At 38.2% G+C, this 144179-nt stretch overlaps 1 protein-coding gene across 9 annotated transcripts; it reads right to left on the reverse strand.

Annotated features, from left to right (window-relative positions):
- Positions 1 to 15308: 15308 nt before the first annotated feature.
- On the reverse strand, positions 15309 to 90560 carry TLE1 (TLE family member 1, transcriptional corepressor). Of its 9 annotated transcripts, none has more exons than XM_035570295.1 (20): positions 90412 to 90560; positions 89889 to 89989; positions 88289 to 88352; positions 88152 to 88196; positions 69060 to 69122; positions 68053 to 68127; positions 49696 to 49900; positions 48929 to 48945; positions 40154 to 40270; positions 36986 to 37039; positions 35309 to 35461; positions 34345 to 34489; positions 33444 to 33634; positions 31953 to 32029; positions 20555 to 20804; positions 18699 to 18946; positions 16528 to 16675; positions 16004 to 16154; positions 15579 to 15655; positions 15309 to 15416 (listed from the first exon to the last, which is right to left on the reverse strand). In XM_035570295.1, exons 1-20 carry the CDS (start codon positions 90433 to 90435, stop codon positions 15309 to 15311), a joined length of 2313 nt encoding a protein of 770 aa, XP_035426188.1. In that variant the 5' UTR covers positions 90436 to 90560. The 9 variants fall into 9 exon arrangements, with proteins under 9 accessions (XP_035426188.1, XP_035426191.1, XP_035426193.1 ...); XM_035570298.1 differs by having other exon boundaries at positions 49696 to 49897; positions 90412 to 90549; XM_035570300.2 differs by having other exon boundaries at positions 34390 to 34489; positions 90412 to 90549.
- Positions 90561 to 144179: the final 53619 nt, after the last annotated feature.

The raw sequence follows: 144179 nt of genomic DNA on the forward strand, positions 1-144179 counted from the left end.
ATACAATAGTCCCATGATTGCTCGGGTTACACAAAGTGCATTTAGAACAACTCAGACACAATAAAAGCACATAAAAGGTATCTAGAACTTTTGCAGTTCAGCCAACAATAAGTCCTTCTCCGTAAAGTCCATCTGATGTGCAAGTGCTCTGCTTGTAGTTAGTGAGAAGGGACCTCAGCTGCTGCATCACAGAGAGTGATTTTCACAGCTTTAAGTTCTCAAGGATGGAAACAACAATGATATTTTTATGGTATGAATTCCTTCTTCATACAAAGTAAGGGGGGCAGGTGGGGGGGGAACATGACAGGAATTTGCAGCCCACTCAAGACTGAGTCATACCCATGGAGAAGTTAGAATTATTTCTTTTTTTTTTCTCCCTACATAATGTCTTTTCTAGCTCCTGTCATCCCAGCTGTTGTCACCTTCACTGCTTTTGCTCCTTTCCTGTCTAATCTCCTCTCTTTCTAATTTATCCCATTTGTCTACTACTACTCTTGATGGCACGTTATGCCTTGCTATCATTAGTTAATGCGGGTTACCATTTGTAGATGAGGAGTACCGAACAGAAACTGAACAAGGATTATGAGTGTAACAATGAAGGGAAGAGGAAGGCGGTCTATCTTCTCACAAAGGAGATAGTCCTCAGGAGAAAGAACCACCCACAAACCATTTTGTCCTGTCAAACTATTTTTGCCTGTCAGGACTGTGCACAGCTCTCTGGACTGTGCAGCCAAAGGAGAAGAGGCAACAGTTCTTATTCTGACCAGAGATGTGCTTAATTGTTCTCATTATATATGTGTGTGTGTATATATACATATATAATTATTATATATGTTCTCATTAAAATATATATATGTATGTGTGTGTATATATATATATATAAGACGACGAAGAAGAACTGTTAAGCACTGAAACATGCTGTCCAGAAAAGCAGTTGTATCTCCATTCTTGGAGTTACTCAAAACTAAACTGGACAGGTCCTAAGCAATCCACCTTATCTTTGAACTTGGCCTTATCCTTTTGATCTAAACTTTTTTCTATGGTCCTATGAAAGACAGATGAGGCCTCCCAAACTAAATCAGTAATTTTGGTAAGAAATAGTTTTGTGGGAAAGGAGCTAACAAGAGGCCAGAGGCCTTTATGGTAAGGTTTGACATAAGGATTATGTTTCTTCCTTAGTTTTACTGAAGTGGTCATCAAGAAAGTCTAGAAAATAAGAACAAGAGGACTTTACTAAATGAGTGGGGTAGTTTTATGGGACCGATACAAGAGAAGTGGCTGAAGCATACATAGGTGTTAGCAATGGCTAGCACGCATAACTGGGGACAAACAGATTTCCCACTGGATGCCTGAATGGGTAGTTATGACACAGCATCCATCCTTCTACCCAAAGCCGGAAACCAAACACGTATTGATTGCACATGATATTCATTGCAAAGCTAAAAGAAATTACAAAACAACAACTTCTTCCAGCACAAGATACCAAACACTGTAGCTTCCTAAGCTACAGTCAAAGCTCAGCAGATTGGGATTTCATACCATCTCTAGCTAGTTTTATCTAAAGAGGTCAGTCCTGACTTACTAATTCTTGCGGAATAGTCCAGCACCCCAACTCACTCATCACAGTGATTCCTTAGTACTGTATAAAAGAGGGGTGAATGTTATACTTGCGTGAAACCCTGTAACACACAAAAAACAAGGAAAAAAAATCCTTCACACCTCTGATCAGAGACATTCAAAAAGGAAACTCTTCTTTAAAAAGCTCAAAACTGCAACAGAAAATAAATCAGTGAAAGTAAGATCAAATTAAAGTTCCTTTTCTAGAAGGGGAAACTTGACTGCTCTGGGATACTCAGTCAATTGCTCAGAGCTGAAGCTGTTCTTATTGTTTAATTTCTGTTTTCTTTCATTTTGCTTTTGTAACATGAGTTTCTTCACACTGGTGTAGCGGCAAGCTGTACCTCCCAAGGAGCTGGAGAGAGAGTCAAATAACTGACAATGTTTTACTTTTGATTGAATGTCTTGCTTGAGGTATATTTTCAGGCTTTGGATGAAAGCATGGGAAATTGCCAATGATAAGCCTCAGACTTTAAAGTAGTAGTGTAGCGGGAAAGACACTTGCGATAGCACATATTGTGGTACATTTCAAAGGAACAGGGCAGAACACTATTCTGTTCCTGACAGAAGAAGATTCTGTCACCATATAAGACATTAACAGAACCTACACAATATGAAATTCACTTTTAAGGTTTTCTATAGCACCAACCCTAGAAAAGCAAAGCCTTGGAGTGATACCTGCAATTTTCTGTATTATTTGTCAGTTTGCAAAGAATGAGGAGCAAAGAATTTTCAGTAGGGCTACCAAAGGTTTTTTTTTTGAAGGTGAATGCCATACAGCATTCAGCAGTCTGTGACACCAGCCTGTGTTAGTTTCAAAACAGGAATTATTGAAGTCACAACCTGATATCCTTATTCAGCTCTGACCACAGCAACAACAGATCCAAAAGTTTACCCTGTTCTCTGCTTGGACAAAGCAGACCTGAAGATTCAGACCTTATAGTTTCCATGCTGCAAAAAACAGAGGCCTTACCTGCGCAAATACCTCATCTATTACCTACATCCAGGTTCCAAAGTCTCCAGCATGACTGATAAAGTGTTAATCATCAACACATTTGCACTTGTAATTTTCAGACTTTTCTAGATATTAGTTTCTTGCAGAGGAAGGCAAAATTCCTTACAAGTAAAGCTGTTTTTCTGGGACGAGGGAGTACTGTCATGGTATCTCCCTATAACCCATTTTCATTAGAATAATCCAAGCAAGCTGGCTCAGAACCAGAACATCTAGGTCTCTGCCAAAAACACATTATACTTTAGCCACAGTGGTTAGCCATCGCCTGGCTGGGTAAGACCATTTCTCAGGAACTTATCAAGCATGCAGATAAACATTTGCTTGGATATTTGCTCTTCCATTGCCTTCTTTCGTGAAGGTACTAAGAAAAAATGAGAACATCCAACAGAGCAGGCTGGTTTGATGTATTTAGTTGTATAACAAAAAAGTAATATTCCACCCTGTTCTCTTCAATTAAGTATAAAGTCTTGGCTTACCTTTCTGGTGTTACAACTTAATTGGAGCTTGCATCTGCCATTTCTAACGTATCTCCATTTCCTCTGCAAATGGAAAAGTCTTCCCTGATGGCAGAAGAAGAATGCTTCTTTCCAATCCAATCTACAGTCACCTTCCTCTTCAGCAAACAAGCCTCAGATAAAACAGTCCTTCACCCTGGCTGGAGAGAGGCAGCAGAACCAGGGTGCACCATTTTTTTCCCTCACGTCTTTCAGATCTGTTGCAGAGCAGCTTGTTGCAGGAAGGTGAGGGATATGACAAGTTCGTTAACTTAGCTGACACCTCATGAGTGGAAACAGCAACAATAAGCCAACGTCAGATGCCATTCTTCAAACTGCTCTCTTCCAGGCCTTTTTCTTCACTCACCTCTGGAACATCTTGCACAATCCCAGCCTCCAAACACTTAAAGATGGAGATGTAAATTATCCGTTCACATGCTCATTCTCACCCAAACGAGATTTATTTATCCTATACCTCTGACTTTGGTTTGTCACTGTCCACACTCTCCTTCCCTCAACTTCCCTTGGTGACCATTCTCCAAGCGGGACTCAAAGGCCAGCCCCTCCCTCAATTCCCCATCCAACAGCCTGGTCCCACAGCCATCTTCATGCCCCGGGGATGGCTGAGTGCAGGAGGCCATGCCCTACCCCACCATCTGCCGGGTACATCGTCACTGCCCACACCAACATCACCAGGGATCTGCCAAGCCATGGCACATGAGGCCCCTCCAAAGCCCTGCTCCCAGGGCCATGCACATCACTGGTCTCTCCTGCAGCCAAAGAGGTCCCAGCTGTCTCCCACCCACCTCGTGTCCAAATACTCATGAGAAAAACCTCTCCAAAATGGAGGCTTTGCTCTTCATCTTCCCCCTCCTATTTCAGTTTGCCCCCTTCCAACCTGTCCTGGCACTGAAAGCCTTAAGAAGGGCTGTGCTCTTACTATAGCCCTGCTTAGAGACTTTTTTTTTTTTTTAATAACCAAAATGATTTTTTTGTTAGTCTCAAGTGTAGCTTTGGGATATTGCATAGAAATATAAGCTTGTTAGCTAACTGGACCAAGCACTATTAGATTTTGCCTTATAGCAGATGGTTTTTAAGAGCAAACGGTGGGGACAAGGTTTGTTTGCTCTCAGCTGGGGTATCAGAAAGGTACACGCAAGAGAAATGATATTTTGGCAGAGCCCAGGAATGCTCAGATTAGCTGTCTCATGAAATTAAACATCCAGTGGAAACAATTAATGGAGAGTGTTGAAAAAAAATTGTAATCCTGAATTGTTTCAGTGAATGACAGTGAACATGACTCTGCGTACAATGAAGTACTACTCAGTTAATTTTTTTTCTGAGGCTAGAAAAAAATGACACCCATAAAGCATTGATATTCAACAGGATACTGCAGTAAATTAGAACCATTTTATGGCATTTGAAATATTGGAAATTTGAACAGACTGGTAAAAAAGCTGTATTTTTCTAGCATGGTGAGAAGTGTTGCTAAAGAAGACAACACTTAAAAAAAATAATAAAGAAATAAAGAAAGGAAAGAGCCAGGCTGATTAAAGAACTTGAATTTTGTTTTTCTGATTCTGTTATTGGCTGTATTTATGCAATACAAAAAACATGACCTGACTCAGACTGACCAGAGCTTAGATTTACAATGAACTCTTTGAACTAATTACAGAAAAAGAAAGCAAGCACAGCTGGGTGCCTTGTCTTCAGCTGGAGCTCAGAAGGATGAGCTTCACCCAGGATAAAGGGTGCTACTTATGGTCTGCACATCTTTTCCAGTCATGTAGTGCTGGCTGAGAACTGGTTTGTCTGAGTTGTTTTTTCCCCACCAACCCTCTCTTAAACCATCCAACCATCCAGAGCAACATTTGGTGCGCTCCAAATGCCTCACAGCCCAGTCTGTTTTTTTTAGTTCTTTCCATAACAAAACAAGAGCTTGCGACTCTGAATTTGTGACAAGAAGCTTCTGCTTTTCACACAAGAATGATTTCTATCCTCCTCATGCTGTGTATTATAATGGGTTTGGCCTCATTAAAGCTTGAGGAGGCATGCAGGTAAGAGCGTTCATAATCCCATCAGCCAGAAGTAATTATTTCAGGATACTATATCACCCAATCTTGTTTATTTGTAAGAAAGAAGGCAAATTCAGTGATCAGCCAGGGCACATTCTGTCTCTTCTAAATGTTCTTTGTTCATACTTTATAGGTATTGCACTGTACAAAAACCCCACATCTGTTCCTGAATGGCAAGGTTTATTTTGAGAATGCAATTAGTACGTAACATCTTGGAAGATGAACAACTATTGTAAATATAGGATAAAGTCTCAAGCATCACAGCTCTTCAGTTCCCGTGTTTGTGTTTTACAAGGAAAGACACACGATACTGAACTGTATAACTTCCATGAGAGGTGCTATGACTAATTTAGAAAGACAATGCCTCAACAGATTAGCATTTCAGATTGACATACATGTGCATGTATGACCATAAGCATTCAAAACAGAAGCCCAGTGAGCCCTGTAATATGAAGTGCTCTCGATCCCTTTCAAGTGTGCTTTAAATCACCAGCAGCACTCATTTTGTCATGCTGCCTTATGTTCAGCTCCTCTGCCCTGACTACATAAGGCAGGCCACTAATTTTCTCTAATCAGTCGTGCAAGCATTAGGAAGTCATGTCAGCTCATTTACATCAGCGGGTACTAATACAATAGGAAATGATCATATTGATTTCACTCAAATCCCCGGGCAGCCACCAGTTACCAACAGATCTCAGCTGAGTTTGAAAACAACAATGTTCTTGATTGCAAAATGACTTTTTCCCTGTTGATGTCCTCTCCACACACACTTCTCCTGATCAGTATATCATTCTGATTAACACACACGCCTTCCTCAGGAGGATTTGGACCCACTAAGTAAAATCACAAGCTCAAAGAAAATGTTGGCCTTTATTTATTATTATTATTTATGTTGCAAACTACTTCTACATATCCCCTCTCAGAAGAGAGATCTCTTTTATTGGAAGGCCCTATAAAACAGAGGCCAAGTACAAGATCAGAAGGTAGCTCTAGTAGAAATGACAGAGTATGAAACTCATTGCATATCACACCATAAAGAACATGTGAATTTGTTTAAACAAGACAAGAGTGAGTTTCCTAGCGGCAAGGAATTTCATGCAAAAATCCATCAGAATTAATGTGTGTCCCATGACTTTAGCACTCAGCAGTTACAGAACAAATCATCTCCGTTTCATTATAACTGCCCCCAAATAAAATGTCTGTTATGGATATACACACAGAATGTATACAGCCACAAAGTTGTTCCTTTTCTGACCAAGGCTGGGCCAAGCACAAGCAATTATACATTTATTTGAAATTAGCTTCTTAAGTCATCTTTTAGTTTTGTCACTAAACCTTCATACATCAAATATACTAGCATAATTTAAATACATGGTGGCTTTTGCCCATCTTACAACGAAATTTCAGGATGATCCTCTAACATCTCATCTCCCATCTTCCACGAGGAAAGAGTGGGGGGCAGCAAAACCTGTCACTAATACTTAAGCTTCCTGCAGCAGGCTGGCTACAGGCATAGCCAGGATAATAATTTGTACCCTCCTTCAACCACACATACAGTCTTTATTCAGCAAATAGCAAAGTCGTTTCACACCATGCCAAAGGTCAGCTTTTGCTGTATTAATAGCTGCTCTGGTAGGGTCAGTGTTGTGCTATCCTACATTTTTTCCAGGGCCTGGAGATGCAATTTCCTACAATCTGCAGGCAATTTCCCACCAATTTTCTTGGGGAGCTAATAGGCTGTGACAGGAGATGGAGCTAGCAAGCAGCAGGCGGCTTCAGAAAAGACAAATTGCATCTCTGCCACCTAACTGGGCAATCTAGAAAGACAGAGTTTATAGCTTTGTAGTGTTATTGGGCCCCATGCTAACAGCAAATCATTCAAGCTGCTATCTGAATTTCATATTCTTTTCCTTCTGAATTTGTTATCACCACATATCACTTTGCAGCCCTTTTTCTACAAACGACAGCTAAAAATGGATCATGTATGATTACTAGTTTAACTGCTTTTTAACTAGACAAGTCTTGCTAAATGCAATTCACATTCAGAAACAGAGAAATATACAGCCTCACTGTTAAGCACAGTGATATTTTTGATTATTTTCATACTTGTCAACGTACAAAGCAGATGGCTACAAAAAGGGATTGACTTGTAAGCTCAATTCAAATGAATCATACAGTGCAAACTATGGAAACATTTTTAAAAAGCCACTACAGTGAGCACACCTATTGTGGTAAAACAAAAAAAAAATTAAAAAATCCCCACTAATCACATACAGTACAAAATGAAAGCATAAAAAAGCCAAGTATCACTCATAAGTTCTATCTCTACTCTATCAGTGCTTGAAACCTAGAAAGTGAAATTGAACAGTCTACAACCAGTTCAAAACCATTCATACAATCAAATCATTTACCTTACTGATTTAAAATGATTTGGAGAGTTAGTAAAATTAGCAAAGCTTTAAGAACGTATTACCGTATCTACTGTAACATAAATTAAACTGATCCACGAAGTTATCCACCTCACTTAAAGGTACAAAAAATAATGAATTAAAGAAAATGATTCAAAGGCACATAACACTAGCAACTATTGCAAGTTATATCTGTCACTGCACTTCCCCCTTTCTATTACTGCAAACCCAGGGGATAAATACTGTAAACACATTTTATTACAGTACCCTGTATATCTGTATGTTTCACTTCAAAATATAGAAGAACAAGTTTTTGAAGGCATGGAGATTATTAAAAACTAACAACAATACTCATGATACTTAGCAAAATTTGCAAGGTTAATTTTTTCCCCCCTCTGTCAATAAGAATAAATTAGGTAGAATTAAAAAAAAATTCCATCTAAATTATTGCTGTCCACTGGGAGATAGAATTAGTTTGTGTAGTGTACTGACATGTATAGAAATTTACTATAATTCAACCCTAATGATTTTTTTAATTACTTAGGTAATGGAAAAAAAAGTAAAATTACAGTGAACAAAGCGTTGAAATATTCTAACATACATTTGAAAACTCTCAGATTTCAACCACTCACCATTAATATCCCCATTTCATTTTTTTCTTTTTTAATAAGTTACAGCTAGCTAAAAGTATTGCAGAACTAGGGAAAAATTATAAATAGAGTACCAGGTCAATAATTTGCACTCAACAAAGATGATCATCTACATAAACAAATTAAAAAAAAAAACAACTATCAAAACCATTCAAAAACCACAAATATTTTCTTTAAAGGATTCATTAATAAAACACAAAAGAATACCAGGACTTGAAAATCTTGAATTTAAACTAAAATTAATGATTTCTGTATACAAGTTTATAAACTTTTTGAAGTACACATTCTAAAACTCAGTCATATCCTAGATTAGTGAATAGTCACTGAACTGATGTTAGAAATTCACACCCTACATAGTTATCAATCAGAAAGACAGAGAAAGTTATTATTAATGTAAAAGACATGAAAAATCTGTAGAGGACTAATATGCATTCAAGAGGAGACACATGGGAGCACAGCAGTAAACTGGTGTCTGTAGAAAAAGCTTATTTCAGAAAGTAAATTTAATGTGGCCATGAAAGTCAGATTGCTGAACCCCAAAGTTTTGTGGCACACATGACATTCTAAGCAAATACCAAAGTGACATTAGGGTCATTTACATACCCAACAGCAGACTTTGGCTGATTCCCCAACCATAAAAATTACTTTAAATTTGTAAAGCCATCAGATTATATATTTACTTGAAACCTTATCAAGAAAATACTCAGGTCCAGCTGCAGAAAACCAACCAACCAACCAAACCTCTAAGCCAATAGCTGGATTATTTTTTAAGAATAAAGGAAAGCTTGGTTGTTCTCCAAAACATCTTGCTACAGCAAACCACAAAATAAGAGTTATTAGCTTATCATAATTGCAGCCAATTTTTAAAGTAATGGAGTAATCCACTGTGGATTGTTGTAAGGAAGTGGAATAAAGACTGTGAAATGAACAGATGGATTTTATTTTAAACAAATTAGGCTCACTACCTGGGAAGTAACAAGTGATTTTTAAGTTTCCCAACGCTATGGGTTAGCTTCCATTTATGATTCTTTCGTTCTGCTTGTTAACTTTTTAAAACTGCCATTAAAATCTGTTCTTGAAAGAAAACTGGCGTTTACTATTTTTCAGTTACAAGCCATCACCTCCACTTTTTATGCTAATGTCAGAGTATATAAAGGGGGTAAGGAAAATATAATAGTATGTTTGATTACTTAATCTCCAAACTATGTGTTATCTTTGCTTAACTCATCCTTGGCAAAAACAAAACAAAAAAAGACAGATAGAAATAAGGTTCAAGAGATACTGTACCTTTGTACTGTAAACATAATACAGACAGCCCTTGCCAAGCTGTGTGCAATAGCAACTGTCTAGTGCTCCTTGCAGTGTCTCTCTATGAATCAATATAATCTTACTGTGGGAAAAAGTGCATGTGAACTTTTAGGAGAGAAACAATCTCAAAATCAACTTTTTACCTCAGGAGCCACCACAGAATTTTTATACGGTGAGTCAACTACACTGACCAATAATTCTGCAAACAATAAAAGTATGAACAACGACACTATCTTATCCCTGGTTACTTGCTTTAGTAAAGGAAATGATTACAACATACATTGGCTGATACTATCTATGCAGCTATCCACTGAAAGATTCGTAGACCACAGATTCTCCTGTGGTCTACGCATCAGCAACAGACTTGTTAGACACAAAATTCTTACTGGAGCGTGAGCCAGAAAGGGCGCAGTTTGATGTTCAGCTTCTAGGAGCAAGCTGTGGAACGTGGCAATAAGGAATATGGAGAGAAAAAGAAAAAAAAACAACAAAACAACCTCCTCAGATTTGAAAGTATAAATGATGTGAGTCCCCCTGTCACCAACTTTGTTTTCTGAGAGAAGCACTTTAGTTCCAAAGAAACACAAATCGAGATTTCTCAAGAATTATTATATTGTAGAAGTGATAGATTCCTTTGTTTCGACGTACAGCTACTTTAAGAACATTCTGCCCACTGAAGATAAAGCACTCCTAACTCACTCTTATTTCTCTTTGTGTTTTCTTGTATTGAATTTATAGATTTTTTTTTTAAGTTACAAAGAAAAAAATAAACTCAAAAGCAAAAAATCCCCACACCCACGTGCTAAAATGTGTTCAAAACACTGTTTTGGTTCTTTTAGAGATATTTCTTTTTTAATGAGTGGATGAGGTCTCCTATATAGTTCAACAGAAATTGAGTAAACTCAGAAATGACAGTAAGCTAGAACCACAAGGCAGATTTTTAAAGCACTGTATGTCTAGTTTCCCTAGCAAAATTTACCATGCTGCACTAAGCACTTAAGCTGCAATGGGACATCTGGGAGCATGTTGCTGAAAATGGGATTATCAATTGCTGGAAAGCTGAGCTTTAGCTACAAAAATATTAGGTAATGGAAAATGTTGAGAACTGGTTGTGATTTAACTCCCTTTCCTCTCAGGATTATATGACTGCTTATGAATGTCAAAGAAACGTCCACTTCCAATTCCAGTTCAGGTGTCCTTGAATTACCAGGCAGAAAATTTATGGAGAAATAGTCTTCAGTGAAACTGCATACTGAAACTTTGTTCTAAGTAAATTTTGTGGATCACTTGTTAAACTACCACTAAAACAGGTTGGAGCAATAGGTGATCTCTTTCCTTATTTATTCTTTGCCCTCAACTCTTTCATTCTTTCTGGTGTTCACCAGGTACTACACTGAGTTGCTTCAGCTCTCCCATTCTGTTAAAAAAGGACTCAAAATGACATGATGATGAAACTGACTCAAGTCTTGCATACACCTACCATCTCACATTATTTCTATGCATTTCTGATGAAAAAAAAGAAGAGAGGACGAGGAGAGAGGACAAGGAGAGAGGAGAGAAAATCCTTTCAAGAGACCACACAGTTGAGGACAGTTCAGCTTCTCCAGCTAAGTGGCATAAGGTGTAGCACTGTCATGAGTCTGAAATGTGGATTCAGCACTCTTTCACTCTTCTTTAGCATGCAAATATTAAGATCCATTTTTGTTGTTGTTTTTTTTTTTAAAATCACTGGAATGGTGGAACTTCCCCCAACAACTCAAAATTGCATCAATACAACAGGAAGTATGAAGGACTGCAACTAGATAGCATGATCCCATAAGTTAACGTATGGGCAGTCATTTAGGGGAAAAACAAACAAACAAACAGCCAAACAAAAAAACATACCAAAGCATCAATTTGCCTGTCTGCATTTATGTCACTGTAGTAAATCAGATGCTTCTGGAAATTCTACCTGCACTACCAATGCAAAGATGAGACAAAAAGTGGTCAGTCATTTATACAGAAAAGTATTCATGTGATGAAATGACAGAGTGCATTTTGATGCTTATTAAAAAAATAAATGATATGAACTTCATATTCCTTTTGATGCTCCCTCTTCCTTTCGGAGTTCCCTCTTCCCTTTAAAAAATAAATGCTTTTGAAATGGTAAATGAATTTGAAAGAATTAATGTGGATGAAAATTATTTCTCAAGAACTAGAGAGTTGTGGGTTGATGTGGGGAAATATCTTTGTTTTGAATTATCATAAAAAAAGATGTACCCTGCCACACTGACAATGGTATTGCATGGAATATTGTCACGATGTTATGCACAACTGACTTATAACAGTTGATGCCTAGTACACGTACAAAATATAGTATTTAGAACTTGCAAAGAATTTAGTTCAGTTGAATTGATACTACCACAAATCTCCCGTTCACCAGTTATTGTTTGCACTGACATCCAGTATGTCATTTGTAAGGACTCCCTGCTTCTGTCTGGCGTTACTGTTTGCCAGAGTGGCATTCAGACATCTCTGAATACTGAGGGCCACCCAGCAAACAAAGAACGTCCCAGAAAGGGGCTAATCAAAGGAATCTTTTAAGATTGTAATTAAATTGACAGAAAATAATAATTACCTACCCCATAGTTACTGCTGCACCCTTTTTTCCATTTTCTTTCCCAGTGCCCTGCTACTGCTGGTCTGGTTTGGTCTGTTTCTTCATTCAAGATGCAGTTATCTCCAATCACTACTTCATACAGTGCTAAAGGAATTTACACAAGTTTCAAGCTCTACAAGTTTTAAATCTTGTAGGTAATAGTTAAGAGACATGCCAAGATTTCATCAAATCCATCGTTTCATTAAAAAATGTGTCTGTTGGTGGAATATATTTGACTGTGACAAATGAAAAAAACTTTTGTAAAATATAAGGAGAAACATGAAATGAGAAATTGAGAGGACTACTGTACATTGAGTCCTTGTGCTTTCAGATCCAAGGCTTACAAGTAGATCTGACTGGGAGAAAAAAAAATCATTACAATTGAAAAAACATCATGTATAAATATGATTAAATTAATGCACATGCATAAATAATATCCCGTTCCATAGCAGCTCTCACTATGACTGACAAAGACAAGATATGTCATGATTTTCCTGATGGTATCACTTTGAACCTCTAGATTGCCAACAATGTGGTCAGTCTTACTAACAAGTACTATGGTGCAACTTATAGCAGAACCATGACATACATATGTTTATTTTCAAAAGTTATGTAAATATTTGCATTGTTGGATTCTCCACTATCAGCTTTTAAGAAAAAGAATACTTGTGAATTAAAAGCCAAGGTGACTGTATATTTCCTTGGAAGAAATCCAAATGTTCCCAAGTGGAGCAAATTTTTGTCTTGGCCTTTGCCAGTGCTCCTACTAAGCAGACAGAGTCAGATGTCTGGAATAACTTCTATATGAAAGCAGGGTCAGCCTAAAAATTAAGTAACCTAGTACAAACTTTTTTAAAAAAACACTCATTTTAAAATGGCATAACACTTCACAGTATTTGAGTGTAGCAAATATAATTCTTTTTTTGAAAAGCCTGAAGATTCTGCTTTTGCATCACTATGTGTGAAAGGAACATGACCACCACCTAAAGCTGGTCTGTTATTTTCATACAGATATATATTCACAACACAGCTATAGACAAATATATAGATACATATGGATAGAACACTAATTTTAAACGTCTAGGAAACTACATTATCCTGAATGATTAACATTTCACATTCCAAACGCAAATTCTATGTTTTAATGCTACTACAATTCTAGATGCTATGAAACGGTTCAGTAGAATGGTCATGTAAATTCAAAAGAAAACTGTCTCTTCAGACTGGAAATCAAAGAGAAGGTTTGACCCCCAGATGGGAAATTCCATATCCAGTCAATGCCTCTGTCAGTCAAACTTCATTTTTCCTGGTTATGAGTCTTTGATAAAGCATGGATATAAGTTACTGTCAAATGACAGCGAAATGAAAAAGTAGCTTTTCAAAGATGAGTCTTAACTTCTGGGCCAGTTTGTGTAAACTGAATATTTTGTTCAAAGATATCCTTCTGTTCATCTGTGATCTCCCTTAGCAACACAAGTTCTAATAAAATTACAGAACATAGGAAATATATGGCCCTCACTGGCACAACAGCTAGGTTTGTCCAGCACACTGGCAGAACTCACTAATTTGAAAAAAACAAAAACAAAACAATCCCCATAGCTAGAATAAAATGTACACATTCTCTCCTCACCCATTTCTCTTGCGTACATCGAGAAAACTTGATTGGAAGATGTGTAAAACTTTGGTAACTGGCTGCTCAGCATAGCTCTTCAGAGATGTCACGCTGATGCAACAGTTGAGGGACTCAAAGACTGCTCAGTATGGATACATAGAACCTATAGGCCTGCCTAATATGAGACACTAGAAAATTAATTCTAATTAATTTATACAGTGTATTAGTTAATAAGCAAAAAAATTGCTTTATCAATACTCTCACAAGAAATTAAGAAGCAAGTTTAACTTAATTTAGGTTAATTCACTTCACTTGCAGTCCCTGCAAGTATTTAACATCATTTAAGTAAATCCCCTGTAAAACGCACACTTTGGTAATTTAATTAAATTTACCTGAGTATCTATGTATAGACAAGCCATTAAAAAGGAAATGGTTATTAGCTACCACTTTTCCTCTGTAAAATATGAAGGACACAACTCATCTAGCTTTGTTTAATCATAGACATCCTCAGTTAAAAGAATAAAGCCTCTGATGTACTTAGTTGAAACATAGTCCTTCATGAACTCTGTTCAGCTGTGGGAGAGACGAGAGGGACATCATCTCCTCTTCTAGAGAGACAACCAAAATAATTATGATCAGGCACATATTAATGTATCTGCCAAAGAACATATACATGGGACATCAAAATAAACTTAAAATAAACTGCACAACTTTATGAAATGTTCAATTTTTGTATTTACACTATAATTAGTACAAAATTGCCTTTTAGTTTTTCTGCAGCACAAGACAGTATCTACTGGATTGATATCCTAATATGTCAAACAATTACTTTGAAGTACGATAAAGAAATCTACGAAGAGTTATAAAGAATAAGACAGTTTTCAAACTATACATAGTGTTAGCTTTTGCTTCTAAAAAGGTACTTATATCCCCAAAAGATTTTTTAAATAAGCAGGGGGTGGAGGGAGGGGGGGAGAAGAGTGGTTGTTTGTACTAAAGCTTTTACTGTAATAAACTAAATATATTTACAATTTATACAAATGTTTGACCTTCAACAAAAATACAAAAACGTATCACAAGATGCAGAACCAGGAAACAAGTTCATCTGAGACACTGCTGCTCTACACAGGACAGAATGAAAGTTGAACTGCAAGGAACAGAAAAGGTTATCCCCATATTCAGGCAATGAGAACAATTTGCATGAGGTCAAAAAAAAAAGGCTTCAACATTCTTCAGCAGACTTGGCTTTAAACTACGTCAAAAAACTAGGCTACATCTGTCCATCTTGCCTCTGTGTTCTGTTTGGTCCACATAGCCAATATTTAGTTGCTGGATGTTGCCTTCTACTTTGAAAAATCGGAGTAGTTTCATGACAAGGTCTGGAACCTCAATACTCTCGTTCCTTTTTAAAAGGCAAAACCTTTCTACTTCTATAATTAAGAACAATTTTGGCCCAGTTCAACTTTTTTAGAAATTATATCCCCAGCACATTTTTCAGTAGATAACTTCATAGACTGTAGCTTTTTTGTCTCCAGAGCCAGTGACTATGTACTTATCATCCACAGAGATGTCACAGCTAAGCACTGATGAAGATTCTTTGGACTAGAAGAAAAATAGAAATATATTACTTCATTAAAAAAAAAAGTCTATTACCCTCATCTCAGCATCCCATTTTGGTTAGATCACATAGGTAAAGAGATATGAATCCACTCTTGGGACTTAGGATTTTCTACTTTTTTTCTTTAAAAACATCATCATGCTTACCTGGAAGATACTGGCTCCATATGGAGTTCTCCATGCATTAAGAAGGTTATCTTTCCCAGTACTCACAAACCATTTACCTAGAATATGAAACAGAAGAACTATGAAAACATATGAAACAGTCATCCGACAGATTTTGGGTCAAATTGAAATCCGTTGGCTAATTACCATTACACAAAGCCCACACTAAGTAGAAACAATGTTTTACAAACAACTCAACTCTTACACCATCCTTTAAATAAATAAATAAATAAATGGTTGTTCATAGCTGAATACGTTTGTATTCATAAAACAGAGATATTTACTCAAATTAAGAAACAGATATTACATAAATTTTGATTATCAAAAAAGTTATGATTGTGCAATAAAGTATGAAATAAGTGTGAAATGAAGTCCTGACCTCCAGTTCAATCTTCAGGGCAACTTACCACAGTAAGCAAATTTGAGTGACAATACACAACTTTCATGAAGGTGCAGTTGATATTTGTCTGGTTTATTTACATGTAGCACTTCCACATTGCTGCTCTCCATTCCCACGGCTAGCCATTCACCAGTAGGACAATAACCAAGGGAAAATATCTGAAAATTCAGCAACATTTACACTTTTTATTTTTTCATACAGTGATTAAATGAATTGAGAGAGCTAGAAAGACAAGGACCAAATAGAATTGACACAGTTCAATAGTGAAAAAGCTTGTCAAAATTCAAGTGACGAAATTACCCATTCTTACCTCTAAACTTAGAAAAAAAAATATGGAAAGAGAGTGGTGTTAGTCTATCACTTTGTTCCAGAGCAGCTTAACATATGAAAGCTCCAAAATATTGTGTTATGAACAGCCACAGCAAACAAAACAATCTGACTAAAATTTGCCAATTGCATTGGGTTCATTTCTCAGCTTTCACCCTAAACATTCCCCTGTTCCCCACCCAAGTTGTAGGAAAACCTAGTTACCTGTGATGTGAAGTCATGCTGTTGTAGCTGTCTCCCCTCTCTCAAGTCCCAGGATCTGACAGTGTTATCCAAACCCCCTGTCCAGAGCTTGGTACCATCATTAGAAATGTCAATACAGCTGGCTCCATCTGTGTGGCCCTGGAATTGCCTGATAAAACAAACCAGACTGAATAATGATTTCCTGCCAGAGCTCAAGGTAAACACTGTTGTGGTGTTAGTTTTGGACTCTGTATGTGTGTGTCATCTCTTCTGTGTCTGCTGATGGGCAAAAACCAGCCCCTCCCTCTGACTTGGCATGAAACACAATGGTATTACAAAAATATTTTCCAGGTGCTAGAGAAATAGATTGCATCATCAGCAGTTGAACAAACTCATTACTTTCTATCAGGTTTTGAAAAGTGTTTTTTTTTTTTGTATGTGTTGTTGTTTTTTTTTTTTTTTTTTTTAGTTATTTTAAAAGAAAAGCGTGTGAGTACATTAAAGCACAGTAACTACAGAACTACAGTTCGAAGTACTAAATGACAACTCAGATTAAAGCAAAACAAGTGCTGAGGGAACAAAATTCCAGTTTCAGAAATCAGCTACTGTATTTTTCTTTGGCTGTAAGTCAACATGATAAATAATGAGCAGAGATATTAATAGGAAATGATCCAGATAAAGATCCAGTAAGTAAAGCAAAAGCATCATCAAGTCAGCAAAGTTACATTCTCTGGCAAGAGATCAGGAGATCACAAAATAAGTAGACAGTGTATTTTGTTTTAAAATATTCTCATTAGGAATTCCCAGCCTTCAACAACCAAAAGGCCATATGAAGTTTTCCTTAATCCTTTGGCAGAAGCCTTTTGCATTTTTCATCAGCAATTAGCTTTAGGAAAGTCCTTTGCATCGAAGTCAAAGGTGGAAGGAGAAGGGAAGAAGACAACTAGCTTGGGAATGAAGGGTATGATTCACTAAGCACTACCACAGAAAGGTCACAAGGCACATTTTGTTTTGTAGATCTGGTCTGAAAATTCCACGTGTTATCAATTAGGAAGATCAGCAAGCAAGTAGTGGGAACACTTACACACAGCAAACACTCATAAGAATAAAAGTAACTTGTACCATTCATTCAAAACAGTCATAGATGGAGAAAGAGTTCACCCTTACAGAGACTAAGCATGCATAGGGCAAACTAAAGGCTTTATATAACTAAAGTATTTTCTGACCTAGAAATTTAACAGAAAGTCAGATTTGCACATACATTAATACAAATATCTGCACATAAATTTAAGTTAACTACTGAAATACAGAAAATCTAATTAAATCACAGAAAACAGCATCTTCTTCAGTGAATGTATTCAAATCCTCTAAGATATCATGGTCTTTCCCAATTTAGGCTCTTCATTCTTATAATACTGTAAACTGTCACAACTTTGGTAAGCCTAGACCAACCTTCTAGTAAAACCACACAACTTGTTACTAAGAGCCATTATACACACTGTCCTATCATTTTTTCTCTGCCATAGCACTCATGATGAATATTAACCTGCCAGACACTTCAACCTAAAGTTTAAAAAAATATATTTCAGAAGTAACTTTTATAGCAACACATTTATTGTGCTCTCTGCAAGTTTTAGAGATCAAATTCCTCCTCCACAAATCAAATATCTTTCTCTTATGAATGACCAAACATCAGTTCTCTACACTTTCATAAAGAACTGGGGTGATTTAGCTTTTCAACTACTTTTGAAAGGTTAATTTTATTACATTTCATCACCAAATATGAATTGAAAATTCATTTTATTACTTAGTAAATGCTCAGTACAATGGAAAAAACAAACCTCAAAGAGTTCACTATAAGGCAAGTTCAGTCCAAATCAAACACAAACTAGTAGAAATGCTGCTTGTAGAAACCTGAAGACAAATCTCAACTAAACAAAACCAACAAGAACTTTAATATCAACTTCAACAGATTATGTAACAGCCCTTTAGGTCCTCAAAAACCATCTTCCAGGACTAGGCTGAAGCTACCAGAACTAGTTTCTGTCCAATGTGAGCACAAACTTCATTCTTTACAAGAGAAATACTATCTGTTTTGCTGTCATGAACCATTATTCAGGGAGATAAATATTTATCTAGCTGTTCAAAGACTAACTTTAATAAAAGTTGTCTGTAAACAAGTAATGACTCACCTGACCAATGTCTGATTGTGCAGATCCCACACTGCAATGTTCCCATCACTGCAGCACGAAAAGCACACCTTGGAATCAGGGCTGATAGCCAGAGCATAGCAGGCAGGGGCTGAGGATGTCAGCTCTGCTTTTATACGAGGAGTTGGTGCCGCCAGGTCCCATATGGATAATGTGCTGGCTTCCCCGCCAACTATTAGGGTGCATCCATCAGGCAGCAATTTACAAGAGCGGATGTAGTTATCTCTGTTCTGTACAACACAAATCATCTTGGTTGTGTTAATACATGCATGCCAATAATGGCCACTAATATGATTCTGACTGCATCCAAGTTTTAAACAGTAGGCGATTTTTTTCAGTACCAAAGTACAAAAAAGGAACCAGCAGACCCTAAAAGGTCTCAAATGTCTACTTCTCATTACTAACCAGAGACTGCAGCTGCAGAAATTAAACTGCAGATTCCTATTGCTAGAGTCTAGTCTGTTTTGAACCTGATGAAGTCCTTCATCTTATTACAAAGAGACAAAGCCAAAGTAAGCTTGCATTTCAGAAAGTGCACTACATCAGTTAAGACTACCAGCACCACAGGAATATTTAGAAAAAATCAAATGACCTCTCATTTGTAACCACTTAGGAAAATACAGTTCGAGTCTCATGCCTTTCAGATTTTGGAGTTTTCTTTTAATCAATATTTTGCATTCACCATTTTAAAGTTAAGATGTTGAGTCAGAATATTCCCATTCTGGTCCTGAATTTATGCTGTTTCTCTGACTCCTTAAGCTTATTTGATGTCTTTTTTCGTGTAGCTGCTGTCCAACATGGTAACAGTTCTTTAGGAAATCAAGGGATAAGACCAGTAACTCAAAACAAATAAAAAGTAGTGCAGGTAGAAATCAAAGACATTTCTATAACTATGGGTTTGTTGCTGTTTTTGTTGTTTCTTTCAAGTCACAGAGAAGGAAAAATTAAGTAGTACAGTGGAAATGCTGGCTTAGCCAGCCATACAGTTCCATAACTAACATGAAGGCAGCTAAGACTGAGCAGAGACAAATCTGCCATGAAACAGAATGCATACACAACCATATGTATACCACTAGACAAATGACATGGGAGTAGAAGTAAATAAAAGGCAAGGACTTAACAAAAATAAAGCAAAACAAAACCAACATTTACTTGGATCAACACTTAAACTAGAATTGTTTTCATTTGGAATATATATTATTGTGCTTTATGACATTAAGTCTGCTTCTAGTTTATACACTGCTTCTAGTATAAGAAGCATCTTACTGAGCAATTAGGTTTTCGATTTAGCTTTTTGGCTATATTACCTTACTCAATCCATTTTGTATCTGGGAGATGTGAAAACAAACCAGAAGAATGTGTAAGGTGCTGAATACTAACAAAAGTGTAACAACACAAAGTGACCTTGGTACCTTGTCACATTATTTTATTATATGGTTGCTACCCTCTTACAAAAAAGGGGTCATGACTCCTGGCACAAGTAAAACACGCTACAGCCCTGTCTAAGCCAGGCTACCTTTGTTTTAAACCCATGCAGTGCAAAAATCACCAGCATGACTTGGGTGGGGGGAATAATCAGGTACACTCTCTACTTAGAAGTCTTATCTAAAATATTATTTGACCCTTAGTGATGATATTTATCCATAAACAAACCAGTCCTCTTCTCTGTAACACCACCTGTTCAGTGTTTAAAAAAAAGACAGCTAAATGTATAAAGCAGGAAACAGAACTGCCTGCTATTTCCTTGTAATATGAACAAAATCCAGACAAGGACAGCTATTGCCTTATTGAGTCTCCGAGGAGAAGTTACCCTTCTGCCTAAGTTCCTGTTCACTTACCAGGCAGTCCAGCTGAGAAACAGGGCTCTTGTTCCCAGGCTGGCTGATGTCCCAGACTTTAACGCAGCCCTTGCCACCCGTGTACACATGTCTTGTGGGGTTGCTGATGGTAACTGCACACACAACTTCCCCGTGATTCAGAGTGTTGATCTGGCGGGCATGGCGAGGGATTCCTGGACCAATGAGAGCGTCAGGAGGAAAAGGAACAGGCTGCATCTGACCATCTGCAGTAACGTGAAAGGAGTAGGCTCTTTTTTGGGGAAAGGAAAGAAAGGAGAAGAAAAAAATACATCAGCCATCTACAGCGCTGAAATGCAAGAAAAAGACAGTATTTTATGATTTATTTCTTTGTCAATTTTTACTCGTGAAAATCAAAGCTACAGTGACAAATAATACAAGGCACAAAAACCTCAGAGGGAGAAAAGGAGCCACAGCAGACATTTTCAGCTCATTTCACCTCAAGTATTTGGGAAGGGGGGAAGCACATTAAATCCTACTATTAACTCTACTGATCATGGCCATGGATATCACTCTGTCACCTAGACCATCAAAAGATCTTTCAAGCTGCTGGTTTCTAGCCAGTGGTTCTGAGCTGCAGCACCAGAAGTCCTGCAGCAGCAATCCCTGACCAGTCACTGCTCTTCCAGACATCTTCCACAAGAGGCTTCCACCTGTTGTCATGACATTGCATGAGCAAAATTTAAACTTGTCCTATGCCTGTTCCTGCACTTCATCTTCAATATCAGCACTAGCTGTGTGCATATGTCTCTCTTTCTAGCTGGGAACTAGTGTTTTAAATAGGAAATAGAAACTGCATGTACACAGCTTTCATCAGAAAGCTGATACCATTTCCTCATAATTATCATAGAATTGTTTGGGTTGGAAGGGACCTTAAAGATCAGCCAGTTCCAACCCCCTGCCATGGGCAGGGATGCCTCCCACCAGACCAGGTTGCTCAAAGCCCCATCCAACCTGGCCTGAAACACTTCCAGGGATGTGGCATCCACAGATTCTCTGGGCAACCTGTGCCAGTGCCTCACCAACCTTGTAGTAAAGAATTTCTTCCATATATCTAATTTAAATCTCCCCTCTTTTAGTTTAAATTTACATTTTCTTGAGTAAGTAATTTGGAAAAGCTGAAAGGCTCAGTTTCCCTGGTAGTTTTGGCACTTCTGTGATGTCTATTTCTGTTCAGTGCATGATTTCAAGTATATGAAAACTGAAGGTTGAGGTAGTGAATCCCAGCAATGGGACTACTCCTTGGGGAAAGTACACAAAATTATTTCTTTGTTTTCACCATGATGTTTAAAGTCGTCTCTACTCAAGGACCAGGGCATAAATAGCTGCTAACAAAGGCTTCAGGTTCAGGGTGGTATTTTTTATTTGTTTTTAAAAATAATGAAAATACTACTGCACTTTTTATTATACTGGCGAGCTCCTTTTTTTGCTCTTCTAAGTGCATCAATAACTCACATTTTAGATGCTGCTGTTAGATTCTCAGCATTCTTCAAGAGGCCAAAGTGGATAAAAATGGTGAGACAAGAGTATCCTTTCTAATAATAAGCTACCTCTTCCTCAATGATATCTTTATTTTTCCAATATATTGTTGTGTTCAGAACTGCTTTCTTTTCCAAATGTACCTTCTTCCCAGAAATCTTCAGTTACTGTAGTTCAAGTTAAAGCATTGCATCAATCTCCAGTGGAACCAACAGTAGGTAATTCAATTTAATTTTCTGTTCTGAGCTAGTACTTTTGAAAGTATTTTATTGTGTGTTTCCTAGTATTGCACAGTTTGAAAGAGGAACAAGTAAGATGCCTGGATCCATAATACACATCACAATATACGTGGGCTTGTTTCCTAAAGCAGCTGAATATGCCCAAGAGCTGAGAAGATATTTCTTTAAAAAGGAGCCAGAGGAAAACAAAAAGGTTTTACTCTTCTGTTGTTTCCTACAGAAGGTAACATTAGAAACCATCACACAATGCAATACCACAATCTTCAAAGAAGGGAAGGGTAAAAGGCAGTTGACTGCTATAAACCAAAGAAGTGAATAGTGTCTATGCATGCAATTCCTGTATCTCATTTATGTTTCATGGTTGGACAAGTGAATTGAAGACATGCTCAGAACACACCTACATGTATGAGCACGAAAGATGACAAAAGCAATAGGAAATGCAAGATAAGAAAGGAAGTGCAAAGGTCACTCCCTTATGAATATACAAGATGCAAAGTGTATCAGATACATCTCTTCCTATGGTATCTTTTTTTTTTTTTTTTTTTTTTTGCATAAGGAATTGCAGTAATGAAAAGGCTTAAGCAGAAATCCATATCATTTCTCAACTGCTGTCCCAAAGCAGTTATTCACCAAATAGATGAGACAAAGAATGGGAGAGAAAGAATTGTGGCAAGAGGACTGCTCAAGGCTGAATGACTGCTCAGATTCAGGTACAGAATCCAAATAGGAGTCATAGTACTTATGAGGCTAAAAGGTTGGACCTCATCCTGGGCTACAGATCGAAGTCAGTTGCAGAATATTTGTTAGCAAGAAGAGTACACAGAACTGCACAACTTTGAAGGGGCCTGCCCTTGTTTTTATCCTGGACAGAAGAAAAGCAATTAAGCAAGTGTTAAGCAATTTTTCCCATTACATTTAAGATGAATAATACACTTGCTTTTCCACCGTTACTGCATAAATATTCTATTCAATTCATAGTACTTAAATAACCAGTGTTTTCCAATGCTTCTGTGCATATACACAACTTTTGCAGTTCTTGCTGAGATGGGGTGGGAGGAAGACAATAGGAACATTTTTCAAGTGCTTCATGTACTATAACATTAAGATGATTCTTCTACTCTGAAATACCAGTGATTTATCCCAATGTATTTTTAATCAAGTATAATCTTACTAGCATGCCCACCTCTAAATTCTGGTTATATATCATATTAGTAGTTTAATTTTTATTATCATGATTGTGCTTTTGCTTACAAGACTGTTCAGCACTCAGGATGACTACATCTGAGAGCCTCTCAAACAGGCCAGTTATAGTTTCTCATAAGCCAAGGCAGCTTTTGCTACAGTGCAAGTTATCAGCAATCCACTGTATAAAGAAATGACTGCACATTGCCAAATACCTCTGCCCCTGCCAAGACAAGCATGCAAAAAAGTAAATGTTCCTGTCTGCTTGAAGGTATGTGGTATGTCAGGCTAACATCAACACTGTCAGCACATTTATGTAGTCTGGTAACCTCTATCTACTAGGTACTATGGTATAACTTTTAATTACACATACCTTCCCTCTTTTTTATTTTTCTTTTTTTCCAAACAAACCTCCAACATTTGCAAGATTGACACTCCCTAGGTGAAGAAAGCTTATTTCAGAAGAAAACAGTACCAGTGGTAGTAATGAAAATGACTACCTGCTGCTCAAGCACTGTTGTCCTAAGCTACCTTAACATTGGGTTACAGAAACATAGAACGGTTGAGGTTGGAAGGTGACCTCTGGAGGTCATCTGGTCCAACCATCCTCCTCAATCAGGGATACCTAGAGCTGGTTGCCCAGGAGCACGTCCAGATAGCTTCTGAAGATCTCCAAGGAGGGAGACTCCACGATCTCTCAAGGCATCCTGTACCAGTGTTCCATCACCCACACAAGAAGTGCTTCCTGACGTGCAGACACAACCTCTTGTGTTCCAGTTTGTGCCTATTGACCATTGTCCTGGCACTAGGCACAAATGAAAACAGCTTGGCTCCATCCTCTTTGCATTCTCCCTTCAGTTTTTTATATATATAAGACCTGCCCTGAGCCTCCTCTTCTCCAGGCTGAACAATCCCAACTCTCTCAGATTCTCCTCACAGGAGAGGTGCTCCAGACCACAGGATCATCTTGGTGGCCCTCTGTTGGATTCTTTCCAGTATGTCCAGGTCTTTCTTGTACTGAGGGCCCCAGAACTGTACACAGTACTCCAGGTGCAGCCTCACCAATGCTGAGCAGTGGGGAAGGATCACCTCTCTTGACATACTGGCAATACGTTGGCTAATGAAGCCAAGAACAGTGTCAGCACAAGGGCACATCGCTGGCTCATGTTCAGCTTGGTATCTCCCAGGACTCTCAGGTCCTCTTTTGCAAAGCTGCTTTCCAGATGGGTCCTGTATTTCCAGCATGTCACCATGTTGGAGTGCCTACCCCACTAATTCTGAGCAGGACTGTACTTCGAGTGCTATACCTATAACATAGCTGTAATTACATGTTTAAGAATTGACACAATTTTAATGCTCTAGATATATTCACAGGCCTGAATCCTTGAAAGTGAGGAGCATTTTGGTGCTCCAACCTTAAAAGACTCAATATGGTTTTGGCAGGGGAGCAAAGTCCCTTGCACTGTAAGCAAAGAGCACGTTCAAGACCATCTGATGAAAATGAACAGGTACAAGTCTGGGTGAAGAGGGCTTGATGACCCCCATCCCAGGGTTCTGAGAGAACTGGATGATGTAGTTGCCAAGTCTCTCTCCATCATATTTGAAAGGTCACGGCAGTCAGGTGAAGCCCCCAGTGACTGGAAAAAGGGAAACATCACTCCCACTTTTAAAAAGGGTAGAAAAAGAAGACCCAGGGAACTACAGAATGGCAAGCCTCACCTCTGTGCCTGGGAAATCATGGAACAGATTCTCCTGGAAGCACATGCAGGACAAGGAAGAGAACCGAGGCAGCCATCATGGCTTCAAAGGCAAATTGTGCCTGACCAAGCTAGTGGCCTTCTATGATGGAGTGACTCTATCAGCTGACACAGAAAAACTGACCGATGTCATTTATCTGGACTTCTGTAAGGCCTTTGACAAAATCCAGCATGACATCCTGACCTCTATTGGAGAGAGAGAGATTTGAAAGCTGCACTGTTTGGTGGATGAGGAATTGGCTGGAAGGCCACAGACAGAGTTGCTGTCAAAAGCTCTATGTCCACCTAGAGGCTGGTGATGAGTGGTGTCCCTCAGGGGTCCACCTTGGAACAAGTGCTGTTGAATGTATTTATCAATGATAAACTGAGTCCCTCCTCAGCATGCTCATAGACAACACCAAGCTGAGTGGTGCAGTCAATGCAACAGAAGGAAGGGACACCACTCAAAAGGACCTGGACAAGCTTGAGAAGTGGCCCCACGTGAACTTCACAAGTGTCAACAAGTCCAAGAGCAAGGTGATGCACCTGGGTTGGGGCAATCCCAGACATGAGTACAGAATGGGAGAGTAACTCATTGAGAGCAACCCTGCAGAAGACTGGGGGCTGTGGTAGATGAAAAGCTTGACATCAGCCAGCAGTGCGTGGTTGCAGCCCAGAAGACCAACTGCATCCTGGGCTGCATCAAGTGATTGTTCCCCCCTCTGCTCTGCCCTCATGAGGGCCCACTTGGAGGAATGCATCCAACTCTGGGGTCCCCAGCACAAGAAGGATGTGGGTCAGTTAAAACAGGTCCAAAGGAGAGACACAAAGTTCATCAGAGGACTGGAGCACCTCTCCTACGAAGAAAGGCCGACAGAGCTGGGAATGGTCACCCTGGAGAAGAGAAGGCACCAGGAGACCTCACTGCCACCTTTCAGTACATAAAAGGGGATTATAAAAAGATAGAGTGAATTTTCATATGGTCAGATAGTGATAGGATAAGGGGGAATGGTTTAAACTAAAAGAGGGCAGATTTAGATTAGATGTTAGGAAGAAATTCTTTACTTGGAGGGTGAAGCACTGCACCAGGTTGCCCAGAATAGTTGCAGATGCCCCATCCCTGAAGTCGCTCAAGGCCAGGCTGGATGGGGCCCTGGGATATCTCATCTTGTGGGTGGCTATGGCAGGGGAGTTGGAACTAGATGATCTTTAAGATCCCTACTGACCCAAGCCATTCTACGATTCATGACATTAAGTTCTTCAGTTCTTTAAAGCTCAACTTGAAGATATTTCTTGAAAGGCACCCTTTGCCCCTCAAGTGTTTCTCCTCACCAAATTGCTATTCACATCTGAACCCTTATGTTGGGCTAACAATCACAGAGAAAAAGGGAGAGTTCTTATTCAATGCAAATGCAATTAAACAGCAAGTCCTGGCCTGTATCAAAAGAAGTGTGGCCACAGGTCGAGTGAGGTGATTCTCTCCATCTAGTCCACTCTTGCAAGACCTCACCTGGTGTACTATGTTCAGCTCTGGGGCTCCCAGCATGAGAAAGACACAGACCTGTAAGAGCGGCTCCACAGGAAGGCCATGAAGATGACCAGAGGACTGGAGCACCCCTCCTATGAAGAAAGGCTTTATAGGAGAAAATTGGAGTTGTTCAGCCTGGAGAACAGACGTCTCTGGGGGAGACCTTATAGCAGCCTTCCAACATTTAAAGGGGGCCACTAGGGAAAAACAGGGAGGGCCTCTTTATCAGGGAGTGTAGTGACAGAACAAGGGATAACAAACTGAAAATGTGTTGGTTTAGATTAGGTATCTGGAAAAAATTCATTACTATGTGGGTGGTGAGGCACTGGAACAGGTTGCCCAGAGAAGCTGTGGATGCCCCATCCCTGGAAGTGTTTCAGGCCAGGTTGGATGGGGCTTTGAGCAACCTGGTCTAGTGTGAAGTGTCCCTGGCCCATGGAGGGAGGGTTGGAACTGAATGGTCCCTTCCAATCCAAATTATTCAACGATTATATGATTCTAAACTAAGAACATATCAATTGATATCTGTATTTACACTTATATTTTACTAAGTATTCTATTGAAATAGCACAGTAGAAGAACTGTACTGGTGTGAAGAACAAAAAGTAAAGTTTAGCACAGAAAATGACAGTTACAAGACTATCTTCTCACATGTTGATGGGAGTAAAGAAAAGGTTCTCTTCTTCAAGAAGAACAGGCTTCCACATTAATTCACTGCTCAAGAACATAGCAAATCAACCAAACTACCAACCTGCTAGCTACTCTAAGTATTCAGAGCGATATAATGAGTGCACTTCCTGCCTTAAAGTAACACGCTAAAAAAAGGAAAAAAACAGCTTCCACTTCATCCCTCCAATTCAAATGGAATTGCTTAGCTAGCACAGAAATACCTCAGTTGAAGAACATAAAAGCAGACTGTTTCTTCTGTTGATAAGTGCATTTCACTTTCAGCTCTACTTTGTGCTCCAGTTTTTTAGTTGTCATTATCACAAACAACATTGAATATCTATGTGTGGTGTTTCAATATATGGAGCAAAATGTCAAGAATTAGGAATAAAGATATTTTATAGAAATAACGAATCTTTTTAACTTCATACATGTTATCAAATTGTTCTATCCATAGATACAATTGGGAAAACAACAATCCATTATTCTGTAATACAGTAAAATTAGCATTCCTTTAAAATATTTCTCTTTGTACATTCACTGAACAAATATAAAGATTGTTTGAACAGAAAACTTTGGGTTTTTTTGAGCAGTTCCAGAACAGTATACTATTCCCCTCTGAAAACACAGAAAAGTCTGCTCATAACTAGAACTTGCAAGAGTTAAATATTTACCAAATGAAATTCCCCTGTCCTACTAAAAGAAAACATTTTCATCTCTTTCTGGTGTCTAACACCTCACAGTGCAAATGAAGCTACAAAAAAAAAATTGAGAAATACACTTGACCTCAGTACCACCGTTACTTAACAGTTTTAGACATCAGGTGAGCAATACTATGGACATATGTTTCATCGAAGAACTTGAAAATCTGTGTTCAGTATACCATTCAACTATTAGAAGGTGTGGTTCACATTATGGAGAAATCCACAAGAATGCTAAAAGCTAAATAACTACTTTGCTAGAAAGGCCATGTGAAACAGAAATGTTTACAACCACACACCAAGAACTTACAGCACAGGGCATAATTAAATGAATCAAAAAAAAAAAAGAATGTCCATGTCCAAAACAGGTTTGATATTCCCCATCACCACCCAAGACAATTACTGATTAGGTAATGGTTCAAGGCAACTTGGAAGGGGTGTTGGGACTAGGGGCAAGAGCAGCTGCTAAGAAAAGAATAATTTACCGGCAGGAAGCCACTTTGAAACCAAGGATATTAAACCACATTTTTTTTGCACATTTGCCTACACATATAGGCATCAAGTCTTTGTCCTTAAAATTAATTACTGAACGGCTGAAGAGAGAAAACAAGTAATGTGAGACCACATATATGTGCAGAGGAATATCATATTAATATGAAGAACCTGAAAAGCCTCAAAGGAAATGCTCAAAGAAAAATAATAATAAACAAAAAATAGTTTGCTATCAAATGCAAAGCCTAGCTCATTTATATAGGTAAGAAATTAGTGAAGACAATTCAGCTTTCTGGACTGCTACCTCCGTTGTCAAAATACATCTATAACCACTGATAACAGGGTTAAACTGTAGCGAGCAAAATTGTCGGATTCATATTCAGGAAGATACAAAGATGATAGTAAAGACTTACATTTAGTCCAGTTACAAAATAAGCAACAGACAAGCTTTCCAAACAGCATTCCCTTGACAAGAGTAAATAAATGAGTGCAAGTGGGTTCTTAGGAGGCTATTAATGTTTCTAATAGGCTAGACCATTAACAGATCTTGGAATACACAAGGGTTAAAGAAAATTGGGTGCTATCAGACATGTCATTCCTTTGGGAAGAAGGTGATGTTTCTCCTGGAAGCAGGGCGGGGTGAAAAAACAGTCCTGTTGATAAAAACCTGCAGCAGTGAACATACACATATAGCTGGAGATTCTATAGAGTTCAATCTGAAAGTGTTCTTTACCACTTACTAGAACTCCACACCTCATAAAACAATTTAAACGTGGTACCTTAGTTGGACTCTTGGATAAAGCAGATTTTGAAAATAAACCAAGAGTATTCCAGTAGTTTACATAAATATTTAACATGTACTCTGTATGGATAATATAGGAGACTTGACTAATGCAGACAAAAGCTACATAAAGATGCTGCACATAGTGCACTGCATCTAGGTATATGTAGCCAAATAAGACTAAGACGAGGTGATTCTAAAGTTATCAATGGAAAGATGACAGTTCAGTTTCTGGAATTTTAGGTTTGACACATATAATAAAAACAAGCAAAGAAGATCCTATAGTAGAAATCACTGATAGTCCAAATAATATGACCATGAAAAACAGTACAGAACACATCAAGTCAAGAGGAAATTAGGGGCTATGTATCAAAGTAGTGATCTATGAAGCAGTATGAATAAAGAGCTGAAAAGTCTAAATAAAATTTGAATTAAAAAAATTAAGAAACCCCATAATTTAGCTATGAAATACTATGATAGAAATTATAACATTATACAAGTACTGGTTTTGTGCCTTGAGCAATGCAACAGCTAGGATTCAGCCACAGACCAGTTCTGACTGAACAAAAATAGGTTGTCATCATGTATATTGCTAAACATTACTAATGGAATAAATCATCGAAAGCTTGTAAATACACTTGATTAAAAGTAAAAACTTACAATCACCACACTGTGTGATCTCCAAAAATATTTTATTTCAGGATACCAAATTCTAATGAAGTCAGCAAGAATGAGTTTGACCCCTAACAAGAGAATATTATAAGAACAAAGCACATTCTTTAACTGTGCTAAATTTAAATACACCACCATCTGATACATAACACCAACTCAGACTCCTCGCTTCAGTAGTCTTGTCAACATACCACCAACTTTTCTCCAAGTAAATCCAAAATTTAACAGGTTTCTCACACTGCCAACAAATAGGTCTGTTCTCAGAAACATGGTGGATAAGAAAGAAAACACATCGAGGATGGCTTTTATAATATAAGAAGCCTGTTGCTTTCCTTCTGCTACGGAAAAAGAGTAGAAAACTTTTTTCCCCCATAAATTGGTGAATGTTTTTAAGGATGATTGCATGACTGACATTACAACTTATCAATAGGTATTAATAGGAGTTCAAAACAAAGATAAACAGAAATACATCTGTGTATACAACTTTCAGCGCTGCATATTTTATAACTTAAGACAATAAGTAATAGTTTCTGATTTGTTCCTGAAATTGCAAAAAGGAAGAATTAAGTCGTGCAGTTCACAAAAGCCTTGTGATAGACTGGTACAGAAGACAGTACGTACCAGGTATGCCCAAGCATTGGCAGTGCAAACCGTTAGGCTGGTTTCAAAATGATGTACCTAGATAGACAGGAACTATACTAACTGCAACTTTCTGTTGAGAGAAGAGACAGGACTTAATGCCAAGAGTGAAGGGGGGCCAAAGACTACCTTTAACAGTGTCAAAAGAGTGTTTTAATTCCCTCTGCTCCATTCATGGGTTGTGAAGCACTGGAACAAGTGGTCTAGGGAAGTGGTAGAGTCATCATCCTTGGAGGTATTCAAAAGATGCATAGATGTGGTGCCTGGGGACGTGGTTTAGTGGTAGATTTGGCAGTGCTAAGTTAATGGTTGGACTTTGTGGTATCTATGATTCTCTCCAAGAAAACACATTAATCTAACTCGCAAACTATGCATGTTTGGATCTGTGTAGACTGCTTTTGCACAAATATTTATAAAATACACTTTTTTTTTTTTAAGGAAATCATACATGCTCATGACAACTGCACATGGTTAAGTTCAGTCTCAACATTTTACAAGAGCCAAATTACTGGGAAAAAATAAAAATAAAAAAGCATCAATATGATGTTTTGGTGAATTTATTCACCAGGGCACCACAGCAGCAGTATTTCATTTAAGAACACCTCTACCAATAATTAAAATTCTTCAACAGTAAGTTGTGAAAGTTATCCTACATCTGTACACCACCAGCTGTACAACTGGTTCCTCATTCATTTTCTCTTCAGCTGCATACTTACACAAAAGTTTTTTTGGTTTTTTAAACTCCAGTATACAAAGTATGTATCAGTTGCTAAAATAACTGCTTCAGATACCCACTGCAATCGAAGTTTCAGACTGTCATGCTTGTTAAAACAGGTGCTAGACAAGGACACTGAGTTTGCGCTACAGTTTTATGCTCAGTATAGTATGAAGTCGAGTATCAGTCTGTTCTTTTTGCACATTTTACGACTATCTACCAGTTTGTAGTTCCCTTAACTTCCCTTAGAAAAGAGGAAATAATAAAAAACAAACAACAACAAAACCAACAAAACAAACAAAACAAAAAAAACACAAGATGCACCTTCAACAGATTTTCCTTGGAAATAAGTATGTGCACATCTGTTTTGGGACATAACAACTACCATCTTAGAACTTTTATGTTGTACCTACTTGCCAGGAGAAGTTTGAAACAATCTCTTGGGAACAACCAGATACTACCCACTTTGGAATTCCTGTTCACAGACACAATATAGCTGTATTCTCTCTAGATGTTGCAGATGTTACCAAAGTGTTAAAAGGTTACTTACGGTTTTCCTCCAGGAATGCCTGCTAGATTTGGAGGGATTCCAGGTACTCTCATGTGAGGAGGAGGATCAAACCCAACCTGACAATGAAAAATGAATTAACCTCGCACTTGCAATTTCTCATGCAGCAAGCATTTCTTCCCTCCCTAGATATTATGCATTTAACCGAAGTACAGCTTTTACCCACAAAATTAGGTAAGTGGGAGGGATGGGCAAAACAAGTTTTCCCTCCAACATGCTTCTGCTAGAAGTACTCACATTCAAAGAGAAAACCCGTAATGTGTATCACGCATTCACAATACTGAGCATAACACACAGACCTGCATGCCAGTGTGGCACTCGCCCTGGAGCTGGGCTCGCCAGTGCTCTGGCACGTAGCCACACCAGTGCTCTGTATCTTGGCGGCAGTGAGTGCTGGCCCATGCAGGTGCAGTATGGTGTGCGCGGAAGCAGCTTCAGGCCCCCGCTACGATCTTGGCACAGCTCTGCGCTGTGCAGGCATGTCAGCTAGGAGATGTCTCGCAGAACTACACTGCAGGGTGTGCACAAATTTGTCTATGACTTAAATATACTACACAGGCTCTCTTTACGAAGTGCGAGTCCACTACACTTTTAAATCCAGAATAAACACGTACACCAAATAAATTGAACAGGAATTCTGGACCAAACACATTTTTCCTTCTGAACACTATACCTGAAATACAATTCTTATTGCTTCAAGGAGTACAAATGCTATTTAGGATTTCCACATTTATGAATAAACCCTGATTTTTCCAGTTCAAGAAAGTAGCCACATCTACAATAACAAGAAATGACAAGCTTAAGTACAATCTTGCAAACTCACAAGTAGGTAAGCCTGTGTATATATAGAATTACCATCAAGCTCATTTCTGCAGAATCAGGCTCCCAGGTTGATCAATAGCAGCAATGACTGCCATTCTCCATGTACTTAAGCAGGGTTAGGGTCCATTAGGGTTACGCCCGCAACAGCAACTACTCTTAACACACCTTATCACAGAGTTTTAAGACATGAACTGACCAAGTCCTCATACTTACTTACACAAAAAATAAAAGGACAGAAGTAGATAAACAACTTCTACATGCTTTGAAATTAATTTGGTGTGTCCTGTACAGACCACAAATCTTATTCAGCAAAAGAAAAGGAGATGCTCACAGGACCATTGAAATGATTTGTACCTACAAAAACTTTTTTTAAAAAAAAGAAAGTATAAACAATTTGGTGTTTATTAATCAACCAAAGCACTGACGAGGATGAAGAAAAAAGGTAACATACATCAATACACTGAGATTATTTGTTTTCAAGGTGCAAATTTGTTTCTCCAGCCATGCAGCAAAGCGAAACACACAGTGAAGCAGTCAAGCCTCTGGCACTGTTGTAACTTGAGAATTTGACAGAGCGCTAAATGAAGCATGCAGCTCTCCTCAGTGAACTGCAACTCATACGACTAAGATTGCATGCAACGTATGGCCTACCATAGGAGATCTTCCATAGGCAACCACAGCAGCTGCAGCAGCAGCAGCACTCATCTGGGGTGACATGTTGTGCAGACTGGCATAGGCTGCCCCTGGACTGGTTAGCTCTCCATTCATGCCAGCATGAGGCACCATTCCAAATGGAGCAGGGTATGGCCCTGGTACTGCCAAAGGTGTCCGCAAACCTGCGGCTACAGAATAATGAAAGCAAATAGTTTTATTTGTATTTCCTTACACTTAGGGAAGAAAACGACTTTTTTTTTTTTCCAGTTAAAACACTTAACCTTCCCCTCATACACACAGCCAAGAAACATTCCCATAATTTATCTACACTACTACCTCCTCTTTTCACTCAGTGTAAATAAGATCTACTGAGGTATGAACCTGCTGATTACTTCTAACAACCTCTTCCAGCATTGCCCATTTTCATTTCTGTAATATTTCCCTGTTTACATTAATCTCTTCTTTGCCAAATTAAGCACTAAAGCTGACAGACATGGTTTACACAGCTCATGTCCGAAGCAACTGTGCTGTACCAGCCCGAAAAGCAAAAGTAAACTTCCCCCTGCATTTGTCAAGATTTACACTGCAGCAAATATTAGTAGATTCAGACGAAGAGCTGGAGAAGAGACTGCATTCAGAGTTAAGTGCCAGAAACTTCTCAGAAGTCTTTCACTGCATACAGTCCCTGGATTATTTCCAAAAAGATAAAGAAAAAAAGTAAACAAAGAAGAATAAAAGATGGAAAGATATTCAAACTCTTGATAATCCAAACATCTGCATCTCATCAAGCCCTCTCTTAGTATCATGAAAAAAGAACTTGGTTAACATTCATCTGGAAATACATTTTTAAAAAAAGATTAATTTTGGAACCATAAAAACATGAGAAGTAATGCTTTACCAGCTTGGTTAACCAGAGGGTCCATTGTTGGAGGCTTGCCAAGGCCTGGACGAAGTCCTGGAGTTGCACTAGTGCCTGGGGTTGGCACGTCAGTTCGAGGAGTCGGTGTGCTGGATTTCAGAACAGGCGTGCTGGCTTTTTCATGCTGGTATCATTAAACAAATTAAATGAGTATTATTTTTAATCCAGGCCATATTACACAATTTATCACAACAGCAGCTGGGATGCTGGGCACCTACTACCTAGCCCCTCAGCCAATTTTCATAAATCCATGAAATGCTGACAACATTAACTTGTGAGAAAGAAGTGCTGACCTTTTTGATTACTGCCAAAATTAAAAAAGCAAAAGAAATGTTATTTTTCTTTCTTCAATTGGCATGACAAAAAATGCATGAGCTCATTTTTTTTTTCAGGACAATATAGTAAGCATAACCAAGTTGTTTTAGCGTGAAATAACTATTGTGCCTATTATTGGACACAGCAGATCTAAGTAAAAACAAAAGCACCACCACAGTTGATAACATCAAAGAAATTGTGACATAGAACCTGATCAAATGATTAATTATACTGCAGAAAGAAATTTCAAAGAGTGACAGTTCACTTAGAAGAATTAAAGAAAAGCCTGGAGAACTTCCTAGTGACCACATGCAGATCTATAGAAGAGTTAGAGCATAACCATGCTTTTTTCTTGAGCAATAGCTTAAGGGAATCTTGTGTTTTGTAATAAAGGTGCAACTCATTTGACAGAAATGCAGGATATACGGGAAATCAAAATGAAGGAGAAATTATTGCTGAGAAGAAAAGCTGATATGCTACAAATATCTGGAAGAACAGTAGTCTACTTCAGCTTCAAATTCTTAAAGCCATGTACTGTCTGCAAAAAAACAGTTGCAGAACAATGCAGACTTAGACCTCACAAGAAAATGAACGTTTCCCTGGACAACAGACTGCTTATAACACTCACCAAACTCATTTCTTTGGATTTGAGGGAAGTGGAACTTCCTGAAGAGGCTGTAGATGCTGGACTGCTAGAGGCATCTTTCTTCAGCAGGCGGCTTTTATCTATACCATTTTCACGTGGTGAATGAGTAGGACTTGCCCGTGGGGAGGAGGGATCCTGAAACAATGGGAAGGAAAAAGCAGCACGTAACTCTGTTAGGATCTGGTATACAAACACCACTAAAGAGTCCAGGGGTGTGGGGGGAAGAAGAATTCAAGCAGTAAGTTCAAATGAAACACCATTTTGCTCTCTATCTCTGTAGAAAAAAAAGCTTAAAACCCTTCATCACTTCTAGAAACATAAACAAGTCCATATAGTAAGAAATCCAGATTTATTTTACCTTACATTACCATAAACTGTTTTCAAGCACAGAGCTTGCAATCTACGTAAATCTAAGTACAAACTAAGGCAAGCACGCCTGACAAGTGATATAAGCAAGAAAGACCTACAGAAACTGCAATCAGCATACACTTCCATGTATGTTCTCCACATGCTGCTAGTCAAAACAATTGTTTCAATAACACTTTTTTTTTTTAAAGGGAAAACACACCTTGATCATGTCCGTCTTCAGAAAAGATAAAGAGATGCAGACTTTATATGTTACAATATGTTACTTCTTCCTAAATTCCATTATTTTGCTATTTAAATCTACAGAAAAACTGCAATAATCTCTCAAGTGATTACCTTTCTCTCTTCCAGAGGCACTGTTTGCACTTACTTTACCCCAAAGTAGGCTGCCCAACCAGCTACAACACTGTCAGCTCTGCAGGTTCTCCAAGCTCCTTTGGCACGAGAAAATCAGCAAGGAGGAAGCTGTCCTCACATGAACAGAGTTATTCTGTTGATGGATTATTGAACAACTAGGATTATTGACTATTGATTTACTAGGACTTCTGAAAGGATTACGAAAATCCCTAGCTAGATACACATTGTTCTTACTTGGCTGACATCATTTGGGCACTTGATGCTGCTGAAGGTACTTCTCTGTCAGCTTCTCCCCCTGTACTTTTCACAGAGCATAAGAATGTTTCTGCCATAGTCAGGCTACCTAAATCTTTTTGTAGTATGAAATGTAAGATGAAGAAAAGGGAAGACTAACCCCTTCATCATGATGTCACTGTCAAAAAAAAAAAAAAAAACTATTTTGGAGAAAAATAAAGTGGCTACAAAGTGGCTACCACCTCTGGAACATTTTCTGAACTGACTTCGTTCTGACTTTTGCAGACTTCATCCTAACAAGCATGTCTGGAAAATGCCATCTTTAATGTAGGAAGTTAAAATACTAGTAATTTTTAATCCACAAGAACTGTTTTAATAATACCCCTACAAGGTTCAGTACTGTTTTCCCTTTTCATTTGAAGGTAGTAGTTGGCAAACCTCAGACCTCCACCTGCAACTCACCACAGCTGTCTCCATTACAGAGTAGCTGTGAAATGTTAGAATATAACTGTGGAGAGACCAGACCCAGGCAAAGCAGCAGAAGGAAAAGAATCACAAAGCTAGGAGGAAGACATAACAGCAGGATTAATAAAAAGGTCAGGTGGTGAACATTTTTAATATATATACATATATTTTTAAATCTAAATGTACTTTTTCTTTAACATTTGGACAAATATTAAGACCACTTAAATGAAAAGTTACCTCATTGGATACATCTACAACCAAGTTATCATCACTCTTGTCCCCATCACTGTCCTATTAAAAATAAATAAATAGTTCAATTAGTACATTAAGAGCTGAGAGAAAGACTATATATCTACTCAGACATTTTTTGTTTTTCCTAGACAAAAAACAAACAGCTGTTCATTATTTATTAGCAATCAGGAAAACAATGAAAACAAGAATACAAGACCTTACTTCTGCTTCAATATTAAAACCCACGTAAGGTAGAACTATTTGAATGGTGGTGGCTTTACTAACATTGCAAGATGGTCCAATTCCTTTCCTTACTACCATCATAAACTGTGTTATCATTTTTACTATAAAAAGAAGCTTATACCATTCCTGTGTTAATCTCCTATGTGTTAATATTATTGCTTGTGGATAAGTTAAAAAAAAACACACTAACATCTTAAAACTCCATTATTTTGGCATTTGTTTCATTAATCAGCTTCTTCAAAGTGACAGCACAACATTTTCTCCATTTTCAGAAAGAAAAGTTTTGGAAATGGAAACTTATGTGGAAGAAAATGCTTCATAAATGCCAAGACATTTCAACATTTCAGCCTAATGAAACAAAATATTTTGACATTCTTAAACTGAAATGTTTTATTGTAGCTTGTCAGGATGCATTCTTACATAAATCTGTGTTCACCTGAGCTGCCCTAGTGCCCCATTGCAGCTATTATTCAAGTGTGCCTTGGTCCCTGTCTCCAAAACATACTGGGATCACCCAGCAGACACGTTCTATGATAGACAGTGATCCAGTGACTTCCACTTGGTGGTTCAACCTCAAGAGAGTCTGGATAGAAAATAAATCAAATGAATGGTGAGCACTAAATCTTTCTTGTGGCAAGTCTGACATTTCCAATAACTATACTTTTACTTTAAAAGTTTCTAGGCAAACAAATCAGATATACAAGACTGTTCAATGTGTCCCACATGTCCTGAATTAAACTGGCAGTGCTTTCAACTTGTTTGGGCTACCACACTTAACACTGGCAGATAAAGTACAAGACCATTTCCTTTCTTTAGCTCCAAAACAAAAAACCCGCCACTATCAACAACAACAACAAAAACAAAACAAAACAAAAACAGAACAAAATGCACAGACACACACACAAAATTCAAAACAAAAAAACACAAAAACTCTACAGGTGGTCTCAATCCTTCCTTTATGCTTTGGCTGCTTCAAGAAATACCATAAACATAGTAGGGGTGCAAGAGTGCCTCAAAAGAGAGAATAGTGTCTCTATTTGTCACTTCGGAAGCTGTCCAACCAGAGGGTGCAACAGGAGAAGAAACAGAAAAGCTCCAGACCTGGTTGTCCGCCACCATTTGAAAAGTACAAAGGATACAGCAAGCAAGAATAGATTACAACATGTGGGATCAAAATAGATAGGACACTCCTTCACCAGAAATACCACCTCAACCACAGGCAAAAGTAGTCACAAAGCTATGATTAAATATACTCTGCTGACCTGGTCATCTTGAGGCACAGAAATTTACTATGGCTATGACAAGCATTTCCTATAGGTACTGTTCATATCAGAAGATTCTCTTCTTTAACAAACCTACAAGTTGAAACTATCCAGATCCTAACTCGAAAACTAGTCACAAGTCAAAAAAAAGAAAAAAAGTGCTTTTATCATCTTATTTCCAAGGTGAAAATCCCTACAGATCATTTGTCTCCCTTCTGACAAATGCAGTGGTACCTCTTGACCCTCCAAGGACCTCTTCTAAAGTAAGCTTGAACTCAGCAATTCTGCGTGTGCTGAATTAAGAAACCTTTTTTTTTAAAAAAAATCTTTCACACCAGAATATTTTTTTTTCCTTAATTTTTATTTTCTTACTGTCTTTTCCTGCAAAATCCACCTCAAGAGAAAAGCAAAGAGATCTGCATATTTAAAAATGCAGATTAAAACAAACTCTACTTCTACAGTGCTATATACTTTTCATTTGTTTCTAACAGAACTCCAAGAAAAGCAAGGCAGTTTCTTTTTTGCTTACACTGTTTACAAATTGGAAAGGAAAAAGGCACCTAGAATATCAAACCTTCAAATCAAGGGAGTAAGTTTGAGGAAGTTTGCCAGAAGTTTTCTATAATCTATGTTATTAGAAAGTGGTGAGAAGATGACTTGCAAAATCTCAACAGTATGAGAACACCACGATAAGCAGGAAAGTGGAAGGTGAGCCCATGTACTATCAGTAGCTCCACTGCAAGATTCACTGAGAGCCAGCCTTCCTGCCCCAGAGCATTCCGGGTCCACGGGGAGAGAAATTATGCTGCAAAACACTGAGGAAATAAAGGGGAACTTGATTGTCTCTTGGATTTCAGCAGCTAGGAATTAGTTAGTGATTGAATTCATATAAACCAGATATTTTACCATACTACTGCTATGTCAAATAATATCTCCTGTTAGATTGATGTTCTGCTTTCCAGTACTCTGTCACACCAGCCCTATTCGCAGGCTGTTCAAGTATCATCCTGCGATCTGGCTGAGCATTTAGCCTTGAAATTGAAAGCACATGCAAACCTTTTGAGGTTTACATGGGCCACACTGTTCTACTGAAGTGCCTCTCTCAAACGGAGCAGTAAACAATGCCAGTCAAAAATGCAGAGCACAAACTGCGAGCTGTTTATATCAGTTTGTTTTCTGCTGAAACTGACATACCAACCAAACACAAACTTCAGGATTTTTAAATACGCTATTATATGTTACCTCATAACATACGCTATTTCCAATGGTAATTATTTTTCAACATGGTAATAGCTCGTATCAGAAAAATCTCCTAAAATCTTCCAAATCAACAAACCCTTCCACTTCAAATAAACTTGCGGTAGGGTAAGCTTTTGAGCCGTCCAGAAAGGATATCCTGTTGGAAGTCAAAGTAATGTCTTAGAGCACTTGTGAATCCCAAATGGCTACTCCTGGCTCCTTATCCCCTGTTGAGAAGTATTACTTGACAATAGCCCTAACTATTGAGTCACTACTATTTCCAAAGCAAGAATAATGGTCTCTCTGGCACATGCATTCCTGTACTAGCAGCCATAGAAAACACATTGCCTTGTTCTTCACAGCTCTTTTACTCCTCTTACAAACACATCTGCAAATAAATTAATCATTTCTTTAACACAGATTTGCTTACATAGTGGCTGGAATCCTTATCATCCACCTTTCTCTTTTTGATGTCATTGGTATATTCAGGGCCATTCCTGCGTTTATCTGTGCTTCGCAGACCGTCTGGGACCAACAGAGAATTACTCTGTAAAGAAAAAAAACAAGGCCAGTCAAAAATTCCTTTCAAGATTCCTTCATATATACCTTAAAATTCAAACTGCATGTTATAGATGCTTTAGAAATGCAATACCTATGTAATCTTTCATTCCATTTAATTCATCTCAAAGTCCTCCCTGCAAACATCTACAGCTTCATGCATTCTAAGAAGCTTGGTTTTTCGTTGCTCAACTTATAAAAAGTCTAATTCACTTGTCATTCACCACCTATTTAACTACTTAATTCAACCAAATTTATTGTTTAAGAAAATCAAGTTTGTTAATTCATCAGTAATGTGTGTTTTTTGTTATATACATATATATTTATATATTTATATATATATTTACAAATAAAAGACTCAAACATAACCTGACTGATCGCTCACCTCTAGGAAATCATACCCAGATGAGGCTTTGGTATGTTTACTCTTGCAAACATGGAGAGATATATGACAACTCACCTTTAACTTTTAGAGAATAACAAATAAGGTTATGCAGTGCTCATTTGTTAGCTTTGTCAAACTCCAATTGGATATCTTCAACAAATGTATGGAGATCAATTTATTTTTTTTCCTGACATAACTTTCACTCTTAGTGTGAAATTGTGGCTAAAATCCTATTTAATCAGACCTAGCGTGGAAAACTGACGCCAACACACACACACACACACACACACACACACACACACACGATGAAAAGAAAGACTAATCTTTTCCGCAAACTACACAGACTACTTTCATTCAGATACGGTACATACAAACTGTTGACACAAAGAGAAAGGCATTTCTGACATTTTTCAGTCACATGACAATTTGACATGTCTGTGATTCCCATCTCCATCTCTGTTCCAGCTAACGCATTAAAATGTGTTACAATGAGTTCTTTTAAGTGCAGGATTAGCATATGCAAGAGCGCAATTTGTTCAGTGATATGTTAACGCTGTGAACAATACTGAATGACTTGAGAAAAATAAATCTCCTTTCATGAAGGCCTGGTAAACCTAGTTCCTAAAAGCCAAGTACATGCTTACGTAAATAAATATATGCTCATATAAATATACAAATAAATATGTATTTACAAGTATGCATGTATATCTCACAAAAGAGAAGACTAATAGAAACATACACTATGATATAAACGCAAACCCTCAAATAAATACTTACATTTACCTAAGAGAGACAAAGATATTTATTCTTAATATATCATAAACATATACTAGTAGCCAGTGAACTGCACACTGAACGGCTTCCCCTTGAAAACCTGGAAACACCAGGGTAGTTTGCTCATGTATAAGTATTCAGTCCTAAGGAGAAGGAAAACAATACAGGGTACATAAGGCAATCCGAATCCTCTTTTTCCTACTTCAGACACTGTGCTTTAAAGCCAACTCTAAGCACTTTTATTCCTGACTATTCAAGCTAAACAAATGCGAAGGGGCTTACATAAAGCATATAGGAGGGTCTAATGAAATTCAGTATAAAGAAGCTCAAAATAATGTCTTTACCACAATGTTTTGCAGCTAAAAGGTGGGCTTGTTGGATCACTGAACTAATTGCTTTGACAAATACAGTCTGAATTTAACCCTTCATCTCCTTCCCAAATGCATACCAACTCAGGGATTTACTGGTTTGAAAACATTGAAATGCATCTTCAACATTTTAATACAGAATCCATCATGACTTTAGCAGTAGAAACATCTTAAGCAGTAAGCTTTAAATTCAAACTTTGTTTGAAAATTCAAACTTGATCACAGATTTAAGAAAAGGCAAATGCCTTTTCTTAAAAAGTTTTTTTTCTTGGAAAGATACTTCTCTTAACAAAAAAAAAAAACATAGAAAATCTGTTTTATTGATGAAAAGCTTACAACAGGACAGTAAGTTAGGTGTAGAAAGGTGAATACACTCAGTTTCTCATTTTAAATTGCCAAAATTAAGCATGACTAATAGAAAGGTGGCAAGGGGGCAGCAGCTGGGAAAAAAATTAGAAACCCTGCTAATTGAAATTACTATGCAGAACCGTAAGGAGGAGCTTGTAAATTTTGGCATAAAATGTGTGTAGTTACAAGAACTGTTTTTATTTATTTTTCTGGTTTAAAGTAAAGTCTACCTAGACAATGCTGACAATATTCTGTAGCTTGTCTTCTAGAATTTCAATACAGAGAAACTTAACAAGAAACTCAGAATTACATAAAATCTGAGTATGTGAGTGTATCACAGTTACTGTGATATTCACTTATTTATGACATGTGAAATCAATCACTGCACAAAAGCAAAAATATGAAACAGTTATTGGGATGAAACATCTCTATTCCAAGAATCAACTGACTGGCATCACCCAAGACTTGCAGCAACTGGAGCACTGTGGGAAATGCCTATGGCTCCCACTATCTCCCAAACGCTAGATGAAGATCATGGGATTTGTTTTTTTGTCAAAATACTGACTGCTTACTTATCATGTAAATGTATCATTATTATAATCATCTAGAGTTCTGGTAAGTCCATTGTGCAAAGTGTCCCCCCAACAGAGGTTTATGCTGTTTCTCCAGCTTATCACATTCATTTAAGGCACTCTTCTCCGGCATCAGAGAATCCATGCTAGGCACTGTTGTAGAACAGTTTACTGCACAACAGCTATACTATACATAGGAAATAAGACCACGCTGTATTCTGGCAAAATTTATCATTAAGCTCAACTAAAAAGTTACTGTTTTTTTTCCTTTAGGAGTACAAGGAACCGTTAACAACTGTGACCAAAATCAGGTAAAGTGTAACTTTAGATTAAAAACCAGCTTGCTACTGTAAACTACTACCATTATTAAAACTATTGGTTTTGTAAGATTTCGTTCAAAAATATGGAACCATGCATCTTTTAAAGCTGTGCTTATGATATTTATCTAGAACACTATGGAAAGAAATGAAAATACAAATACATGAAAATACAAATTTTTTCATAAAATGAAAATACAAATAAGCATTGGGAAACAGATGCTTTTATAAGCCCTGGGCTATTTAAACCTCTTATGGATAGATGTAACATTAAATGTCATGTTAACTTCAAGGAAATTATTCTGAAGACGGACCACACAACATACACAAAACCCAACAACAACAACAACCAAACACTCACCTTTCCACACCAGCTCTGGTATAGTTTATATTTGCCAATAGCAACAGCTTCACAAGTGATAAGAGTTCTGTTTATCTTTTCTTAAAATAAATAAATAACATAAAAGTCTATTTAGTTTTTCTATTAGGCCTACTGACATCTGACTTATCAGAAGTAGGATTGTAAGTTCCATTTTATCTGTAATATTTATTTAAATAATATTACAAAAACTTTCAGTTGGGATTACTCTTCAATGATGAAGAGAAGAAGTATGCATGTGTATACATACACACACACAGTTAGATTTCCTAAAGAGAAACTGCATGATAGTGGTTTTATGTTTTGTCTAAATTTCAATAGACTAGACACGTAATTGGGGATAAACCTTGTCCTCTTACTAGGAGTCCAATTTATTAGGATTAGCAAATACAATGTCTGTAGATCATGAATCTCATGAATCTCAGATCAGAACATCAGATCAGAACAAATGATAAAAATCAATTTAATACAAATATTATAGTTCTCCTGAACTAAATTCAAAGGTTATTCACATGGACCACAATCTTCAAGAAAGTTTCAAAAAAAGAAAAAAAAAACATGTATAGCTCATCCTCCTGTCAGTGCTACCAGGCTTCCTAAAGGCTTTAGAACAAGCTACTTGGTATCTCAAAGCAACTTTTCCACCAGCAATATTTAAAACACTGAAAGCATCAGAAGCAAATATGAAAGTAAAACATAGTCGTGATACACAATGAGAAGGTTGTTCCAGGTTCCTTAACACAAATATAATGCACATTATTTAAATGCATTCCTCTGGCTGCCATGCCATTTCATTGCCTGTATGAACTACTTCCAAATGTGCATGTGTGTCAGAAGTACAGGCTGAGAGCCCATAGTATCTCATTTTAGCATTTTGTTGTAATACAGCACAGACAACTCACTAGTCCATTCAGACCTAACTAACACTACACTGATCATTACAGCAGTTAAACAACAGCATGTCCATCACAGCTGTACTTGTGGTTCAACCACACCTGGTTCCAGTCAAGACCTTCTCTTGCAGTGGTCTCCTTACCCAACACACACACACCTGCTGTGCTTGGTCATTCACTAGCTTGCTGTACATCTGTGCACCCAGTTGCCAGTACAACCACCACTGGCTGCTCTGCTTATTTAACCATTAGACCAAACACAGCTGCTGTACAACGCGCAAGTGCTATCTGCTGATACCCACATGTATTCAGGAACAAACACAGTCCTCTGTTACAGCAGGCAAAACAGGACCAGGTCTAACATACACAGCCAGCTCACTGGTCACTCAGCAGTCCCACTGCTCCCTACCAAGACTCAGTGACAGGAATAAGTCTCAGGTTGGAGGGGGAGCTAACACTTAACCACCCCCAAAAATACAGAAAGATTGCACTTATTCTGTTCCAGAATTACTAAATCCTTTTGTTGAATATGCTTCTTGCAAACACAACACAAAACACAACAACACAAAAATTCATTTGTAAAGTGAGTGGGTTTTGGTTGATATTACTGGTGATGGAAAGCTACTGACTTCACACTCTTTTCTCCCACCATTTTAACTTAGACTATTATGTTTGTATTACAAACATGGGAAGCTAGAAGCCTTAATGGATTCGCATCACTCTCCACATTGATTCAGTAATAATGAGAGATTAAGAGAGAATAAAGGTTCTGTTGATTTTGCCATTTTCTACCAAATTCTACCAAATGTTTGTCAAAATGAAAGTATCCACAAGAGCTTACACCAGAACACTCTAATCCTATTGCCCTGTTTTGTTACCTCTGTCACCAGCCCCATGCTAGTTTATATCAGTTACAAACTGAACTGCAGCACAGCATCCCATGCTCTTCTGCGCAACTGACTCCTGCTGAAGCTAATTTGTGGTTTGCATCCATAAGGACTGTAACACTTACTTTTAAGTTGACAAAGCCAATAAAAATATGATTGATTAAAGAAATTCAAGTTCCTAAATTCAAGCTGTTATAATGGAAAAATACTACTTTCTTGACAAAGGAAAAGATGTATATATATGTAACAATGAAAATTACTCTAGGCTTTCATACAACTCATTTTGTGATTTTTTTCCTTTTCTTTTTCATTTAAAATAATTAAAACATAAAACAAAAACAGTTTGCATTCAATATCAAACAAAGAGTAGCATTCAGTTGTGCATGTTCCCTTCCTTCAAGACTACAATGGGAAGAATGGGACAGAGACTGAAGGACAGAATATTTTCTGCTCTAAGAAGAGATCATTTGTTTACAAAACAACAACAGCATTTATGCTTACTACCAGTGGCAGAAAAAAAATCTTGCAAACGTTAAGAATAAATTTTTAAAAATAAGCACATTTTTCATGAGAACTAAAGGTAAACACCAGCCTTAATGAAAATCCAAAGCACATAGTAAAGTCAGATTTCCCTGTCTACAGATTACTGATCCAACATTGCACTTGACAAGCATTTGCACTTCTATGATGTCCAAGCAGGACATAAGAATGGTGGGAAGACAAGTGACAAACGAACACCTAAGATGAGTTTGACAGACATTGCCAGTATGTTCCCCAGAGAAAAACGTAGACAAAGTTCTTTTGCACTGATGTCTCCAAAAACTTTATTGAACTTCAGTTGCAAAATTTGCTTACTTTCCCTGATTTCATTAACTGCAGACAGACTATGTCACAATCATAGGAATGCCTGAATTCCCACAATAACATAACCCAGCTTTGGCCTGTTAGAGCTTCATCAGCCAAAACCCACCAGCTGTTATTTATGTAGATTTACACTTTCATTCTGACCAAGTAATTCTAGTATTTCATGTATGAAGTGATTTTTTTTACTATTACTAATTTCTAAAATATTAGTGTTTCATTAGCATGCATTTACAAAGAACTTCCTTTCATTTCACTTCCTGAAACTTTAAGTAATGGAAAAAAAAAGTAGCACTTTTAAATGTAGCAGAAGTGTAAAATGGACACTGGCCACAATCAAGAACAATGAATTCACTATATCTTTACATTTTATCTTACATTCATTTATGAATCTCATTGTATTTCTAAACACACAATACACAAAAAATCTTGACTGCGTATTTGCCTAAGGAGACTTAAAAAAAATAAAACCAAATCTCATTTAAAAAGAGTATACTCTAATATGCCACGATGTGCTATAATTCAGTTTGGTTTTAAGCCAAAGGGTGTTTCAGACTTGCACATATAAGCTACCAGCTTCTACTGATGACACCGGAAGGTCACACTAGTCATATCTGATGAAAATCATACTGTAGTATTTCATGGTAATACCAAACATCACGGTTGCTTCAGGTAACTAACAGCATGGGTCTTGGTTTCTTTGATGATGAAAGCAAGCCTTCGTCAGGATTTCTGGCAGCAGCATTACACTTCAAATGTAAGTCTGAAAAAATCAACTTCATCTCATCTTGACGACCTACATGTTATATAGTAATTTGCAAAAATAAGAGCCTACTGCTCAGCTGGAACCATACATAATTAAACAGACCTGCTGGTATGCCTTGTGACCAATTTTATATTACTCTTTAAATGTATTTAAAAAATAATCCATTAAAGATATAAGACAATTAGAGAAGCTCAAAGATCAAATCACTTCCAGCTGACTATTTTGGCTACAAATTTGAATGTCGCTATCACTTCATCTCTCACTGATGATATCATCTGTTAAACCAAGACTCTAAGACAACACTGTGTTTAAACAATTTTAAGTTCAAACTTAAGTTGACCTGTATTCAGCTACTAAAGCATAACTTAATTATGAAGTATTATTCACCACTGAGACCAAAAAGAAATTATAGGCACAGTAGTATAGTAACCCAAACTCAATTTATTTGTATTACAAGACTCTGAAATAAAGTCTCAGATTGTTTACCAGACACTTAGTGGTAACTCAAAAAAAAAAAAAAAAAGCCAGGTATCTCACCCGGTACATATAAAAAACAACAAAGCTTGAGTTATATACATGGGGACAGAAGTAACTAGAACAATGATTATGTGTACTGTGAAAAAAATTGACATATATAGTAAACTAAGCAAACCTCCTACAACAAAATAGGTGGCTTAATTTTGACAGTTACTTCGAAGGCAAGAACGATTATCAGCTACACGACGGATGAGTCTGAATTTCACAACATTGTGAAATATCTGATTTTGGAACTCAAAAAACCCTTTGCATACTTTGCTATTGAAGACAATCAGACAGAAAAAGGGTGCAAGTGCATTGTGCCTGTTCTTTCAAAGTGGTTATTCAATGAAATTTTATAGCAAAGTACATGATGGACATGTACTTGGAGGAAAAGGTTGGGGAAAGCAAGAACAGGAAACGTAACATAACCACCGAGCTTTAAATTTAAAGTCATTGCTCCTCCTAGGTATATGTGCATGTGAGAACACAATGACTCCTATGAAAGTCCTAGAGAATCCTGCTTTTGGCCAGCATCACTTAAAGAAATATATCCTTATAGGTCTGAGATTTCAGGGAAACCTAACCTGAAATTAGTTCCTCAGTCACACTGGCATTAAGCAAGGTGAAATGAATGCTCTTACTTAGTAATCTGAAAATAAAAGTAATTGCCTTAAGAGATACACAGAAAGTTTCCAGTAAAGTAATTGTCTAGCCCTAGTATTAAAAACAAGCAAACAAACTACATACCAAAAAAATTTAAAAAATCAACCAAACAAAAAAACAAGCAATAAAGTCAGGAGTTTAGTACCATAAACTTATGTTAATTAATAACTGTTTCACATTTCTTGTCTTTTCTGATTAAGACAAAAATAAACAGAGATCTAATTCACCTCTGGCATCAGCAAGCAGAGCTAGTTTTGTTACTTGAAATGATGTGAAAGCTGTACCTGTCCATCTCCAGCAGATTAATAGATTAACAACAATAATCACAAGACATAACAGTATAAAAAGCTGTTACAAAAAGCAGTTCTTTAGCTGCATTATTTTCGGCGTGGGTTTTTTGTTTGGTTTTTGCTTTACAAAGATTGTCTTAGGCAAACTGTATTACATTTTATATCTAAAGGAAAGAACAGTACTGCTAGAGAAGCACAAATTAAGTAGTAAAGGAGTTCTTGCAGATTCGTTTAAAGAAACTACGGCCAAACACAGCTGTAACACGAGTTCTAAATTTCTTACCCGTCCTGCAATTCTGTTCCTGACAATCCTTAAGGAAACATCTTAACTCTGACATAACGTTATAAACTAAATTGCAATCAAAGTTGTTTGATTTACAGTTTGTTTTTTTATATAAGAGAATAAAAAATCAAGTAGCTCATCATTCTGCTCAGAAATCTGATTCCTAAACTCCTCTAAGCAAAATATTTAGTTTAGTATTCCACATAAACCAAGAGATATCTTAACTGTAGGCACATGTGCCCATTATGAAACTGATCAAAAGGACAAATCAGACAAACACTGCAACTTCTGATTGCTACTTAAGGTAGAAGTGGAAAGGTTAGCAGGAGTGTTGGTACTTACTGTGCCCGGCTCTCTGTCTGCTCCCGTAGTAACCAAGAAATGCACAGACATGCCCGTTCAGACACAGAGGCAAGAACAGAAATAAAAAAGGGGGGAAAAAAATTAGAACACAAGCCACAAACAGTTTTCAAATGGCTTTTATTTATATAAGTCATTGCACATTCCTAATACAGTGATTTCCTGAAAATTACAGTATTTTGTAAACATGATTTACAGTTTAACCATACACAAAGCCTAGTTTTATTTCATGACAGAATAAATTATTTTCTTTTCAAAAATTAGTCAAGTGCAATTTTGCCCAATATTTAATTGCGTACTAGAATTTAAGCCTATGAAACTAAAGTAACAGATGCAATTATCTAAATCCTTTGTTTGAACACATTCACTTCAAAATTTAACTTCTCATTCCCCCTACCTTCCCACCCACCTACCCATTTAACACCATTACCTTCTTTGCAAAAATTACCCATTTAAGCAGTTTAACAGTTTTCCACAATATGGTGCAGGCCACTGGTGTTGCACTAAACATTTACCAGGATGTCAAAATGCCCTGCAAACTATAGGGCATATGACACCTAGTGATCCCCATTTAAAATACTGAAGGTTTCCAAGCTGAATTTTGCTTCAGCAGTATATATGCAGACATTTTTTAAGTTTGCCAACAGTTTATTGTCATTCTACGTAACTTGATTTCTTTAGAGATGCACATAACTTGCAGCAACGCACAAATCTGACAGTGTCCTAATCAGGCCTGCCATGCCTCTCACCTCTGTGGTGTTCTGCATCGTGATGCTTCTTGTCATCTTTTATTGCCAAGTGAGACTGCCCACCCAAAGCACTAGAAAGGGCAAGGAGGCCAGCACTGCTTCCGAGTGGAGGGATTCCTGAAGGCTGAAGTCCTGATGGATGCGGTGTTAGAGGCACTGGAGGTCCATGGCCATGGGAGAGATGTTGAGCCTGCAACTGCTGCTGCTGTTCCCAGCGTTATCATCATCCCCAGAAGAACAATGCATAGCACATGGTTTTGGAAGAAAAAGGGAGAAGAGGTTTGGTTAGTTATTGAAAACCAACAGTGGATATTTTGCTTTTTTTAAATCTAGGCTCTCCTTTTTGTCCCAGTACACTATAGATACTGCACTGTATCATGCTGTCTGTGGACAACTCTGATCATAACCTATAAAGCAAGAAAACTAACTGAATACTTGTTCTACAGCCTGAGAAAAACATTCAGTGATCGGAAGCTGTTTTGTTTTAGACAGCCACTTTCTGTCATAACATTACAAGTGACAAATACATAGCAGTAGCAGAACTCCAGAGAAGGCCTCAAAATCTTCCCTTTCTATAGAAAGGAATACCACTGCTCTGGGAAAAAAAAAAAAATAATAATTCTCTGGCAAGACGGATTTAAACCCAACTCCATCACCCCTGCTACCCAAATCTAGAAAGAATAATTAGGTTTATATTTTGAATATTAATAAATAAATAAAAGACACCACACAATTTTATACTTAGCGTAGTTAAACATGTATTTTTTTTTCCTACTGAAGCTTTTGAAAAAAACTGTTCACGAGCTAACATTGTGTTTAGGAAACAACTTGGAGCTTAAAATCCAGGTACTCCAGAGAGCATCAACAACATCACAGAACTCCCCAAAGGAAATATAGTAGTAATGAATTAAAGTATCTCTTTTTATTTCAAAAATCAGCTGACAGGGTCTGTACCCTGATGAGTGAACATACACATCCCAGTGATCAAACTGACAAAATAACCTTTAAGCAATTTTAGAAAAAAGTTCCTTATAACGGAATTTTTTTAATATTTTCTCAATAGGGAAGTTATTTTCTAATTAAAGCTGTTATGGTTCTACTAACATTTTCCAAGTTCAGCTAACCACTTATTTTGACCAAAATGCTGAGCATAGATTTCTTGAGAAAATTAGGTTTCAAAACCATCTTTAGCTCAAAAATAGCTCCTCTTTAGTTTGCTACAGCAAAACAGATGTTCTGCCTCTTTCCTGCTTTCTTATGCCTGGGCACATGAACAGAAAACAACAAACTTCTCTCTCATGGACACACTCCACCCGCCCACTGCTGAATGTAGACATCAAAAAAGTAAGAGAATATCACTGAACTTGTGCAATCAAACAGATGTCGGACACGCAAATGTCTGATCTACTCAATGACAGCCATCTGGTAAGAGTAGACAAAGTTGTTACAGTACTGCTGAGAGCTACTGGAAGCTCACCTAAGCAGAAGGTAGAATTAAGGTCATAGTATTTCACAAATTACTCCAAAATATGCAATCAAAAATAATCCAAAATATCTTCTTCCATATGTCCAAAGACTCTAAGACAAACAAACCAACAGCACCACCCATGTAATATCTACAGGCAGATGAATTACATTAATATTCAGGTAACTAGCATACCTCTGTAACTTTCATTTCTCAAATCTCCACCCAAGACATTCCTTGAGCTGTTTAAAAATGCCTGCAGACATAAGTGACTGACATTGAAGAACTCTAGACTGGACCTGCTATGCTTACACTTTTCTGTTGTCCCCAGCTGCAAAGCATCCATCATTTACTTGTTTCTCATATACAGGACAAACCTCAAAAATCTACTAAAACCCCTTCAGGCAATTATCCAAAGCCACAATTTTACCAAAGCTTTGGCTTCTTAGACCAAATTTCACAAATTCCTTTTCATATGGTGTACAAAAAATTTATTCTTCACTGCAATGCGTGTATATTCTCATCTCTATTCTTACCAACTCTTAAATACCTTTAAAAGGCAAGGTAAGAGAAAGGTAGCTCTTGTTCTTTTACTTTAATGTTCATAAGAACTTAGAAAGTAGCATTCTGAAGGAAGCATTAGGAGTTATTTTCATTTGACAAAGTTAAAGCAGCAGACCACCTTCTACAAAATCAAGTAGCTATTGCTAGTGAAATCTCATTTCACTACTCTGCTGCTTCTTCAGAAGCATCAGTAAAGAGCACTGTGATACTGTGTTTTTTTTCCCCAGACTCTGAAGAACAAGAGGACATCACTCCCTCACAGACTTTATCAGTAGTTTCCAGCATATTTCCTCAAATCAAGAGGAAACTTGGTGTTTTGGAAGGCTCTTTAAGAGAGATGGTATCTTAAGTCATTCTGTTCCTCTTTGATCAATGAGGTCAGTCATCTGCACTTCTAGCCATGCAACAACATGCATCAGCAGCACTATAATGCATTCATAACCTTGGTCTTGTCCCCAGGTGCACTATCACACTGGATTACCTAGCTGTGGTGTGAAATTGGCTAAGAACAATAATTGATTTCTCCCCTCCAAATCATTTTTGTGGAGAGAAACCTGCTCCTTTCTCCAACAGTGAGCTCAAATTAGCTTATTTTGCAGTGTGGGCACAGGAAGTCAAAACAAGGAAATGAAGTTAAATTGTTTCTATTCTTGTTCCTGTGGCTTCAGGAAGCCTATGAAGATTCTGCTTTTTCATGCCCAGTTCAATTAGCAAATAAATTAATCCACATGATTTCAGGAAGCAAAGCTTAATGTCTTTAGAAACCAACCTGCTAAGGACATGCTACCTGCAGTTACGCTTGCTCTCCTTTGTAGCCTACACAAAGTGTATTTTGCAAGTCCCAGAAATTATGAACAGATTAATCTCTTCCAATAAAGTCCTTAACGCTGAAAGGATGTAACAAAGAAGGGCTACATCCTGTTTCTCTGACAGGAGGGCATGTGAAAGGTGGGGGGCAATGCTCAGCTTAAGGTATAGAACAGAGTACGAGAGCTCTAAGTGGAAACTCATTGCGATACCCTGCAGCTTTGCAAAATGGTTACTGAGGGCAGCAGAGGAAAATAGTTCACAAAGATGCTTAAATATGCAACAATGTTAAACAGACATAAGACTGAAAAACATGGTCTTTAACGCCAAAGATGTTATTTCTGGTTTAATGTCTATTATCTGAAACTCGCTGCTATTTAAGACTGACATATATTGATTTACTGCTTCTATACTATTTGTCTGTAATAAGTTCTTCCTAACACACCAATGAAGATAATCCTTTCCAAAAGTTCATACCCTGTTACCTTTTTATTTATACAACTTGAATTGCCAAAAGTATACTGCATTCTTTATAGAAGGACAAGAAGGAATATGGTACTGAACACAAAGAGAAAAACTAAAGACGGTAGATGCATAACAGCAGTGCTCACCAGATGTATTTAGTAACTAGACATTTGCCATTGTACATCCTAGAAACAATTGTTATGCATATAATCACTTTACTGTCACTTCAAAGACACTGATGCCTGCTCTGCCACCTTTTAAGAGCTTAGCAGCAGTGAGATATAAAACTGAAGAAGCTGGCAGCAGTATCATGGTCCACAAGGCATGTTCATTAGCACTTAATTAAAAACTAGACACCTGCCATAAGAAAGGTGCTCAGAAAAGGATGAGTAACAGGTCTGTCTTACTACCAATTATTACCATTACTTGAAGAGCAAGGGCTGTGTCCGGTTTCAGAGGGATGTGGGAACGCAGAAAAGAGGGCAATGATGCATACATAAGTGATTGCACTGAGATAATTAACCATAGCACTGATTTTTAAAAGCATCAATAGTTCACCCACCATTTTGTTGCAAAAACAGAAGCTCTTCATATTTGCAAAGGGAGGAAAGAAATGGTGCATTCAGCTCACTGTCTAGCATCAGATTTTATTGCCTATTTTTTTCCCAGTACCCCCATAACTAGACTGCAAAGACCCCAAAATCAACATGGAAAACACAGTGCTTCCTTCTCCAATCTAGCACCTCCTAGCCATCTTAAAGGTGGTACAGTTCTTCACCTCCAACATCCTAGTTCCAGCTATACAGAGATCTTTAAGTAGGACTCAAAATTCAGAACGAATTTTCGATCTCTGCCACAGGCTTCCAGAGGCAGAGTTGGTAAATTCTTGTTTATATACAGGAAATCCATGTCACAAACACATACCTCCTTTCGGTTCTTTATCTATTAATACTGACCATGAAGCGCTGAAGTTCCCATTTCTACCATAAAGCAGTTCTATTGATGTCACAAATACCTATGGCTTAGTCTAGTTTTGAATTCCTAGTTTTGAACAGTTGTGAGTATTCTTCTATTCTTAAACAGAAATGTCTTCTATTCTTAAACAGATATGGGATGTACTATTCAGTATCTATTCAATTGCACTAAATTCAGAATTCACAGGTAATTGCAAACCAACAATGGAAAAAGGTTACATATCTGGCCCCAAACTACAACAGCTGTCTTCTCCAGTGCTCTTCTGAACAAACATCTAGGAAGAGAAGAAGAATTCTAGAAAACCTGATCAGCACTAGCTCTGGTAACACTATTAACAGTGGCTACATAGATTCGTTCTGAAAAAAATATATGGCAAGCACAAAAGTAATTTAGAGACCTAAAATGCAAAGGGCACTATTTCATGTCAACTGCTGTAGAACAGAAGAAACATGACTTTATTAAACTCAAGAAGGGAGAAAGATATGAAGAAGAAAAAAACACAATCAAAACAAAAATAATAAAAAAAAACAGACAACCACTACCAAAACAACAAAAAGCATTACTGTTTACTTGCATTGCCGTATTCTCTCCCTTCCTAAACAAGTGCTTAAGTGGAAGGAGGTGAAAAGTAGTATCAAATCTTTAGGGCCAAATGAACACGAGGGCCACTGTTTGAGCAGATACAGACAGCCAACCAAGAAACCTTTTCTCTCCCTGTTTAGAAAGATTCTTACAACCAACATTGCAACTGTGACCTTCCAAAAAAGGAAACAACCCAAGATAATGCTCCTGCCAGATCCAGCCTTCTACCTCACCTTGGAAAGACAAAAACCTGCACACACCACCCACGGCAGCAATAGCCAAACCTAGCAGTAACTCTCATTTGACAGCCTAATCCATAAACTTACACTTGCATTTAAATGTCTGTAACTACTTTCAAAAGACTACTTCACCTACAGGTAAGCACGTTCTGAAGGATGCCAGACAACCCTCCCTTAAAAATATACCCACATTCTTCTTTACAAATGTGAATGGACTCGTATACAGATATATATTGGCAATACTTTCCAACATGGATTGCTTACTATTCAACTTTCTAACTTCAGCAGCAGCAGCTGTGTTTCCTTTTCTCTGCCTCTGAATGCTTCTTTTTCTTCGATATCATGACTATTAGACTAATTGCAAAGTGTGTTAGAGGTCCCTGCAAGACATTTCCTTCTGACTTATTTTAATCCTATTCTTCCATACCATAGCAGTAACCTGCAAAATCAAGCTCTGAGTTTGTTTTCTTCTACAGGTGACACAGAAACCGGGACAAGTGGCTGAAATGACTGAAGGCCATGCTGCCATCCAGAGGGAACTCAACAGGCTGGAGAAATGGTCTGTCAGGAACCTCAAGAAGGTCAAAAAAGGGAATTGCAAAGTCCTGCACCTGGGGAGGAACATCCCTAAGAACAAGTACATGGCTGGGTGCCATCCAACCGGAAAGCAGAGGCAGAGAAGGACCTGGGGGTCCTAGTGGACAGCAAGCTGCATGTGAGCCAGCAATGTGCCCTTGACACAGAGAAGATTAATGGTATCCTGGGCTACATGAAGCAAAGTAATGCCAACAGGCCAAGAGAGGCGATACTTCTCTATTCAGCAATAGTAAGGCTGTAGCTGGAATACTGTGTCCAATTCTGGGGTGCCCAGTACAAGAGAGACCTGGATATATTGGAGAGAATCCATTGAAGGGCCACAAAATCAAACAAGGGACTGAAGCAAGCATATCTCCCATGAGGAGAAGCTGAGAGAGAGTGGACTGTTCAGCCTGGAAAAGAGAAGGCTCAGGGGTAGTATCATCAAGGTGTCCAAGTATCTGAAGAGAAGGTGCAAAGACAATGCCAGTGGTGCCCAGTGCCAGGACAAGAAGCAGGGAGCACAAACTGGAACACAGGAAACACTTTACTGTGCAAGTATCAGTGCTCTGTCACAGGATGCCCAGACAAGTTGTGAAGTCTCTCTTCCTTGGTCAAAAGCCACCTCTACATGGTCCTGGGCAACCTATTCTAGGTGGCCCTACTTGAGCAGTGGGGATGGACCAGATGACCTCCAAAAGCCTCCTTCAGCCTCAACCATTTTGTGTTTCTTATAGTTTACTGTTTTCTCTGATAAGTGATTTTTAGAAAAATGAGAGTCAGCTACTGCTGTCATTGCTTCATTTTCTATCTTTCCCTTGGAACATCTGTGTTTATTTCAGTTCATTTGATTTCTTTATTTCCTCTTCTTTTAAAGGCATAGATTTAATTCTGACAGATAGGAAGCTATACTACATCACAGCAAACAAATTTGAAAGTGCCCACTACTGCATCTCTAGCTTGTGAGCTGAGAATGGAGTCTTTGTAGCTTTGTACAAGTTATTTGAAAACTACCCATTATGCAAACAAGCTGCAGTGACTGCGGTGAGGGAAGAGAATGTCCCCTCAGAACAAAGAAAGTGTCTTCAGCAAGCCTCTTCTATCTATATACCACATGAAATGTTATCTTGCTACAGAGGTTTAAGTCCACAGACGGACAGATTGGCAAAAGCTATCCAAAACAATGTATTTCAGACACACAAGATTTGTGTGAGACAATGACATGACTATTTAAAGACTCAACTGTCTCATGGGAAAAAACCTTTTCCTTTTTCATGCTTTATTACAGAAAAGGCATAGATAATATCTTTGGGTCTTAACACATTTTCCACTCCCACAAAAATAATAAAAAAAACTTTTACTATGTACAGAATATCAGTAAGCAAATATCAAAGTCAGAAAGAAGCTGAAAAGCCAAAGTTTTTTTCTTTATTTTCTACTACAGGAATTTGCCTTAAACTAATTGTAGAATTCTGAACAGAAAACTTGGAAAATATTTGCAGCTCTTGCTTCAACTTTTTCAAACAACTCAAACCACACTAATAAATCTCAATTGGACATCTTACCAATTTTTCTGAAACAGAGGTTATACAAATTGCCTCACACAAACCAGAAAACACAATATACTGGCAAAAAAGACAGCTTCCCCAAACACACTCCCAAGCAGTCCTTTTCTCACAAAAGAACTTCATCTCTAAGATAACTAAAATAAGGCTGAAAAGTTGTACAAACTAGGGGAGGGCAGGCTGGAGAACAGTCCTGCAGAAAGGGATCTGGGGTTCTGGTCAACAGCAAGTTGAACGTGATCCAGCAGCGTGCCCTGGCAGCCACAAGGGCCAGCCATGCCCTGGGGTGCACCAAGCACGGCACCACTAGCCAGTCGAGGGAAGGGATTGTCCCTCTCTTCTCTGAGCTGGTACAGCCTCTTCTTGAGCTCTGCAGTTTTGGGTGACACAATATAACAAAAAGATACAAGTATTAGACAATGTCCGAAGGAGGGCTGCAAAGATGGTAAAGGGACTAGAGGGGAAGACGTATGAGGAGCGGCTGAGGTCCCTTGGTTTGCTCAGCCCAGAGCAGAGCAGGCTGAGGGGAGGCCTCAAGGTGGCCCACAGCTCCCTCACGAGGGGAGCGGAGGGGCAGGCGCTGAGCTCTGCTCTCTGGGGACAGTGACAGGACCCGAGGGAACGGCATGGAGCTGGGACAGGGGAGGGTCAGGCTGGGTGTTAGGGAAAGGTTCTGCACCCAGAGGGTGGTCAGGCACTGCGACAGGCTTCCCAAGGCAGTGGTCACAGCACTGATGCTGCCGTAGTTCAAGAAGCCTTTGGACAACGCTCTCAGACACATGGTCTGTTTTTTGGGTGGTCCTGGTGCAGAGCTAGCAGCTGGACTCTATGGATCCTATTAGATCCTATTAGTCCATAGCTGGACTCTATGATCCTTGTGGGTACCTTCCAACCCTGGATATCTTAAGTTATGTTTTACTGCTTTCCTGATACAGTGACTCCAAGCACACTAATAAACTCAGCCCTTCTGCCACCTTTACCTATATAAATAAAAAGAAAATTCAGATATGAAACAGCATATTCAAAGTACTCAGTGAAAAGATTGCAAAGGAACACAAAGTATACATTTGTGAGTTAACTTCTCTGTCTTCCTTTCTTAACTCCTTTTCTACTTGATCACTTGATTCCTTCTTTCCTGTGTTATTTCCCTCCTTTTCAGGATTCATTTCCACCTGTTTGCTGTGAGATCCTCCTTCAGAAACGAAGTCTTGCCTCTTCTTTGTTCTTCAGAAAATTCAAAATAGGTAAAGCAAGGTTGACTTCAACTGGTTCACGAAGATTAAAAAAAGAGCACTTCATGCATGCATGCGCCCAACCACACCGTTACAGTGTTGCATACCTGCTTCCCTATAAAATGTTTCTTCTATGGATTTGTACAACATTGATTTACAATAAAATACCTAAAAATACCTAACCTGGCCAACTCTAGAGTCTGTTTCTTTTTCCCCTTCATCCTTTAATCTTGCAAAATTAAGAAAAGTTGATGAACTCTTACAAGCACAGCTCCCCATACATTTGCTCTGTAAGGCTAAATGTTACTGCTTATCAAAAGAAAAATAAAAACTAGTTGCAGTCGTGATAAAAAAACTAGTGTGCAGTCAAGCTGCCACACAACTTCTCTGAAACAAAAAAACATGGTGTTGACTAGCACTGTAGTTCAGGAGAAAAAAACATTTCATGGAAAATAAATACGACACAGAAGACACTTCCTAACCTGGGACAAACAAACCACTGGTGCACATGGGTCATCTCCGAAGAACCTACAGCAGGGATCTGAGGCAGCAATTCTCAGTAGGGGCCAAAGTAGCTATACTGAAGCCTGCACCTAGCTAGCAGAACTCTAAATTCATTTTTCTATTAAAATAACTGGAAGAGTTTTTGAGAGCTCTTTAAAATACTTATGTACTAGAGATACCAAGTATATCCTTTAGTATGTATTTTATAATATGTTCAGTATTTCATGAGGAATTCAGATTATTTTTTTAATAAGGAAATTGACATCTCTCATCACAAGGAAATCTTGGCTTGCTATCAAATCAAATTATGTAATCAGTACCAGTCTACCTACAAGTATACACAGACTTCTGTGGAATCACAAGATCCCATTTTTAGTTTTAATACTGTCACTGGCTTCACATCTACAGAATGGAGAAAAAGCATTATATTGCTTCCCAATATAATGCAAATAGAAAATATAAAAGTAATTTCAAAGGGTAGCTTGTTAACCATTAATTAGTTCCCATATCACAATTACAGATCACAGACACAGATTGCAGTGAAGAAGTACTTTACCTTTTCCTCAGCTCTATGTTGAGCAGCAACTCTAATCTTTGCTGTGCTTTTCTGCCTCACTTAACAGCTAGGTTTCTCTGCCCTTCCTTCTGGCATTCTGGAAGACAAGCCCGGGCACCAGAACTAGAAAGCTGAAGAGGTATTACACTTCAGGCTCTTCAAAAAGATTGTTCTTGTAAACAGCAATGACAGATGTGGGTGACCACACCCAAATGGATTTGTCACCGCGCCCAGTGAATGAGCATGTCAGCTGTTTTTCTGCTAAAATGATCAGCAATTAACTATTTAATAAAAGTTTAGTAATAATCATTAAATGGCCTGATATTTAATATCCCATTGACATAGAGGGAATAATTATACAGCCCTGCCAGCATGACTGGCACTTTCACAAGAGCAAACCTGCACTAGCAGCCTAGATATGCCGTGGAGCCTCTGAGGCTTGTTCCACACACGCGAAGTCCCACAGCGAGGACACAGAATCCTGCCAGCAGATGGGATTCTTCCAGTTCAGCAGCATCTTCTCCCTAAAGTGAACTAGCACTCCACTGGTGTAGCTGCATCCACACAAGGGCTTTTTGGCATCATTTTGACATGTGTTGTAAACCAACCTAAAGCTTCATAGTTTGTACCAAGTGTAGACCATCAAAGCATGGCTAGTGCTTGTATCAGCAGCTATGCCAGCAACATAGCAAGAAGCCCACTAAACAAAGAAACTACCATAACCTTGTATGTATACACATACATACATTTTAAATATCATATATTCATGTATGCAGTGATGTATTTTATGTATTAGACCCATTTTTAAAGTTCCTTTCTGTGCACATATAAACAATATATAGCTTTTCCACTGATCTCTATGCTTTGAAAAAAATTTATCACAGGCCTGGCTTAACAACATCCTGTCAAACAGTTTATGGGGGGAAAAAAAAAGAAGAGACAGTTCTAAAGATTCTTGTTTTAATAATGACTTTTTTCTCCTTGGGTTAAATTCTGAAGAATTAAGTGACAAACAGCAAAGCTGAAGTCAGCACTGGAAGAAAAAGACATGGGAACAATGGAGGAACCAGAGAAGCTTTTATAAAGGACAGATGCCACAGGGTAGAATGGGGAGGAGGGGGTAGAGGCAGGAAAAAAAAAGATCCTTGTGCAGGAAAACATGTCTTCAAAGAACATCTCAGACTCTAAAGGAAAGTAACAAATTGAAAACCACAATCTAAAAACCACAGAAGAACACCTTAAATTCTCCATTGTTTGATCCAGGAAAGACAAAGACCGTTTTTCTGAAACCAAGTGTATTCTTCTCATCACTGTCAGCATAAGTTTCTTAGAGAAGTAAGCTTTCTTCTCTCTTTTTGCCTTTTTTTTTTTTTTTTTAAAAAGCTTTAGACAGGTACCTAAACCTTGCTTGTTCTAAAGACTCGGAGGCAAGCTTAAGTCTGTAGAATGAAGCTGCCAGCACACATTGCTTCTGGTTTGCAAAAACTGCCAACACATTTTTTTCTGTGGCAGCTGTAAGTTCCCACTATTAATCACCTTCTAACCCCAATCTACATATTTGCTTTTTTTTTTCTTGCTACTGTTAGCATGTCACTACCATTTAACCACACTTCAAAAGCATGCTCCTGCTGCCACAGAAGCCAAAAACAACCAGTTCAAGCTTGCACCAATTTGAAAGTGACTTAAGAAACATTACTCTTCCTTTTTTGTTTGTTTGTTTGTGTGTTTTTGTTTGTTTTTGTTTTTATTACTGATGTATGATTACCTTAAAAAGTATTTCTTTTCCTTCCTGGATCTTTTATTCTCCAGAAATTTAAATCTTGGTGAAAACAAAGATAGTAATGATAGAGTAGAAAAAAATCTTTTGGTAAATTAAAATCCAGACATTAAGTTCAATATATGACTTCAAATGATGTTTATCAACCTCTTTCCCCCAGTTGTTACTAACTACATTTCTGAGATAAAGAATGCAAAATTTGTCAGTCACAAGACAAGCAACAAATTCTTTTTTTTTTTTTTAAACTTACTTTGCCAATCCATGGACCACCTTATTGGAAATTCCCTATATAACCTCTAATAATGTCTCTTCACAATTATCAATCACTTCAGAACATGCATTTGAGCAATCCACTTTTGCTAATCCTTGCTTTTGCTGTCTTGATGTTACTGCTTGCAAGTATTTGATTTAAAGAGCTACAGTTAACTCGCACCTTTAAATACAGAAATGGACATACTCAAAATTAAGTATTATATAAGACAGCAGCCCTGATAGCTCGGCAATATTCTGAGAAATTAGTAATACATGGAATTACCAGATACCAGGGATCCTGCAGTAGTTGATACAAACTCTTCAGCATTGTGATGAGGTACCGTAAACTGCTGTACAAGCTGTGTCTTTGCCCTGTCTTTAGTATTTCCTAAAGTTATTCTAAACACCCACGCTAGTCTTTGTGCAAGAACAAAAGCAAGCTTCTCTCCCTTCTCCTCCAGTCCTTCGACACAGGCCCCTGCCTCTACTCTCTGTATCATTCTTCCAAGAAAAACACAGTGGGCTGCTGTTTTCTTGTACATTTCCACTGTTTAATACTCAAGAGTATTTGTGTCTACCTGTGCCTTCCTCCAGACCCTCAGCACCTGCGCCTTCCTGCTCATGCTGTCTCCATCTTTGCCAGTCACAGTTTCACTTTGCCGGTACAGTCCGCACCAAGAGATCACCCTCCTTTCTCTCACCAGCATGGTGACATTTAATTCATCTCAGTATATCAGCATTTGCTTCTCAAAACAAGACTTTTAGATCCCTTCAGATCTGTATGCTTCACTCACTCTTTGCTTCTCCTACACTAAATTAGTCCATCTTACAGCCCTACATCATTCAACATAGCTCCCCCACCCCAACACCCTTCCCTGTTCTACTTACGTTGCATGGCCATGCTTTGCTTCTTCCTTACTCAATTTCTCTGTATTTGATTTCACTTCATGTGCAAACTCACCCAGCGGAGTTTCTCAGTTGTTTGGGCCAACTGATTCCATTCATTCCATCCAACTCCTTCTTCCTCCAACACATCGGAACTCTTTCCAGAGAAGCACTGAAGGTCACATCACAGTTTTATCTCAGCCTGTTGGCTGTTCACCTACTCTTAACTCCCCTATCTTACTTCAAGTGGAAATTCAAAGGCAGTAGAAGGTATGCTCATCTCTTCAGTTTGTCTCCTTTAGCTTTCTTATGAACTCATCGAAAAAAATAGCATCTGTGAATACTATCCATCTGTGAACATGAAAGCAATTCTGCCTACATATGTTTTAATTGAGAAATGCTTTTAATTACTGTCTAAAGGAAGCAATCCTTTCCTCTGGGATCAGGTAATCTACCCTTCTGTGCCAATGACTTTTATACATATTAACACTCCTCTGCTTCAACGAGCTTCAAAAGCACACTCATCCATAACCCCCATTTCATCTTTTTGGCAGCCCTTCCATATTCTCTTTATTAAAGCTCACTGAGCACATTTTCTGCATGTTTTCCTTGCTTTGAACCGTACTCCTCCAACATTTTGACCTGATTTTAGTCTTTCCATTCCACTAAAACTATTCTTTCCGAAACACTGTTTAACAGAATTGTTTGGATACCAATTCACAAAAAGAAACATGTTCTTCTCACGTACCTATCTCCTCTGCTTCTATCTACCTGACTCCTCCTGCAACTTCATGCTCCATTGACTTTTCCAATCTTCTTTATTAATTATTTATTATTAATTATTTATTAATTAATTATTCCCACCTACTAAAGTCCTTCTAAATCTTACCAGTCCCTGCTGTACCGCTCTGCTGCTGCAAAGTAGGCCAACATACAACTCTACATCAACACGTACAACCCACATCCCCAACATTTACTCATTATACGAGTAGCATCAACTCACCGTTGAATCTGTAACCATACACGTGGTCTCGTCTTTGACTGGAAGCTTAGACATTAGATCTAGATAAGAGAGCCACCTAAACATCTCGCAGATTCTTTTGGGATTAAGATTTAAGGTGCTGCTTTTTCTACCCACCCACACAGGAAACTTCACAAGATAACAGATATGACCTACGAGTGAATTACACGTAAGTAATATGTGCAATTTTCCGCTCTTCAAATGACAAAGTATTTTCATCTTCAGAAAATTGTCTGGTTAAGACACCATCCTCCTCCATATTGATAAATCAATGTTCACCATTCCACCATCAGTTTGGGGGGGGGAGTCTAGCATTAAATAAATGTGTTTTTCACTGTGATATTAACTCACATTTCACAAACCTTCTCCCATGTTTTCTGTTTCCAGCAGGACAAACCAACAGTACACATTAATAACACGTTCTTATTTTTCCTCAAAACTTAGTGATGCTTGAAAAAAAATCTGACTGTTGTTTGAGGACTGGCATTTTCAGAATACCAGTTGTCATGCTGACAAACAACATCTCCACTTGCTACCTATTTTAAACTTATTTTACAAGTCTTAAGCTTTCATATTCTAACAGCACCTAAACATGACAGAATACCATGTAATTAAGGTTTCTATGTATTGTAAAGAAAGAAAAATACAAAGAATAATCCAGAAAGTTTCCAGGCAATTGAACTACTACAGATGGAGTTAAGTAATTCAGACTTAGGACTACCTGGTTGATGTTAAAAGTGAGGACACCATGTCTTGTGCTCACAAGATCTCATTTTATTTAATTTGTAAGAACTAGGCAGTTTCCCCTCCCCTTGGGGCATAATGCAGATCACGGCCAAGGAGGATCTGAAGTAATGCTACAGCTGCTTAGCTCTTCCATTGCACTAAGTTCTGCATTCATTTCTGCTCTAGTCTGTATTTCTATTTTTTAATGAAACATACAGCCTGGTTATATTTATAGGCTTTCTAAGGATTAACTACACACTCATAAGAATAAACCCTCAAGAGGTTAACCTCATCGTCTTAAGCTTCACACACTACAATCCCAAAGATAGTTGGCAACCACAGCCAGGAGAGAAAAAATAATCCCACATCTTGCTAATCCTTTAGCCAATCACCTCATGCAACAGTAGAGAGGCCTCATGGAGGCCTACAACTCAATCTTTCTCAGGAGTACTGTCAATCGAAAAGATATATGTTTTACAGAAGCATTAGCAACCTTTGTGAAATGTCAAAATAACATGGTGGTACACTGAAACAACGCATCTAAAATTTAATGCTAAAAAATATTCCAGCTTTCTGCTTCTACTTCTTATTTCAGTTATTTGCATATTCTACTTTTAAATCTGCCTACTTTATTAATTCTAAAGTAAACAAACTAGTATTATCCATTGATTACATCTAAATAGATTGGTCAATTGTAACTGTGCCTTATCATTCTCAGCAGGAACTTCTCCAGGCTGATCATATCTGGAAAATAAAAATCCCTTCAAGCTAAACCATGATTATCTAATTAATTATTTCATACCATGATTTGGATTCTCCCTTAACCCCAAATGTGGACACTGCCTACAGCCACAACAGTGTGATAGAGTTAACGGGTACAGTCTTAAGTCAAAGTTTTTTGTATGATTATTCAACTACCTAGTAAATCTTCTAGTTCTTTCAACTTTAATACAACAAATTATTAAATAATGCAATTTTAAGGAAAAAAAAGGAAGTCATGCAGTTTGTTTAGCTACATTTCTACCCAATGGCTGGAAAGTAAAGCCTTCAAGAACATGCAGGAAAAGTATATGGCCAGAGGTATGACTATTAAGAGCCTAATATGATCCACAGAAGTTTTAATCAGTGCAGAGGACTAGCACGCATAAGCTCACTGAGACCAACTATATTTCTTGACTTTTTTTTAATGTGTCAATTAATTTTTGTTTGACTGGTTTGGGTTTTTTCCTCTGGACATGCTTAATATACACTAACTCCAAAATCTGTCTTGAGTTTCTAGGTAAATTCTCCAGAGAATATCTTGTAAGTTCCATGAGGATGTAAGTCCATACACTCAGTCTCTCCTCTAACAAACAGGTTTCTACTTTTTCAACAGGAAAAAGAAGTATAAAATAATGATGGCTCAAAAAGAAAAAAATAAAAATAAAGTAAAATTCAAAATAAAATGTTTCCACTAATTAAAAGTTTTGTTTCCTTCAAGACTTTACATGTGGCCCAGCAGCAAAAAGAACTGTGTTTTGCTCTAATTCAGGAAGACAATTGGGAAACTTTTGAATCATCTAGTGCCAGGAAACAATGGCTCTTAAAGACAGAAAGGGAAGAGGGGAAAAAAAAAAGTCAAAGACCAACAAAAATGAAGACTTTATTTAGTCAGGAGAAACTATTTAAGTGGACATCAGCTAGGAAAGTTAAACATTCCTTCTACGCTCAAAATTTACTGTACACAAACATCCTCAGTAGTATGATGCATGCCAGCGAGTACTTGATCTTCTACTGTTACAGGCTGCTCCACCCTATTTGCATTCTGGAAGAAGTTTCATGATCTTTCATGCTCATAATAGATGCCTAAACCGTTAAATTACTATTTCTTTTCTTATCTTGAAAGACACTGCACTTAAACAGCATGGCCCTTCCATTGTTCTTTACACTAAGTCGAATCCCTGAACAATACTGACAGCTGCTATCAAACTGGGCCATGCTTACTTCCAGTGCAGCTGCCGCTCTTTGGAACAGACAGGCTTCTGATGTCTCCTCCTCTCTGGGGAGAGGGCTTGACACACTGCATGCTCAGTGAGGGGGGGGGGCAAAGGTCCACTGAATTGTCAACCCAATTTTATGCTATTCAGATTTTCCAGGATGTGCACCGTCCCTTTCAAACAAAATCAAGCATATGTCAAGAGCATGAAACTTACTGTGCAGCACAAGATAATTATCGACCATATAAGACTGTAAAAGATCACTGAGACATACATCTAATTTTAGTATAATGCATATTCATGCATTGACATGGTCAAAGAAATTTTGTGCCTAATATGTTTGTTTCCACACTCTTAGTTTTGGATTCATACGGCATTGCTTAGAACTCTTTCAGAAGATGCAGGAAAGTATTTACTCCGGGTCATTCTTCGGCTATTTGAAAGTGAAAAAGCTGAGGGTTCTACTCCTACTTCCAAGAAGTGATCCCCACAGAAAGTGTTAATTGCATGCGGTATTTGTAGATCCCTATTGCTTTTAAAAGACTATTTTGTGAAGACTTAAAAAGAAGTAAAAGATGTGCTTGAGATAGTGCTACCTAGCCAAACCAAATCTTGCTATTTTAAATTCAAGCAAGATTGTTTTAAAATATATTTTAACACATATTTCCATATACTGCATAAAATATTCTTTAAAAGTAGTTCTTTATAAAGAGATTTCCATTTTCATCCTAAGAACTCATTTCCAAATAAATGTAAGAAAGTACAGTTCTCTAATCTTTGCTAATCAAATATCTCAAATGTACATGTGCTGTATGAATATCTGATTTATCTTTGAAATAAAGTAATTCATTGCACAAGCAAAGCACAGAGGAGATTGTGACAAATACAGATGTAATTGTGTGGGTTTTTTAAATGTGATTTTAAGCAAATCAACTAAGCAACAGTCAAAATTTGATATGAAGGGGAAAAAAACAGCTCAGATTTGAAAGGGGGGGTATGTTTATGCAAAGCTAATCTGTCAAGTGTAATAAAGCAGCTTGAATAAAATTTAAGCTGAAAATCCACTGAAGCTCCCCATTTCAGGGAGGAAAAGCTATTAAGAGGAAATGAAGGTCACCCTCCCAGTTTATTTCACCTAATTGACTGCCAATAGCTTACCACAGGCAAAATGACTGCAGATCTGCAATTGAGAAACTGATGAAAGGAGAGTTTTCAAGCTGAGGCTCATTCTTTTAATCCTCCCTCACTCTTTTTTTTTTCCATCTCCAGTTGGGATGTAATTTTAAGCACAGATGGATTAACTGGTTCCATTGTCTGTAGACGTCATTGGACTATGGCACTGTTAATCCGTACAGCAGCATGTCTAATTATCATTACAAAGTGTCTGAGGGAACTATAAAGACCAGCAGGGCATCTTCTCACAAGCAATTAACATAAATTGATAAATGAGTAATTTGAATCTGCTCAAGGCGCTCACATATGAATAAAATCAGAAAGGATGGCTTCTTGTTTCGGCTACTTCTTTCACTTAGTCTGGAAGGGCAGAAAACATGAGAAATATTCTAGACTTAGTGGCGGGGGAAAAGAACTCATGCAGTGGAAGGAATGCATGGTTCAGAAAGTTCATTAATACAAAACAAATGACTTGTGATTGACAACCAGTCACAAGCAAGTAGTATTAACTTATTTCAGCATATTTAGAAGAACAAACTTGGTGAAAGGCTATTAGAGCACTGTGTCAGACAATTAATACTACTTCAAAAGCAAGTGAAGTTTCTTTTCAGTAGCTCGCTAATTTAAAATTCATGAAAGATTCACAAGAGAAAGAAAGAAGAATGAATACTTGAACAAGCTCTAAGGACTCAAGTGTCACAGAAAGCATGAGGTAAAGGTAACTACCACATATAATACCTACAAATAAACAAGCAACCGTCCTAATCACTGTATTTCTTGGAGGAAAAGTTTTGTTACGCACAGCATTGCTGCACAAAGTGATATTCTGACAAAGCAAACTATTAACTTTATCCCTGCTAAAATCTGTGCAAAGCAAATCAAACACACTTGAACAACATTGGGCATCAAAACAGTGTTAGCTATCAAAACATTAAGCTTATTTTAAAAACAGCAAAGCAATAAGATATGAAAGCAAGTTATACACACTGTAGGAGGTAGACCTGGAAGGCCACGTACCCCGATGATGGCATTCAGTTCAGCCATGGTCACTTGTTTGGCACGTTCTACAGCTTGGGCCACTTGCTGCTGATGCTATTAAAAGAAGAAGGGGTTTGGAGAGGAATTTGTGTTAGGATATTGACTGCGACAAATCAAATCAGGATCATAAAACACCTGAGTAACTGGTTTCTCTGCAGAAGCCCAGGTTGACTATTTCAAGACACACCTTATGAAGGCAAAAAGCTAACAGTGCCCCATTTCTCATCCTGTCATCGAAGGTAATTGAGAACCCTAAAGGCTGTCAAGCCCACCTCTTCTCCTCCCCTCCCACCCATGCCACTTCAAAATTGATTTTCTGATATATGGATAATCAGTTTATAATTGAGCTGGCAGGACGATAACGTCAACTTCACAGTAGTGTGAGTTTCAACATTTATATACTGTGTCCACACAGCAAAACCTACAAAAGTTTTAAACAGGAAGAATAAATGCTTCACTGAACCCAACAAGAATTACAAACACTCTTTGTAAACTGTAGCTTGAAGAGGCACATTTAAAATAACAGGCTTCAAAATTTAACAGTAGCTGCCTACAGTATACTACGATCAGTCATTCAGGCCAAATGCAGGTCTGTAACCTTAAACAACATTTCGCATCTGAGTACTCACTTTTTACACTAAAATTTGATACAAATCATGTAGACAAGATGAGCATACTTATTTCACTTATGTCACTTATATGACATCAAATAAATAATCACCGTGATTAGAAATGAAGGCATTTTGTTGCATTGACAATATTTCTACAGACTCCCCTTCTCCTTTGGGAATGAATAAAGCTAAGCCACTGTCACTAGTTTGAACTCAGATTTGTTAGACCAAATTAGCAGGGGGTTTGCACACTTCAACTATAACAGATGTTCCTTACACTTGTGCATTGTGATAAAATTAACATCTTAAAACTAGCTAATCTGCAAACAGAAAAGAAACATAATTGCACTTTAACAGCTGAACAGTTTTACTTACTTCCTGAGACAAAAATGGGATGACTTGTGCACAAATTGTGTTCAATCTCTTGGCGATTTCTGTCTATAGAGAAAAAGTATTATGATTAAAAATGTGTTTTCTGCTTGTTCCCATATATCAACTATTGTGCAGGATCATATTAAGTTCACACTGGAGAAAATAAAGAAATTCATGTCTTCATAGTACTGCAAATATAAATAGTTAATATTTAAGCCCAAATGAGGACAAAGATTTAGTCAGCTACTCTAGGACATCTGCCATGTCTAAAGCACCTAATCTGTATACACGTTTAGGAACAAATCTGGTCGTTGTACATAGCTCATTAACAAGTAAAGCATTTTTGAAATCCATTAAGTCCAAGATAAAGCCTTTTAAAAGGTAGATTTATTATTACTCAGATTATCAAGCAGAATAACATGAGGGTGACAGGCACAGAGGAAAATATTTCTTTCATTATCAATTTTATCTGCCAATTACAAGGCAGTTTTGCTTACAGAAAGAAACCCAACAGGAGTATAAATGAAATACCAAAACAGAAATGAAACAGAACGGAGAAAAAAACTAAAGACTTCTAAAACATCCATAATAAGAGTGAATTGAAGTAACACAGATAGGAAGAAAAAGAATCTGATCAAAAAATGCAGTAGTCAGTAACAATGAATTAGTACAACTATGAGTAGCAAGAGAACAAATCAGCAGAGGGACAATCCTTCACTAACAGCAGCACAGAACGCAGCAGCACGAATTGTTTAAGGCCCACTTTCCATCAGCTTTGTATATATTCATGGGTTTTGTTTGTTTGTTTGTTTTGTTCTTTTAATCTCTCACTTTTGGTTCATCCACCTAGACCTGGACACAGGATGGTGGAACACAGGACCCTTCCTCTGCCATTACTCAGCCTTACTTGTGATGCTTTTCAGACCTACACATATGCCAATCATTCAGATCTCCTATTATAACTATCCCTCAAGTCTTAAAGGAGCTTTGTGCTTTTGAAGTCTCAACTCCCACAAACAGGTGCTTGCACAATTCCCACAATTTTCCTTGAAAACATCTCACGCAGTCACTAGAGAACAGTTGCACAAAACAAAAAACTAATGTCCAGATGTGTACGCAGCCTATATGCAAGATGCTCTGAATCACTTTTACCAGTCACTATCACTAAGCCATATGCATATTTCTTCTTCTAGTTTTGTTTTAGAACATGGCAGGGGTGTCCACTCCTGAGAATTATTGGGCCTTCCATGAAACGACATACCAAAAGCTGAACAAAAATAAACTCTCTCAGAGAATACAGATAAACTCTGCTAACACATTTGCTGAGCCTTTCCCCAAGCCTTCCATCATCCAAGATTTCTTAGGAAGACACTGAGATGTGCTGATGTTTACACATCAGTCAAGCAGTAATTTGGAAACAAAAGCCCCACACTGTTTCTGTGTCTCAGGAGACACATGACTTGGGGTCTAAATATGGCCGACAAGCTTTAACACTTCTTTCCCCACCTCTGGGAGAAACAGAGAAAATACTTGACAGCACTGAGTCTTGTAAAACACTGATGTAAACTGAGGTCCTACCTGACCAAAGTCAGTGGGGCATGTCCACACTTAAGTTTTGCGGAGACAAGGGTAATCTAAACACTTTGGGGGTGGTTTCTTCCTAGGGCAAAGAGGTTGGTTCCTACAGGCAGGGGCAATGATGCAACTGCTGCTTTGCAGCAAACCTTTCTCTCTCTGCAACAACACGTATACACCTCTTTTCTCAACAGAAACATCTACCTTCTCACACAGTATCAAACACTAAACAGTTTTTGTCCTTTTCTGTTTTGTCTAGACCAAGACCACAAACTATCCATCATTCTGTGGATGACCTGGTACATAAGCTACCAGCAAAGATAATACAAGGAAGTCTGCATGACTAAACTTTTGCCAGATATGTTGGTACTTGAAGTATCTGTTAACTTAAGGAAAAAAGCACACACACGATTGGGAGAATTTGAGTACTAAAGGGCATTTTTCCACATGATTTACTTTCTGGAGGCAGATACCACATATATCAGCTATGAGAAGGCTGTTACATAGCAGCCTGACTGACTGGGATGAGATGTTTAGCTTCCAACAAATTAACTGCCCTAGACCAACAGGATTACTTTTGTTTTCATGATAAAAACCAGGATGAATCATAGCAGGTGATAAGCAGGTGCGGGGTGGGAGAATAAAGTAAAACAGGATGCACTAATTTGCTTTCTCCTGAAAAGCTGTTTCAGTGTGCATTACCTACACAGGAGTCCCCCTATTCTGCAATCCTGCAAGAATTATCCTTATTATAGCTGTGAAAAAGTCTATTTTGAGCAGAGTCTACAAAGCATGCAAGCATCCACATTGTGGAGTTTTCCCACAGAGGTCCCAGGTATCTGACTTTCACGGTGGCAGTGTAAATACAGAATGGCACACTGTAACACAAGAGAACATGATGTGCTAGTTACCAGTCCCAATACAAGTCAATCAGATCTTTTCTAATTATACATGTAAACAGCATCCTAATATTCATACACAGTTGTGAATAAGCTTAAATGTACAAATCGTAAACAAGCATTTGTTCTGAGATTTCTTGCTACTGTTACAAGTGCTAAGTAACAGGCATTTATATTGGAAGGAAATTAAAAACACTATTCCACAACTCATAACCAAAGTCTGTACTTTTAAAAGGCAGTTTACCTACTAGTACTCTTTCCCATACACAACATAAAAAGGTACTTAAAATTATTTATCCAGTAGCAGATCTCAAACATCTCCTGTTCGTTGTCTTCCAACAATTAGTAATAAGTATTCTTAATCATAAACTTGTCAAAAAAAATAAAAATCTTTGTTCTCCAGTGAGTTCCTGAACCTAAGCATTAATGCACAATTCACTTAATCTTCTACATCAGGAATTGCAAGAGATTGTTTTCAGCATTGAGAAAAAGGAAATCTCATTAATTTAAATACAAATCTAGCTGTTCAAAATGCAATGAACTTTCACCTTTCCAGACAGAATCTCTTTGAATAGGTGCACGTGCATATTGTATGTATGTATATAGATATATATTGATTTCCAAAAGCAAAAACTTTTTTGAAGGAGTCTAGGACAGTTTGGTTAATCAAGACTAAACATCTGTAATTGATGAGCATTAAAACAAGCTGTATCTTCCAGATTTTGGGCTCATATTTGATAGCCTTAAGAATACTTATTGGCCTTGCAGCATAAAAATATTTCCAGTGTCCTTGCAACGTAACACAGCTATCATCTAAGCAGTGATCTTGAAACACGTAGGGCAGTCAGAAGAATGAGTAAACAGAAAATTTTGCAGAAAACCGCTTCGATCAGAGACAAGCATGACTAATTGCATATGTTCTCTGGCTCCTTGGTAAAGCAGACTGTAGAAGCCTGCATCTCTCATGAAAGCCCTCCTAGCTCTTATGGCAGCTCTCAGCAGAGCATCTGAAGAGCCCTTAATTGTTTGTGTTCTTAATGCAGAGCCTCTTGAATACATTCATTTTTAATAGAGGGCTTGAGTGTAGGGCCTATCAAAGAATGACAAATCTAAAGCTTTCACTGGTTCTTGTTGTTGCAATTATTGTCTTTTTGATTTATTTGCAAATGACAAGCTTGTCAGACCCCTGACTGAAGTGCCACCCTCCTTTCCGAAGTATCATTAAAAATTAACATGAAGGAATTCATCTCCATTTGGTAAAATTAAGTTGAGCCAACATGTGTTTTTTTTGTCTTCACTCATCTAATTTTTTGTCTTAATTCCATCTAATTAAGGACTTAAATGTTTTGACCTAACCATTGCCAAACCCAAGTGATTGTACTTAAACCTGTCTCTTGATAAAATGAATTCTTAACATAATGACATAACTAAGCAGCAAGACTAGTTACTAAATATAATATTCACTTAAGTCACTTTACTAAGCAGTTAAGAAAGCACTTACATGTACAGTTGTAACTTTTTTCCTGCTTCACTGTTAAAAATACATTGTTTTCCTGTACAATAGTCTGTTCCAGACCATTTTACATTTTCACAGCCTGTACTTTACAAAGCACCATGTAAGATCTCATACGTAAATAAACATGATTTCTTAAGCAACTGCAGGTATTTATACTACAGAAGAAGCAGGTATAATATAAGTACCAAACTCTACCTGGATTTCTCAGCACAATTAACACCCTTGTACATGTTATCAGTAATAATGAAAGTCCTAGCCTAAGGGAGCCAGCATTCTCACTTCTGAGTGAAAAAATGCAGCTTTCCCCTGAGGAGAATTAGTTAATCGCCCTTCAGTCTCAGAGTTTTCAACAACAGTTGTGGTTTTGCTCCAATCAGCAAATCACCTTACTTGAATCTTACACGACATTATTGTGATGATCAGCTGTATTATGACAACTGCTGAACTATTAGCACTGACACTCCACAAAGCTGTCCAGGCCTATCTTTACCAAACAATGCTAAGCTAAAAGTATCTCTTGTATGCCAAAAACTTTTCCTGTAAATTGCACTTCCTATATTCCAAAGTTAGATCAGTATTTGAAAGCACTCTAACACCATTTCTTAAGGACAAGTTTCTGTACTCTCATTAAATATTTACTTATTTCAACACAGTTTTGAGAATCGCATTTGTCATTAGATTTGGAAGACGACAGCTTAGGAGCAACATGACTAAAAGGAATGTAAGAAAACACAAAGTTTTGATGATACCAAAAAAAAAAAAAGTATCTTCTAATCTATTCCTTTCAATACTTAAATAAACAAACAAACCACCTTTTAATGCACAGAAAAGAATATACTGTCAAATCATATTCACAAAAGCTTTAGAAGATAATTCTGAAGTACAACGCCTCCACTTACACTTTCAAAGTGTAGAAAGCCAAGTACAACACAAAATTCGTTCTGGAAAAAGGAAATGGACTTCCTGCAATTTATACGATGTAACACAGTAATCCACTAGGGAGTAAAGGTCAATGTTGCACTTCTGGTCATTACTGAATCATTTGAGATGATCTGTGGTGGGGATGAGGAGAAAATCGAAGGCTGTGAGAATGCTGCAAATGGCTTGACCTCAGACCAATTTTCATCTCCATCTGTCCAACAGACATGTGGATAAAAGCTCTCTTTATAGGACATGCTTGACCATTTTTAATCCCTGTTGCAAGCCAGAATTCAGTTGAAAACTACATTTACAAAGGCCTTGGGTAAGAAACTGCATGTGTATAATTTAGTCTTGAGCTAAAATTTCGCATCCGTTCTGTATTTTCATTTTTCTAGCAATGCACTTAAACGGTGTAGCCTTTATTCTTTTTGTGATTGAGATTTTCAAAGTCAACAGAAATCACACCTATTTACAGAGCATATACAAGAAAAAAAGAAACAAACAAAAAAGCAAAATGCTTAGCTCTCTAAATGCTGTTATAGATCTTTGCTACAGAAAGATTCAAGCACTTCCAAAAATGTGTTGCTAACAGTTTGGGGGTGGGGAGGATGCTGGAGGTATAATTAAATCTCAAAACCTAAATATTCAAAAGCCTCAAATGATTAAGGCTAGCATTCTATGAACTTTGCTGTTCATGAGTTATTGAATCCACATTGAGCACTGAGATATTAATGCCCTTTTATTTAAAACTAATACACTACAATCTGTTTTGGCAATGGCTGCAAGAGGGAAAAAAAATAAAGGCAACATGCCATTTAAAAGTTTAGGCCCCCATAGTATATCAATGTCAAACAACAGCGTGTCATGCTAAGATTCAATTCAGGTAAGTGCCACTGCCAAATTTTCTTGTTCCCAGACGTGCTTTAAGATTATTTTATTGCTTAAAATTTAATTTGTTCCAACTCGCGTCTCCATGACAACATTGGCTAACCCTGCAAATCATTTGGGTAATTGGATATCTTATCTTTCTATTGCTCTCAAATCCAATGATTCTGCTAGAACTGCAGCAGCCAATCAAATTTACTGGCCTCCTGAGTAATAGACCAGGAGAAGTAGCCACATTCATCTCCTCTTTACACCCGTATTAACCACCATGCGACAAACTGTGGAAGCTGGCCTTCAAACTGTATTTTAAATTATAAACACCGTCATTACTAACATTCACACCAATAGGAGGGGGTGGGAAGGTTTATTCTCAACAGATATTTGAAATTCAATCTGACAAGCAGCTATGGACTGTAGTGCTCATTTCAGCGACAGGAACAATCTCTATTTTGGGGATAGGCTGTCACTTTAAAATGACATATTAACAAATATAGTTTTCCCTCTGCCCCACATTTGTACTACTCATTTTAATCGCAAGGTCAGCCACCCATGAGATGATGATGTTAAAATCCCAGAAGACTGGCATGAAAAATGTTTAGCAATAAAAAAACAAAAAACACCATATTACAAGTGGGAGTGGGGAGAGGAAGAAGCAACAGAAATATTAACAGAATAAAAGCTCGAATTGACAAAGTGGCAGAATGCTAGAAAAATTCTAAACGAAATTACTTTTTTTTAATTCAGTACCTAAACTACATTTATCTGAAGCCTCTTAGATGTCAGTTTAAATTACAGAAAGGTCACGTTAATTTAAACTTAAGCTACATTTGATGCACAAGTCAACAGCTACACTTACCATACATCTACTACAGGTTTGGACTTCGTTCAACTGTAAAGTGCAGTGACTGGATGTATTTCAGATGCCTAATTTCAATGCTTTCTATAATAATAGAGAGAGCTGCTACGCAGCTCTCAATGAGCCACTGTAAACAACTGCCCATCCCATTTGCAGCTGTAAATCCTGTTGAACCCAAGCCAATTGGCAACAACGAAGCTGTTGTCAGGATGTTAAAGAGCTCCTCTCACACATCTTCACTATGTCAAGACTCTTCTCAAACTTGGCTAAAAGGGACCGTTACCACATTTCTCCTTTAATCTAACTTTAGCCCATCTTGCTCTAGTACTCAAATTACAAGAGGTACATTCATCCGAACTTTAGTTCCACAGTTTTGTTTCCATGACTAAGCTAACCTTCAATACACAGAGTGTTTAAGTCTCTGAGAAGAAGCCAGCACAGAGCTTTGTTTTTACTTTCCAGTTGTTTTCCAGCTAACACCATTCCCATTTATTTAGATTTCATGAGATGTTGAGCAAGTCGGAGGCTGACTCCTATCCAAAAGAGAAGGTCTCGCCACCTTCATTTCCACAGGCACATATCCCTCACTTTCTTTCAAAGCACTGCTAGAGTCATTTGGATTTGTCCAACATCTCAAATCACTCGCCAAGCAGAAAACATTACTAAAGGAGGCGGGAGAAGGACCAGCTTAGCAGACCAACAGATCAGTGAGTTAAGTAAGCAGATAGCAGAGCAGCCCAAGGAAGTACCAGAAGAAACCAGCTGAGAGAAGGGGGGTTTTGGGCAGCAGTAAACTATTAGATGAGCTCCTCTAATCCCACAGTACTGCACTCTTATGCGCCATGCTTGTAGTGTTCTTCTAGAGGAAACGTGCTCTCCATTATTATCTAACATGCCCTGCAGAGAAGGACTTGGGGGTTCTGATGGATGGAAAGCTCGACACAAGCCAGCAGTGTATGTCTGCAGCCCAGAAGGCCAACTGCGTCCTGGGCTGCATCAGCATAGGGGTGGGCAGCAGGTGGAGGCAGGTGATTGTGCCCCTCTGCTCTGCCCTTGTGAGGCCCCACTTAGAGTTCTGCGTCCAGGTCTGGAGTCTCCAGTACAAGAAGGACGTGGGGCTGTTGGAGTGGGTCCAGAGGAGCGCCACAAAGATGATCAGAGGGCTGCAGCACCTCTCCTGTGAAGAAAGGCTGAGAGAGCTGGGGATGTTCAGCCTGGAGAAGAGAAGGCTCCGGGGAGACCTCATTGCAGCTTTTCAGTACTTAAAGGGGGCTTATGAAAAAGATGAAGAGGAACTTCTTGCTCAGTCAGATAATGATGGACAAGGTTTTAAGTGGTTTTAAACTAAAAGAGGGGAGGTTTAGATTAGAGGTTAGAAGGAAATTTTTCACTCAGAGGTGGTGAAGCACTGGAACAGGTTGCCCAGAGAGGCTGTGGATGTCCCATCCCTGGAGGTGTTCAAGACCAGCTTAGATAAGGCCCTGAGCAACCTGATCTAGTTGGTGGCATCCCTGCCTATGACGGGCGGTTGGAACTAGATGATCCTTGAGGTCCCTTCCAACCCAGGCCATTCCATGATTCTATGCTTTGCATTAAGAACTATCAAGGGCATTAAGAACTTAACTTACACTAGGACAGCTGAGCAACACTATACAAAAAAGAGAGTAGACAAAAGAAAAAAGAAAGGAGCCATAAAAATAGTATATCCATTACTACTACACCCCTATCAGAAGGTTTTTCACCCTTGGTTTTTCATGTGGTTTAGGACTTACTCCAAAAACACTTCCTATTTTGTTCCCACTCCCACAAGCCACAACCAAATTTCTGCATACATCTCTGCACCACTTGCCACACAGAACCACTTTACTGGGATGGCAGTAAAAAGTCAGAGCTTTAACATCACTGCAGAAGTGCCTATAATCACAGCTTCCAAAGCTTAGCGCATAAAGTTCCTCAAACCAAGCACATACAGTACTCAAGACATTAACAGCAGTAGAATCTGGACTTGAAATAACAACGAGCATGCAATCTGACAAAAAACAACGCACCACGTATCTAGAGAAGGGCCAGACATATGGGGAAAAAAAATGAATAAGCCACATTCACTAGGACTTTTTAAGTACCAAATCAAGATGGATTTATCAAATGTCACATGCACTTGTGTAACTAAGATGTAATTTCAGACTTTTACAATACTTACTATATTCACAGCTCAGTTTCAAAACTGTCAAGTCACTGAATGAATTTAAGGCCTTAAAAAGTTATCATATCAGGTTCTCTCAGGTGACTCACTAATGAGTAACAAGTTAAGAGGATCAACAACTCTTCTGGTAGCAAAGAGTAGAATTAGGCACCACACACCACTTGAAAGGAAGGTGAAAATAATGGTGATTTTCACTATGCAGGAAAAAAGTTAGGAAGCCTTTCAGCAAAACCTGGGAACCTGTCAATAAATTTCTTCCCTGTTTTATTATGCATTTTTCACATTCTCTTGCTTACAGAATAAAGAAAACTAGGAAAGATGCCATCTAGATTATCTTCTAATAGGGAAGAACTGACTGAAACCATCCAAATAGAAAGTAATTTGATTGAGACTGACAACTGTTAAGAGTTTACAACTATCAGTGCAAGAAGTAAGTATAATAAAGCTCTTAAGTCTTCAGGAAAGCAAGTATCAACTGGTAAGGTCAGCTTTCTAAGACCTGTTACTGAGAAGGGAGATAAAAAACGCACTACGGAAAGCTAACAGTTTCTTTATAAATCAGTATTAAGGATATGGGTGAGAGATTAAATATCTGAGAATGGAAGAGGAATGGACAGAGGAAAAAGGGGAAGGATGCAATGGTGCTAAGAGTAAATCACAAATTTCCAGCTGAGGTTGTACAAACACGAAAGCATATAGGAAGTCAAAACTATGCCAGGTACAAATATACGCAGCACAAAAACATTGCTACAGAATTACATGCCACTAGTAAGTGACAGCAAAAGTAAAGCTGGTGCTCAATGTGATGAAATAGAGAAGAACAAAACAAGTTCAATCTGTTCACTGAGAAAAGGAAAGAGATGGTCAGGACACACCAAGGAGGCCACAAAGCCTGTATGTTTTTTGGCACCTAACTGCAAAAAACAACAAGCAGTATTCAACTACACAGTTAATATAAATTCCTAGCTACCTAAGGTCAACACTGCAGCTCAAACAGGAAAGGAACAGATCAGAGCAGTCAAGTAAAACTGTGTTCAAGTTAACCATGGCTAGTGAAGTTCATACGTAAAAAGAAAAGCACACCAGTGAAGTCTGAAATAGCGGACACCTTGCAGAAACTAAAAGTGTCACGCAGAAATGAAATTATAAAAGAACAGTGTCTGACAGAGAACAGCAACTAAAAAAACAAAGACATTCCAGCTTAAACACTATTAAATATGAGGCATTAAAATGCCTCTCATCTGTAAACAGCTAGGTGAAACAGGAATATAAATTACAACTCTTAAGGATCTTTCAGGAGCAAACAGTATCCAAAACAAGTGAAGACCAACAAGGTAAAGCCTTTATGGCTAAGTGAAGCCCATGATGTTACCTTCTTCATTAAGATTTTTACACTTGTAGCATAGCACTCTTAGGAGCAACAAAAAGCACAACTCAGGTGGAACTTCATGAGAACATGTGCAAAACTGCTTGACAATTAAACTGAATACTAATATATCCCTCTCTTTTGAGGATTAAGAAGTGCTGCATGGATGGTAGGTACAGTATCTTTACATATTTCTGATAATAAGCATAAAAATCTCTTCACTTGCCCTAATTCTTAATTTGCAGAGAGCTGCAAACAGAAAAAGACAGAATATGCTAGAGGTGAGCTTCAGAACTCACTTTGCAGTGAATGAAAAAAAAAACGGACTGAAAAGCAAAAAGAAGGATAGGAAAAAATATGCATGAAGGACCACAGCATGCCTAGACAGGGACATAAAGCATAGGGAAACAATAGGCCAGGAAGGAATCTCTCCATCACAGCAGACCAGAAGTTGTAGCCAGGCAACAGCACGGTACCACCAAAAAGGGTGCCACCAGTGTAAGCCATAAACTAAGAAAACCTTCCGTGCCACTCAGCATGGTGACTCCCCCCCGGAGGACTGTGCTTATTTTAGGATTGTTCTTCAGCTGAGCAAAAGCATTCAGAGAATTAACATTAGGCTGCAGAGGTCCACAAATGCTTCTGGAAGGAAAGGGAATGATCTGCTCTCCATATCCATGGTGAAGAAAATGACCAGAAAAGAGCTAAGGCTTCAACATAAAAAAAAGTGTGTTTGGAATTGAAGAAGCGCTTCAGTACGAAGCACAGAAAGATGCTCCATTACCTAGAGGGCCTGCAAGTCGCTGCTGTTAATCTTCATCAACAGATCAGACCAGACCCCTGTCAGGAATGACACTGGTAGTAGGGCTGACCCTGCTAGGAAAGGGGGAGGTACCAACCTCTTCCTAGCACCGCCGTTGTACAGTTTGTACTTAAGTTTAAAGAAACAACCTAAAAGCTTCCCACAGGTCTTTTTAACTGAAGATTTTTTGTTTGCTTAACTGGCAATTTATGACCATTATATGAGACCATAGTCAGCTAGTTGTCTGCTAAGTGATGGCTAGCAACCCTAAATATCAATTAAAAAGTAGAAATTCAGAGTGACTTTACACTCAAATTCACACATGAAGGAGAACAATAACGACAAACACACTTGTTGTAAACAGAAACTGTTGTGGCAAAACTACAAAAGAATGATCTTTCCATTAGTTATTTGTCCCAAGAAATGCTTGGGTTTCCTCTCCTCCCCCTAGAGTTTTATTTCAAATTTCTGCATTTAAGAAGGTTGATATCAGTATATAATGAAGTGAAGACCACAACAATTTGGGATTTTTAACATACTTTAAAACAATTTCATAAATAGACAGACTGCCACACATCACAAAAAATAGCTGTTTTCAGATGTCCTTTCCTTTTCCTGACCTAACAAAAGCAGGTTTCCTCACAGACTTAATACCTAATCAAGATGCAGCCAAACAAGCATGCCCATTCTTGCTCCCTTCTCCGAAACTGAAAGCTCTCTTTTTGTTTTTGCTTACTAATCCATAGAAGCCTTTAAAATGGCACACATACAGGCAGCAGCATTTTGCTCTCTAAATCAATTTTATCCTCAGCTATCAAGTAGATGTTCCAGCACAGAGAAAGAACAGTCCTTCCCTTCTAATTCAAAAATCCATACTACCATTGCCCTTGCAAACTGCTAAACAAGCAGTATCGGCAATTCACTTGTGTTCTGTAATATATTTACTGCAAATCCCAACGGCTTGCCTCCTAATGCAGTTTCTATTGTGTCTGTTCTTGTCAATACACTGACTGGTCACCTTACAAGTAAGTTGCTTTGACCGACTGTTTACACAACCACCAAAAAGCTTCAAGATAGATAAAAAATACTAAACTGAAAAAAATCCTTGATGCGTGGGGGGGAGATGGAGGCACCAATGAAAACACAAACAAAACAAACGAAATAGAAACACAAATTAACCCGTCTTCTGTTTTGCTAAAAAGGGCAGTTAGCCAAAAATGCTAGTTAGCTCTTCTGATCACTTAAGTAGTATGAGGTATTTCCAGATAAGCAGCCCTTACAGATAAACCCTCCAGCACCTCAAAGAACTTTAATTTGTAATTTAATCATCTGTGCTGATTTGTTCTTGCTTCTGAAGAACAAATAAAAGGTGAGAGAAACTCAGTCAAAGCCCAATGAGAGATTAGAGGCCTCTTAAATGTTGTCAATAGCCACAAAATACTATCATCATTATAAAAACTTCAATGAAACCTACCAAACTGATTAATTTCTTGAACTACCCCCCCCAAAAGTATATTTGCTAATAACCAGTTTTGCTAGCAACTAAATCCTCATCAGCACTCTAAGAAATAAAGCTATAAACCTTTTTCCATTCCATTTACATTTAAGCACACTGTGATTATGCTTCTAAGCAAGAGGATCCAATGTTATACGGATTTGTTCATATGAATCTTAAAAAAAACAACCTTCCCTGTTGCTGTTCCAAGCACAGGGGGAAAAAAAAATAATTTCACCACTAGGCTTTCTTTTAAAATAAATGACTTTAGCAAATAACTGCTTTTTAAACCTAGCCAGATTTAAACTAGAGCTCAGTTAAGAACAGACTCTGTTTAAGTTCTAACTACCCTTCAATCACCTCTAGCACTATGTCATAAACAGCTAAATAATTGCCAGAAAAATAGTAAACAGGGCAAGGGAAAATTGTCATCTCTCATGAAAGTGTGAGGTCAAGCAGTGGAGCTTCATATGGGCCTTTACTGGCTTACAGGTTTGTTCAGCAGCGCAGTCTAGAAAAAGACAGCATACAGAAAAAGACAGCATACAGTAAGGTGTTTTTTTTTTTTTTCCTATAAGAGGATTCATTCAGAAGAGGGACAAGGAGTGACTGAAGAAATGCGAACAGACCTTACAAGTTGAAGTGGGCAGTAAAAATAATGCATTTAAACAGAATACACTGGGACACACTGGGAGCAGCCACCCCTAGCCTCAGTGTAAAGTGATGGAATCGTCACCATTCATGAGCATGAACTCAAATGTGAAAGGTGACTTCAACAGCTCAGCATTTCTTGGTAGCCAAGAAATCAGATATCGAAAATTTTATTAGAGAAGAAAAAAAATCCTGAAAACAATTATGCTGTCATATAAATCTCTGGTTCACCTAGACCCGGAGAACTGCATTTAGTTCTCGTGCCCTCGTTCCAACAGGGTAGACTAAAAATGGAAAAGGTTCATGGAAAGGCAAGGAAGAAGATCAAAGCTATGGAACAACTCATACTTTAAAGAGCTGTGTAGGCTGGGACTGCCCAATCTCAAAATGAGTCACCACCAACAGCATACGACAAAGGTCTAAAATTTCGAGTGAATGGAAAAGGCAGCTAGATACGAACAACCTACCTTTCTTGAGAACTAGAGGTTATCAAATAAAGATAATATTAACTAGGTCAAAGAAAATGAAGTTTCCCTCCTCTCATCCCCACAAACAAACAAACAATTGCCTTGCTTGTCCTGCATTTGGGACAACCTTCTCCCCACAACAGCACAACCAAAGGTGAAAACACATTAGAAAGCAATTTCACAGAAGAGGACAACTTGAACATGCACCAGCCTCACAGCCTTTTGATGATGATGGCTATACCTCCTAAGAAAACACAATGGTAAGAATATAAACTGCTGATTGAGAAGAAGAAGAAAAAAAAAGAAAAACAAACAAACAAAAAGTTATTGCCCTTTTTGCTCCACTTGTTTATCGAGAAGGAAAATATTGCCAAACTGGAGCAAGTGACTACGTGACACCAGTAAGATGATGGGGGAGTCAGAGTACACAACGTACCAGGAAGAAGTCAGACATTCACGTTGAACATGGGTCAACCTTTATTCAAGCACTTGACAAGCCACAGCCTAAGAATAACAACAAGGACCAATTTGTTAAACTACCTGTTCCAGCACATACACTCTGAAAAATCAGCAATTCTTCCTATCAGCTTTTGTTTTCCCCTTCTGAAAGAAAGTATGCAAGTAACTGCAATTGTTCAAATAGCTACATCCAGGGTCCAACTAAGAAGCATGATGTAAAAGATGAAAATAGTGTTTGACATAACTGCCATTAGGTACTCCTAAATCTTACGTTCAGCGGAAAGGTGACATCATTAACTCTACTCAAGCCTGCTATCGCTTTTAAAATAGTGTCTTCTGGTAAGCGTAAGTTAACCTAAAATTGGTTTTAGATACATTCACTGTGTAGTAATGGTGACCCACTATCAAACCCAGCAGATACTATCTTCCATTTTGCATAGGAGATGCAATGAAGTTTTATCCTTTGTTACAAAACTGGAGTGCTGGAGTAGAGTGGGGGTGAAAGACAATTCAAATACTTGTCAGCTTGGTTTGGTATTATAACCAGCAAAAGAGTAAAAGTGTTTAGCTTTCTCTGACAACAGATTCTGGGGAGAAGTGTTACTGCTTCACAAAGAATCTTTCTTCCTTTTCTTCCTCCTGCCCCCCAAAGTACCAGCTGTTTTTTTTTTTTTTCCCTTCTTGAACCAATGCACAAATAAAGCACACCAACAGAAATTTAGCAACCTAAGTTCCAGCAATGCAAGGGAAGTTTGACAGCACAGCTGGTAGGAAAGAGCTTCTTCTCTCCCTCCGTGGCTCTGTGATGAACCTGAAATCTGGCAGACCAAGTCTAAAACGAGAGATGATCTGGCAGTATTTAACATATGTACAGTGTTAATACTACAACATACTTTTTGATTAAGTTGTATATGAAGTTGACATAAATATTAGTTGACATAAGTTGAATGTGGTTCTAAAGTTGAGTAAGTTGAGCTCATTACTCTAGCCTTTCCTCTCTGTTCAAACTGGCACCTCCAGTCGCGTCTGAAACGGCTGAATTGGTGATACAACTGCGCTCATTTAGAAGTCCAGTATTTGTAGAGGATGTACAATTTTTGAGGGAAAAATATGCCCCAATTAAATTTACCATTTTCTCTTTTAAAATAAAAGCAGGTTCTGCACTTATATGTGACAGAGCCAACAAAATCCTCTTTAAACACTCACTGCACACCATCAAAACCTTTAGGATTCATTAAGTTTTTTCATTTCAGTAATTAAAATGCAAGTAGAAAAAAAGCAAAAAAAATATTAATTTATCTTCAAATCCCTTTCAACAGCACAGCCGTCCTACTCAGGAGCTGTAGAGAGCTAACTAAGCTTTTTAATTCCCTTCTATTTAACCCACTCCTGAAGACTGATATTCTAATGAGATATCAGTAGAAGACTCAGTCCTTGAACACACAGCATTAGAAATGACTTCATAAAACAGTCCAGGCTAAAACAGACATTTAATTCCTGTACAACTGGTTAACATAACGCAGTTTAGAAGTTTGTATACTCTTCCACGAGAGGCAAGGTACTAAATGACAGGTCTGCCTCAAGGCAGGTCACAAAGATCACAATAACCCACCCAAAGAGAAGGAAACCCAGCTGTCATTATTGGGATAGCAGACACCCAAATACCGTAGTAGTTTATATAGTCTGTCAGTTGGTTCAGCAGTGATGAATTTTTCTTTCTTTGGCTGCCTGCCACTGAACAAAAGCTAATCTTGCACCTGAACAATCTAGGCATTAAACACACAGGAAGTCTTATCTCCTGACTTATGACAGAAGATGACAGACAGAGCTGATGAAAATAGAGAGGTGCTGCCCTAATAGCCAAGGCCAGCAACCCTTTAAGTACAGTGGGATTTTTAACGCCCAGCAGACTCTACATCTTGGCACTAGTAGTTGACGCATCTGCTTTGCCAGCCACAGATGTCACAGTGGGAAAACCTGACTTGGATGAAATAACAGATGAGAAACTTAAGACCACACAAAACATCCTTATTCCCTCTGTCTTCTTGACAAACATGAAAATGCTATCTGCATGAAATGCACCTATCCTAAACAAATCCTCGGATACTTGTTTCTGTTTCAGAGATGCTAACATTAGTAACCATACACCACATTAAGATAATTATCTCTGAAAACAGTATAAAAATCCAGACACAACATCCTCTTAAGAACTGATTTGAAACTCTTATTAAAACAGAAACAAGAACAAAGGTAAACAATCAAAAAAAAAAAAAAGACCACCATACAAGCCAGCCAAAAATGCACCCAAAAGATTATTTCTTGACCAGTGTTTAAACAACTGGCTGAAATGCAACAGTAGTACCTGGATTTACACATACTGTCACATATTCAAGTGAAAAAATCTGCAGTACAGCTGCTTGTGTACAGAAAGTTCACCTCGAGGAACTCTGTTTATAGCAACATTCAAGTCCTAACTATTTTTATTTTAGCCAAATTATAATAGATTACAGAATTGAATTGAGAGTTAAATAACTCTTCATTTAATAAACTGCTGATGCAACTTTATCAGTACAAGAAGTCAACCCTTTCATCAGCAGGCAGACTACAACTACATCATTTTATTGAAGTGACCCTACCTTCAACAATGATATACGCAGCACACTGCATAAAGTAACACCAGCTCAGTATAATTTTTTATTTTTAAATCAGCAGCCCAAGCACTCTGAAGGGCTTCACACAGAGCGAGTACAGCATCCACATAGGAGGCAGGCCTTAAGAACATTAAAGCTTGTTCAGTGGAAAGTTTCCCCATCACTGCATTTTTCAGTAACAAAGATGTTGTCAGAAATGACAATTTTTCATGTCCCCTGATGATGCCTTGCTAGCATTTGGTTATAAGCCATAAAGCAGGAATAATTTCAGCCTGTCAGGAGTCTAGCTAATGCCCAGTTTCCCCCTAGAGAGAATTCCTGTCAAACGTAATGAGAGCTCCAAAGGCCCTCTCTACAACATAATGAGCACTTAGGCCATGCTGGTGATCAGCCAGCAAAAAGCATCAATTTGAGCCTGGCTACACCCTTGGGGCTAGACGTCACCAGTTTTAATAAGAATTATGATTACTATCTGCCAAAAGCCTCCTCAGAACTTATCGTTAGCGGTGGAAATTCAAAAGAATGTCACTGGTGGCTTTTTTTTTTTTTGTCTCCTGTAAGCTGAGACCACCTACGTACTGAATTCTAACACTATTAGGCATCCTCACTGCAGGCATCTAAATCAAGAGTCTTTAATATGAAGGTGCTACTTTTAATCAGAATACTTAACACGTAAAAGCATGGTATCTAGGACCAGGGAAAATTATTTATCCCTTCACATGCTTCTTCTTCTCCTAAGAGCACACAGAGTAAATGTGCTCTATTCTCCCCAGCTAGAACCAATGCAGGTATAATGCTCTGCCATAAATCTTAAAAGCTTCCAAAGTATCACCGAATACTAGGTATGTAATTATAGTTGCCATACATACAGAGCATTAAACCCTTGCAATACACAGATGTTAAGGTCAAAGTGGAAACCTCAGTTCTGAGGCTCTTTAATCTTGTGGGCTTAATTGATTTTACCTGAAGTTAATTCCTAGTACATTTACTGTTAAAATCGTATGAATATAACACACATTTTGAACCAGATGAAGCTTCTTTATGGATGTTGGCTTCCTCACAAGTTAGCCTGCCATGAAGTTAAGAATAAATTAATAAAGAGAATTCCAAAAATCAGAGAGCATGAAAGAATTGCCTCACAGAAAGAATGATAACACACACAGACGAGAACACTACAGCAGCTACGGTACAGAAACAAGTCAGCCACCACTCTAGTTGTTCCACCTGCCTCTGCAGTGCATCATTCTAAAACAAGGAGGTTGTCTTAATATTCCTGCTTTTACCAACATTTTGGATTCAAACAAGCGCACCTCTAAAAAAAAAAATCACAGAATACCTGCACAGCTTTGCAAACGAAGTTATTGTGGAACTACCATCCTGTCTTATAAAATGCAATATTTTTAGTGGAAAACAAAACAAAAATCAAAGAGTTTGAGTTACAAAAGCAAAATTCAACTCTGCAATTCACTCACTTAATGAAAAGTCTTTGAATATACTGAAGATCCGAAGCCTGAACTAATCAATTTCTTCGCTGTGCCCTAACCGGTCAGCCATGCTCTTTAATTTAATGAAACAAGAGTTTTAGATGAAATAGCACACACACTTCAAGAAAGAATTGTATTGTTGCACTTTGAAATGTGTCCAACTGTGCAACTTCATCTAATGATAATTTTTTTAAGAGGCCATCGATTTCTGAAAGACTTATTGTACCGGCATCTTGATGAAAAAGTGAATGTCAGCGTATCTACAGAATACTTACACCCTGCCATTAATGCTTTATTTGGCAGACAATGACTACTCAATTGAGGGTCCTCTGGGCTGAGCAATCATTTAGCTTTTCTTCTCTTACGAGGTCCTTAGTGTCTTGTTCCACTTCAATACTCTTTTTATTCACCATTATAGTGGCCATAAGTGTGAATTTTATGGGAACTTGCAAACTTATAGTCATAACTTGAGCTTTCCAAGTCACTAATCTTTTCATACCTCTAAATGGCAAGGATTTGAGCAACTATTACTACATATGCTACACACGCGTACGACCAGTTCTACATAATCAAAGGCTCTTACCAATGACAAAACAGAACCACATAAAGCACTGAATTAGTTTTTAAAAACCACAAAGCCAAGACCTTTCTGACCTCTTACAACAGGGCCAATACCAAGGAAGTCCTGTCGCTTAACCTAACCTATACCTCACCTGACAGCAGGTAGGCAAAGGTCTGCTAATCACTGCCACTAATCAGCCTATTCAGACACATGCTGCGGTCATCTGAATACAAACAGAACAGCTACATTTAAACACACTAGACAGACTGCAGATTTTGTGGGTTAGAAAACAAAATGCCTTACCTGTTTGTGCATTTCAATGTTTAATCCATATGACATTTCATAATACTGCAAATAAAGGAGCATATATTATTTCGTTATTTGGGCTTACATTGCATTAGAAGATATTTACTGAAATAAAGAAAAACAAACATACATACCATCACATAGTGCCTCTGCATTTCTGTCTTTTCGCTTGCCAGTTTCTCACATTCCAATTTAAGGCTACAAAATAGATCACACTTTAATGTAACTGTTATGTCATTGTTTTGACATTCACCACTTTATTTGTATTCTGACAGAAACAGCTAATTAAAGAAACTCATAAACTAACATGCAAACACTGAGAGAAAAGTCTTAATTCATACTTTAAATACAAGGGCTGAACAGGAAATTTAGGAGGTATTTCATGAGTGTTGTATGAGAGCCCCAAAACCACCTCCAGAACTGCTACACAGATGAAGCACCACAACTCTCAGGCTATGACAGGAACAGACTTTCTCCAAAGTTCTTCTGAGTAGCCAAAGTACTTCTTTGCATATGACGTTCAGTAAGACGTAGCCAAGTAACACCACTGATGGCTGGAATTATAACTTGGGCATGTCTGCAATTCCTAACCTCAAAGAACCTCTAGCTTCTGTTATCTCGCCTGCAGCTTGAAATAAGTAGCTTTGACTATCAATTACTACCAAGTTTGTTTTCTATTTTTGTTTTCAGAGGAGAAAAACAAGTTGCCTATCTTATCGCTAACAGCAGTATAATTTTGACTACTTTCACTGAGGACAAAAGCCAGAAGATTCCCTTTGTTCTCTGGCAAACTGATTTTTCTCTTTCATTCCTTTTTTTTTTCTTTTTTAAAATGAAACAAGGAAGCATCCTATGGAGCAATTAGTGTGTACGCCACCATTTTCCATTTACAGTTGCAATATTGAATGTTTATAGCTTACACTGTGTTTCTAAAGTAATAAATGTCTTAGACAAGGCAACGATCTTAGATAAGACTCGGACTAGAGCATCATCAGCGGGAAAAGGGAAGCCTAATCAAAACCAAGCGATTTCTAGCATGGAAGGTCACAGAGATCTTCTTCCTACCCAGACCTTCCAGGTGCATTAGAGTACAAAATTCAGGAAGATTAATGTCTCTTACGGCCAAACGCATTTTGCACGCAAGAACCCGTTCCCTAAATCCCTGCAGGGTCTCCAGCAGCAAGCGCAAACGTTTTCAACAGGAACGTCTGAAGAACAAAACTGCAACTGGAAACGCAGCCACGGCTTCGGCAGACTCATGTTAACTTTGCGTGAACTCAGGTACTTGTGTGCTCCTTCCTACAGTCCTCGCTGTGGTTTCACCACCGCACTCTGGCACTTGATACATTTTTGCCCCAACACTGCACACGACCGAGCAAGCCCGAGATTTAGCCTCCTTAGCGCTCTGTGCCTCAGGATCCCTGCCGGTCTCCCTCCGAAAACCCCGAAACCCAAGGTGTGCTCCTTACACCAGCACAACCACCTCGCATCCACACCGGCGGGAGGCGGCGGGTATCGGCTGCCCCCCGCCCCGTTGCTCGCCCCCGGGGGATGCTCCGAGGGCAGAGGGGCTCGCAAAGCTCCGCGGCCCCCAGCGGCGGGGGCTCCGCCGCGACTCCGCACGCCACCGCCTGGACGCGGCCGCTCGGTGCAGCGCCCCCGAGCCCCGGGGGGGCGGGCGGAGGGGGAACGACCCCAGCCCAGCCCGGCCCCGGCCCCCGGCCCCCCGCTCACCTGTGGTACTGCGCCTGGAGGAACTGGAACTCCTCCTTGATGCGGTCGAGCGACTCCGGGATGGTGAATTTGAAAGGCTGGCCCGCAGCCTGGTGCGGGGTCTGGCGCGGCGGCGGCCGGACCGGGAGAGAGAGGCACGTTGAGAGCGGCGCGGCCGGGGGCCGGAGGGATGCGGGGGGGGGATTCGGGGAGCCCGGCCCGCCCCCACCGCCGCCGCGCACTTGTTACCCACCTTCCCGTCGCTCATCGGCGAGGCCGAGGCTCACCGCGACCCGGCGGCCGCTCCCCGCGGGGCCTATCCCTGTTCCCGTCCCGGTCCCCATCCCCGTCCCACCCGCTCCCCCCAGCGGGGCGTGCCGGCCCCTCCCCGCCGACCCCCGCCGGGGGGCACGGCTCGACTCTGCACGGCACAGCCCCGGTGTCCGCGCTCGGCGGCCGCCAGCCCCGCCGCTGAACAAAGCGGGGACACGGCCCCGTCCCGCAACACCACCACCCCCCCCCCCCCGCCCCGTCCAGCACTTACGGGGTGCCGGCTCTGCGGGAACATGGCTCCGGCCGCCGCGGCGCTCCCTCGCAGCGCGGATCACGTCCCGAGGGGCAGCGGGGGGCGGCGGCGCTCAGTGCCCCCGCCGCGGGGACATCCTCGGGCCTTTGTCGCTGTCGTTCCGGGGACGCGCTCGGGACGGTCACGGGCGCTCCGGGACCAGACGGGACGGGACGGGGCCAGCCCCGACGGGGCGCTCCCCAGCCGGGCTGGCGGTCCGATCCTCAAGGCGGGAACCCCGGGGCGCGGGCGGCTCCTCCGCGTCTCGTGTCTCCGCTTCTGGGGAAATCCGGGCGGCGGGGAGCGGCGAGCACGGGACCGTCACAGGCTGGGGGGGCGACGGAAAGTCTCCGGGGAAGGCCGCGCTGCTCCCGGGCGTCGGCGGGGGGGACGGGTCATGGGCAGCCCGCGGGGCGGCGAGCACGGGAGGGCGGCGGGACAACGAAGAGGAGGAGGAAGGGGACGAGGGGGGGATCCGCGCAGCCGGCCCCGGCCGGAGCAGCGCCGGCAGCACATGCACGGCGCGCAGAGCCGGGAGATGCAAGGGGGTGCCCGGGACAAAAGGAGCGCGGCACCGAGCCGCCCGCCCCGTCGGGGGGAAAAAAAAATAATTAAAAAATAATAATAAAAAAAAAAGCTGGAAGCGTCCGCGTCGGGGCTATCTCAGACGGGGCGATCCTCCTCGTGACGGCACGGCTGCAGCCTCCTGCGGGCGGGCGCACACCGGGGCGCACATCTCAGCAGAGCCCCCCGAGGGCGGCGCATCGCGGCGGCGGCATCCTCCTCCTCCTCCTCCTCCTCCTCCTCTTCCTCCACCCGCCCCACCGCACGGCTCCGCTCCGGGATGGAGTTCGGGACGTCCGGCGGGCCGGGCTCCGCTCGGCTGGACCGGGCTGGGCTGCGCTCGGCCCCGCTGCGCTGGGCGGCGCTGGGCTGCGCTCGGCGGGCCGGGTGCGGGGCCGTGTCTGGGCGAGACGCGCCGAGCCGCCCGCGCCGCTTGCATTAACACGCGGTTTCACACTCCGCCAGCTAACCAGCCGCCCGGCCCCGCCCACGCCGCCGCGCGGGTGGGGCCGCGCCGCCGCCGCCACCCAATCGCCGGCGCCGCCGCCAACGTGGGGCCGTGACGCGCGCGGCGCCGCGGGCCAATGGGGAGAGCGGACGGCCGAGCGCCTCTCTGCCTTTCGCTGGGAAGCGTTTCTGGCGGAGCGGCGGGAACCCTCGGCGCCGGCCAATAGGAGGGCGCGGAGCGCGCCGAGCGGCGGGGAGGCGGGGAAGGTCGGTGGGAAGGAGAGCGGGGAGGCTGAGCTGTCAATCAAAGTAACGTGGGGCCGCTGGGCGGGCGTTGAGGAGGGAGAGGGGGGGAGAGAGAGGGAGAGAGGGAGAGAGGGAGGGAGGGGCGGGGCGGGGCGGGGCGGCGGGGCTGCCTGTGCGCACCCTGCGCGGCGCCTGCGCGCGCCCGCGGCCGGGGCCGCCGTCTCCGCGGGGCTGGGCGGGGCGAGCACAGCCCGGCAGTACTGCCGCGTTCCCACACGGGTGGTGGTCGAGCTTGGGGGTGTGGGGGTTGGTTTTTTATTATTCTTTTTTTCCTTCTTTGTTTCTCTTTTTCTTTTTCTTGGACTTTTTTTTGTTCTTTATTTTGTCGTTTTCTTCTTTTTTTTTGTCCTTCCGCTTTTTTTTTTCCTGTCGTTTTGCTTTTTTTTTTTTCTGTTTATATTTTTCCCCTTTTTTCGTCGTTTTGCTTTTTCGTCGTTTACATTTTTGCCCTTTTTTGCCGTTTCGCTTCTTTTTGTTTTCATTTTTTTCTTTTGTCATTTTGCTTTTTTTTTCTAATCTTTTTTTTCTTTTTCTTTTCTTTCCTTTTCGTTCCTTTTCTTTTCCTTTTCTTATTTTCTTTTCCCCCTCTTTTTCTTTTTTCTTTTTTTCCATCTCTCTTCCTTTTTTTTTTTTTCCATTCTTTTTTTCGGTCCTTCTACCTTTTCCCTTTCCCCGCTCCTCCTCTCCCTCCCCTCACCCACCCCGTATCTCTGCTACCACAGCCACACCGCACATCCCCGGGGTGCGGGCACCCTGCCAGCGGGGGAGCACGGAGGTCTCCTGGCGTGCCACCCCGAGACGCCCCTCGGGACCAATATATATGCGTGTACACAGTTGTGAATATAAAAATAAATGCAACCAAATAAGGACTTTTCTTTTTTTTTTTTTTTTTTTTTTTTTAAGTTGAGAGTCGAATCGCGGTGTTACTGGATTGTGTTTATTGTGTTTCCCAGGATGGGAGTGCAAACTTGCCTGGCATTGCACGTGCATGAGTCGAGCTAAACATCTTGAGTTCTGTTCCCAGCTCTTCCCTTGGACAAGCCAACGCACAGCTCTCTTCATGGTATTAGAAAGCTTAATTAATTAATGCTTATAAAGTACTTAGATCCTCAGATGAAAGATGCCATAAAATGCAAGTGTATTATTATACACTTTGTGTGTGTACCTGGTAGCTATGGAGTCTGTAATAACATAAAGCTTACCTAACTTTAGTTGCGCTGTGCTTAACCTGCTGGCACAAGTCGTTAATGAGATATTAACAGATATAACATTAAAACAACACTATGTTTTGGAACATAAACAAAAGCTTTTATATATATATATATATATATAATTGCTCACCTACATGAAAGTCGAAATGTCTTGTAATCTTTATTTGTCATCATTAAAATGTCCAAGGCATGTTTTAACAGAAGCAGAAAAGTTCTACTTTTCTGATTTCTTTTAACAAGTGCCTTTAACCCTCTTAGATTCTGGAATCAGACACTTAAGGACATTTTGAATCTTCTTCATCATAATCAAGATAGAAGAGCTGTAAAAACAGCAAAAGCAGCAATAGAATCTTTTTTTTTTTTTTTTTTTTAAGTGAGGACAACTGACCCTACATAGCATCAACAATAACCAACATTGTCTGATATTTAGCTAATTTATAATTCATCATCGCTGGCCAGTTGGAACACAACATTTGCCTGTTAGAATAAATCAGGATTAATTTGGCTATAAATCTGGATTAATCCTGCAAAAAAATTAACATCCTCACTTCACAGCAACACAAAATTACACCACTCAGAGATAGGCCAAAATTTGGCTAAGCATATTGTAAAGAGCTGTGTTTGATTCAAGGTAGTGTTTTATACGAGATTGTTACACCACAGTACTGTAATTACCCTACACAATTTTAATTTTGAATTGCAAATAGCTGTGCTTATACCACAGTTCTGTGTTTTAAAAAGTACACTAAGAAGACAGTCTCTAACCCCCACCTCCAGCCCTTCTGATATATCATCAGTTCTGATCTGCTTTTCAAAGCAATTATTTTTCACTGTAAGGATTTTAATGTAGTGTTCTTACCTCATATAGCAGAAGTCTTAATCCTTCATTGACTATGTACTCAAAATTCACGCGGAAAGCAGTTTGAGCTTTAAGTCAAAAAAAAAAAAAAAAGTGGTATTGGGGCCCGAAATCTAGTTTGACTGTACTGAAAGGGCTTCAGATGTAGCATCTGCTCTTTAGGGAAATGATGTATTGTATGATGTTCAAATTACCATAGTGTTTGTATTTTTTCCTTCACTGTTAGCAGTATTATTTACAAGCAATATTTTTTAACTTCCCACAAACCAACACATATAATAAAAATGTTGATGATGTTGATCACCAAGAGTTTGCAGCAGGGGGCTGGGACACAATTTAGTGAATTTGTGATTTATCTCACTGCTCAACTACCTATGTAGTTAGAGTATATCAGCGTAGGAAGCAATTATAAAATTCAATAGATTTTGTGCTTGTAAATTTGAGATTGAGAGATCATTCGATTTTCAACCAAAAGAGAAACAGAGTACCTTACAAAATTATGTATATCTGCATGGGTGGAGGGTGTTGTTTTGTTTTTGTCTTTTTTAATGGCAGGACAGGTGGAATAGAGAAAAAAATAGTATCTGATTCACACAGTGCATGTGATATAGAAGTGAACTACCTGTACAGCTGCAAGAAAAATAATTATTATGAGGGTATGCAAAACAATATCACTTTTAAAATATTTATTTATTTATGAAGTGCAAATTATATGAGCAGGGTAAAGCAATTACATTTCTAATTATTCGCTATCTTTTGGCTAATAGCCACTGCATACCCTCTTTGTAATTTGATTTCTTTTTAATTAGTAGCTTTCCTTGTAGGTAAGAATGTTTAAAAAATAAAATAAAATCAGTAGGTCATTTTACCATCATGTCTGTATTCCCTTCCCCCATTCTCTCACCCTTAAAAATTCCCCAAGCTGAACTTAAAAAAAAAAAAAAAAGTCAGTAGCAGATCGTGCAGCAGTAAAACCTCAAATAAAATCAAATCCAAAGAATCCCTTGTGGTTTCACACAGTATGGTAAAATTAGAGATTGCAGGAAACCAACAAAATTAAACTGGGAACATTTGAAGAGAAATGACCAGGCTTTATGAAAATGACACATTGACTGGCCAGTGTGGTTTTCTGTGTTTTTTGTTTTTTTTTATCGACAATTTCTTTGTTGAGGCATAGATCAAAGAAACCTGCATATGTTTTCATTTTGTTCTAAGTGTAACTAGAAAATTACATCCAGATGTTTAATAGGCATTCTGTTGGTTTTTCTGCATTGATTAGATATGTTGGTACTGTTTGCTTACAAGTGTAGCCGGATCATTAGCTAATGCAAAGAAATGTTTGCAGTGAGTTGCTAATTAGGTCTTTTGGAAACTCTCCATACTCAGGAACAATTTGTACAGTGGCCAGAAAAACTTGCGGTACTTGAGAAGTCGCTTTCCCTTCTGTGTCTGGGAAAAAACAGTCAGTCGCTTTCCCTAATCTTCCTTTTGCCTACAGGGATTGCAGCTTGATCCCAATGGGTTGAAGTGCAAATAAATTAGGAAGAGACCACACACATGCACGTGCGCACATGCACGCTCGCACACACACCAATCTGTTCTTTCAGTCAAAATGCAGTTTTACAGTTTTAACAAAAAGCTAACCAAAATGGAGTGTTTAAAACTAAAATGTGATAAATTCTCAACCTTCTTGTTATCAAATACACAACATTTTTGAGCATACTTTAGAGACAGATGGGGAAGCCCTCTATGATAAATGAGTGTACTTGAATTCATTACTGTAGCACTTATAATTAAAGTAGCTCTTTCACAACTTCACTACATCTGCAAGGTGCTTCTAGACAAAGCATAGGGGAGGTGTGTGCTCTGATGGCAGGAGGGGACAGAGGCGCAGATGAACTTTAATCTCCTGTGCTTTGTTAAGTCTGAAAATGTGCCAGATATACTACCCATTTACAACATCATCAGAAAAATTGTTTTAGACTTAGTGGCTCTGGCCTGATAACCTTCTAGGTGCAATGCCGCCTTTCAAAAGCTGCTTGGCAGTGTCAGTGACCTCCCTAACAAGGACCACCTGTCGGTCTATCACACTCCAGCCTGGTGCAGAATGAGGTCTCCACCATGGAAAATCACAGTGAAAGGGGCAATGTGTGTCCATTCTGTACAGAAAGCAGGATCACGTGCTCACGCCCGCTCCCTGTGTCCCGTCATCACATACATGACTAAGTTTACTCATGGAAATCATCCCTCTGAAGTCAATGACAATGCTTACATGAAAAAGAATATCTCAGTCGACAAAAGATGTGTTGGACTTCGTCAGATCAGGCCAGTGTTCTGTGTGTGCAGGTTGTGTGTGGCATACACGTGTAAAACCTGCATGTTTGCACCAACAAGGCTTTCAAAGCATAGAAGACTGGGGCTTACACTCTTTGGGGGGATTTACCTGAATGGAAATGGTGTTAGAGAAATTTAGTTAACTGTTCCACTTCAGTGGAGTAGTTATGGTAAACAATTTATTTTTCTCGGACTTGCAAAATCCTAAAACTTTTCCAAGACAATTTGGTTCCCTATATGTTTTCTTTTGATACTGACAGTAGGATTTTTTAATTTTTTTTTTCCCTAAGCTGTCTGTAACATCTTTGAAATAGCCTACAGACCACCAAACATCTATAGACTTGAATCCACTGGGGAAATACCATTGAGACAAATTGTCTAGTAGAAATGTTGCTTCCACAACAGATATTGAAATTGGTGTAGGAAGTTTCATCTCAGAAAGAAAAAGGCTATTTGAGAGAGGGAGAGATGGTGCCAGGTGTGCTGGCATTTCATGGTGATAAATGCCAAATGCTTACTCCTTCAGGAAAACATGAAGTCCTGTCATTTACCCTGATATCTGTTCTCCCTCTTTGTACAAAAGCAGCAGTGTTGAGGAATTATTTAAGTACAGATGTGATGCAGAAACACCATGTGAAAAATCATGGGTCTCTGAGAGCCAATAGGAATTGGATTCAGCTGGAAGTTGGCTGGGACTTGGCAGCTGTTTCTCTAATACTTTTGCCTCAATCCTTCAGAATTTGCGTTCTTGTCTGCACTGAGGTTATAAACCCCATATGAGCTGCTCTCTCTACCAGCCTTCTACTCCAGACCTCAGCTTTCAGTCTGGTGAAGTCTAGATGAGAGCAGATTATGCTATCCTGCTGTCTCTTCATAATGCTGATGCTGTAATGCACTGGCATGCTACTGCCACAACATCTGCAGAGATGCTCTTCCAGCACTGGTGACATGAAGACACGAGGTCTGTTTCTAACTTTCCCCATGCTGTAAAAGCTCTGGGCTCCCATATTTTCATGGGAATTAATTTACCAATATGTCTTTTAGGATCCAATGTGAAATGGAGAGATTATGAGGAAGAAGTTACTGGACAGGGATAATGATGAGGAGGAGATCTGGGGAGAGGGAGGGGAATTCTATGGGGAGGGAATATTTCAATGCGAATTTGATGCAACTGTTAATAAAATAATATTTTCCTCTGGATGGGGGGGGAAGAGAACTTCAGGCAAGATTGCTAACAGAATTACTGTTACTCAAAGTACTCAAAGCATAAACAGAAAATCATTAAATGTCTCAGCCACCCAGCACTGTCTACTTCTCCTTCTTCTCCTCATGCTCTGAACTTGCTGCTTATCCACTAGTTTCAATGCAAGTGTCTTGGTTTGCGTCCTAGGCAGCTAATGTGTAACCACAACTGTAATCATTAATAGGGCATATCCATTCCCCAGAATAAGAAGTCATAAATTCGGTAGTTTGACACAGCTTGGATCTATCACTAACATGGATCAAGTGAATGCTCAAATGAAGAACCCCACCAAAAAGAATTGCAACTGCAGTTGCAAAAAAAGACAAAAGTCTTGCAAGTACAACAGGTGTAATCAGTGGCATTACCAGGTATAAAAATGGTGTTAAGGGAGATGAAAAATAGATCTATCCCTTGCAGTTAGTCTTTAATATTACTGCCTTTGAACTATCAATAAACGCTCTACTCAGGAAAACCACATGATATGATGACACAGCAGAGTAACCATGCAGTAGTAATCCAAATATCTCCATATTTACCAGGTAGAAAATAAGATGAAAAGATTAATACTGGTGGTTGAGGAAAGAGCTGCCAAAGTCAATGAAAGAACATTTTATGTATAAAAACACGCCTAATGAGTACAGTGTAGATGTGCTGGTGCAGATGTGCTCAGGTGGGAAGGGGAGGACAGTGTGGTTTGTGTTCTGCTCTGGTTTTGCTGTCTGCTTATGTGCTTATGCATACGCAGGTGCTCAGCTGCCATCTAGGTTCAGGAGCATTTTTACAGAAGAAAATCTTGATATCACATGACCCCCAAGCAAAGTCCAGAAGAATGCCAATGTCCTGAAACTGGCACTGAGTTGTACTTTGGGAACAGACTGTATCACATAAAAGAAATCATTACTTCGTCATTCAACGTGAGATAAAATAGTTTGCAAATCTCACCAGTACAAACCATGAAAGGCAGGGAGTAAGCAGTATAAGGTATATAGATGTGCATATTCACCTTTTGGCATAATTATATATTAAGTGTCCTTATATATAATTATATATTGTGTCCACATGATCAAATAACATTTAAGTGTCAGTATTTTGCTTTTGCATTAGGCTATTTCACTCAAATGAAAGAGATACATGATTGCTCCTCTGAAGCCAGTTCAATCTGAGTGCACATTTACCAGTGCTCTTCACATCTGCAAGTGAGAAGTCCTTGAAAAACTAAAACGGTATTTGGGGATTTATAGAAGCTGCTGGCTGCTTAGAGCATTATTAATGAGGTCCAATGAAGCTGGGCACCTTTTCTGAAAAAAATTTATCGCTTCATAACATACCAATAATATGCTCTTTTTCCCTGTATTGTGCTTTAGGTGAACAAAGCTAGGGGATATTAATCTAATAAAAGGAAGACACAGGTAAGCATTTAGGAATATTTTCTAGATGCAGTTTGCATGGCATATTCTTCAGTTTTGCAGAACATTTCAGAATATGCCATTTAATTTTCAAGTGGAGGGTACTATACTATGTACAGTGATGGTAGTCATTTTCATACAACTCCTTTAAAAGTGCTGAGATGTTTGATTCATTTCATTAACCTTGTAAAGCTTCATCCTTTTTATTATTATTATTATTATTATTTACAATGTTTTCTTGCAAGCTTAATTCTTCCTGTTTCTTATAAATTGTGATACCTCTGAATGTAGACAGCTGTAGATGAAAGGCTATCACAATTTGCCATTTAAGTAGATATTTTTATTTGTTTACTTATTTATTTAATAAATTAATTTTTGAAATCACATACTCTAGCTTGAATTAGAGGGTTGCACAGTTTCTTTTCATATATTATCAATTCCACTGAAAAAGCAAATAAATATTGGGGGAGAAAAAGCTAATCACAGGTCATTGTTCAACTTTAGCTCCGTCATAGGCTGAGGTAAAATCTATGGAAAGAGAAAAGGCCATCTTCTAAAAACAGGGCTCTTGCTGAACTGGCCAGATGGTGCAGACAAGGTCACACATGTTTTTAAATAATTTTTGAATATTGTTTGGTTCTCTCCCTACTAGTCAGCCAAACCACAAGACATATTCTGAATCCTCAATTGAGCAAAACTCCCACAAGCAAGTTGCTCAACAAAGCCTGGCACATTTTGCCCCTGTGTTTGAAAACAATAGGAACGGGAACTGTATTTCCCAACTTACTTCCATCCCAAACTGTGAGACACCTTGCAGAAGATCCCAGCAGGAGAGAAGGTCATACAAGGAAGGAGGGGTATAGCACCAAGATGGTTGTCTCCCAATGGTTTGCTTTAATGTGGGCTGCCAGCTGCACAGCCATAACCCCTGTCTCCTTGTGTCTGTCCCTTGAGAACTTGTTTAATGTCGCAAACCAGGCTGTCCCCTAGGTCATAAAGCACAAGAGATATTATCAAACCATGAGTTGCAATTTTAAATACAGGCATACCAACTCTGTAGGTATCATGTTCCACTTATTTGACAGTTCTCATTGACTTCAGCTGGGTTAGGATTTCATCCCAGGTACCTTAGACATCTAGCAGAATAAACTGAGTGTCCTAAGACATACTGTGAGATTTCCTGGACGGGATATGTAATGAGAGATAAAAGCAAACATATAGATTCAGCCGTCTTAACCTAATTGTCAAGTATAGCTTTCTTCTCTAGCAACCTGTGCAACTGCAGAATTGTTGCTGGGTGTAGTTAACAGAATTTTACTGTAGGGAATATTTGTTTCTCCTAATCCACTCTTTCTCATTGTAAGGTCTTTCATAATTTTGCTGCCCAGAATGAATGCCTTCTTTAGGCTGTAAAGAACATCTGGGTCTTGTTACTTACTTGTACATAGAAGTGCTAGAATATAGTTTATCTAGAATACAGTACTGGAAAATATTTTATCAGCAGATGTAGAGCTTAAAAAAAAAAAAAAAAGTCTTTCTCTAGATAGCCTCTGTTGCTTCCCTTCCCTTCCCTTCCCTTCCCTTCCCTTCCCTTCCCTTCCCTTCCCTTCCCTTCCCTTCCCTTCCCTTCCCTTCCCTTCCCTTCCCTTCCCTTCCCTTCCCTTCCCTTCCCTTCCCTTCCCTTCCCTTCCCTTCCCTTCCCTTCCCTTCCCTTCCCTTCCCTTCCCTTCCCTTCCCTTCCCTTCCCTTCCCTTCCCTTCCCTTCCCTTCCCTTCCCTTCCCTTCCCTTCCATCTCTCCACAGAATTTTTAACTTCTGATGGGAACACAGAGAACTTTAAAAATAGAAATCTGCTGGTCAATCATCTTCTTGTGCTGACAGTGCCCCAATACTTTGTTATATCATTGCAAGAAGTTGAAACTCTGAAGTAAATCTCCAGAAAAAGCAAACAAATTTAACTGGATAATAAGTACTTAAAAAGCATGAGAGAGTGGAAAATTAAGTATAATTTATTTTTGAGTGCTACTTCAGGTGTTTGCTCTTCTGGATTATTGTTTTTGCTCTGAAAACTTTTGAGGAACCATTACATGAAGTTTTGGGCATAGTCAGATATTTTCTTAATTACTGGTAAACTGTTACAAAGCAAAGAATCAAACAAACAAACATGCTTAGTGGATGAGGGAAGGGCTGTGGATGTGGTCTACCTTGACTTCAGTAAGATGCCAAGTGCTGTGTTTCCCACAGCATTCTCCTCAAGAAACTGACTGGCTTGGACTGGCGTACACTCCATTGGGTTAAAAACTGGCTGGGTAGCTGGGCCCAAAGAGTTGTGGTGAATGAATGGAGTTAAATCCAGTTGGAGGCCAGTCACTAGTGGAGTCCCCCAGGGCTCAGTATTAGGGCCAGTTCTCTTTAATATCTTTATCGATGATCTGGATGAGGGGATTGAGTGCACCCTCAGTAAGTTTGCAGATGACACCAGGTTAGGTGCACGTGTTGATCTGCTCGAGGGTAGGAAGGCTCTGCAGGAGGATCTGGATAGGCTGGACTGATGGGCTGAGGCCAACTGTATGAAGTTCAACAAGGCCAAGTGCCAGGTCCTGCACCTGGGGCACAACAACCCCAAGCAGTGCTACAGGCTGGGAGATGAGTGGTTAGGAAGCTGCCTAGCAGAGAAGGACCTGGGAGTACTGGTTGATAGTCGGATGAATATGAGCCAGCAGTGTGCTCGGGTGGCCAAGAAGGCCAACAGCATCCTGGCTTGTATAAGAAGCAGCGTGGCCAGCAGGACTAGGGAAGTGATTGTCCCCCTTTACTCAGCTCTGGTGGGGCTGCACCTCGAGTACTGCATTCAGTTCTGGGCCCCTTGCTACAAGAAGGGCATCGAGGTGCTTGAGCGAGTCCAGAGAAGGGCAACAAAGCTGGTGGGGGGTCTGGAGAACAAGTCTTACGAGGAGCAGCTGGGGGAGCTGGGGTTGTTGAGCGTGGAGAAGAGGAGGCTCAGGGGCGACCTTAACGCTCTCTGTAAGTACCTTAAAGGAGGCTGTAGCGAGGCGGGGGTTGGTCTATTCTCCCACATGCCTGGTGACAGGACAAGGGGGAATGGGCTAAAGTTGTGCCAGGGGAGGTTAGGTTGGATATTAGGAAAAACTTCTTTACTGAAAGGGTTGTTAGGCATTGGAACGGGCTGCCCAGGGAAGTGGTTGAGTCGCCATCCCTGGAGGTCTTTAAAAGACGTTTAGATGTAGAGCTTAGTGATATGGTTTAGTGGGGGACTTGTTAGTGTTAGGTCATGGGTTGGACTAGGTGATCTTGGAGGTCTCTTCCAACCTAAATGATTCTGTGTTTCTCTCAAAAACAAAGAAATAATAATAATAAAAACACACTAGCGTCTGGCCCAAAGCAGAAAGATAATTCTTTTATAGAAGACAATGCTGTAATACCTTAAGCTTCTGATTCAAGTCCATTGTCTATTTAGTATGTAACTACTAGTTGCTCACTTATGAATAAACCTTATATATATAACTTTTGAATCATAGAATCATAGAATGTCCTGATCTGGAAGGGACCCACAAGGATCATCGAGTCCAACTCCTGGTGTCATGTCCAACTTGAAGTGGTACTTGAACAAGAAAGTGAATGCTACACTCTTTCAAAGTTTCCCAGAAAAGGCCATTTTTAAGCATTCTGTAAGCATAAAATAATAGCAAAAATGAAATAAATATTATCCTCACCTCTCTCCTGCATCAGCTGTCTACAAAGGGAGACTCACAGGCACTATTTAGGGCACTAAGTCTTAAATATATTAAATGATGGCTACGGTATCAAAGCTTGAACAATACAGAATATAATTTTGTGATTCTTGACTGTTTTGGAAAACACCGTTGAATCATTAAGTTGTTTTATATATACATGGGTATGCATTGGTAATACACACACATGTGCACATACATACACATACATATACATACACATACACATATACAACCACTTCTTGAAATGTATACTTTGGGAACACCATGAGGTAGCAACTGATATATCCCATTCATAGGCACGGCATTCAATGAATCTGAAGCTCTGAGAAGAGATGACCTGACCCAAACGTGTACAAAGTTCAGTTTGTGTAGTGATTAACTGAAAGTCAATCCAAAGTGACCTCATATTTTTTTCCCATCTCTTGAGTAGCATCCAAATGCTATTCAAAACGAATGTGAAATGCTTAAAATGTCATTATCAGATGCTAGGGAATGCAGTTGTCTTCTAGTTTCACCATTTTATACCTTCTGTTCCTCAGTATAAATGGCAAACTGCAACTGGCACCTGAGAAAGTGTTAAAACACGTGAGGTATGGGAGTGATGTTGATAAATGCAAACAGCCTGACTGAAGAAATACCAACTTCATTTATATCATCTGTTTTCAAATGTGTATATCTATGAAAACAGACATTAATGTAGCTTCTACCACCAAATCAGTACCTGGAGAATATGTTCAAATGAAATTATAAATATCTGTTTATAGCTTAAGGAGAGGAAAAAAAAAAAAAAAAAGAAAAAAGCACTCCTTAAGATAATTCTATAATTAGGAATAAAAAAAAAAAAAAAAAAAAAAAAAAAGCTTTAATTTTAAGAAGTTTTAACATACAGAAATTATTTTAGGTAATTCAAATGACACAAGCCTATTTTGATATGACAAAAAAAAAATCTTCCTGATGAAATGTAAGAGTTCCTGTTTTGTTTTTTTTTTCCCTAAAGTTTTATTCTAAAATATGACAAATCTTTTTTTTTTTTTTCAGTAAAAGTTCTAATCTTATTAAATGCAAACTCAGATGTAAAAGTACCACCACATTAGCTGATTCTAAGTTGTGCTTTAGACTATTTTCTGCTATTGCTGCATTTTCCTTTCAAGCCAGTCTTTCTCTAGTGTGATATGTTACATTCAAATTCTTGTTATGATTTAACATTCACATTTTTAAATATGAGAATGTAGCGTTTGACTTTTTCTCTCCTTCATTATACAGACATATACACTCCTGCACTTATCTATATTCACACCAGCAAATGCAACACTGCTCAACTGTTATTTCATTATTGTGGAGATGGAAAGGCATTGGGATTTGTGATCAAAGTCTGCAGACTAGAAGAAATTATAAAGATAATCTAATTATGTACTGCAGGAGAGAACTTTCTGGTTGATACATATGTTTGATACGTTAGTTTATTAGATGAAGTCTGACATGATGTTTGACATCAAACAAGTTGTGAACTTATCTTCATCCTTGACTATGGTTAAAAAGGAGCATAAGAATAGGTGTACATTTAATCTGTATACAAGGTGTAAAATATGAGACCATGCAGCTACCTTATCTGCAGCTGACACTGGGATTGCTTGGCATAATGCAGTGACTACCGTAGTCAGAACCAGACTGAGCTTTTTAATATAGAGAAGAATGACTTATTAGAGAGCGTATGGGATGGTGATATGTCTACCTTTCCTCTGTTAATTTCAAACTCCCCAATACTGTCTTTGGAATACACAACATTTTTTCTAAGGCAACACTAAATTTGTTCCACACACTGTTCCATTGTTCTCCATTCTTATTACTCCTCCTGATTCCTAGCAAGAGGGAAAAATAGGTATCTTGCAAGCATTCTTAGTGCTACAACTGGGTGTGCTCACAAGTCAGGTTTTGCTCATCAATGGCCATACATCAAAATGAAAGAGTCAGTGGTTTGTTAGGGGAATAAAGCAACTTCCATTGAGGCATACTCATACATTATCGAAGAACAAGAGGACCAGCCAATACAGATTCCTGTGGTATTTCATTCATGTAGCTGTATTGGTTTGGTACCACAAAGGCACCACTAAGTAGCCTTTTTTTTTTCTTTCTTTTTTTTTTTTTTTTTTAACGTACTGACTAACACCCCCAGGCTTCAGGTTAAAAACTGCCTCAATTATGAAAACTTATTTCATCCAGTCTTTTAACTCCAGACTGGAGAAAAAAAATAAAAAATAAAAAAATTACTTTAAAGGGAAGTGGGAACGTTTATGTGAAGAAAAAACAGTTAAGTCATTCTTTTCTTATATTAAAAATATTCTAATTCAAAATTTCGTTTTTGTCAGTCTAGATCAAAGTGTTAGTTGGTGTGTTACCACTTATCTTTTGCTCAAATCTGCTGAATATTCATATGCCAGAGGTGTTTAAGAGAGATTTAGTGAAGCTCATAACTTTTTCTTTTTCTCTTTCTTTCTTTCTTTCTTTCTTTCTTTCTTTCTTTCTTTCTTTCTTTCTTTCCTTTCTTTCTTTCTTTCTTTCTTTCCTTCTCTCTCTCTTTCTTTCTGTTTCTTTCTTTCTTTCTATATCTCTCTCTTTCTTTATTTCTTTTTCTTTTTCTTTCTTTCTCTCTCTCTGTTTCTCTCTTTCTCTCTCTCTTTCTTTCTCTCTTTCTCTCTTTCTTTCTCTTTCTCTCTTTCTTTCTCTCTTTCTTTCTCTCTTCCTTCCTTCCTTCCTTCCTTCCTTCCTTCCTTCCTTCCTTCCTCCCTCCCTCCCTCCCTCCCTCCCTCCCTCCCTTCCTCCCTTCCTCCCTTCCTCCCTTCTACTCTTCAGCTTTGCTATCAGGATGTCATGGGAGACAGTATCAAAAGCCTTGCTGAAGTCAAGGTAGATGACATGACATGCTGGTGATGCCATTATAGAAGGCAACAAGGTTGGTCGAGCATGATTTCCGCGTGGTGAATCCATGTTGACTACTCTCATAAACTTCTTCTTTTCCAATTGCTTGGAGATGTCATCCAGAACAAGATGTTCCAACTCCAGGGACAGAGAAATACATTGGAAAAGTTTGTCAGTAAGTGTTTCGTCAAAAATATATTTTTTGTAACTGATTCGGAGTAGTTTGCACAGTGTTCTAAGTTTTAGCTTCATATATTGTGCCATCCTTATAAGAACTGAGGATGTATTTAGAACATTAAAAATAGGTATTTTTTTCTTCCATACACTCAGAGGTGGATTTTCAAGGAGTAAAAACAAAAACTCATGTAACAAAATTGTTCTTCACAAACACCATTTAAGATTGCTTCAAAATATATAGAATCACAGAATCATTAAGGTTGGAAAAGACGTTCAAGATCATCTGGTCCAACCATCCCCTTACTACCAATGTCACCCACTAAACCATGTCCCTAAGCACCATGTCCAGCATTTCCTTAAACACTCCCACAGATGGTGACTCCATCACTTCCCTGAGCAACCTTTTCCAATGCCTGCCTACTCTTTCTAAGAAGAACTTTCTCCTAATTTCCAACCTCCCCTGGTGTAACTTGAGGCCATTCCCTCTAGTCCTATTGCTAGTTATCTGTGAGAAGAGGCTGACCCCTCACTCCCCACAACTTCCTTTCAGGTAGCTGTAGAGAGCAATAAGGTCTCCCCTGAGCCTTCCCTTCTCCAGACTGAAAACAGACCCCGGTCCCCCAGCTCTTCCTCATAGGACTTGTGTTCCAGGCCCTTCACCAGCTTTGTAGCCCTTCTCTGGACATGCTCCAGGGCCTTGATGTCCTTCTTGTAATGAAGGGCCCAAAACTGAACACAGTACTTGAGGTGCGGCCTCGCTAGAGCAGAGTACAGGGGGATGATCACCTCCCTGGTCCTGCTGGCTACACTATTCCTGATACAAGCCAGGAAGCCTTTGGCCTTCCTTGGCCACCTGGGCACACTGCTGGCTCATGTTCAGGCGAACAATGACCAACACCCCCAGATCCTTTTCCTCTGCACAGCTTTCCAGCCACTCTGCCCCAGCCTATAGTGCTTCATGGAGTTGTTGTTCATCCCACTGGCCTCTGCCCATCGACCCATTCTGTCCAGGTGCCTCTGTACGGCCTTCCTACCCTCTGGCAGATTGACACTTCCCCCCAACTTGGTGTCATCTGCAAACTTAACTGAGGGTGCACTCAATTCCCTCATCCAAATCATCAAAAAAGATATTAAATAGGATGGGCCCCAACACTGACTCCTGGGGAACGCCACTGGTGACCAGTCACTGGCTGGATTTCACTCTGTTCACCGCCACTCTCTGGGCCTGGCCGTCAGGCCAGTTTTTAACCCAGAAAAGAGTGTACCTGTCCAAGCCATGGGCTTCCAGCTTCTCCAGGAGGATACCATGGGACACCGTGTCAAAGGCCTTGCTGAAGTCTAGGTAGACTGCATCAACAGGCTTTCCCTCATCCACTAGGTGGGTCACCTGGTCATAGAAGGAGATGAGGTTGGTCAGGCAGGACTTGCCTTTCATGAACCCATGCTGGGCCTGATCCCCCAACTGTCCCACATATGCTGTGTGATTACATTCAAGATGACCTGTTCCATTACCTATCCCAGCACCAAGGTCAGGCTGACAGACCTATAGTTCCCCGGGTCCTCCTTACAACCCTTCTTCTAGATGGGCATCACATGAGCAAGTCTTCAGTCATCTGAGACCTCTTTGGATGACCATGACCACTGATAGATGATACGGTTCTATGCTCAGAGCAGATAGGGAAAAGGAAATTTAAAATGTAATAGGAGGCATGCTACAATAAAACAAAGATGTAAACAAATGAAGGAGAAATATGAAGAAAGAGAAAGAGAAGAAGAAAGAGAAGAAGAAAGAGAAGAGAAGAAAGAGAAGAAGAAAGAGAAGAAGGAGAAGAAGGAGGAGAAGGAGGAGAAAGGGGGAGGGGGAGGGGAAGGGGAAGGGGAGGGGAGGGGCAGAGAGGGAGGGGTGGGGGGGAGGGGCGGGGACGGACTGGGACGGGAGGGAGGGGAAGGGAAAGGAAAGGAAGGGAAAGGAAAGGAAGGGAGGGGAAGGGAAGGGAAGGGAGGGGAAGGGTAGGGAAGGGAAGGGAAGGGAAGGGAAGGGAAGGGAAGGGAAGGGAAGGGAAGGGAAGGGAAGGGAAGGGAAGGGAAGGGAAGGGAAGGGAAGGGAAGGGAAGGGAAGGGAAGGGAAGGGAAGGGAAGGGAAGGGAAGGGAAGGGAAGGGAAGGGAAGGGAAGGGAAGGGAAGGGAAGGGAAGGGAAGGGAAGGGAAGGGAAGGGAAGGGAAGGGAAGGGAAGGGAAGGGAAGGGAAGGGAAGGGAATTCCTACCTTTGCACAGAATATAAGGGTAGCAGATAAGTACAACATCAGGAGGAAGAGCTTGATTGTCCAAAATAGAGTAACATCTATGTTGCGTTTTAAATAACACAGCAAGTCGTTCCCTACTCCTTGTGACACACAGGGACACAGGGACACAGGGACTTGTGACACACAATTCTGATACTTGGTAGCTACACAAAGGTGTAGCTGTTGGTCAAATATCCTATGCAGGTCCTTTTGTACTACCACAATTTGCTTCTAACTCTTGAAAAGTTGTGGGTGAATAGTCAAATATGGTCATGAAGTTTCTTCACTTCTTTTCCTTTTTTTTTGTTTTGTTTTGTTTGTCTGTTTTCATCAAATATTTGCTTTGATATTTTGGACATAGATTCAAGATAGAAGAACAGTTGCAATTAAAAAGAAAATATAGGAAATGATAGCTGATGTACCCAGAGGTAGAGCAACAAACCCGATAAGAGAAGAAAGGACCCCAGGTATCAGGGATAACATTTTTGTGCACTTATACAGCTAGATCTAATGGAGCTACAATAACTGCAAGGAGAAGGAGTCACATCAGCACACATACTGATTTCATGATAGCAACCCCATGATACATAGCCAATGAATGATTTTAATTTTCATTTTGTGAATGAAACTTAGTTGGAATTAGTAAGTGTTGCTTAGGTAAGAAAGAATGTTAATGCCTGTGAGTTGGTGTAGAAGTCAAACTCAGTTATCTTTCAGTTCTTCAATTCTCTATCTACCATGACACTGTTTCAAACCTCTACCAGGTGTCTTTCTTCATTTAGAGTCTCACTTCTGAAGTCCAGCACAGTGAGGGAAAGAAAAGAGCTTGTCTGTCTCCAAGGAAGCCTGACTCTTTCTAAGCAGAAAAAAATATATCTCTGTCAGTCATGGATGACACTTCCTCAGGACTGAGACATACATTTTGTATAGTACTTTTAGCTGGAATTAGGAGATTGATCAACAAATGGTCACAGATTTAAATTCTCAATGACCTTGGCGGGACTTTCTGGTATTTTACTTCAATTACCTTAAATTTGCTTTCCTATCCTTCAGAAATCAACTGTTTAGGCTCTTTTTATTGAAAGGAGAGACATGTATCTTTTAATGTAATGGCATGGCTTCATGATAACATCTTCCTGCTATACCTGTCAGCAGATTTACACAATAGTGGTGTTAAAAACACTCAAAATTTTAAACTCAAACTTAAAAATTTCACGTTTCCTAAAAAGTGATACATTTCTTTTTGCTTAAAATTATCTGGTAAACTTTTCAGAAACTTCAGAGTTCCCCTGAGTCATCTCCTGTTTGTTACACACAAGCATCGCTGCTGCACATCAACACCTGTAGAAATACCCGCAAAGGACTTATTAGCAATGAAAAGTCACAATTTTTGTTGTGCTGTAGTCCAGAAGGGGCATTAACAGTTGAAAGACTTATTTCCTTTCAAGGGCTAAGTCTCTGGAAATAAATATAAATATTTTACGTGGAAACATACGTTATTCTGTATCTCCTTATGGAGCTTTTTTTTTTTTTTTCCTAATATCCAAGGTTACAATTTGAAAAAAAAAAAAAAAAGACTCACTTCTTTAAACTTGAAAAATGGCATTGTTGTTGTTGTTATTGTTGTTATGAGAGGAGAAAAGTACAAAGAAGGAACATATAGAAAGAAAAAATAAGGTATTTATGAGGTAGCACAGCATGATTCCTTTGTAAAATGCTGTATTATCTGATTTAAAAAAAAAAGACAAATGCCCTTGAAACATTATAAATTTAAAGGTGTTTTATAACTTTAACAAATGGAAAATACCTACTTGTTACAATACATCACTAGATATATCTTCTGTTGTGCTAATAGTCTCTCTAGACTCTAGTCACTGGAGGAGGGACTTTGCCATAATGTTAAGTCTCTAACAGTTAATTTTGCCTGTAAAGAACTAACATATATGGGGTCCCAGAAGACCATTAAAAATATTATAAAGCCATTCACCTCAAAAGAGACTAGAACCACATCTGGATGATACTACAAAGAATCTTTCTTCTATTGATCCATATTTGCAGGAGGTTAAGTAAGCATGCTTCCCTGTCTTGGATCCCTGTGAAAACCCTGTAAGAATTTCATGGCAGCAACTCTCAACAAATGTAGCTATGCAGAATAAAACACATTCTGAAAACAGGACAAATAGGTGTTTGGTTGCTGACCAAGCAATGTGAAGCACATGGCTTCCATTTCTATAGGTCTTGCCTGTTGGATGGAAGCATTCTCTTAAAATGACTCAGAAGGATTCACACAAGGGAGGTAGATAAATCCCAAAGACAGACTGTGGGCAGGCCTCAAAAAATAGAATGCAACATGAAAAATTCTGGTCCAACATCAAAATAAAAAGCAATGTAGAAAGTGCTCATACTTCTGAGGAATATTTGGGAGCAGCATAAAGCCACAGAGCCTGTGCTTAGGCATATGACCTGGAGACAAGCAGCCTTGGTTTCTTGCAGTAGATCTGTGAGATTAGAACTGCTGCCATTAGAGATCACTAAAAAAATTCCAGTGGAACAGTATTTCATCTCAAAATGCTGATTATGCAAAATCAAAAAAAAAATTCTGTGAGAACATGTTGACTCAGTTATAAGGTTGAATGGATCCCAGGCAGACAGGTAGCCCAGGGTTGCTGCTGGGTGGGGCAAAATGTTAATGCAGCAGTTGAAGCTAGGTGAAAAATAGAATTTCCATTTTGCGGCTAAGATTCCTTGATCTATGGAGCTAAAAGTGCATCTTTCCTTTGGGGGGAAAAAAAAAAGAAAAGTGTTATATGTTTTCTTGGTCTAAATGTTCAACAAAATACTTCCTAAAACAATAAAAAAAAAAGAGAGAGAGAGAGAGAGAAACAAAATTTTTGTTCAGCTCAATCCTGATTGCTCTAAGTCAGTGTTTAATAAAATCCCTCCAAAAGTCTACCAAGTGGAATTTCTTCTTTCTGATTCTATTATTGTAGGTATCCCAATGCAAAGAATATCAATCCATTTTCATTCGTGGATGAATCCCATGCCTGTCATAGTTAATGACAAAATATTGTACTAACTAAATTATGAGAAATCAGGGCTTTAATGAGTTAAAGCAGGTACAGTACATGTAAGATAGTTTTCAAGCACTGAAAGATAAATTATTTAGACAAAAATATACAAAACAAACAAACAAACAAAAAACACTTTAATTGAATGTATTATGGATCGATGTTAATACATTACACATCACATATCAGTGTTAGTTTGATAAAAAAGTAAACAAAATTTTCTGATAACCTGGTTCAGATGATTTCAACAATTGATTAATTATACTACAACATGTCTAAATTGCACAATATCTTCTTTATAGGTTTAATGCCTGAAAGTGCTGGGGCAAATTCTTGCTTAGAATGAGGAAAGAAATTGTATTTCACTTAAAAGAGAAATGTCACCATGCTAAACAGCCAGACACATATATGCCACTGCAAAAACAGTAACATTAACTCTATTCTTGTTTAATCAGTGCCTTAGATGTAAGAATCTGTTTTATTAGCTAGACTATCATATTTTATCATTGTTTCTGAAGCATTTAGCCTGCTGTTTAAATAGAATATTTTATTCCAGACTTTCAGATAAAGATAACTAAGGTATAATTTATCCTATTAATCCTTTTAGTTTCCCTTGCTTACATGTCTAATGTTCCTGCACTGTACCTGCCTGATGCCAACATATGGGTCTATTGCAACTTTGTCTTCTCCAGTAAGCTTCAAGTCAACAACCAAACCAACTTTTCTACATTTCCAGTCTTGGCCTTCACCTTACAGGTTGTTCTGCTTTTAGAGGGCGTGTGAAACTGCTTTGGAAACAAAGTGCTAATTCATGTTTACCACTGAAGGAAACAATTACCTGTCTCTGGTTTCCAGCAATCCACTTCTATGAGTAAATACTGTTTATAAAATAACCCAACTTTATAGCAAGTGAATTAACTTCCATACTGCTGAAACCCTTTTATTAGTAATACCTCTTTATCTATATTTATATTATTTGTGTTTCTTTTTACTTCTGAAATATATATATGTACTAGTGTGTGTCTGTGTGTATACAGATGTATATTTTGGATTGCATAAAAGCAAGTTTCTAATGAGAGAGGAGGGGAGAGGAGGGGAGAGGAGGGGAGAGGAGGGGAGAGGAGGGGAGAGGAGAGGAGAGGAGAGGAGAGGAGAGGAGAGGAGAGGAGAGGAGAGGAGAGGAGAGGAGAGGAGAGGAGAGGAGAGGAGAGGAAAACAGGTTCTTAGGTGAATAGGATAGACGTGTTACATCATAAAAATATCATTTCATGAATCATAACATTTAAATGTCTGCCTTGAGAATTCTGTATATAATATTTAAACAAATAAGAATGTCCACATGCATCTTTCAGCTCTGAGTATCACTTTTATAGTGTGGAATGTCATTATCCTATATAACAAATTTATTTTGATTAAACCTCAAAGTAAGTTCAATTTACTTAAAGAAAACAAAAGTCTTTGAAACTGAAAGATGAGTCAATTTAAAACACAAATTTAATAATTTTATATTTTTTTTCCTAATTATATTCATTTAAATAGTTTTCTTTTAAATATCGCAAGTCATTTTTGATTTCTGTTTGGAGATAATTGCTAGAGCTTCACATTTTCCATTTCTACAATATGGAACCCATTTTTTTTTTCATGGGTTTCCAATTGCCCATATTAATTTATATTGGTATAATTCTCATTTTAATTCATAGAAGCTGTAAAATATTTTTTAGGCAGTACGGCACATTAGGCACCCCGAACTATGGGTTTCTCCTGTTGTTTTCTAAAAATGGGAACTGCCTCATGCTGAAAAAAAAGGAATTCTTACGTGTATGATAGCCATTTTATGAAGCAACAGCCATGCTCATAAGATTGCACTTCTATGTGTCTTTCACAGATCATTAATATCTCCTGACTGTAGAGACCCCAGGAACAGTTTGGTATCCACCTGTAATACACACAACACAAACAAAAGACAAGAAACTTCCTGCCTCAGAGACTCAAAATTTGAAATTATGCTTTACAACTCCTCTCTCCTTGAATGTGTTTTCCTCTCTAGGAGGTAAACAAGATCTCATTTACCTTCTTTGTAGACTGAGTCATCATAAAAGATGTAATGCAGGAAGAGAAAAGCGAAAGGTGGCCTCTCTCTAAGTGTCTTTACATGAACTGAATATAACAAATATATGGCAAGATGCTGAATCCTCCTATCATGGAAAATCAAGAAATGTACATGAGGAACAAATGCTGGGTAAGATCTTTAATTGGATAGACAGATGACCCATTTTTATGAGCTCCAGTCGCAATGTGAGTTGAGAGTGTAATCATCATCTAGACTTTCAATAATTTTTAGATGAAAGAAAAAAAAAAGGAAGGAAGGAAGGAAGGAAGGAAGGAAGGAAGGAAGGAAGGAAGGAAGCTTCTGAATTACTCTTATCTGACTGTTTTTTGTTGATTTTACAAAGTTGGTCAGAAACTGCAGAAACTACAGAAACTGCAGAAACTACAGTTGGTCAGAGTCTAAAACTGCCCATCTGAAAGTCATTGCTTTTTAACACCAGATTTTACTATATGTAGCAATTCTGTGGCAGAAGTTCAAGGCCTGTATATTCAAGCACCTGATGCATAGGATACTGAATTACTCTCTATCCCTCCATTTTATGTGCACTGGTTTTGCCCTTGTATAATTTAACCTACAAGAACAAGTTAAGACTATTAAGAGTAGTTTTATGTCATCTACTTTTGATTTGAATAAGCATATAGAAGGGAAGTAGTCTCCTAATTTTAATCCTTCTTCTCATGGGTTTAAAACAAGTTCTGAATGTCACTTTAACATGGTGGTATTCTTATACAAGACAAACAGAGCAAACATGCTTTTTCAACAGTAGACACTCATTTTGAATAGTATCTTTACAAGGACATGCAGGCAATGAGTGGGAGACTGAGCATCATAATTTTCATTTCTGTTTGTATGTCAGTGTATCAGGGTCATGTCAGCACCAGTGCTTGCCTGGCTGTCTGACATGTTCAGAAGGGGAGAGGCAAAAGGAAATACTGCTCTGAGGCAGAAAGCCAACACCTGGGATTGAATTTCTGATATATACTAGATTTTTTTTTTATATATAATTTTCTGAAGGCAAGGGGAATTTTAAATGGAGGAACAAAATTTTAAATTTCATTGCACATACACCCCTCCAATTTGTCACCACCCACTTTCTTATGGAAAAATGTCATTGATCCTCTTATTGAAAGTAAAAATAATTAAAGTTGTTTTCAAACATAGTCACAGAACTATGTATGAGACTAATAGTTGATAATTAAGATGAGCTTTTTGTTTTCAAAGTAATACAATGCTATACTGTAACAAGACTGCCAGATGGTTATTTTTCACTATGACAAGATTAATCTTGGTTTTGTGCAATATTGTGATTGGTTTTAAGATGAAGGCCTCAATCATAGGGATTTTGAAGAATGTAAGAAGGAAAATGATTTTAAAAGTCTTGTGGGAAAAACAAACAAACACAAAAAGTATTTCCAATACCTTGCAGTTACACTTTCCCTCATTTAAAGCAAAATCGAACCTTACTTATAATCTTACTTTGTCCCCTGTTGACCTGGGTAGAGATATTTTCAAGGCATAATTGAGATCCTGGTCCATGCGGGGATTTAGGAGTTTTAATGATGAGCATTGGAGCACATTGTTTTTAGGTGCTTGTTCCTCTTTGTCCATAGTCGATATGGGGTTTGGATTTATGCATCCAGGCTATTGGTAACAATGTGTGTGAAGAGCTAGGCCCCTTGAAAGCATTGGGTAGAAACTAGTGCTACCTGAACTAGGATGCAGGAAGATTTCAAGACAGTAAACATCTTACTTGTTGTCTCTGTTCATCACTTTGTCTTGGAGCTGCAGGGGGATATTTCTCACATGGAATACCTGCAACCACAGCCATGTTAATAAGTATATTAGCCTTTTTCTCATGAAAACCGGGCAAGTATTTTAGTAATAATGATGACTTGGATTCCAAACTACAGTAGTTATGACAATAACAGTCTCCTTCAAAAAAAAATATCTTTTAACTTTCTTCTCAGTTTCTATTTATTTATTTATTTATTTTCTGTGACTGTAATATCAATCAAGCATTAGGTCTACTTATCAAAACAAGCAAGTGTGTACTAAAATCAAATATGGTGAATATGGTGTAAGAGGGATAATTTCACTGATATAGCCTTTTTTTTTTTTTTTGGGGGGGGGGTTGTACTGGTCCTGCATATTTAAATTTCACATGAATCATTAGCATGATTCACATGAATGAAGGCACTGAAGTCCTGTGATAGTTTTAAAAACAACTCTGTCATCCTACATATTGTATACGAGTAATACCGTTTTGATTAGTAGAAAACAGTCCCTCCCTTTTCCTCTTGAAAGCATATTGCCAGGATTATATAACTTAGTTTACTCCATCAGAGTATTTTATATTATTTTCACAGAACAAGAAACTCAAATGCCGTCTGTTTTCAGCTAGTCTTTCATAAATTCCCATGATTTAGTTTTGTGACATCTCTTTGTAAGTGATACAGTGATAAAAGAAATAATAACTTTTACAGAAATAATCACATAAGACTTCTTATCCTATGACTCTCTTTGTCCACACTTCAACCAGCAGTCTTTAAACAGGTGGTGTATGTGTCCTATGGGCACACCTCTGAACCACACATTCCCTTAACAGTGATATATCTTATCTGTCACTTGTAAATACCATTTCAGTATTTGATAATATTTAGCTCTTGGCAATGACTTTACAGTATGCTGGACTATAATTAGACAAGCTGAATAAGTTTCCTTACACTTTTTTATGTTCAATGAAGCTATTCTTTTCAAATATCTGTTCCAGTTTCAATGGAATTATCTGTAAAGTAGAAAAACAATATAAATAGGACAGAAAAAGATCACTTTGAATTAGAGCCTAGTACTAGGTTTGTCTAATCTAAGATTGTCACATATTGAGATCTGTAAGAAGAAAAGAAAGCTTACAATTTAAGAACACAGTATTTCACTCCCCCCCCCCTTCCCCATCCCCCACTTTTAAGTTGTATTTATTGATTGCCTCCTATGGATATTTGTTAGTTACCAGAAATGTTTTATCATTTTATCACACTACTACTTCATGCTAAAGGTAATGTGCTTTGTGCATAGGAACTGCTCATATTACCTAAGTAGAAACCGTACAAGAACAGCAACATTTGTCTGAGAAGAAAAAATAGTAAGCAACTCTATGAATACACATAGGAAGAGAATCTGCCTGCTTAACTATCAAAACAGCAATAATGATCCTACTTCTTCCTACAATAAAAACCTACTTTTGTAACTATCTACTTTTATACAGTACAGCAAGTGTTTATGACATCTGCATCTCTTCAAGTGTAAAATAAGAGTGACTCATTAAAGGTCAAAGATTTTACCATTAAATAATTTCTTTAAGATTTTTTTTTCTTAATTATAGGAAAGATGAACCATAAAATTATGTATTTGTAAAGCAAAGTCAAAAGGTAGCTCCAAAAGAAAGGTAAAGGGGACAAACAGGAAAGAACTGTTAAGCACAGGAGAATAAATCAGTAATAAAACATAATCTGAAGATACAGTCTCACTTAACATCATCATGTTAAATCACATTCAGTAACTCTAAGAATAGTTTTCGTTTCTTCAATCACTAACCACATGAAATAAACTAGGAGCTTTTTTGTTGTAAAAAAAAAATAATAATAATAACTGCAGTATTTCAAACCTGAGTGTGCACTTTATTCTTTTTATTTTGAAGGACATTGTCATATTCATCCTAAAACTCTTACAACTAAGCTCAGAGTAATGGTATCTTCTGCTGAGGTGCAGAAACCATCACTACCTTGGAGAAACAGGACCTATGGAGTTTTTAAAGTTTAAGGGCAAGAGATGTTGGCCCTTACCTAATCTATGGCTAGCTAATACTTGCAGAATTTTTTGGAAGTGGGGACATGACAATTTAGCTGTGTAATGCATGGGTGGCCAAGAGTCTTGACCTTATGGACTGCATGTAAAAATCTGCCCATTCTTGTGAGCCTCAGAGACTAACCATATGTTTTGACAATTCAGAGAAAGGAGTTATGGGAACTGCCCATGGACAGCAGACACCTTTTTCTTTGTGTGAGGTATGGGGAGGAGTCAAGAGATGGGTAGTCTCAGTAGTATCAGAGATGTGGCCAATGGTAAGAATATTAAGGCAGAATGAACATGACTTACTCCTGGAAATTTCCATTTATAAGGCAACCTCCACAGAAGCTTGTAAATTCAGTTTACATGCCACTTTGTTCCACAGGGTGCCAGAACTGGTGTGACTTTTTTCCACTGTGCGCTTGCAAATACAGGCCGAGGAGCAAGAGTTCAAAGATATAATAAAAGAGAGAGCTTTGATGAAGACTAACACCCTCATTGTTTCTAGCAAAATTCAAGATAAATACATAAAATAAACAAGATTCTTATTCTGAGGCAGTTAAGCTGCCAAAAAGCTCTTTGCTAAAATTCAGACAGGAATGCAGTCAGCATCGACTCTGGATCAGAAGATTAATTTTAATAGAAAACTATTGTTTGGAATTTGGTGCTTTTACTGGCCAATCCATTAAAAAGCTTTATGTTATAAAATATGTATTTGCTTAGACCAGTGTCCTTTATTATGCAGTATGCACATAGATTTATTTATTTATTTTCCTAAATACATTCTAGATTTTTTTAAAATTTTTATTAATTATTTATTATTAAATTTATTAAAATCTAATCATTATTTTTTAACTAATGTTAGTATCTGTGGCTGCAGAGAGTCCTTAAACAGTATAAGTTTCTGATTGTGACCTGCTTTGGAAGTTACTTAAAGTTACTGCTACATTTCAGTGTCATTTGACATGGAGTTTCTACTTGTTTGGATACCACTGAAAGTCAAAGGTATATATAACCATTTTAGAATATAGAGAAGGAGTTTTAACTTTTTTAAAAAATATATAGAATATTAGGTATACTTTGTGGCACATCCCTTGTTTCATATGAAAATTTATGCTTATTTTACATTATTACAAGAATTTATTTTTTTTTCCCCTGCCTCCCATCCCTGTAGATCACAAGGTGCTGAAAGGAGTATGATGCTCATTTTCTAAGAAATGAGCTAATAGGCACCTTCCAATCTGCGCCAACATCCAAAAAACATTTTTAATATTACAAAAGTCTGTTGCAGAACTGAACAAGTTCTTTTAAATGCTTCATTTCATTATTCTGGCAATCATTCACCAGAAAGCCATATGGTGACAATAAATAAGCCTTCACTAGATAAGCATTGTCCCATACAACAGATATAAACACTTGTTAATTAAACCTAATTAAGCCAATAGCATACATATTGGAAACACATGCTGACCAATTAGCTAACCCAAAGTTGCCCTGTCCAAGTCTTCAGCTTTTGGCAGATTGCTAACATCTCAAAGCCATCCGCATTAAGAAAAAACATCAGGCTATTTGGGAAGATGGAGGTGAAAGAAGTTTGTGTACACAGGCACAAACTTCATATCTGTACAGATATGAGGCTAATTTTCTCTGTGGCCTGAACGCCAGTAACATTTCTAATGCAGAGAATTTGATGATGGAAAGTGTCTCAGAGAGAAGATCATACACATCTTCTTCTTTGTCACTTCCTTGATGTCTGTAGACAGAGAACAGAGAAGTGGGTGTACAGCCAAAAGATGTGTTGTGCCATTGCAAACAGGCAGCTACCTTGCACGCCCCAGTGCAGACCCTAACAGCTGGTACCCCAAGGGTCCCCACTTACCATATCCCACAGCTTGTTCACTGGGCAGCCAGGTTTTTCATAACCCTGGTCATAAGCCATGATCAGATGATGAGATAAAAATACCTCTTAATAAATAGTATCAGAATTTTTCAGAAAAATATTCAAGCAATTTTTTCCTATTGGAAGTCATATGAATTGTTCCTCTCCAAATGCACAAAAGGGAGATAATATGATATTTACGTGTTTCTTCTACTTTTCTAGTTGCCTAAGACTCCATGAGAGCCTTCAAATACATGCATGCACTTCAGGAAACACTAATTTATTACCAATACTGCTTACTGCTTTACCTCTCCTCTCTTTCGAGAAGCAGCAAATAAAAGGAAATCTTTTTTTTTTTTTTTTTTCCCATTAATACAATGTGAGTAGAGACAAGGAGAAGCTCAGGATTCCAGAATACACATAAGGCAGTCATAGGAAAAAAAACACTAATTTGTGTTGCTTTCTGAATAAAATATTTTTTCTTTATCTCAAAATGGTAACTGCAAAATGAATCTTTATTCTCAGCTATGCTATCATCTGTTTTTTTAAGCAAACTGGCATCTGACATGAACAATGTAAAGCATATTCTGGTTCATAAATTTTGTAGTTAATTACAGAATAATCAATTAAATTTGCATTTCACAAGGTTCTGGAAACAGGGATATTCATGCCAGTTATGTCAGTCAGCTTTCTAACAAATATCCCTCAAAGAGATATCTAATATACTTAATTACTTAACTGTGTATAGTATGCTTACAGAGATTATTTTAAAGTGAAATATTAGTTTTAAATTATTTTTAAAATATGATGCATTAGTTTACATGAATGTTCATGCATCTTCTGCAAATTATGTGTATGACTAAGTTCATGAATCTCAGAAAGCATGTTTGCAAGAGAAAAGTTTTGTTTATGAAGTTGGCAGATATAAAAAGATGTGTTCAGAACTGTAAAAACTACCAAGTTTTGAAGAACTTTTATAAACTTTGCTCACTGAAAATTATCATGTCTTGCAGGCAGGTACAGGTGAAGGACTGGATTTACATTAAAATAGAGGATTATTCCTCCTCCACAGTATCGTTTTCATTTTGAGTATGCAAATTTTTCATAGAAACTTGGCCATTGTTTTCCTTAGAAAATTAATATTCTGATTTTCAGGCCAAAATGTCTATTTGATGGGAAATCGTCATAGGCATGATACACGTAAACACATAGATGGATAAGTGGAGAAACCAAGTTTGATTTAAAAGTTTTAACAGATCAGGAAAAAAATGTTCTGTTTTTCATTCCTAGATTAAGATTAATAAATAAATAAATAAATAAATAAATAAAAGCAAACAAACAAACCACATAACCACATAACCTTAAACTTTTTGTGTGAATTTTATTCTCAACACCATGCTGAAATTACAGCATTCTCTACAAATATCTTCATCCCTTTTATTGAGAAAGACATGAGATACATTCCTCAAACTGGCTATCATATTTCTTCAGGTTCTGATTTGCAAGCAAGTTATAACAGTTTTTCTTCATAATATTCTGGCTCTGTATAGTAAAATGTTCACTACCACACCACTAAATTTATCTTGAGTAAACCAGCTTTATCTTCCTGCTTGTTGGCAACGTCATTTGTAAAATAGAGTAGTATTCTTTATATAATAAATGCCTGTGTAAGTTAGTGTGTTTTGGCCACTATCTTTTTCAAGATTTGGAGGTATCACTAATAGATCTTTTTACTACACAGGCAGACATTATACACCTAGTAAAGCCTGGCTTTCCAAGTTCTTGCCTAGGAAACATTAATGGGTTCAGTAACGTATAAGAAAAAGCTTAAAAGACCTGATTTAAATGATTTAATGATTTAAAAAATGGAGTCAGTCTTTAATTATTTCTTTCCCAAAATGAAGAAAAAAAATCACCCACAAATTACATGGTGATTCAGTACATAAAAAGCTAGCATTTATTTTAGTGTTTGTTGTTGTTGCTGTTGTTGTTTTTAGTATTTTGTTGTTGGTTTTGTGTGGAGCAAGGAAACATGAAATGTATAATGAAATTCATGTTGCTTGACAACTTTCTATCACCAGTTTCTTATTAGACCTGTGATGATAAAAAAAAAAAAAAAAAAACACTCAAAAATAATCAAGAACCTGATTTTATAGAACATCCTTGATTATTGTGTCTAGAATACCAAATAGCTTTCTGAAAAGGGTTATGTTATGTGTAAGCTTCTGTTACCAGTCACTTCCAAACAATTTGTTCACCATTTCAACACCTTGCTTAGGTAGGAAGGTCAGCTATCTGACTGCCAGGAATAGGAGTTTTACAAGGAGGTGAATAATGAGATCTGCTTCTTCTCCAAATAAGGACAATGTAACTGTCTTAATATGTTTCTGAAGCAGACTTAGGAAAGTCTGATATAGTACTTAATGTAATGCGTTCTTTTATTCTTCATTATTTAGGTAATTGGCAGAAATACTTGAACCAGACAGATAACGTCCTATGTATTGCAAAGAGAGACTTTATTTGAATGTATTACAAATTCTGCCATTTAACTGTTTCAGTGTTTGTATTGTGTCTGTCTGGCATGTAGATAACTTTCTTCATAGCTGCCAGTACAGTGCTGTGTTTTGGATTTGTGACTAAAACAGAACTAATAACACATCTATGTTTTGGCTGTCACTGAACAGTCCTTGCAGAGTGTCAAGGCTTTCTCTTTTTCCCTTTCAGCCTCAATGAGTAGGCTGGGGGCTGGCAAGAAATTGGAAAGGGACACAGACAGATCAGCTGACAAGAACTGGTCAAAGGGGTATGCCATACCATGTAACATGCTTGCAATAAGGCTGGGGTAGCAAAAGAGATTTTGTTTGTTTGTTTTTCCAGGGTGGCTGTTACTCAGTGAGTGGCTGCTTATGGGAGGCCCCAGCCTATTTGTGGGAGGTGCTGACTAATTGTTTTTGTTTGTTTGTTTGTTTGTTTGTTTCCTTTTTCCTTCATTTACTAATGGAGGATTATGTCTTTATCTCAGCCCATGAGTTTCTCGCTTTTGTGTTTGTTATTGTCTCTTCCATCCCATTGGGGAGGAGGGAGCAAGCAAACAGTTGTGTGGGTGGTTGGCTTCTGGTCAAGGTCGGCCTATCACATTATTATACCCATAAAATAATTTTCTTACACTCTAAGTCACATGTGTTTGTATTGGAAAAATAGTAAATGCTTGTCTTTATTTCTGTTATAGGTCATGACACATGAAGACTACCTGACTCTTTTCTCAAGATTAAGGCTATATGACTTTACATATATGTACATACATATGTATATACACTTATATATGTATATATATATATATATATTCATACAAACTATTCAGTTGCACTGCTCATAATTCATATATCCTCAAATTGTTCTACAGTTTAAGCAGAAGTGAAGGAGATTCTCACTTCACTTCTGGAAACCTTTAGCCCATGTGAACCTTTAACTGGTGCAAATAAACTAAAAAGTACACTAAAATCTATACACTCCTAATCTTAATGAAGAAATACTGGGAATTTATTTCTTTTTCATATCTTGAATTTAGACTTTTTTTGACAATTTTTGACAAATAACATGACATCAAAAGACTTTCCTATATTTAAACAAAGTAACGTGTTTTCCTTGACATTAGGAAGTGTTCTAAGTGTGAGGAAGTGTTCTATGTATAAGGAACTTCCTTCTGATTTAGAGATTTTATTGAGCATAACTAGTCCTGATATATTTTGTTTGGCACAACATTCTTGGTGTAGTGGCTTCGTGGTTGAATTCTGCAGACTTTGTGCAACAGGATCTGCATTTTATGGTTCAGTTTGGCCGTATTTCAAAACCAGACAGAGTGTAATGCATTTTTATAAGCTGCTTTTCCAATTTGTGGCTTTCATCTGTGGAAGAGTGTTCTCTTTTGTAGTTGTTGTCATTTTGTTTTGAAAGGTTTTTCTTTTGTTTTGTTTTTTAAGTAACACTATTTTATTTTACATATGCATGTGAACAGCCTGCTACAAAACAATATATATATATATATTTTTTTGCAATATTTGATGTCAAGGGTGTATTCATGTGTTGCTGTAACAATTCTAAAGCCACGAATATTGTACTGATTCACATCATCAAGTAACCTTGAATTGGTAATTGATAAACAGTAAAGAATCTGACTATGGAACCTGGATGGTAATGACACTTTTAACTAAGTACATAAAGTCTGAATGGATCTATAAACACATTGTTATGATTTGTAGAGTTTCTTTAGTGTGAAGAGATGCCAGTGGGCATTGAGGGTGAGATGCAGTTTACCTAGATGGCTTACAGTATGAACATCTAAGTCTTAGCTAGGAACCTCTTACAGTCAACAGAGTGAAATGGAAACTTGTAGAACATGGTTCATTTAAGCTGTAACAATTTTTTTTCTATATGTTGAGGGGAATGAATTGCCTCTCTTTACTGACTATAACAAAAGCTTAGAAAAATAGTTTATATGTAGACATCTTGATTTGGACAGAGTAATCCATCCCACCACTAGTTTCATTTTTAAATATTGCAGGATCTTCACAATAAATCCTTACATATATGCTTTATTTCTATCATATTTTTAGGTACCTTTACACCCCCCACCCAAAAAAAAACAAAAAACAACAAAAAAAACACTTTATCTCCCTAGAAACTTGCTTAGATAACTGCTTAAACATTAGACTGTCACCCAAACAATGTGGTTCCTGTTCCTTCAAAGACTAAAGAACTTTGGATTTGCTTATCAAGTAACTGCCTCAACTCAGATCACATCTCATTAATAACGATAACAATAATAACAATAACAATAATATCATTGGCCTCAGTTACAGAAATATGGTTAATAAATAAGAAAATATAACTTAACGTAACATAGTACTCAGGGTGTTCAAGGTTGACATGAAGAAAAATACTTGATAAGTTGTGGCTCAGTTCACAGTTTTCTCAGCTACTCAGCTTTAACAGTCCTGAGTACAATTCACTACCATTTCTGATATAAACAGAGGTGCTTGCTTTGAATTTAGACTTTAATTACTCATTGCATAATTACCTTGTTTGTTCTATTTGGTGACCTTGGAGAGAGGAAGTTTCTTACAATGCTGGTGCTGTATCCTTTAAAACTAAAACTAAAACAATGGACAAAGCTTGGTGTTCTATTCTGAACAGAGAGTCTGTTTTCCAAATCTTTCAAGATACTCTAAATTAAAAGAATAAAATCTAAAATCAATGTTGGATTTTTATAATAATGATAATTTTGTATGAAGGCTTATAGAAAAGAGAAAGAATCAGATGCTCTACCATGCAATTTGTATATTAAGGTTTTGATAAATATAGAGTTCAGACCCAATAGTCAGTATAGTTAGTAGGATATCTGCAAATTTCAGTCATTTTAATGTGGACAAATAACAGAGAAAAGCAGAAAAAGTACTGTTTTTTATAATTCTCCAGCAAAAAGTCATATTAATCTGGTATTTTGCAATCCTTGACTAGTAAGGTATGCAAGGAGAATCTATATCATACTCGAAGACATGTTGTGTTAACACAGCAAAATGTGATGTCTTGCAAAACAATTGTATAGCCACAGGCTGGGCTGTAAGGACATGGCTGCACTGCTTCAGTTCAATTCCAGTTATAATATCTCACTATCATATCTCTGGAAGTCACTGCTTCATACTTTGCAGGCCTATCTAATCAGTGCTTCACTAAAAAGTACATTCTTTACCAACTTAGTTATTAGACTTGTGTGTGGTCATAAGTTAATTACAGAAATGTAACTTCAGGAAAAACAGTATAGTTAAATAAATGATCTAACATTTTTGCACTTAGTTCTTACACCTTTCTCGTCATTAGATATCTGAGTTGCCTTCAGCTGTGCTTTAAAAAACCTTGACTAATATTTGCCATGTTTGGTTTCCTCTTCCCCTTCCTCCTATAAACACAATACAGTCTTTCAGTTTAGTAGGGTTTATTTATTTTTATTATACCTACTTAAACATGCGTTATATTCATGTTATCAAAGCACTTGCTCTTGGAAATATGAGTAGAAAATGTTAAAATTTGTGAAGACCTTTAGTTTTCTTTCTTATTCTTACAGTATTTCCAAATAAATAAATAAATAAATAAATAAATAATCTATAGAGACTAATAGGCTTTGAAGTGGTAAGTTCTGTTATTCCAGGGGTACTGCCAGTCAGTCTTGATCTTTATCCTGGTATATATCTCCTAGATACAATGAAACTTTGAACACTGAGCATGATAAATTTAGAGGTTTAAAACTTTAGCTTGTCTCCGTGTTCTCTGATAAACCGGCTTATGAGTACAGTGCACTAGATACTTTTATGACAGCCCATGCAACTAAGGACACCACTGCAGCTTTCTTTATAGGACAGATTTCTTCAGAAGCTGATGTACTTAGCCTTACTGTAGATGTGTTTTCTTTGGATTTTAGCAAAGCTTTGACACTGTCCTTTGATACCATTATATTAATTTGTCCATAATACAGTTGGACATGTACACAATAAGATGGGTAGACAATTGGCTGAAGAGTCTGTACCGAGGAGCTGGAATAGGTGAAGTAACATCAGGTGGTCACTAGTGGTTTTCTCCCAGGCTCAATTTTAGGACCAGTTCTTTTCAATGTTTTGTTCAATGTCCTGGACATTGGAGTTAAGTGCACACTAAGTAAATGTGCAGACAATACTAAATTAGGAGAAGTTATTGATTCCCTTGAGGTTAGAGAGACCTTACAGAAAAATCTTGCTGGATTGGAGTGCTGGGCAATCTCCAAGCGTATGAAATTTAGCAAGAGCAAATGGTGGATTCTTCATCTGGGATGTTGCAATCATGAATGGACATATAGGCTGGGGGACAAGTGGCTGAAGCCCTGAAAAGGGATCTAGGGTTCTGGCTGATGATAAACTCCTTATGAGTCAATGATGTGCCCTGGTGGACGGAAGGGTAAACTGTATCCTGAGGTGCCTTAAACAGAGTGTAGCTAGTCCATCAAAAGTGTTTGTCCCACCCTACTCTGTGCTGGTGCAGCCTCACTTCATGTACTGTGCTCAGTTTTGGGTGCCACTATATAAGAAGGATATAAAAATGTTAGGAAATGTCCAAAGGAATGCAACAAAGTTGGTGAAAGTACTCATGGGCATAATTAACAAGCAAGGAAGCAGTTAAGGATACTTTGTTTGTTCACCTTAGAAAAGAGCAGCCTGAGGGGTGACTCCATTGCTGTCTACCACTTCCTCATGATGGGGTGTGTACACTTAGGTGCCGATCTCCTCTCTCTGGTGGCCAGTGATAGGAAATGAGGGTGAAGCTTAAAGCATTCTTCACTGAGAAGGTGGTCAGGCATTGAAATGGGCTTTCCAGGGAAGTGGTCATGGTACCAGCCTGTTGATGTTCAAGAAGCGTCTGGACAACATTCTTGATACACAGTTTAACTCTTAGGCTGTCCTATGTGGAGTCAGGACTTGGAACTGATGAGCCCCATGTGTTTATGGTTCCAAGAGAAAGGTTTGTTGTCACATTTGGCCCTGAAATTAAGGAAAAATCCTAGCTCTTCCTGCATCTTCTTTGTAATAAACCATGAAGGAAAACAGATACAGGCAATCATGCATTGTCATTGCTGCATTGCCTGGGAATATCAATGAGGTCTGAGTGATATGACTGAAAGATGTTAAAATGACATAATCCTACTATCATACTGGATCACAATGATTACAAACATAATATCAAAACTCAGGGCCTCTATTTTGGTTGAAAAATTGGAAAAGCAGAAACTAAACCCCAAAATAACAAAAACTCAGAGTTAAGTTTTTGGAACGAAAAGTAGATGTTAAAAACAAAACAAAACAAAACAAAACAAACATGGAAGGGAAAATAACCCATAAAAAGTATCCTAAATTAATCAAAATATTTGGTGTAGGAAACACAAAAACAGAAGTCTGGTGTTTAACTATGTGAGGAAGCATAGAAATCAAGTGTACTTCAGTTCAAACTATCATTCTTGAGGTCTTCAAGCTTCCTGTTGAGCTGCTGGGATTTCTCAGGCTTCCAGACTCTGGTTTTGAAATGCTATGAGCGCCACAAATCAAGCTGTCTAGTGACACAGTCCAGCACCTTCAGGGCAAATTGTACAACAGGTATGCTACTGAAACTCTTTGAGTTTTAGGCTTAAAGAACCACAATAGGTGAGATGTCAGCAGAAGAAATATCTTTCCAAAGGAATGCTGCCTGTATTTCATCAAAAGCTCATAAAAATGACACAACAAAAGCTTTAACGAAATTTGTGCTTTGAAAAAAATGTTTTGTTGGAAAATTCTCAGCCAGCATCATAAAATTGATCCCAAAGTATCAGTCTTAAAACAATATTTTCCAGAATTATTTTCCAAGTTCAGTGGTTTTTATTTATTATTTTATTTTATTTTATTTTGTTTTATTTTATTTTATTTATTTTGTTTTATTTTATTTCTCTTTGTGGTTATTTCTATGAGAAACAATAGTGAAAACAAAAAAATCTCATATGTTCACTTACACAGGGCAATACTGTTAATTTGGTGACATTTGAAATATGTTGTCTCCAAATAGAACAATACTTTTGTGAAAATGTTTAGGTGTAAAGGTTTTAAATCAACACTAAATCCCAGGGGACTCCAAGCACAATAGCAACAGACCTAATCCCCCTACTGAAACATCTGCATAATATCTCAATTCTATAAATACTGCATTATTGCTTGGAAAATATCTCTATCTAAATCAATTTAAATATATATGTTGTGTTTTGTTTTTTCCTTGGGCTGGTTTCCAGTAATCATCTAAGATGAGTGTACATTATTTTGGATTTTCTGTGGATGGTTTTGAAATTATCAACACATCATAACTCTTAGCAAAGTTTTCCATGGCAGAGCCATCATCAGTGGTTAATGCCAAAGTTAATTAAATACAGAATTATTCTCTAGTCTCTAGTCACTGTTGATTGTTACTGAGCAAGAAAGAACAACTAAACATCTCTTACACGGTGGTTCCATGACATTAACCAGACAAAAATCATTGTTCATAATTAGAAAACAAACTTATATATAGAAAAAGACTCAATAAATAGGTGATTTGGCCACTTCTTGACATCATTTTATATTCAAATTACTTCAACAGTACAGACATAAAGTAGTCTTCAAGACTTACATGCTTCTTGATTGAACTGTAAATCAAAAGAATTTGCTATTGACCTTAAATCCTTTCTGGAGATGTTTTCAGTAGTAGTTATTTTCTCTTTACAGGAGAGTAGTAAAAGAAGAATTGAATTGTATTTGAATTTCATAACCGTACCTGAATCTAAAAATTGAATTTCAGAAACGCATTTGGTTATAAACGGCTGCCTCAGTACATTGAGTAGTTCCAATTAATCTAAGATCTGAGCAAGATGAGATACCTTTACAAGACCTGGTCTAGAAAACCATCCTCAGTTACAAGCCACAACATAAATAGTAACCTCTAAGTACAAGTAATCCAGAAAGGAATTTTCTAACAGTAGATAAATGTTTTCCACAGCAAGCACTAAAATAATAGCAAGATTTAGAAATGATATTATTTAGAACCTTTGTTACAAATCCATAATTTATCTTCATAATTTGATAAATATGTTGGCCCCAAAACCAATAATCAAACATGTTTCACATCTCCTTAAAACCCTAAGATATCTTTGTAAAAACTGTGTTCAGAAATCTTTAAGGTGAACCTAGAATGATACATTTGCATAGATATTGCTATTTATTTTTTTCTCTGGAAGTCTTCCCAACTCTGTGAAAGGACTTAGAGAATTTAGTTTTGAGATGTTGGTTACATTTTAAACTAGTTCAGTTGAATACCAAAGCCATTGACCACATGAGCTGGCTCTACAGCAAAACTGCCAGGTTTTCTTTCCTTGTGGCTATAAAAAGCCTAGCTCCCAATTCTAACATTCAGTGAACCATTTCACAAGCGTGGTGTTCTCTGTTAAATCACCTCTTCCCGTCCCCTACCTCCTACACAGACTCAGATGTCTGGGTGTTTGAAAATGATAGTCACAGCCTAAATATCACTCGCTTTGACTCTTCTTTTGATGTTTGGAAAGTGGAAATAAAACTCATTTTCTCTGGAGGGATGTGACATGGAAAGGTCTAAGTATTAAATCTCACACTGGATTCATTGTGAAGGTGCTACTGCTCTTGACTTTCAAAAAAGAAGAAAACAACCCTGCTTCTCCTGTCAGCATCAAGACATCCCTTCGGCTCATCTATTCAAACTTTGATGTAATATGTAATAAGAAGTTAAAACACCTCACTACTCCGTATCACATGTTACCTGCTTAATTGCATGTTGCCAGAAATCTCAAGGGCTGTTGCAGGAACAAAAATAACACAACTGCTGTAGAAACCACGTTTTCTACAATAATGGGAAAAAAATAAGGTCAGTGTGGGCTCGAAGGGTTGTACAGCTTTAGCCTGCCTGAATTATTTCATGCTTGTGAAAGTTAAGCAGATGAGAAACACATTAAATAAGATGACAGAATTTAGATTATACCTCCACCCCTCCTCATGCCCTTTCCTGGTCTTTAGTTCAGTAGATGAATTCCTCCCCCCACACCCCTCCCATTCCTTTTTTTTTTTTTTTTTTTCAATTTGTTAAGATGCTAAAATCTGCTTTGTGTGATTTATGAAGGAACTTGAAGTGATTAGTTTCACAGTGCATGAAAATTCCTCAGGTTCAGAGGGATGTCCAATCTGTTACACTGTGAGCTGTTGACTGGATGAGAACATGAGCAGCTCGGAGCCATAAGGAGATTGTGTAGAGTTATTAAACACTTGTGGTAAAGCTGCTTATTGTTAATTCCCCAATGTCCTGCTGAAGCGATCGGATAAGATCAGATCGGATTAGATCAAAGAGCCTGGGAACCAGTCTTTTGAACAGATTCATTTAATCAATAAAGAGGGCTTCCAAAGAGAGAGAGAAGCAGTACCAGGATCACAAGAGATTAGGATAGGGAAAATAAGAAATAACAGATTATTTTCCTCTTATTTTTAAAAAAGTAATTCTGTAAGCCAAAATATGATTATGTGTGTGTGCACGTATGTGAAAATTCTTCTAACGACACTAGCCAAAAAGGATACAAATGCTCCCTTAAAACTTCATTACCAAGCAGACAGTTTAAAACCAAGTATTTTGTAATACAGTAATACTTTATAAGTCAAGTGACTATAGAAGTATAAAAGCAATCAGTACCATGAAATACCTACTGTGAAAAAAAGAACTTATGTTAAGAGTGTTTCAGCAGAAGTTTTTTTCTTTAAAGATTTCTTAAGAATAGGGGATTCTGAGTCGGTTAATCTGTACAAATTCTGATGTTTCTTTCATCTGAAAGAAATAATGAGAGAAAAGAAAAAAGAAAAAAAAAAAGAAAACCCACACCAACTTTGCATAATGATCAATACGTATTGCATTAATAACACTGGCAGATGTTTCTGAATGTGCATTGTTGTAATACATGTAATTACATACCAACACTGATGTGAATGCTTGTACAGTGAATAAAATCATATATAAATACCTACAGAGCCTTGCTAGAACTGTATTAAGACCTAGAAGCTGTTGGTAAATTATTAGAAAGATAATCCACAGAAGAAAAAGGACAGTACAAAGAAAAAAGATTTTTTTTTTTCATGAAACCATAATACAATACCTTTCAATTTTGTGAGGATCAGAATTTGACATGAAATTTGGAGAGAAGGCCACACTTCCCTCAATGATTATTAGCCCTAACGGCATCATAAACAAATACAGCTGCTTTTACTGTTTATAATTTATATTCAGAATTAAGTAAGGATACATATCTATAAATCCCATCTATAAAATGTAATTTCCCATCTAGATAGGCTGATGACTTCAGGTCCTGCATACCTTTACCAATTGTTAATTACTATGGGACGGTTTAACACTATTTTCCAAATCAGCATGCATGCATAAAATGACTGCAATCTATTTTGACATGTTATTAGTGATGATTATTGTCATAGATAAATTAGATTGAACAGAAAATAACCTTCATCCTTAGCATGTTTTAGCTCTCAGAATTAATGTGATTTAGTGAACACATATAAATAAAAGTCTGATGAGTCCCTGCTGACTGCAGGGCCTGCTGGTGCTGAAGTGTATCAATTTCATGCAGATGATGAATTCCTTAAACATTCAATGATAATCATGCTTGATTTGACAAGACTTTCTCATGCTATTTTAGTGCCTTAATTTTCTGTGAAGTTCTGTCAAGTGTTCATCAAGCACCCACTTATCTCCCTATCTTAACCTGGCAGCCAATCCAAAGGTTGCCTACCAGTGCTGCTACTGGTCCCAGCCTGTTAATATTCTTGCCATGTGACTGTCCACGGAGAGAAGCCAATCAATGGCTGATTAACATTCAGGTCACATGATACCCAAGGAGAGTAAATGAGTTACACAGTAAGACATCAAACAAATTTTCATCTTGAAAGAGTGATTGCTTTTTCTGCTGCTGTGATGTTTGTCAAATTCACTCTACCCTTGTCCAATTAAGCTGCATGAGCTGAATGAGTAATGAAGAGATGGGAGCACTGTGCCAGCATGACAGCTACGAAACATACCACTGCTAAAATAAAATAAAATAAAATGAAATAAAATAAAATAAAATAAAATAATACCAAAATGATTGAAAAACCACATCTGGATAACTGGCATAATTGCTTTCAAGTTTCAGGTGCTGTTGAGAAGTCTTTAGCATAAAATATAAACTGCAACTTTCTGTATGGGACATTTACTTTCAGTCTAACTCATTGGAAAATTAGTTTGCATTTTCTGATGTAAAAAAATAATAATAATAATAAAAAAAAAATCAGAGATTTTAAATAAATACACATTAACTGGCTTATTGCCAGGAAATGAGCTAATGAACTTTCTCAGCCTGCTAGAGACACAGTGGTGACAGAAGAGCAAATCTTAAAGTATCAGCCAGCATGGATAAAACAACTCTTCACGTTATGAACTTGAGTGAAATAAATAAATAAATAAATAAATAGAAGAGAGAGAGGAAAAGGAAGATATTTAACAGATGAAGTGGGAGAAGGAAGAAAGTTTATGCAGTGGATTTTAGACAGAAACAGCTTTACAGGACATCAATTTAAATATTACTTGAGATCCTTAAATAATACAATTTGGCAGAGACCCATTTACATTATTTGAGGAGCTGATCCAGTATAGACTGATTTTTTATTATTATTATTATTTTCCTTTACTTTATTTTACTTCATTTTATATAACCACTACATATTTGTCACTAGATTAAAATTGCTCAAGGAAACAGAAACTAATGGTTGAATAAAATTATAATCCTGTTTAGCAGAAAGCTTTCAAAGTGGTTATCCGAAACTACTTTCTAGGACATCATTGAAAGTCTATTTAGTCAGAAAGTCAATTGCATTTTAGTGCTGATACTGTACTAAATTCTGGTGACGTGTTTAGAGTAGAGACCCTATGACTAATAAAGCTTTCATCCAGTCACTGAAAGAAGTTACAGTCACCTAATGGATTACTGAAAATATGAAAGAGAGTGTTGGATCCTACTTATTAAGTTCTAGCATGAAATTAGTTAAATTCCCAAGGCATTCTGAAGCAGTATTTTCAAGTTGGCTTAATATGGGTGTTAGAGCATGCCAATTAACTGGCAGCCTGAAATAAACTGTAGTTGGAGGCATAAGACAGTGTTTATATCTGCAAAGTTAATAACATTTTAAATGGGACTGCTTGGTACGATGGCTCAAGGTGCTGTATGAAGGCAAGATGTGGAACATACTGTATTCAAAAGACTGTAAGTCAATTCTCAGCACTGCTAGTCAAGGATGGAGAATGCAAATAGAGGAGCAATGAATTTTTGAGAGTCAGTGAGAAGGAAGACAAGAAGCTAGGGTGCTAACAGTTCAGTGGAAGAAAAAAAGCTGGGGATGTGAAGGGGGTGTAAAGTGGGTACTGCTGGAGCAATCTCTGGTGAATGACTTGACCAAGGGACTGCCTTTAAGACTCTTCTATAAAGGCACACACTGGAAGAGACTGTGCAAAGGGGGAAGAAACTTGTGCAGAGGAATATGTTTAAGCAACATTATGGCATATACTGCTTGCATAAAGCATTGTTCTTAGCAAAGTAGCACAGTAAACTTGAGAGCTCAGCACTACTTTGACATGAAATATTAGCTCATTCGATTATTGTTTTACTTGTTTCTGCTGCAGCCATGCCACAGAGAACTGACAGGCTTTAAACCATTAGCTGCTCAAATGTTAACAAAACTAAAAAAAAATGGTGAATATTATGATAAGTGACACTACTTGCTGACACCTTTAAATCAACAGTGGAGAAGGTGTCTAACTTTCTGCCAGTCATGTAAGGCAGTTATGAATAAAAAAGTATTATACTTTCTGCATAACTTTGCATAATTAATAGTTTTTCATGCAAACTATTGTTTGCCTTAATTGTTGTTTCAACAGCTGTTTTCATTAAATTGTAAAGCTCTTTGTGTCTAATCCTTTGAGCTGTACTATTGATAACAAGAACGTACTGAAGCTAGCTTTAGAGGAAGAGAGTCCCTGCCAAGCTGCAAAGCAGTCATGAAGTTACTTGAGAAATAAGGCCCTGCAGTGGGACTGGTTGTGCAGCTAATCCATTAGTCTTTTCAAAAGGACCTTGCTCTGCACCCTTATGGCTAAATTGACCCAACAACCTATCAATGCCTTTCTTTGCTGAGTGGTTGTCCGTGAAAGGTCTCCATGATGGATCCAAGCTGTAATCAAAGCCTCCATCAGTACCAGCACCCTGATGACACAAATGGCTAAACTTTCAACGAGGCTGGCCAGCTTCCAGCCACACCATTTTGAAGATACAAAGAGGCTGTGTTGTGCTGTGGAATTCATTTTCTTGTTTACTTCCTACAGAAACAAGAGCATAATCAGCACTCAGTGCATCGGATCAGATTGCTGAGTTGTTGACAGAAGCTTGGAGAGGTTTGCCAGCTTTCCACATGAAACACTGGCTTTCTTCTAATACACCCCCCACTGTCTGTGGCCCTGCCAATTGTAGCACATCAGAGCGGCCATTGAGATAATGACCGTGAAGTCTCATGATGCACTTTGATGAAGTGTAACATTTTTTAAAGGATTTTTGTCTGTGCCAAGATGATAGAGACAGCTGACTAAAATCACCCCATCAAACTCAAGGCTGATGAACAGCAGGCAAAGACATGTGCTTCCACGGAGAAAAGGCAGGAACATTTACAGCCAAAGACTCTCAATGACTACGTGCTCTGCAGATTCCTTTTTTTGCTTTTAAATTATCCTTTGTTTCAAATGAACATATGCAACTTTGCCAAGAGAGTCATTTCCCCAAATATATGTATTTTTTATTTTGTATCAGAAAATTATTAAGCATTTAGCTTTTATAATGATGAATAAATATCTTTATTACACAGGCTAATTTTATTTCTTAAAGTTAATCTTTGCAGCCTAGCAGGGTAAAGTTTTGAAAAAAACTGGAACCTAAATAATTCCTTGACCCACCCTAAATTATGTAGTGACAATTGCGTGAAACAACTTTACTTATGGTAAAACAATTGGAGATTTGTTTTCCAGTCATACCACAGAGGAAAGAAAAAGCAAGACCGTCACTTAAACTCTTACCCTGGTTGCATCAGGAGTGTAATATTTTTCCTAACAGGAAATTCATTACTAGAAATAGATGCATTGATACACACCAGTGCTAAAGAGACGATTTTTGGAAGTTAGAAAAAGCCTGCAGGCTTTCTTTAACTGGTCATTTACCAGTGTATAAAGACCACCCCACAACAGTGATGGAAATGTGGTTAGGATATCTCTGAGCTGAATCAATTTGAGTTGGAATTTTCCCAGTGTATCACAGTTACATAAACACCTGCGCAAAATATCTTTGAGCTGAATTAACGGCTTGGGGATGCATGGGTAGGGAGGGAAAGAGAGAAATGGAGAGGGAAAGGGAAAGCTATTTTCAGTAGCATTCAACACTTCCTTCTTGCAGAAAGTTGGTCTGGACAATTGCATTTTAATTCCTCTTTACTCTTATCAGTACAAGAGCTTGCATATTCATTTTATGCCTCCCCAGTACTGTAAGCCTAGAAAGATTTGGTTTAAAATTCCTTTCACTCTTTTGTTGTATACATATTAAAACACATTTTTTCTCCAAGTTCAAAAATAAAAAGAATACTGGAGATCTACAATGGCAAAGGAGGACTCAGTAGTCTTCTGGAGAAGATGAAAAATTTTGGCAAGAGAACAAAGACACAAATTTCACTTTGAACCCAGGTACACAGCATGTTGCAATCAACATTATTATAAGTGTGCAGAATGCAGAACTTTCAACAAGATATAAGTGGCAAATACATAGCTTTTTTTGTTTTTGTTGCTTCAGTTTATACCCCATATTTCATTTTGAATAAACAGTACAGAAAAAAATAAAAAAAAATAGAAAAAGGACAATTTTTTTTTTTTTCATTTAGGATGTACAGATGTTTCAGCAGTTTTGTCTACTTCGCTGAAAATGCTGCCTCTTTAAGACAGGCACTAATTTAGTAGAAGAGGCTGCCTCTTTTAAATTGAGATACAGTCTGCAATAGAGTAAAAGACATACTGGTATTTTGTCTTTGCTCCACTGTCTTGATACAAAATAGGATACTCGAGCCTGACTGTATGGGTTGTTTTTTCAAATATGAAAGAAAGAAAAAAAAAAAAAAGTACCCAAAACAACCAGATTTAATATGGTTTGTGCACACCAAAACCAGGCAAAACTTCTTATTTTTTTAACCCCCCTCCCAGAAAATGCAAAGCAGCTCAGATTTGTTAAGCAATGGGACATGAGTTTTGATAAAACAGGCTTTTGTACCTCTGTCTCCATTTCTAATCACTAATTAGACTGTTCATTACACAAGAGATGCGCTATACCAGGAATGTATCAGTGTGTGCACACTGGGAAGCCAGTGCCTAAAACAACCTTCCATCTTTGGGTGGATTGGGATGAATAACTCTTTAAAAAGTCCATCCTGGTCATGTTTGCTCCTAAGCTGGTGAATGTCTTATACACCTAAGCAAACATTCTAGAACAAACTGCAGCCACAAAAGAGCTGAGAGTACAAAGGTACTTCCATCCTCTTGCCTTCTCATAGTGCTGTTCACCAGCACGTGTCAAGTGCTTTGCTATCCTCTAAAGACAACACATGTATTGATATTAGGGTTACACCTGAAGTACTATGTCTGTAGAAGTGATGGCTAACTTTTTAATAGTGCAGTTTAGTAGTGCTAAAGCAGGAAAACTTTTCAGTTTTTCAGAAAAGAAAAAAAAATAGAGGAGGCAAATAACCAAACCCATCATTGGAGAAAGTGATAGCAATGCACTATGTGTACAGACTTGAGTGAATCAGGAAATAGTCATTCAAATTAAGAGTGTTATTTCCCATGTGCTTCCTTTTTTTTTTTTTTAAGAATATCCTGAGAGTATTAATTTTGGAAAGCAGAGTTCAAACAATGAGGTTATTCAGGCTAGCCTTATTTTAGCTGGCTAGATGATGCCAGCGCACATGGTTAAGGTAAACTCCCAGCAGCTTGGATGAGAATCAGAATAATTAAAACACTTAAAGATTTGTACCTTAAAGGCAAAGATTGTCTTCTTCCCACCTCCATTTTCATTAATATATCCCAAAAATGGGTAGGAAAGGGAGGACTGAATCAGGCAGTTTTGCATCTCTGGGCAGGCATGTGTCACTGATAAGCAGCCACTTAGCAGCCACTAAGCAGCAGTGTGGCACTGATGGAGCTTTGCTCCAGGGAATATTCAACAGTAATATATTCCTAGCTACACCAGTGAATATATTCATTATGGGTGCCAGCATGAGAAAGTTGAATGAAGTCAAGGGAAATGATGAAAAGGTTGTGGAGAAGATAATGAAAGGAACAGGAAAAAAAAGGAAAAAAAAAAAAGAAAATGAAAAAAAAAACAGTAAGAAATGTAAGCACATATGTTTCAATACTTCTCAGATTTCCTGAACCTGAGCCTAACTGAAATGAGTAATAGTCAGAATTCAAACATATCATGACAATCCAGGCATTTTGGAAACCACTTCCCTGCAGAGTTTTTAAGGACTACTTGATGTTGTGGATTATGGTTGGAAAAAATAACATCTGTTGTATTCACCCAAAGCCATGTATATAATTCTATTTTTTCCCCTGTGGTTTAAAGATGAATATTTTCCTTTGTTGTTGTCATTGTTGTTGCTTTGTCGTTGAATTAGAATATGCCATTAAAAATAAATGAGAGAATTGTTTTATTTCTGCTTTACTTTATAAAAGTAAACCCACAGATTAAAAGAAACAGAAATTCTTGAGAGGAAAATAATGAACCAAGTAAAGTGTTTGCAATTCCTACAGAAAAGACTCACATCTCAACACATGGCATAAAGTTACATGGGAAGACTATTGTGTTATGTACCTACGACTATACACCCAAATCACAAAGATTTTCATATGAAATGAAACAGATGTATTCTTGTGAAAATTGAAAAGGTTTTTACATGTACCATTATTTATAATTTTAAGTGTTCATTTTTTATTCATCATAATAATGAGTAATTTGGAAACAATTCAAAGTCAATTCAAAGCAATAAATCTGTACCTACTGTATAAAAATTATAAAAAGTTAAAATAAAATTTACAAAAAAATTATGCTGCTTTGTTCAAAGAAGGCAACAAAATGCATTTTCTTCTACTTTTCCCATCCAACTTTGTATGAAACTATTTGCAAATTAAACACTGAGGTGCTGAAAGGCATAGTATTGTAGAAAACAATATGGCTTTCATGCCAAATGGATTGTATTTACCTTGCTGTGCCTCAAAACCTATGATGTGAAATACAGACAACACAGTAATTTTTGTTTTTTTTTTTCCTCATAGGCAGAACCAAGTAGGTGAAAGATGCAGTAACCTGACCTCATTTTAGACTCCAACCTGTTATAAAATGTATTGAACATTTAAAGAACTAAATAATGAATGACATTATGTTATTAATACAGAAAACACTTGAGGGCTGTGAGATCATCTTATCCTCACAGACAGAAAGTAAGAGAGGGATGTGACTGCTTCACACCTTTCCCCTTCATACAATGTGTACCTACATGTACACATTTAAGTAACACTGCCAACTTGTATAATCCTTTGTCTATTCAAACTCTATCACTCCAGATATGCAATCAAACACACTTGTATGCACACAAGTCCTTGGTATGTAAAGAGATTCTTTTTGATTAGGTAAAAATGAGCATATATATGTGTGGTCACGTGAGTCCAGTATTGTTGATCCTTATTGAGGAGAACTGAATCTCTAGAAGAATGAGGTCTCTTTTCTCCTGCTTTCTTTAGATGCTACATTTATATTTCGAAGTGATTGAGGAGGAAGCATTTAGTCCTGTTTTTGATAAGTTGTTATTTGCATACCAAAAATGTGTATCCAAGAACAACACTGAAGCTCTAAATGGCCAATCCTTTATGAGTCATCTGAAAGTAAAAAAATCACCAGGAACAACCTGAACACTCTCTTCTGTGCACTGTTATCAGGACCAATAACCTGCCTAAACCACCACACAGGATTTGATATAGACTGTGGACGCCTTGGTCTCAAATACTTGGGCATAGTGACAAAGTGAATTTACACAATGATCTGTTAAGTTTAACGGTGCATTTGAACTTGTTCATTCATTCTTACATTATTATTATTATTATTATTATTATTATTATTATTATTATTATTATTAAAGTTGCACTGGAGTTATTAACCAAAAGCAAATGCACTTTCACTAAGAGCAAAACAAAACCTTCATCTCCTTGACCATGTGGATCTTTAATGGCAGAAAGTGGAGCTATCAGTAGCATAAAACTTTAAGATAACATTTGTTATAGTTCATCTAATTGCTTACATAAGAATAGTGACTCTCACTTGAATGTAACACACAGGTTGTTGTGATTCAATGAGACATTACACTTCATACACACTATAAATCCCCTTAAGATACAGTGAAAAAGATTATTTGCTCTTGTACACATTGCAGTGAAAGATTTTTAGCTGTTAGGAAAACAATGGATTTGCGTCTCTTGTTCTGTATTTTTTGTTTGTTTCTTTGTTTGTTTTTAGAATTATTTATCTCAAAAGGACTATATGCCTCTGGCAACTTCTGAGTTTTAAAATACAGAGGAACTAAATGAAATCCTGAGTCCATTGAAGTCAACTGAGTTTTGCCATTGCAATCTGAAGAACCAGGAGTTAGCGCAGTGCCTGGAAAACATTGCTTGCAGCAAACAGATAACAACCATTGCTGACATTTAGCAGAGAAAGCACTAACTGCTTAGCTCTCCGTAGCACTCAACTGTTTCTTCTTTACTTTGTGCAAACACTATGATTATTTGGTGAAAAACTGTTAACTGCTTAGAAGTGAACAGTGCTTAAGATAGCAGAAATCACAGGCCTTAACCTTTTCCCCACAGAAGATCCTGTAAAGTAAGGACCACTGACTTCTCAAATTTTTCTTTTAGTCAGATCTCTTAAGAACTTGTTCAATGGAGGAAAGTAGGGCTTAAAGGTCTCAGGAGAGACTAAATAACTGATGTTATGTTGACAAGTATGAATATTCTTGTGCAAGGTTACGTAGAAGTGGTCCTGGCTTTGGGACATACAATTAGACAGAAGAGCTTTGACGGAGTGGCTCATACACTTATCTTATGAGAAGTCTAACTTAGTGAGATTCATTTATTGCTGTAAAAGCTAAAACAAAAAGCCAGATCACTTCACTTTATTTTATAGCATCACACCCTGAAAGTACAGGAAATTGTTCACCAGAAATTCAGATTCTGGAAGGCACAAAAACTGAGGCTTGTTTATGATGCATTTTACCTTCTTGTTTTTAACTATGCCTGCTCTTGCATAGACAAACCATCTAGACTTTGTTTCTACTGTAATGTGTCCTCAAGGGTCTTATAAGTTGTTTTTTTGTTTGTTTGTTCTTTTTTTTTTTTTGGGGGGGGGAGGAGGGGGGAAGGGAGAGGAGTATGTTCTGGTTATTGAAAGTGTTTTGTGAGAAGATTATAGACAAAGTTTAGTGAGTGGTCTTTAGTGAGATGGTTGCCTCAATTTAGGAATCCTTATCTATAATACTCAAATAATGCTGCTGTTCTTACATCATTTGTCCTTGAGAAATCCTATACACGCTTGATGCTGTGAGATGTAAAGATGCACAGAAACAGCACTGCAATGAAAATAGGTCTCTTTTTAAGAGGAAAACCTCAATTTTAAGGAGTACTACAATGTGTTACTTGAAGTGATTATTTAGTGGATTCTATGAGCCCTGAAATAAAATGTTGGATACTAGATTCTCCTTCAATAAATTATTTTAAATCTCAAAGACTTTCTGTGAAATTGGGACCTTCACTAGAAAATGGGATATATTTTCAGTAGAAAGAATGAGAATATTCTCAAGCTTAAAACAATACTTTATCAAACTTGATTTAGACATGTTCTGAAAACATCTTCTGATTTTGATCTCTGATGGGGCATTCCTTTTTCTTCCTTTATATATATATATATATATACATATATATATATTTAGTTAAAAACTTCACAGAATTAAGAAAAGGCATATTAGTCCACATATACAAATGAGGGTCTATGTGAGCACAGAAAACAGATGAATAATCTTCAGAACAGATACTGCTTTATAGCAGTAGTATAAACAGTAGTTCATAGCAGTAGAGAGTTTTGAAGGAATCAGTCTGTGGAAGTTCAGAATCTTCAGTCCATGACCAATCTGATAATTAATGGAGATTCAGTGCTTCAGCATGGACTGCTCTTTCTGTTTGAACAGTGCAAGAAATATTCTTGCCTGTGAACCAACATTTTCACTCAATTCTCAGGTTAGATACTCAACGGATTTAATATATTTAGCAGAGTTACAATGTTCCTTTCAACTTTGGATTTAACTCTACAGTTTTGCAGTATACTTAAATTCAGCATAGAGATACTTCTCACTGCTACTGAAGTCAATGGCAAAACCGTGTCTTTCGAAGAAACTTGCTATAATTTTACCCTGTGTATTGTGACTGGCTTGATGTTAGGTACTGTGTTTTGAGAAAAAAATACACTATTTATTTACTTTGGAGTTAATGTTCCAGTATTTCATAACATTTCATTAAACTTCAGGCATCCTTCTTATTTTTTTTGTGTTGTTCTGATCACATCTAAATTGGTATAGAGTGGTGCTTGTCTTGTTACTTGTTACTTATTCAACAGAAATTAAGTAATTACTTTCCTTTGTGATTTGTAAGCTCTTCCAGGCATAATTTTCCTTTCTGCCACCCTCGCATATTCATTTGTTAACATAAGTCCTTTTGCAGAATGAATATTGATTTATAAATTCTCAGTTAGAAAATGTGTGTCCCACTTCATTTTATCTTGCAGATAAATGTGGAATTATTAATGTGCTGAAATCATAAAGTCAGGTCACATCATTTATTCAACTTCAATGTGACAAATGTAGATCAGGAAAGAGGTAGCAAATATTTCAGTAGATTTAGACCTCTGACCACTGGCAAACATAAGAATCCCATTGTCTTCTGTCAAAACATCCCTTTTAGCAATGTGGCTCAACACTTTATATATCCAAAGAATTTTTTTTTGTTTTGGTGTATATGTGTGTGTGTTGTTTGTTTGTTTGTTTGTTTTTGTTTGTTTGTTTGTTTTGCCAGAAGCCCAGCAATCTTGAATTTTCCCTGAACAGGTACTGGATTACAGTTTAGCAGAAAAATCATGGAGAGGCATTTGTTAGCAACCTATGAATATATGTCAGAAGTATGCTGTCAGGCAGGTTGGAATGAAAGGCAATTGGCTTAAACCATCAAAGAGGGATATTAATAGGTCATTAATCTGTACCCTAGGGTACCTTCTCAATTAATGCATGAAAAAAACTTTCTATCCTCTTAAAAAGTTATTTTTAAAGTATTTTTTTGCAAACAAATTCTGAAGAACGTAGACTATGGAGAGTATAATTTGATTAACAGGATGTAATGGGGTAGAGGGAAGGGAGAAACCGAAATATGGGGGAAAAACAGCAGGCAAAATGCATATCAGAAGAGATATATTAAATATTAGGAAATTATGTTTCAGAAAAGTTATGAAGTAAGGCAATTTGTTATGAGAGGTTGGGAAGAAATATTGTTGAAGAAAGTCAATGCTACATTAGATATCCATTTACAGTGTTTGATGAGAAATATTAAAATCAATTCTGAGAGAGTAAGTGAGTTTTGAAGTTGTTTCCAGACTTATTTTAATGGTATAAAACTTTTTTAGTAGTATATGACAAAGATTCAGGAAGAGCAGAGAAAATCACAGACTGTTAAAACAGATTTAAAAAAAAAAAAAAGCATGAATAAAACCATGTAATTTAGTCATCTCTTTCCACTCTCCAGAAACTGAACACAGACCATGATACAAACTGTGTGTAGAGTTAAGGTCAGAGAAGAAAATGAATGTGTTGTTGATTATATGTATTTACATATTGGTGTAAAACTATTCATTTTTGTAGTGTTTATTATTCTACATACCTAAAGAAATATATATACTGAAGAACTAACTCTTTTACCTTCCCATCCTCTAGTCTTAGTACACATTTGATATTATTTTGCTTGGGTAGCTTGGTGCTAGTTTCAAAACAGGGAAAGACTGCTAACAAGAGGCAGGACTCCAAGGCCTGTTTTCCTTGAGGTATCATTCCAAACAGAAGGAGAATTAAGATAATGTGCATAACATGGCTTCAAGCATCCACTCTGGTTTCGGGACACCAGGTATGAAAGACCATTTCTTTCACATTTAATTTTCTGGGAGGGGACTTTAATTAGGAAAAGGAATGTATTTGGAATCCACCCTTTTGCTTCTCCTTTGCGCTGAGAACAGGCACATGCAGGACAAAGAGGTGATCTGAGACAGCCAGCATGGCTCCATCAAGGGCAAATCATGCCTGACTAATCTGGTGGCCTTCTACGATGGAGTGACTGCATCAGTAGGCAAGGGAAGACCAACCAATGTCACCTACCTGGACTTCTGTAAGGCTTTTGACATGGTCCCACATGACATCCTGGCCTCCAAATTGGAGAGAGGTGGATTTGATAGGTAGACCATTCAGTGGATAAAGAGTGGGCTTGAAGAACACACCCAGAGGGTTGCGGTCAATGGCTCTATGTCCAGGTGGATGCCTGTGACGAGTGCTGTACCTCAGGGGTCTGTTCTGGGACAGGTACTGTTTAATACCTATGTCAATGACATAGCCAATGGGATTGAGTGCACCCTCTGCAAGTTTGCAGATGACACCAGGCTGAGTGGTGCAGTTGATACCACAGAAGGAAGGGATGGCATCCAAAGGGACCTGGATGAGCTTGAGAAGTGGACCCACATTAACCTAATGAGATTCATTAAGTCTAAATGCAAGTTGCTGCACCTGGGCCTGGGCAAAAAGACAGAATTACAGACAGGGAGAAGAACTCATTGAGAGCAGCCCTGAGGAGAAGGACTTGGGGTTTCTGCTGGACAAAAGGCTTGGTATGAACCAGCAGTGTGTGCTTGCAGCCCAGAAGGCCAACAGCATCCTAGGCTGAATCAACGGAAATGTGGTCAGCAGGTTGAGTGAGGTGATTGTCCCCTTCTACTCTGCCCTTGTGAGGTCCCCCTTGGAGTACTGTGTCCAGGACGAGGCCCCCCAGTACAGGAAGGTTGTGGGTCTGTTAGAACAGGTCCAGAAGAAGGCCACAAAGATGATCAAGGGGCTGGAGTACCTCTCCTATGAAGAAAGGCTGAAGGAGGTTGCCCTGAGAAGTTGTGGATGTCCCATCCCCAGAAGTGTTTAAGATTAGGCTGGATGTGGCCCTGAGCAACCTGCTCTAGTTGGAGGTGTCCCTGCCCGTGGCACAGGGAGTGGAACTTGATGATCTTGAAGGTTCTTTCCAACCCAAGCCATTCTATGATTCTATGAACAGACAAGCAAGCAGACCAAAGGAAGATACTCTTTTTTTTTTTTTTTTTTTTTTTTTGTATCTTGCATCTGTAATTTTGCAGTCATTAGACTGTTGAAAATATTGACAGGGGAAGGAAAACTAAGTGAGTGGGACTGCTTCTCCAGAATATGCTTAGGGAGTTGTCTTGTCTTAAAAAATTA

The sequence above is a fragment of the Cygnus atratus genome, chromosome Z (genome assembly GCF_013377495.2).
Source record: "Cygnus atratus isolate AKBS03 ecotype Queensland, Australia chromosome Z, CAtr_DNAZoo_HiC_assembly, whole genome shotgun sequence".
NCBI classification, from domain to species: Eukaryota; Metazoa; Chordata; class Aves; order Anseriformes; family Anatidae; genus Cygnus; species Cygnus atratus.

What these genes read in the sequence shown, in the direction of transcription:
- TLE1 (XM_035570294.1), bottom strand. Translation starts at nt 90,435, where the DNA reads ATGTTCCCGCAGAGCCGGCACCCC. An exon ending in CTCCAGGCGCAGTACCACAG is followed by an intron (nt 88,353 to 89,888) that starts GTGAGCGGGGGG and finishes TCTATTTTGTAG; the next exon opens with CCTTAAATTGGAATGTGAGA. An exon ending in GGCATTCCTGGAGGAAAACC is followed by an intron (nt 20,805 to 31,952) that starts GTAAGTAACCTT and finishes TCCCCAAAAAAG; the next exon opens with AGCCTACTCCTTTCACGTTA.